Source organism: Penicillium brevicompactum (assembly GCF_028827555.1).
Source record: "Penicillium brevicompactum strain IBT 35665 chromosome Unknown utg000001l_segment0_segment0, whole genome shotgun sequence".
NCBI classification, from domain to species: Eukaryota; Fungi; Ascomycota; class Eurotiomycetes; order Eurotiales; family Aspergillaceae; genus Penicillium; species Penicillium brevicompactum.
Window position 1 is genome coordinate 5,732,375 of NW_026623203.1, and position 121,896 is coordinate 5,854,270.

Genomic DNA, 121,896 nt, shown 5'->3' on the forward strand with positions numbered 1-121,896 from the left:
GCCACAATCCGTAATGTTTTATACTAAGCCGGGAGTGAGGTTTCATCTAAAAATTGTTGTTTTGGAATCGGGCCGATTTTCCCATATGTCTACAGCCGACTTGAATCCCCCACTGTCTCTATATCTAACCACAGTAAGTGTAAGTAGTTCTGCTGGATCATCCAGCGCTACTTACAGTGGCAGCACCTCCACCCTGGTGCGGCCCCATCAGTACGACGCGCGCTCCATCGCGTCTTCCGCCCTCACCCTCACCGCCTTCACCTAGGGTTCCGAAATGAATAAAGGAATGCGAATATGAATATATGATTTTTTATCCGCGCGAATAAACGCATTAACCATACTTCATATTGTGGGATTTTTCCGCAGTAATACTTTGTTCGGTACAGCGGTTATCGTATAACCGAAATGGGCTTAGTGGTCGATTTCACAATACCATCACTTCATCAGCAACGCTGGGCTATGAATTTCCGTTGCGAATATATGCTGGAAGGTACAACCTGCTTATGTAGAATTGACCAGCTTGATATACCGTAGTGGTTTTTTTTTTTGAGACATGATACCTATTCTCTTGGGTGTTAAATTCCCGAAGTGCATCGCTAAAACCCACAATTCTGGCCTGGTTGTTGTCCCACATGGATGAACCAATAGGAATCGATATACGTGTCGATTACCCTTGAACAACAGAGGTTTCTATGCTGTTAGCATAGTAAAATGGGGCCCACGCAGTGTTCAAAGGGTATCCTTTTTTCAACAGGTTCTACCTGGGTTAGACAAATTCACTTATTTGATTCTCACCAATATCCTCCAGTACAGTAGATCAGGATAACTCCTTCATGCTGCATTAGTCTAGCCTGCTAGTCTAGTTCAGCATGACAGAGCAAGGCCTCGACGCGTTCAGTAAATTCTAAAAACTTTGCTAGCTAATTTCAAAAATTTTCAAAAAGAAATAGAATATTCGAACAAGGTGCTGGTCTCTTCGCCCTCCCGGCGATTCAATGTCACTAGGAGTGACGAAGCAAAAGCGCTAGCAGGTATCGTCGCGTCATTTCCCGCCCAATGTATGAGCTTTTACTCGTGATTCGCTCAACTAATTGCTGTGCAGATTCGTTTCGAAGTAAAATGTTATTTTTTTGCCCCTGACTGCCATATCACCGCGTGTAGCGTTCCCATTTCGCCACCAGATAACTACGACTGTTGAAGATACGAGTTTCGCAAGAAACAGCAAAATCGGCTATCAAAGCGGTTATTCCTCTCATTAGCAAATTGTTGGTGTTGAACTTCCTTTATTTACGCCTGCTGCTTACCGTTTTCTGATTCTTGATCGTTACCTTCGATGGTGGTTACGGGCATATATTAGAATTGGTCTCATATTGACATAAAACATCTTTGATCTGAGCTACTTTGACAGCCCGAGGCTTGCCACGGACCTCTGCATACTATGCAAGCCTACTTGCTAATACTGTTGCGAACTGGACACTGCTGGTTATCAACATACGCGAAGTCCTTCTGTTTCCAGGATGACAACCCGTGTGTCTGCGACAAGCTGGAAAGTGTACATTACCTGACACTGGACTATCTGCAATTGAGAGAATTACGACGGAAATTCTGAAGAAAAATTAGCGCGCGTTCAACAGCCTGTCAACCCTTTTGGGAGGACCAGCAGAAGGGGGACAAGATACAATTGACAGTGCCTCACGGAATAATATAGTAGAAGCCATCTTGCGCTTCGCCGAAGCACAACAACGGTTTCAAACCCATGCGCCATGAGGGTAGCATGAAAGCAACAACGACCTTACTAGGCTCACCCCCTATTTATTCTGCACTTTCCATAGTATATAAAATCACACTCTCAAGTACTCAATTGGCTATGCCCGTACTAGTCCGTACTGTAACGACCACGTTCCGACATAAATCACCACCCACTAGATTTGGTACGAATTAGTATTTTGGTCTTGTTAGTAAATTGTCAGTGGTTGATTGCCACTGGAGCCTGTTTCGGAGAAGATCCACACGAGAAGCTTACTAGGAAACAAGCCCCTGAGTCTGAGTATATGTAACAGGTGGACGGATGAACGTAGAGGAGAACAGCTATTTAGTGATAAATCATTGCTACGTACAAGACCCTACCGTTTCATCGATCGTCGACATAAATCAATTTCCTGAGGGGCTAGGTTGATTGAAATCATTCACCTGTCCTCCCATCCATACTGTATCATACGAGCAGTCTGAAAAGAAGACAAAAGGGGGTTTCCTGTATCCACTGGATGCGTTAATCCTACTAGTCATGGCATGACAGGGTGACCTGATTGGTCAATGAAGTAGCCGGCCCAAGCAAGAATATATCTATTTCATTCGGTTTCGCTCCCGCTCTCGTTTTAGGCCCCAGTATGGCTTGGAGACTAGAGCGGGAAATCTCAAAAGAGCGTGCAGCAGCAGCGATCGTGGTAAAATTGACCAATTTGAAAAGCTTAAATAGCGAAAAGCCAGTAGAACCTGTTGCTCAAGCAATTTTCAAGCCTTTTTTTGCATGGTTTTGGGGGGATGATGCTTGATTGAAAACATGAGGTTGCTAGGGGATTGAACTTTGAGGTGGGGTGTCCGCTTACTTGGAAATCACGTTAGCTATTTAGGGAAGACAGCTGTGGTATTTTGTATATAGCGAATGGTGCATCGATGAGCGGTAGACATAGTGAGAAAATGTTGCCCCGGGGCGTCGACCACTATTTCTACAACTTGCGATTACATGGCAATCATACCTTACGGAAGCATGGATCATATTTGGACCTCCTAGCGCTGCGGTCTGACATATGGCTTGGTGGCAAGCGCAAGCTTAATGAAGATTGATAGCTCACATGCAAGGGCCAGTCAGGATTTGGTCGGGATTTGAAGAAACCGGATGGAATATTACCCCCCTACGTCATATTATTCTTTTTCAGATGGTCTTATCTCCAGGATCTAGCTGAATCCAATGTAAACTTCAGACCAAAGTGGTGTTATTTACATGTTTTCAGGACATGATATGCTACCAGATTTTTATTGAGATCTGGTTTGTACGCCGCACCTTTGGAGCAGGAAGTAAACTAACATGCATTCCGTAGCGCTCCACTTAGCGTGTAGTTGCTAGTCTATTAGCATCTGTTCATCCCTAATGCGGTATGAACTATGTTTTTGACTAGCGCATAGATGATCATCGATCGGTCTTTCAGCTTGAGCTGACCACAATCAAGATGGTGTGGGTCCATTTGTAAAAGTTATGTTTCGTGCCTTTGTCCGTGTTATATAGATACATAGATCTCTGTCTTTACTATCGCATTTTCTTTTTGGAAATAAACAACGGCTCCAAATAACGAAGACTGGCCCGGCTATGATATAGGACAATTCATAAGGTGAGGACCTAGGCCTTATTAGCCGTGCAATTCTCGGCTTCTTTTCCCTGATTACCTGAAACAGGGAAGCTGCTCAAGACGACAGGAAAAGAAACGATGTCAGCAAAAAGCCCCTCTTTTTTCGTGACGGGAGTATCACACTCTCACAAGAACCCCCACCTATCATTCGGCAAGGATCGCCCTTCACCGTTTCCATATTGGTATTGTCCAGGAACCCCCAGAGCCTCACAAAAGAACAGCCGCACGCGTTTGCTGCCAATGTATCCCTTATAGGCCGAGAAGCTTCAGCCCCCACACTTGGGCTTAGAGGCAATTTGACTTCGGATGTACAGTTTCATTCGGGTCAACAAATGGGATTCGCAGCGTTCAACGACCTAGCCGTACACCGTGCAGGGCAGTACCAACTCCGCGTCTTACTTGGAGCATTCACAAATACTGGGATGGTTATCGAGGGACGTATCGATTCTGGTACTTTCCAAGTCAGTAAGTCCAGAAACAGTATTGCCTGTGCGACTTTGTAAACTGAACCCGGAGAGTCTACTGACATATGTAAAAGCGGATTGAAGTCTTCTGTAAAGGTGCTCGATGATTTTACGACGAACTTGTGACCAAAAGCCGCCCGAGCTTATGGTACTCTGTCTGTATGCCACAACATCCCCCGAGCGCAACAATTTCAGAGGCAATTTTACAGTTTAGGGGTCATGATGTATGAGCGGCCAGCGCATCCCCCGAAGGAATCATTGAGAGCTGGTCACCACGAGGAAGCTGGATGGCAGGCCCTCTTCTACACGCTACTGTTGAATATAATTTTCACTGTCTTTGGCTTGTCCCGCTGTACTGTTTTCAATACATTACCCGAGGCCAGATGGCAGGTCTAATTGCATCGGCGTGTTTCACCACTAAAGCTTAAAAACCATGAAGGCCACTCAGCTCAGCCACATGGGTCTCGAGCTAATTGAGGATTTTCATATGAATCGATACACAACCGCACTGTTCAGCATATTGGGGCCCCTAACTCAACTCACTTGGGATCTGGTTACCTGTCCAGGGAAAAATTAGTTTCCTATGACTGACAACGTGCCAAAAAGAAAAGACGGAAGCTATCAACCGAGCTAGAGTATGCGGCAGCTGCTTTGCAATGGCGGCCTCATTTACGGTTTGTGCCCATGATATGTTCATGTTAACGAGCGCATGTTAAGACATTAGTTGCAGGCTCATGAATTAATAAACTTGCCAGTAGTTCCTTTCGATGCGCATAGGGATTTCCATTTACATAGCCATTTGATGACCAATCGCCACTTGTATGTGACCAGCGTCCAGTTGACATTGTAACCGCTATATTAGCCAGATATAGGAAGAGAACCCGGTGTATTTGGTTAAGATTAGGCATGCCTTTGACTGGAGGTTCGCCTTTCAGTAGGCGAGTTACCCTCACATGATTCTAAGACGAATACCGTCACGGCTGATTCGGGTCTCGGCGTTCTAGTTTATCTTGCCTTACCAATATTAGAACCTACTAGTTTAAAAGTGATGCCTATTGATTCACCTTAATTAAGATGCTGACATTTAGAACCAGAATGACCGCCAAACGGCCGAGTTTTAGTGACCAGCAGTTATGAGCCGATTGGCAGAACGGCCCAAATGTTTCAGATCTTGTAGAGGTACAGCACAAGCCATTGCATTGCTACGAGTGAAGCGGATTGGAATGATCGAGGCAATTCGACTTTTGAAAATTCCATTGCTTCATCATTCCAGTCCCGATTTGTCTGGTACATATATGTACTTTCTGACTCCTCTAATCTCTATTGCATTGGTGAAGATCAAGTTGCAGCTGGCTTTTACATACTTGTTTTGCTCGTTGAGTGGACTCATCACCCTCAGGAAAGAGTTCAACCTATCTTCGCACCTGAAAGGTCTTTACTCATGACCGGAAGACCTGAAGCTTAGCAGGTTAATTGGTACATACCAAATCCTCGTTGCAAAACACTATATTTGCTCGTTCCTTTTCAAAACCCAGTTCTCCTATTGAACGATAGCCAACAAAATAATAAGAACGAGTAGCCTCTCAGCCATACAGCGACTCGTGATCGACAGCAGCACACGTTCGGCACTTCCCTTCTGGCTGTGTGGGTGGGAATGTAAACTCGGACACATCGTTTGTTTTCATCTCTTCCCTCGCAATGATATCTTCGTACCTGCTCTGTAGCAATTGCGTGGCGAGATGCATCGCGGCCCACTCCCTGGAGGAGATGGCATCGGAGACCAACATGCGGTCGGATAGCGTTTGTAGATATTTAATTGTATCGCTAAATAGTTTCCTACTAACTGTAATTGCTGTAAGCGTTAGGGGTCTTTTCCGATGCATTTCGGTCGCAGTTGTGAGTGGCCCTGAATTTGAGATGCGAAGGACAAATGTCGACATTGCTTTCGTGGGAGGGTTGAGGAGCCGGCAACTCTCCTTCTCGCGTTCAGTGGGAGGGGATCTTGATTTCAGTCTTTATGGCGCTTGGAGACATCCTATAATTCCTCGAGCTGCCAACAGAATTAGCTACTCTGTAGCTACAGATCCAGCGGGCTGAGCAACAGACGGCTGCAAAACTTGGCTTGTGCAGCCGCAATTCCTATTGACAAATTGCCAAAAGCTCGGTGGAAGTTTTCAGCTGATGGATATCTTGAGGATGGGTTCTATAATAACGATACAAGTTTGCAATTTTAGTCGACTGTGTTCTTCTGTATCTGGGGTATTGAACCTTCGGGTTACCTGTGGCAGCTTGTGATCCGTGATGATTGCTTGGTTTTGCTAGTGGTGGTGCTGTACTGGCAAGCTATTAGAGCAAGAGAAAGGCATAGCAACTCCCTCCATCGGAAAATCATAAGCTTTTGAATATTTGATGTCCACCATGAAATTTGTATCCAATATCAAGTTTTTGAGGGTTACCAATACCGGTGCCGGCTACCAGGAGCACTGCAGATGTTGATTTATTGCCTCAATCACGGTACGCAGACCAATGCGACGATCGAATCAACGATGTTTCAGTCCACTTGCGGTATCCACGTGGTGCCCAAGCGCATTCCTCATATCAACTTAGGAGAAACCTGGCTGCCAGATTAAAGGTGGTCATGAATAGAAACATGCGGAAAAGAGCTATAATTCTGATGTCTCGGGGGTTGTTATTGCGTCATAATTCAGCCGCGACAAAAGCCTCAGTAACAAGGACAACCGGTGGAGTCTAAATTCAGCTTCCGGGAGCACTGGGGCGTTTGCGTTTTGGCCTCGTCCACAATAGCTTGGTATTATCGTGCTACTATATTCGGTGAGTATCCTCAGATGACGATATTTGACAATGTACGGGTAGTGAATGGTGTCAGAAAGTTGATGTCAACGTTTACATCAACGTTGAACATAGAAACCATTGAACACCAAACAGCATGTGGGGTTTTCGTCCATAGGACCATCCACTTGAGCTATGTTAATTACCTAATTACTAGCAGGACTTCGTTCGATTTCCCGGTTCAAAATTGATTCTTAATCGGCCGCGTTGGTTCACCGAACAGTGATGGCTGCCTTATGGTTGGAAGCAGATCCTGAGCTTGCTGGCAACAAATACAGAAAGCTAAACAGAAACAGGGGAAGATTGAATGTGCCTTCCTACGGAAACTTGTCAATCAACAGCAAATAATATTTCCCTCAAGGTAAAAATACCAAGGCAAAATCTGCCTGTATCGGAACTTTTTCTGGGATCACTATTTGGCTTGAAATATGATATGCACATTTCATCACCCATATTGGAGATGATGATAACATACTGGCCCCATTTCACAGGACGGTCAATCCTAGGAATACACGAGGTCATTCTTAGAGCTTCTTTACACCAAGGATCGGACACGGGTTCCGTGGCCCTGGATCTCAAAGATAGAAATAGGGCTTCTACTTGAAACTTTCTTATCGTGAAAAGCGCATAGTACATATAAATTCACGGCGCCCTGAGATATCCACGTTCTTCATCTTTTTGCCTCATTGCTTACTTCCTCACATATAGCCCTGAACAGAACCAAACTCACTTTCCTGTTATCGACTCAACTGTTTTTACGGACACAAAATGCCTCTTAATACTACCAGGGCTGTGATTCGAATGCGTGTTGCCATCCTTTTCCTTGCCATCACTTGGCTGGCCCTGGCCGGTCTCAGCTTGGCCACTGTACGATTTGCGATCGTTCTGCGAGACGGCGCAAAATCTGACCCCGTCAGCTCGAGTGACTCTATTTTAAACATCACATTTCAAAGCCTCATGGAGAAGGTTGTCGTGAGCGTGATGGTTGTGGCGTCGGTCTCAGCCCTGTTTTCCACCTTTGGGTTTGTCCTTGTGATCTATCCGAAGTGGCCACAAGAGGACTGCACCGCTCGATTCTACTACATTCGCAATGAAATCGTTGTGAGCTTCATCGTTCCCTCCTTAGGGGTATGTGACCAGCCACGTCCACGGCTTTCAGACATCCTTTGAATTTTTTGACAGTGCGAGCCACTTTCCATACTACAAGGTTATTCATTATGGAGCCGTTGCTCAGGCCGATTTCGGTGTTTTAGGGGTCATTATGTCTCTCCTGCGTCTTGCCTTACGTAGATTACGCGATACTGGTTGACTACGGGTACCGAGCTACAAAACAGTTAGAGGCGGTTCGAGCTGCTTCCTAGAGTAGGGCTGTGAAGAACAAGTCGGCGGGGACTATGAATTAAAACAATCACAGAACTTGATGATGGAGGTGGAGTCCAAAAACATTAGAGAGGTGCGATGAGTAGGGTCATGGACTTTATACAGTTGATAAGATAATCTACCAATTTAGTTTCCTGATTGGAACCAAAGCATGCTCATCGATTGATTTGACTAGCCAGTCAATCGTAGCCAATATGTGAGCAGTATGCCGAGTGGCTTGATGTAGCAGATTGGTGATGGTTGACGACCTGCTCTGCGCAAATATCCACCAACCTTGGTGGCCGTCAAGGTTTCATAAGCCGACCCGAAAATAATGCGAGCTGCCCAGGGATCACATAGCCCCAGGAACTCGTACGTAACCTCTAGACACTCCAGTTACACCCTCACAAAATCGGTCACGCCCCTGTTGACAGATCTATCAGCCCTGGGAATATACATCTTCGCCCTAGGAGCTCTCTTGCTCCCAGGGGCTTTAGTGCAGCTTCTGGGAGCCACGTAGCCCCCAGGAAGACCAACATAGCTTCTGGGGTCTAATACTTTCACCTCGGGGAACCAAAGTCACGTTCCTGTTGACAGTTTCAACAATTCTCGAAACCTCAAGTGCGGTTCCTGGGGCTATGGCTTAGCCTTTCCGGGAGTAGCGAATTACGCAGATTTGTGCGCAGGTCCGGTGGAGGTGTCTTGTGAGGGCTTTCCGCGACCTCAGAAGGCAGAATGTTGATTTTAGGATCCAGAAGTAGGGTCCCAGGAGCGCGACAGCTCCCAGATCCAGCCAATGTGTACCCAAAACCAGTTCGCCTTCATTCAGGATCGTATAGTGGAGATCCCAGGGTAAGAACTCAGATTCCTGGAAACAGGAAATGGCCCCAGGAGCTAAAGAGGAGTTCCCAAAGATTAAACAGCTCCTAGGATCGCTTTTTGCCTTTCCAGGATTAATGTGTTAACTCCCAGAGTCAGATTACCAATGATTGTTGAGACTCGCTTGCCGACCCGCGAGCTGTGTTTTCTGTCAGCATAGTCCAGAACTCGCTATCAGCATTACCCTAGCCGCCGCCGTTAAGTATGATGTACAAACAACTTTTATCTACTGGTTCTCGGTTCCGAGGTAAGACATACTTATCTCAGATGAGGAAAACTTTCAGTAGAATTTCCAGGCTCATCAATATATAGCACTTGCAAATGTGAATCGGTGGCGAAGTGCTCTGTGGAGTTATAGACCGGGCCGGCCATGTACCATTCTCAGGCGGTCTTCAATTTGGTGACGGGGACTCATTAGTTACATCGTGGGGCTGGGTTCAGCGATATGCATGTGAAGTTCGGTGGCGAAAACCGTGATATCCAAGCGTTGTAAATCATAGAAGCATGGGAGTCTTTACTTTCCCTCTTTAGATGATCTAGGTGATTCGAATCCACACTGTATGATTAGTTTTCCTAATACCATTTCGGATAAAACTATAGTTGTACATATGCTATCATACGATCGGAGCAAGTCCTCAACACCATCTTCGGTGACGAGCATTGTGTGCTCAAACTGAGCAGACAAAGATCCATCCTGGGTGGTACTGGTCCAGTCGTCAGGCCAAGTACGGTCACGGTGTGTACCAATGTTAATCATAGGCTCAATTGTGAAGCACATTCCAGGCTTCGCAGTGCCGACGGCCTTGTTCTTGGCGTAGTCGAGCCCCAAACCCAAGGAATTCACTTTTTCCAAGGCCCCAGACTCGAAAAATGTCAAGCCCACGTATACATGATATCAGACTAATCTAGTTCTTAAGCTAATAGCCTATCATTTACCCCCGGAGGCAGTGATGGGACGGCGCCAGTCAAGGCATCAATTGGAGGGCGGACAACCGAGCAGTGACCGAGCGTGTCGCAGCACAAAATATTGACACGAATCATGTTTGATCTAAAAGACGCCTATTCCTAGCTCATTCATGTCATTATGTTAGAGGGCTAGTACAGTTTTTGTCATCCTGGTTGTTTCAGAGCCCCAGGGAGCACAAAACAGACTGGACTAAGCGCAATCAGGCTATTCTAAAGCTTCCGGACTACGCCATATAGCGAAATACTCTAGCTCTTCGTTTGCCTGAAATGGAATACATGGTTTGGTCAAGTGGTAAATCCAGACAATGATTAGTTTGCTAGCGATAGATGCGGCCCTGGCCATGACCCCATCTAGACATCGCCAAAACTCGTCGAAGAAGAAAAAGGCCAAACTATATCCGTCAACCCAGACTTGATGTGGCCCTTGAGACCGCAGTATGGCCAACAAGGCCTCTATCCAAACTGAGTCTTGATTGATTCGACCAGTACTTGTACGACTTCTTCGTGCCCTTCATCCATTGCTGACATAAGTGCTGTATACCCGTCATTATCTTTCGACTCTATTTCCACTTCAACCCTTTCGACCAGCGCTTGGACAACCGCACTGTGACCCCTTCGAGCCGCCCACGCCAGAGGAGCATATCCGTCTTTGTCTTTCGCGTTGACTTTCACGTCTGGTTGGCTGAGAAGTAGGCGAACTATGCTCTCAAACCCCATCGCCGCGGCCCGAGAAAGAGGTGTACAGCCCTCCTTATCAATGGAGTCGGCCTCCACGTCGTGGCGCTGAAGTAGACTGACCACCACTCCTTTATGTCCTCGTTCAGCTGCCAATGCTAACGGTGTGGCATTGAAGGCGTTTCTCGAATCGGCTTGGATCTCCATCCGCTCAAGCAAGGATTTTATCACGGTTTCGTGCCCTTCCTCGGCGGCGAGAGCCAGTGGCGTATTTCCGTAATTGTCTTTGGAGTTCACATCCACCCCTTTATTTTGGAGAAGCAGATCCACAATACCGGTATGTCCCCATGCCGCTGCTTGGGCAAGAGGAGTTCTTCCATAAAAGTTCTTTGAATCCACCTCCACGCCATAATAGCCCAAAAGTTGCTTTGCCAGTGGAAGATTACCGTGCTTTGCTGCCGATGCCAAAGATGTGTTGCCATGGTCGTCTGTTGCATTGATGTCCAGACCGGATTCTGCGACAATTCCAGCCGTAACCAGCTCCATGGATGTCAAGGTATCACAAACCCAAGATGTAGGGCCTTAGGTTGAAACGATCGTATACAGGGATCCAGAATAGGAAGCTTCGGACCACTTATCCAGCGAGAAGAACTTTGCTCGCGGCCCACAAAATTCGCAAATCGGGCATTCTCTACGTTCCATGGTACCGAGGAGACGCTAATGCAATGAGGCTGGCGGCGCAAGCGCTAACGGCTGATCCCTCTCAGCGCAGATCCCGCTCAGGCCCCCTCGAGTCCGCACTGGCCCAACTTTGGCGCCCAAGTTGGCGCCCAAGTCGCAAATGCAAGTCAAGGAGTGCGTCTCGTTTGAGAAAATGGCACTATTCCTAGCAGTTTCTTTTTTCTTAGCTCTTTCAAGATATCCCTCGCTTCTCTTATCCTGTTGGTCATGAAAAGATTACAGTGTTTGCGTACGTGTAGTCACCTACGTCTGGAGGGCCGCGCCAAACCGAGCTGACTTCGCAGAGCCACTCGGACCCCCAAGGTGACCACGCTATTTGCGTTAGGCCTCAGCAGCCCGTTATATTACATCCTGGTATGCAAGGTCTATTAGCTGGAAAGAATTGTTCTCGTTGCTTTGGAGTCCTTTCCCTACCTCGTTACATAATCCCACTATACAAAGCAACAGCAACCAGGCGAGGATAATTTGTACGGTTTTCTTTTAGCGCTGGAATAAAGGAACCGTGTACATCTTTTCTGTAAATTCCTTCCTTTTTATGGCCAATGACCAAAGTTTTTCCCAAAGAGCTACCTTTCATGAGGCTAAAATTGCGAGACTGACTTTAATCCACAAAGAATAGCTTTGGCGCCTACCTGCTGGTCAATGATGGATTGTGGCTGCCAATATCATGAGTATCTTTCTTGATGTCTCAAATATATCTGCTCACGGGTTCGAAGCACCTGCTACGACTTGCAGCATCAAGCGCCGCCACTGCATGGCATGAACCCAGAAGATGACATCCAGTGGCGACCCACCATCGCAGTTATTGATGAAACAAAGCCTCGCAGGTTTCATGCATAGCATGCATTGTGGTTAGAATCGAACAGTATCATAGGGCTCACCAGCATTTATATCATCGATAAGTGGGGAAATCACGCACCGAGCACCAGTTTAGCCCAATCAGGTGACTATTGCACAGACAATCGTTATTCGTTCTCTCCCAGTGTGTATATAGGCCAGGGCATATAAAATCAGGCGCCCAGTATCGGTTACAATTTACCTTTGGGTAATAATACTTCACATCGCAATGCCGACATTTACTCGATTTACCGGAACGTCCGATCGCGTTCATGGCATACGCATTCTCCACGGAGATGAACACTATGTGGTGGAAACATATCAACTCCATGTAAACCACTGTCATGAATGCGTGTGCCCTTTACGGCCATATGGGCTGTGCGAGCAAGGCATCTTGTTAGCTCGCGATATTTTCAAACATTTGTACAAATGGGATGGAAGATTCTTCGCTATTAACGGTCACTGTTATGACAAGACCAATGAGGTCGAGCTTCCGAGAAGCGCCTTTGCAGTCCGCAATCTACTTGCCGCAGTAGAAAGTGGCATGCCCCTTCTCCTTCCACGTGCAACTAGCCCTGATACTCGGCGCCGACGGTCGCGAAACACGATAGACATCATTGAACGAAGACCATGCAGCTCCATCCCAAGTCGCCGAGTCATCAATCATTATCCTCTTTGGTTGACCAAATCCGTTTATCTGCAACGCCAATCGCAAATGAGAGGTTCCAGTCCCATTTCGTCAAACTTGATAGCTAAGGCGAACTCTACATACCGGAAATCGACAGTTTGGGTTGAAATAAGGATCACTCATTGATGGATATGACTATGCCTGCAAAATTTATGTTAACAGACGCAACAAAATGTTCACTGGTGAATTAACTGAGTGGTCAGTGAATACCAATATACCCAAGAATGTCACAGTGAATATAAATGTACGAATCGAACAAGAATGGTCTGTGCCCGTTGTTTCAATGGTACCGTTGCGCTAGAATTGGTAAACTGTGATATTGATCTCGACCTTCACGCCATCTGGCAATTGGCGAGGAAGCAAAAGAAAGGTAGCTTCCTCGCGTTCAGGGGAACCCATATACTCCATGTGGGTCCCGCGCAGATCATTTCTCCATCCGTCCTTTATGCTTCATGTATATCTATGACAAAATACCAACGCTCTATTAGCATTCAATCCTTGGGCGGTGGATCATGTTGGATCGGTCCTTCAAGTAAATTTCAAACACCTCAGAGTATTATGGGTCAAACATACTGGAATGGAGTCAGCTTGCTGGAACCAATTGAAAGCTGAATTTTCCATCCCTTTATGTCAAATTGTTCGCAAGATTTTGATTTCGACAGGATTGAGATTCAAGGGGAAAGGACTAGCGTCGGGCGGAGTAACTATTCTCCATAAAGCCACATGGTTAGAGTATTTGTTTTGAGATGTCTGGTCTCCCGCAACTCAAGTCTTCGAATTCATATAAAATTGCCTATGGCTAGACACGCATGTAGAGGTCGGCACGACCACAAATCCGCAACTTTTTGGGATATTCGTATTCGCATTCGTAATTTGCAGTGCCTTACGAATATTTGCGTTCGCGAATGTGATATTCGTTAAGACCTCACTTTTGCCATTATGTCCAATAAGATACAGCGTCTCACGTGCGCAATGTCTACTCATCACAGGTGAGACTGCGTGTTTGCATTTTAAATGGCAGGGTGACGGACTCCAAAATGTCTGATACTGAATTAGAGACACTCAATTATAATGGGTCTGTCTGTTCATTCACCGACGTACCATTACGCCCGCAACGTTCAACAAAGAATAGACTACCATTTCTTGAACGGCGGGTCAGCAACAACGATTTATATTGCCAGCCCATCTCCCATTTATCAGCATCCGCTACTGCACTCGAAGCGACGGCCATTGCTGGGGCGTAGTACCCGAGTTCATGCGACCAAGTATGCTCTGCTGGCAAGAACACACTGTTGTAGCCGATCGGGAGCTAGTAAGCACCATTTTGACCAGATATGGTAAAGACCACTCTGCCAACATTTACGACGAACTGTCATGAGGTGATATCAGCGGAAGTGGCACTTTAGTTGACTTGTTATCGCAGCAGGCATGCGTCTCACTCATTCCCCCGAAATCAATCACATGAGCCTGATCAGGGGTACAATATTCAGGATAGGTTGTCGGAGATAATCAACGAGGTCGCACAGCAGGATGGCTCTCAGTGTTGGTGTTACGAACATCAATGCCACCTTCACAAAGGATCTGCTTGAACAGTGATATGCCAAATGTTGTCCAGGGCGCGGTGGGATTGACAAATATGTACTTGATGCTCAAGGACAGTCGACGTAGGAGATGTAGAGAGCTCGGCCATTTCCTCGCAAGAGCTGCTTGCGCGCGATATGTTGGAAGATGATTTCAGTGATAAAATGATGCACGCGCTCGGCTTGACTGACCCGCAGACGCAGTGACATCCAGGGTCGATGTTGGTTGCACCTATTGCTTTGCTTGGAAAAATGCATGCTTAGGAATCAAATCTACCATCAATCTGTCAGAACACTTCCAACAGCCCTCACGATGCAGCGTCGTGCATGTCTGATTCGTTCGTTTCCTCTCGCTTATATACGTCGGACAACTCAGCAACGCGAAATAGGATCCAGTGGGATGGTACCAGGCGGTGGTTCTTTGGTCGAGAGCCCTCTCGTCAGATTGGCTGTGCCTCGGAACAAGATGACCTCGTGCTGTCGATTCGGAGCTGAGATGGACAATGCTAACCTAGTTGGCCAGAAATGCGGGGACTATTTCCTCGCCTTTCCTTGCACGCGTATCTAAAATGTCTAGCGGTCCGCCAAGATACGGCTCACCTGCCATGAAGCAAGATTGTTATATCATCATTTCTCGGTGTTTTTTGCAGTTTCAGGCTTGGAAAGACGCCAGAGCCGAGTACAACCAGGATCATCGATCCGACGCCCGGAGCCTAAGCCACAAGGAGGCTGGCTATCCTTCGAGGTTGTTCGATGCCGAGAGGCAGACAGCGGAATAAGCTCATTGCAATTGGATATTGTACAAGGGAGGGACATCAACGCATGTTCTGGTGCACAGAATCGACAGGGAGAAGGGGGCCGAGGTAGACCATATGAACCTTCCGGTGACTCATGGTCGATGCCACCAGTAGCCGTGTGGGAGAAGCAGGCAGTATGCGATCGTATGGGATAGGGGAGCTCGAGCAGACGAGACATTCGCTCGCTTCACATGCGACTCGAGTGACAGGAATATGAGGGTGTTCTCTTGTCGTACGATCCGAGTTAGCAAGGATTGATTCAGTTGGACGAGTTGTTATAGCTTACCTGTTCAAAAAGTCCGCAGATGGTACACTTGAGACGTCACGATCAATCAGCATATTGATCATATCAGCTTACCAACTAGATTCACATACAATTCTCTTCAGCAACGCAGTCACCATTCATGCCATGCTGTATCTTGGTTCGTCGCATTCCCCGGCTGTCGCTTCGAGGAAGCCACGCTGAGTACACAGAGCTGTTTCCCGAGACGGCAAAATCGCGTGATGAATCCACCTGCGAGAAGAAATTATGTGTCCATCATGGATGAATGTTTCGCGATGCGGACGGGCCAGATGTTCAAGCACTGCCGTTCATAATGTCAAGGCGGTGAGGGCGAGCGCGGAAGACGCGATGGAGCACGCGACGTAGCGCCACCTTGATCTTATCACTGATCTGGCGGAAATAGGTCACTCCCACAGCATTTTTCACGGTTGGCGATGGGCTGCTCCTAATTACTATAGCATGGAAATCAGTAGTGTTCGTGTTTTGGAGCACAAAAGTTTGCATGAATGACTGATATAGCGCAGCAAAGGGCGCGATAAATCACTCACATTACCAGGAAGAATGGATTTCCATGCAGCGAAGCTCGCAATCGAATGTTCATACCTTTTATTGGTATATACTCCACCTAGGGTATGCTGCATGGTCTGAAGCGACGAGACCAGTAATGGTGTGTAGGCCATGGCTTGCGCAGACCACTAACGGGAGTGCTGTAGCCTCGGGGACTTCTGGTGCGATGTCAATGTTCACTATCGTTTATTAACTTGTATGTCGGCGAGATAATCCATGACTTATATGTTCTGGTGGCAAGACTGGGACGAAGAGACGGCAAAGAGTTGCGGTCCTTCCGCTCGTGCATTGTGGTCGAATGTCCTCGGTTCTATTGATATCGCATCATATTCAGGATCAGTAGAATTCAAACAGGTCAGGCTAAGATTCACATACCTGCGACGCGGATATTCGCGTTTTCTCTTTGAATTACCCATAGAGGCTGTACAGTCAACCCAGTCTGCTGTGACGGAAACTCGTCGCACAGACACTTGGGCCAGCCAGCCCAAGACTTGTCTCTTTGGTCGGCTGGCTGGTTGGCACGTTTGATGGAGAACAATATCTTTCCCATACACTGTCTGACTTGTTGGTCCACCATGTATCCTACAAATGTCAGTACAGTGGAAATTCGGTTCTGGGTCAAAGTGGGAAAACTTTTCAGGTCACTTAGACACAAGCCAGCTTGCTTCACTTTGCAGAGTGAATCAACATAAAACGAATTGCCGGGGGCAGACGACGTATTTAGACTTCTCGGCTCGTCCTTTTGCGTAAGAGTGCTGCTTGGTAGACGAGTTGGTGGACACCTCTCGTAATTGAGGCCTGTTGAAACCCATTTCTTCTTTTACCGCAATTATTTGCAGCGACATTTCTGATGTCTTTAGATCTTCAGCGAGAGCGACTATTTAGAGTGGTGTTGAGAAAAAGAAAGCTGAGTCGGTCAAGCAATGTTGGCTCACTGCCTAATCCTTCAGGGCCCTCTTAAATTGAGGCTTTGTGGGAGATATTCCGTCCGCAATGACAGGCTCATATTTCTTGTTCTGATACCTCCTCAGCTCTGAGCGATTCAACGTTGAATCACCGAAAAGCGCCTACAATTTCATCTCTCGAAATCATGGACTTTTTTTCCAAGCCTCGCTTTAGTGTGCTGTTGGTTGTATTGAGCTGTGGGTCTGTCCGTCTAGACTGCAGAAAGTGAGGTCGTGCTCGACGCGTCAACCCGTTGAAGCTTCGCCATACGTTGTCAACACTCAATTTTCAAACCTGCGACCATAAAGATACATTAACTTCTTTGTCTTTTTGTTTTCTTTTTGAACTTCTCTTTTTGATTACTACAAGTTCTACAATGTCAATGTTCCATTTGTTGGATTTCTGAGGCGTTCAACGAAAGGGAAAGAGGTGTCTGATTGAAATATATATCCTCAATAAGCGTTCATATTTGGCCCTCAACGCTGTGAAACTCGATCATCTTACCCGACCGACTTGTTGATCACTATCCTTTGATAAATTTCACTGTCAACAGTCCGCTGAAAAGGTAAAATCTCCAGTCAGAATTTGACTGCTTCGATTGACCTTTGTGGTGATTGTAAACCCAGTCCATAAACACCTGCGTCCACATAGTCTATAAGAGGCACAAAGGCCTGATGGAAATGGTATTGTTCACACCCTTGACTTCTCCTGCGGACAAACTGGACGCACAAAAATAGCTCCACAGCCCAGGAAAATGAAGAAGATCAGCAGCCCAGTGAAATGCCAAACCTTGGCGAAAAAGACAAATCATAGGAAACTTCTGATCACGTCCCTCCATTGGTATGTGAGACGATTCGTCTTCAAATATTTTGACTGACCATCGCAGCTCTCTTCCTCGCAACAGAAAGCAGATACAAGACAAACCCTGGCGACCGAGCCCTTTCGACCGATCTTGAAGGTGCTAGCAGAGCTAGAATGCGACGATCCCAAGTTCGACTTTCCCGCAGCTCGGCTTGTCGGACTCTATCGATGCCTATGGGAGTCATGCGTATTCAAGCACATCGATGGCCAGAAGCTAGAGCAGGACAGCCTTGTTTTGAAGGAAGCTGGTGCGCACCTAAGAAAAGAGAGAGGTGGTCTTCAGGTTCGCCACGACAAGCAGCCATCCCGGCTGCGCTTTTTCGAACAGGCATTGGAATCATCCCGGAAGAGGCTGGTTAGCGTACTCGATGACTGGCATCACCCCTCTAGACTCAATTTCGCAGGGTCCTTGAATAGCACAAGAGAAGGGTAAACGACTGTCTTTTCGAGGCGATGTGCCCTATTTTGTCAGCATAGAAAAAATATAGTTGACTTTGCGAATCAAGTAGAAATGCCGCTCGGAACGCATCTTGTTTTTAAGTATTGAGTATTCACAAAACTAGGACATGGAATAACCTGCGATTCAATCTATACTGACTAGAAAGTGTTGGCGAACTATCCGCATATCCTGGGCCAATCTCACATGGAACATTTCCATCAACCGCCCTGAAGCGGTGAATGCTATCCAGGGTTCAAGGTTAACACCTGCCCAGGTGGGCACCCGGGACACTGATTGAGATCAAGTTGAGCTATCCAAGTGTCCATTTCTTTCGGATGAGCTGAACCACCGGATCTACTGTCTCCTGCAGATGCCCCTCCACCGTCTTTTCCAAAACCTCCACGTATGCAAGAGACTCGAACTGATACACCATTTCCCCCTTCACAAGGCTCTCATCGGAAGGACCAGAAATGATTGCAGCCGGCATAGGCGTTCTGGGGGCCAAAGCCCTTGTAGCATACCAGAAGATAACATAGAGTCGATCATGCAAAAATTTCTCAGGACCAGACCCAGACTCCTCCAACCGGCCGCTGAGACCTTCATCGTGTCGCGTGATCTCATATTTAGTCACACCCCCATGTTCATCATCAGCAACCACAAACAACTTTTGAGTCTGCTCCCTGGTACAGTCCCCCCGGCAAAACAAGCCCCGGGAATTCCACGATAAATCCATTCTCACTGACAATCCCAGGAGTCATGTCGTCGAATTTAGCATTCAGCCGTATGGCACCATTATCCCCGAACCGATTAACAGCCCATCGCCAACCTGGCTGCCGCATCCTCGGCCCAGCGAGAAACAGCATTCCCTGCGGGAGTTGAGATTCCGTCGACAGAAACACATGCAAGTGGTCTTCGAACGGGATACCCTTCAACAAAGACGTATCCCATCCAATTAGACTGGCAAAGCAGAGCATCTCGTCCGCCACTTTAGTGGTCGTCCGATGCAAGGACGCACTGAAAGCCTCCATAATCGCATAACACCGCTTTTGCTCCGGCGAAGCAATCTCTTTATCTGAATACCTATCAGAATGGACTAGTCTTGGATCTGGATCCCGGAGAACATTCCTTCGCAACAGACGGAATTTCCAACCGAAACTATCGGCATCACGCATAGGTGTTCCATACGAGTCCATATAGTTTGCCATCCCGGAGTTTTTCACCTTTTCTTGATACTCCTCTGAAGCAACTTGAACGTCCAGAATGCCATCCGCGTATTTGACGCACAGCCGATTCGCCAGGACGCCTTCATTTAACGTCCAGAGTCGGCGCATCCATGCGGACATTTGGATTCGCATGAATGACTGCGTATAGTCCTTCATGGAACATTGCTGGATATCGGAAACCAAGACTAGCACGCGGAACGCTCGTTCGTACACAGCTTTCATCCCTTTGATTGACTTTGAGCGTAGCTCTTTGTGTTCTGGAGCGACGGGGATACACAGCGTGTCCATCCAGAATGAGATGGAGGACCCTTGGAATTTCTTTTTGAAAAGGTCTCCGAAAGCTAATCTGTTGACCAGGTCGGCATAGCTGATTCCGGACAGTAGTTCGTCGAGCAAGGCCCGAATGCGGAGCATTTGGCACATCGGTAGTGTATTCGCTGTCGGATTTCCCATTCCGTCGGACCAGACATGAGACAAGGCGACATAGCGTTTTGTTCCGGAGTACTTTTGTACCTCTACTTTGAGATATGGCTCCTTCTTCATTGGTGTAATGGACATCAGTGGGACGCCTCCAGATGCAATAATGGACACCACTTCATCGATCGACGGGCCTAGGTGCTGACAGTCACACTCCGCTGTTGTGTGTGCAGTCCGATACGTCGCTTCGTTGATTTGTCGCGCAAAACAGAGTTTACCGGTACACTTGCCATGGTCTCTCTGTACCGCCGACGGCGGTCTTTCCATCTGAGACGCATAGTACGCGGACGCGGACGTAAATGTCTTTTCCACCATAGCGATCTCGCTTGGACACCATCCCATCTGTTTCATGCGTGCCTGTGGAAACCACGCACAAGGAAATTGCAATCCGCCAGTCGAAGAACTCATAGCCATGTCGAGCGCCCCGACCGGAAAATTCCAAGCTAGGCGATGGCCCAGCGCCCTGATAGATAGGTCAATTTCGGGAGACAACGGCCAAATCTTGAATCCTGGACGTGGGTCACCCGCGCATGTCGCGAGACGACAAAATCGAGATACAGTCGTGAGACATGTAATGATTCGATGAGCGATCATCTGCGCGGGGATGACATCTCCGGCTTGCATCATTGACGTGATCGACGAGAGGAGCTGTATGATCTGAACGTTGAGAGCAGCGATGGTGATTATTCCGTACATTGTGCCTTCTTGCGGCATGACATAATTATTCTTGGCTCCCCGAGTGATGGGACCGAATACTTCCCAAAGAACACCGAAATAGAGCCAGTTTTGCAAGAATGCACCAGTGGGCTCCGCGGGGTGTTGTGAGAAGTCTCCAGCGAGAAGCCGATCGATGTCCCAGCCCGCGCGCTCTGGATATTTTGGGAAATCTTCCCCATCATAGGGTTCGTGACTCAAGCAAGGAATCTCTATGGAGGCATTTTGAGAGCCTGGGGCACTTTCTATATGGTCCATTTGAAGAGTAATGAAGGGAGGTGAGTGATGGTGAGGGTACGAAGGTGTGGGGCGGACAATAAGCGCTAGCATACTCGGCCCGCCGCCATGAGCTGATGACTTTTCAATGATGTCGACCCCAGGAAGGCGCTTTTATTTCCATGTGTTTGAGGTCTCATCTTTGCTGATTTTGGATAAAAAAATTAAGCCCCTGTAAGTACCCCAGTATGGAAATACCCCAGTACGAAATTTGACGAACTATTATCTCCATTATAGATATGTAGTTCGTCATGTTTGCGTATCAATGTCTGTTGCCAATTTTCTTGTCGAAGCTCATTGACATGCGCATTTCGTTTGCGCGCCATGCTATCTATGTAGAGCAGCACGGAGGTGTCTTATTGGTTAGATCTTCATGGTTTCTTCGTCATAGATTTCTACCATCGCTTTTCTCCGAACTACTATCCTGATCACAGATTTGTAGTTCACCAAAATTATTTTCACTAAGTTAACATGCTCTCAGCTCAAGTTGCAGTCAGCCTTCATGACATTCGCCGACACTCTCGGGCTACCTAGGTATATATGAATTAGGCTACCGCTGTCAATGGTGATATAATTTTGTTCATATCAAAAGATGAAATGTAAGCAGGGTTACCTAGAGGTTTCATGCTTAAAGTCTCGCCATGCAATCCATAGATGCGCTCTGTGAGCGGGAGCTTTGCCTGTATTGACATTGATCTTTAGTAAAAATCAAACTTCTCCAGATATAGGTATCGATTGATTGATGTTATTAAATTGATAAAAATACTCGTTATAAAATGAGCCAGAGTGCTTAGCCCGTAAGAGTGCGCAGGGCCAATTTCGAGATAAGTGAGACCGTGAGGAGTGAGGTCTATAAGCTGAAGGTGAACTTCCTATTTTGTGAAACAGGCTTGGGGCAGGGTCTCCCCCATCATGTGTAATTAGTAGTCCCAGCAGTCTAGCCTCTTTTTGGAGCAGCCTGAGTGGTGTGTCGAAATTGTTTGGTACACTGAGCACCGAGTGGAGCTGGTCTAATCGACATTTGACATCATTAGACTCTCTGTCTATTAGGTGGCTAAGGGAGTTGATCGAGAGCGGAGTGGCAAGAAGAATGATCACTCCGACTATCGCCTTGAATTCTTCGAGTAGTTTCCTTGACTCTGTTTCATTCTGGCCAGTAAGAAGTTGCTTTAACACGGGAATATATTTGCTGTCCATCTTAGACACATAGGTTGATTGTTGTCAATATCGCTTCAAGTCGCTGTTGAGGGTTCCATTTTGCATCACCGATGAAGCGACATACGGTAGCAGCTGCACGGAAGTTGACGTACACACACACACACACACACACACACACACAATTCATTAACGCCCGGCGGCTGAACCGAAAGGGCAACTATCACTGATCTAAATATACATGCTTTAGTTGATGCTGTGCCTCCTTGGAGCCCATACAAGATTTCCTTCAGTTTATGTCGTCTCAGATGTCAATATCTTAGCGGGTCCTTGTGTGTTAGTGCTTATTAGTAGACTTGCTCGAAGGCGCTTCTTCAAGTGTTCAACATCCTATCCTCGGCAGTTGAAGCGCGTCTACCGTCTCTGGCACAAGGTGGTTGGTGGGGGGTTAGATTGAGGTTAGAATGAGGCTGGGTTCATCTGTGTTGGTCGATATGATTAAACGGCATCGAGTCGGCCTGTAGCGATGGCAAACCGTATTGAGGCCCGCAATGCTTCTAGGCTCGGTTTCCAGTTTTGGTCATCGAAGGCGATTTTCCACCCAAGAAAAAGGATATGTTGCCTCGGTGAGTATGGGTACATTGCAGCATTTCCGTGCGGTGTGTGGACCACTTCTGGCATCGAAAGAGGAAGTGGTCCCAAAGCATGCTTCGGATTGCCCATCGGCCCTCCCTCCAAGCGGAGGGAACCATCTTGTTCCATTTGTGATGTCCCATCGGGGTTGTCAAGAACCGGCCTTGAATTCTCCTCGCTTGGGGTTCCTGAATCGCTAGTGCCACTGCGTCCCGTGTCTCTTCGTCGTTCATTAAACTGTCATGCACTGCTCCCTGCTTTCTCGCATTCAGTTGGATGATTCGGACGGTTTTATTCATGCCGAGATGGGTAGAGTTTCCGACAATTCCTGCTGAACGATTCGTGAGGGCCCCCGCATGGAACGCACTACGGAACCGTCTGATCGCAGCTACTGTGACGATGGCCTTCCATAGCGCATTTTGCACACCTCTGGACATTCGTGCACTGGAAGGCCTTATGGCCAATCTCCTGGCAGTTGTAGCATTGCCTCGGTCGTGGTCGATGCTCGAAGGTGCTGGTCACGCCGGACTCTCCCCCAGTGTGGAAGAACCCGTCGGCCAGCAGTCTCCGTGCGTGACTACCTTTGGTCAGGTAAACGACCATTGACCCATACGATTTTCCACTCTCCTTCTTGCTGAGCCATGCGATTTTCGCGACGGTGGCCTCGTTCTCCTCGCTGAAGGCTGCTGCCGCTTCGGCCCGGATCTCATCCTTTTCATCCAGAACCGCGGCTTTGTTAACGCTGTCAATTTTGATCGGGTACAGCCCATCCCGGAGCACCCGCGCTCCCGCACCGATCTTGGCTTCCACCACTTTCTTGATCAGCTGATGTTCGGCTTCGTCGCGACACGCTATTCTGATTCGGTTCGTGTTCTTCGGGCTCACAGTGACGGCGCGACAGCGCCAGTGAGAATGGACTTCCGTGGTTCGGATTTCTGTCTCGACTGCCGCCCGGATCGAGCCTGCGGATATCCTCGCGTTTTCGTTTCCCTCCATCTTCGAGGTATCTATGGTGCAATAGAGTGTGTCGGTGAACGTAGTTGGGGTTGTGTTCGATGTCGAGAAACTCCGTATATTGCTCGGGTAGCTGAGCGGGGGAGTGCGGGCCACATCTGCATAAGACGGAGAACCCGTGAGAGTGGGAGCGCTGATTTCCTCGCATAAGGATTGAATTTCGCGGAGGATTTCGTCGTGGCCGCTCGGAGCGCATGCTTCGGAGTGGTATTGCGATGTCGAGGATCTATCTGTCAGGTTCTGTAGCTCGTCTCGGACCTCGGCGAGGGCAGCACCAAACTCTGCTTTAGCCTTGTGTAGTTCTTCGTTGTGTAGCTCGTCTCGTAATCTAATTTCTTTCCTGAGTTTGGCAATCTCTTGGACCAAATTGCTGACATCGAGGTCGTCGCTCTCGGTCGCGGAGTCGTCCGAAGTTGCCACGTCAGGCTGGGCTTCGGGATTGATTCTCTTCTTTTGCGAGGGTCACGTCGTCCTCTACTCGTTGTCGATCTCCTGTTCTCGAGCGTAGATTTTCGGTGGTCTGGTGGTGCGCTTCGGTCTCGACAGTCGCGGTGGAGAGCCTTCGTGTTCGCCGCGGTCGGGCGGTTCAGGGGTTCTTCCCCTCACTAATTTCAATACTGACCGAAGCAATCTCTAGAATTGATCGTCTCCATACCCCGAGTATGGACGAAGCAGCATCCAGCTTCCGCGCACAGTGGGTCAATCCATCAGACTTATTCTCAATCCTCTTGATTATCGGCGGTGATGTCATTCGCCTCGCTCTGGCAGCCGTCACCGGCGGCCATATTACTCCCGTCACTTTCTCTTTTGGATGGGTATCAGACGCTATTTCGGCGCTACTCACTGCCCAAAGTGAGGACCGTCTGATGCCTCCGAGCCCTGACTCTTCGCTCCGGGTAATCAATCTAGGCACGGGGTATACACGGTTCAATCGGTCCTGGACTTTAGGGCGGGTGTTTCAAAATTACGAATTCTGGATGCCGGCAGAAGTGGAACAGCGACTGCAAAATCACCCGGTCTTATATCAGGATGAGGAAGCCGGGATCGCAGACACAGAGACGCGGGCGAAGCTTACGGCAACGACAGAAACATCCCTCAATTCTCGCAAATTTGTGAGCCCCCACCAGGCGCGCCTTTGTGTTGGTGTTTACGAGTGGGCACTGGATGGACACCATCATGTAGCGAAACCTGTTTATGACTGGGTGTATTGGCTGGGAATTGTCGTGACAGTGGTCCAGCTGGGCATCAGTGCGATACCGTTTGCCCTGTACCGAGACTGGAGCATCTTCCTGGTGACAGTGGCCGGGACCATCCTGGCTTACGCGTCTGGCGCGCTGCCACAGTGGCGGAAGGAGAAATGGGCGTGTCGAAACTTGGACAAGCGCAAAGACGTAGCGTTGACTCTAGGTAATGGCACGCAGCATGTGATCGTGGTGCTAGGAGCGAAGGGTGGATTGGATTTGGAAGACATGGCTGGGGGGCAGTTGTCGGACGATGAGGAGGGGCGGGCACGTAGGGGTCGATAGATGCGACTGATGAGCCCCAGCAATACCACACGCCTGATGACTTTCTTGTTAGCGGTGCTGTGGATCCTGCTTCTCCTCAGCAGCACTGGGATCCAGGAACATGCGTGGTATCTACTCGCGGTGGGAGGCACTGGCATGCTGCAAAACCTCATCACGGCCGGGGCTCCGCGTCAGCCAGCGATGTTGGGGATACCGCTTCGACTGGCTATGCGTTTGAACGTGGGAAATGAAGCAACCCCGATTCCCATGGTTTTCGCCGAATTTAAGGTCATGCATACGCTGATGGAGCTCGAGTTAGGCTTCGAGGGGGCTGGTCGAGCTCTACTCCCAGAATATTTCCCTGGAGGTGGCTCCCTACAGCCGTGGGAGGAAAGATGGTGGTCTAGCGATGAACCGGACATCCGACGAGAGCTACTACGGGCCGCAAGAGAAAAAGAATTTGATAAACAGATGCGCAGGCCACAGACTTGCTGAGAATGGGCGTATGATACCGCAGTAGCTGGCATTTTTCACCTGTTCCTATCCTGCGGCCGGTGGTAGCCCCTCTTATTGTCGTGTGATGATTTGGTACTTTTCTGCTTTAACCCAAGTAAAGGTAAAAGAATCGTCCTTGCTTGCATGTATTGTGCCCTAAAGCTTTTGCTTCCCATGACCAAATGACTGCCTTCTTCGGCCCCGAATAATTATAATCGACTGCACGGCGCACGTCTTCTAATTCTAAAGTTACCTTGTCCCCAGGATCCCGTTGGTGTCAGATTTCAGAACGCCACAACATAGGAGGCATAAAATATCAAACTACCATGATACTCCTTGTACCTTGACTGACATTTCCCGCGGACATAAATACCCAAACAAAAGGGGCCAAATACGAAGAGACCATTTCTTGGCACGAAAGTAACCAATCAGCACGAGGACAGTGCGTCAGGGCACACGTAGTTTCTATGCTGATGCGGGGCTTCATCTGAGTGAAAAGTGCAACTCTCAAAGTCCCCCGTTTGGCAGACAATCCCAATGGCGGAGCATTTGTTCCTTCCTGACGAAGCCCTTAACCCTCTTTGGATCGAGTATAACGGTCCGCTATATGATGGAGGGTATTGGGACCAGTTCCCAACTCGGCATGGCTGGAAATTGGAAACAGGAGCTGAAAAGTTCAGTCCACGCGCAATCCCGGAGAGATTTCACTCTGGAATAGAGTGCTGGCTCTATTTCGGCATGCTTCACCATGTGTTTGGAAGCCAGCTGGACCAGTCAGATTTTCTCCTGCGCAGGTATGCAGAGGCTCAGCAGTACATAACAACAAGGCATATCCATAAATATGTCAACAACGCCAAGGAATGGAAGAAGAGGAAATTTGGCGAGCGAGCTGTTGAGATTATCAAGAAAGTATGTGAGAAACTTTCTGAGTACGGAGTTTATTATGTACGAGATGAAATGGCATTGGCCATTCGGCTGGTCTGCTATCTTCTCTGGCATCTTGCTGTCAAGCGAGATGGTTCTCAGACCCAGACACCTCGTGTTCAGCTATGGATTCTCAGCAGAGAGTTTGAGTCTAAGCGAATGACCGCGGAGGGATGGTGTCCCTTGGAGGTAGAGAAGTGTCGCATGACCGGTGGTGGAGTAGAAACCCCGGTGTTTCTGCTTCAATTAATGCGTGTCAAAGCCAGTTGGAACACAAAAATGCACGGGTCTTGCAAGAAGGGGGAGTGTGTGGCAAACAATGTCGATGAGAGCGACTATGTCACTCGACACGTGTAAGAAGAATGCACCTGCTCGCACTACCGGGCAAATGTCGAGCAATTGGATATGATCCTCCGGGATGGAGGGGTTCCCTTATTGATGATCATGCCTGGCGGCGACGATAAGCTCGGCAACGAGAATTTCACGGTTGAGATCGCGAGGAAGCGCGTTGGCAAGCAATACTTGGCCATATCTCATGTTTGGTCCGATGGGTTGGGCAACGTGGAGGGTAACAGTCTCCCAAATTGCCAATTAAAGCTCCTTTATGAGCAGGCAAGGTGTGTCCTCTCAGGTGGTGAATATGTCCCTCGCTATGAGGACGGCCCATTTGGTCCCCTACACACTGGCGCCGCTCGACTTGCCCATTTCGCGGGCAACCAAGTACTGCGCAAAGACGATTCAGTACTATTGTGGATTGATACCTTGTGCATACCGCATCAGCCTGATGTTCGGAGCATGGTGATTCAGCGCATTCGTGAAGTATATGTAGATGGCCAGTATCTTTAGCAGACGACCGAACGTTCTTGGATGGTAGCCTAACCGATTACAGCTTACCGGACGATGATTCTTGATTCAGAGATGAGGCAAGTGAGCGCCAGCTCTACAAGTCGCCTGGAACTTCTCCTGAGAGTGCTCTACTGCTCGGGCTGGATGCGCCGGTTATGGACACTTCAAGAAGGACTAGCTGCTAAGAGCCGGCTGTACGTGCTGTTCTCTGACAAAGCAGTCAATATTTCCACTATTGCCGACGAGCTCCTGACCAAGCTTGACCGAGGAAAACTGCCCATCACACAGGAGAGAATTACCACCTTCGCCATTTGTGTTTGGTTCTCCTATTTTCAACACACTATTGAATACGCATCCAAATTCGAGCGTTTCGTCGACTTTGTTGCTAGCCCCTTCGAGAAACGTGACCTTACCAAAGATCGACTAATTGCATCGAATTGGTTTCACGTAGCCACTCGAGCCACCAGCAAGACAGGCGATCGTCCAATCATACTAGCAGGCATCCTCAATCTCGACTTGAAGGAGATTCTCGCAGTCAAAGGTTCCGATGAACGAATGCGGAGGTTCTACAGCCAGCTTGACGGTTTCCCCCAAGACGTGCTATTCCAGCCCGGGCCACGGTTCGAAGAAGATGGAATGCGCTGGGCGATGAGAGTCTGTCAATACGACGAAGACCTCGGCTATCTCTCAAGTGGAGCCGGAAACATTACACCCCGAGGACTCCAGATCACACTATTTTCGTCGTGGTTGATCCCATCCCGTATAATGTTCGACCTCGGCCTGTTTAACCTCGACCAAGGGCAACTGGCCTGGGAGCGGTGGCTTGAAGAGCACAGCCTTGAAGAATCAAGCAGCCTGCCTACTGCCTGTCTGCTCGAGACCAACGGCCCCCTTACTTTCGAGCCAAATGCGACATACGGGATTATTCTGCGCGAGTCCAAAGTTTTTCAGCATGGTTCCAAGGTAACATGTGCAGTGGTGTTACTACGCACGACGGAGGATGGAGTCCACTATGCACAATATACCTGCCGGGGGACAATCACATCAATCGCCAGCGCTAACTTTGGAGATTTGCCAGAGGAAGGCTATTTGGTGCCAGTCACCTGGACTGGCCAACAAAACCGTGAATGGAAAAGCGACGTACAGGCTTTAGCACGTCGTGCTGTGTGTGGTAAGTATGAATGATCTCAGTTCTGCCACGTCGGGATGCTGATAAATGCAGTCGAAACGAAGGAAGTCTAGACGCCTTGATTCGTCCAGTCCGAGACCCCTTGGCAAGCGAATCATCAGCCGATAGAGAGCCTGTCGCCGCCAGGAATTCAGCACCAAACGAACCTCGTCAAAGTCAGCTGCCTCAGCGATCAATGGGATCCCCACGGGTGTCAGTCGAGCAGAGTGGGCCCCGTCGCTCAGCCATAGTGGCAGGGACTCATCTACCGCGAGACCCGTCTACCTCTGCACCGCTTTGCCGGTCGGCACGACCGAATTCCACTCAGCGTGGGTGATTGCGATTTGCAGTAATCGCGCGACGGAAATGAGAAATCTGTGAATCACACGTGGCCACACATGACCAGACGCTGGAATTCGGACCAGCAACAGACATATGGAGTTTGGAGCAAACTGCAACCAAATGAATGGGATCCTGATCGTTAGCCCCACAGACAACTTCGCCACTGATTCATATTCGCAAGTGCTAGATGTTGATTAATCTAAAAATGCCACTGGAAGTTTTACTAATCTGAGATAAGTATAACTATCTCAACTCGAACCGAGAGCCAGTAGATACAAGTTGTTGTACATCATACCTAACGGCAGCGGCTAAAGTAATGCCGACAGCGAGTTCAGCTGAGCCTTGTGAAGCGCGAAGCGGACATTTTAGGCAGAAAAACACAGCTCGCGGGTCGGCAAGGGAGTGTCGACAATTCCATCCGTACCGCCTCACGACGTAGCAAAACCAGGCCATCTATATTAGTCGACAGTCAGATTAACATGACTCTGGGAACTAACACATATATCCTAAAAACGCCAAAAGCAGTTCTAGGAAATGTTTATCCCCTGGGAACTCCTCTTTAGCCATTTCCTGCTTACAGGAAACCGAGTTCTACCCCTGCGATCTTCACTATACGATCCTGACTGAATACGAACTGGTTTTGGGAACACATTGGCTGGATCTGGGAGCTGTCGTGCTCCTGGGACCCTACTTCTGGATCCTAGAGTCAATATTCTGCCCTCTGAGGTCGCGGAAAGCCCTCATAAGACACCTTCACCGGACCTGCGCACAAACCTGCGTAATTCGCTACTCCCGAAAAGGTAAAGCTATAGCCCTAGGAACCGCACTTGAGGTTCCAGGAGTTGGTCAATCTGTCAACAGGAATATGACTTTGGTTCCCCGAGGGGAGGGCATTAAACCTCAGAAGCTCCGTTAGGCTTCCTGGAGGCTATATGGCTTCTAGGAGCGGCGCATATGCCCCCAGAAACCGCACTCAAGCCCCCGGGAGCAAGAGAGCTCCCAGGGCCAATATTTGCATTCCCAGGGCCAATAGAGCTGTCAACAGGGGCGTGACTGATTTTGTGAGGGTGGGAATGGTGAGTCTACAAGTTACGTACGATTTCCTGGGTCTATGTGATCCCTGGGCAGCTCACATTATTCTCTGGTCGGCTTTTGAAATCACGACGGCCACCAGGGTTGATGGCTATTTACGCAGAGCAGATCGTCAACCATCACCTGCTTGCTACACCAAGCCACCCAGCATACTGCTCCAATATTGGCCACGATTAGTTAGCTAGTCAGATCAAGCGATGAACATGCTTTGGTTTCAATCAAGAAATTTAATTGGTAAATTATCTCAGCAACTTCGCAGTAGAGTAGATTTATTCCTTTACCGTTTTCATCGAACTTGTCTAATGCTTTTGGACTCCACCTCCCTCATTTTTCGAAATCATCATCAAATCCTGCGACTGCCTTTTTCGTAAATCCGGTTGACTCGTTCCTCACCCCTACTTGAGGAGGTCGATAGAATCCTCTGTGCCTGTTTTATAGGTCCGTGTGCGCCCTCTGCTAGTGTCCGCGTAAGGCGCATATGGTAAAAGGCACGAGAGACATAATGACCGCTAAAACCCCGAAAGCCGCCTGGCCAACGGCTCCATAGTACATAATCTTGTAGTATGGAAAATGGCCCTCGCTGGCAAATAACTCAAATGATGTCTGAAAACCGTGAACGTGGCTGGCAACATAACCCCCCAAGGACAGAACGACCAAGCCGACGACGAGTTGAGTGCAGACGTAGTAAAGTCGATACTTGCGGTCTTCTCGCAGGCATCTTGGGTGGATCGCCAGAGCGATCCCGAAGATGCAAAACAGAGCGGAGATGAGGGCCACGATCACCATGCCCACGACGATGTTGTCCATGAGGTTCTGCAATGCGATGTCCAACATAGAGTTGCTTGAGGTGGCGAGGTCAGATTTTGCGCGGTCGCGTAAGATGACCGCAAAGCGTACAGTGGCCGAACTGAGACCGGCAAGAGCCAGCCAGGTGATGGAAAGGAAAAATAAGGCAAGACGCATCCGAATTGTGGCTGCGGAAGTATTCAAAGGCATTGTGTCCGCAAGAAAGGATTTTTCCGAATGCAGGAAGGCGAGGAAGGTATCGTTAAGGAACAGCGGAATGATGAGGCAGGTCAATTCCCGGGCACCGTGTATTTATATGTGCTATGGTCTTTTCATATAAATGTTGCCTTAACAAAGAATGGCCCAGCTGATAGTGAGCCGTGCTAGGTGCCTCTCCCATGCTTTGTTGCCTCAGTGGTAATTGGTAATCCTTATAGGCATTCTCTCGGTAAGAATGTTTCAGGCCAAAGCGCTATTCCTACGGTCTCGGAGAACGTGTTCGATCTCTTGGTAATAGGGCATCTCCTAGAACCGCCCTGTGAGGTCCCAGGAGCTGCTGCCATTTTTTTCGAAAGTTGTATTAGGTATTCTGAAATTGGATTGGTCACTGCATATAGTCATATCATTCCACCTTATGGAAGAACATTTGAACCGGAAGCGAGGTCGTGGGGGTAGAAAAACATGAATACAGTTTCCCGTCTGACCCTTTTTATATTTTCTATTCGTGATATTAACCGACCCATTCTCCCACTGAGCGGTCTACCATTTCAAATCAAAGTCCGACTGCCTGCACTCTCTTTTGACACTGTCGTTCGATTTTATTTCAAATAACCATTACGTCCAGGTGGGAGTCAACCAAGGTAACATCATACGTCTACCGAGCCGAGACCAGTCAGTCATTCCCAAGACACTCTGAGCTCCAATAATGGGGACAACACCGATGCTGCTACTACACTATCTCTGTGTCAGGTTCTTAGAAGAGCCTAAAGATGCCTAGACATGGTTCAGGACAAAGTATCTGAACATACTAAATTTTTGGAGTTGCAGAACGCCTGGACACCCTTCCTCTGGACTGCAAAGACCTCACTTCTGCACAGTGGGGCTCTCTAAAGAATGAGGCTATTATTGCTGTCTTTTCACTTTTATACTGCTGCATCATGGAATGCTACGAGATCAAACCTACTCCGATGGCAATATCGTCTGTATGCGATCAATTTGACGCCTGCAACTTGACCCGCCAATGCGTGTATGATGCAGCTATGATATATGTCTCAGTTCACCTACCCGGTATTCAAAGTATAAATATTCTAACCAGATCGGCGTTCTAGGGATCTGCACCACAGGAGAAGGGCATCTTCACAGCAACAGAAAACTGCAGAGGCCATCGATCAAATGGACAAAAGGGCCAAGCATTGGGATGACATGAAGCAGATCAGGCCGGCCGTATACCATTCTCGGGCGCTTCTTAATCTGTTGAGGAAAGATTGTGTGTGAGATTGTGCGGCGAGATTGGGGGACATGAATATGAGCTTCGGTGGAGAACATCGTGGTATCCAAACCGTTGAGTACAATGGAAGGACGGAGCATTTATTACCTTTCCTTTGTAGATGACCTGTGAAATTTGAATAAGCTTAATGAGATGATCATTTTTGATGCTGCATAGCGGGTAAATCTATGAATACATATTTGCTATCTATATGGCCGGGCATAGAGAGCACAAGCCCGACACAAATTTCACCTTCTGCATGATTCTAGCCCTGAATGATATAAATGCCAAGTGAAACACGATATCAGACCCAACTAGCCCTAGAAGCAAGAAGTTTCTTAAGACAGTAATGGATGGGTGCCTGTCTGGCACCACCGAGATTAAATCCCTGCAGGTCTTATACGTAGCGAAGCAAAGAGTACGGCGAAGAACAATATATTTCATTAGATGCATTAATCCTACTCGTTCACATTAGCAGGATAGTAATTTGATATAGCACCTGCGACCCTGGAGGGGACCACGAATCTGGCTATATAGCGCCTTGTAGGCACATTTGGCCTAGATGTAGTCCGACCATTTCGAATCCCTGTTTGTGCACCATGCTGAACACCGGCAGATTTCAGACCCACATTCTTATTTCTTGATCTGAGATAATTTATGTAGGTGATTTAGCCAGGTGGCAAATTCAGGAACGATAGGTTTTCTAGCAAGATATGCAGTCCTGGGCCTTGAGCACATTAAAATTGGACTTGCGACATTATTCTTTGCTCTGTGTCTTGTTTAGGGTTCAAAATCTCACAACTCCTAGGAGCCACAGCAAATCATAAAGAATGGTGTCAAAAACGAAGGCGTGGCTTTCAACGGGCCTCGTATAGTTTAGGCACCCCGGGCCCTTCATTTTCTGCAGCCAACAAGATCTTCAAATGACCACACAAGCCTAGAGGGCTATAAATCTCTCGACCCCGACGCCTTTGCCCTATATGATAATTTCGAATCGCTCAGCAGTCGAGCAGGCTTTGTGTTCGAGACTACCTGAGACTTCTTGGCCAGGACCATTTGAGTTCTCCTTTACATGCTCTCGAGCGTTTATTCTCCAAGCGCGGCTGGCTCCATGAGAATGAAACCCACCCCTGGCTGTTCAGACATTGGCCCCGAGTTTGACCGCCTGAAAAGCATCAAGATGATTTCCCTCAATGCAAAGCTTGTGGCCTTTGTCGAAAAAGCTCATTCATCGATTCAGGAACGAGGACGTTTCAAACAACGGGATTGTTACAAGAGATTTCTCCTTCATTACGCTGCCATGGGGAACTGTACAAACCTGCTTCAACATCTCCTACGAAGCAAGCCAAATATTGATTCTCGTGATCAGTGGGGGCGGACACCACTCTCTTGGGCTGCTGAGTACGGCTCGTTGGCTGCCGTGAAACTTCTACTGGAGCAAGGAGCAAACGTTAATGCATTGGATTATGAGGGCGGCGCACCGTTGACATGGCTGATACACGCCGGCAACCCTGGAATCACAAGCCTAGCGGCTACCGAGGCGTACTCAAGAGAGGGGGGCGCGAAAGAAGGGAAATTGAGAGGAATCAAGTTCGCCTGGGTCTGGTTTTTGACTAATTTTCACTTACTCCGACACGTTCGCCCGCACATCTAAGGCTCCCGATGACATAGAGTCAGCTGATATTCTGCTCTACTATGACGGCCATCAGATAAGGGTCATAGTTGTGGAAGCGGGTTTTACGCACTCTCTTGTTTTCGTCGTTTATTTGAATTCAGTATCGTTGAAGTGGAAATGAAAAAATAATGCAAATTTGCGCAGAAATTTTGAATATCCGCATGTGTTTAATGTATAAAAATCCCATTATTGCATGGCAGTCCAAAACAGCAGGGTAAGGGGTACATGTGCTAGATTCCACTTCAGCCGTAAAAAGGCCGGTATGTTCGACTCCAAACTCTCTACTCGAAGGCTTGGAGCTCATGATGGTTTGCCTCGACTACTTTTGTAAGTGTATCAACTAGAACTAGGTCTTGCAAATTCTGTTTACTATGGCAAAGCCCCTGGGCGATACTTGGAAGCAGGATAAGAAGACAAATTCATTATCTGAAAGCAAGTAAGCTTGTCATATAATACATAGAATGGCATATATCCTGGAGCTGGCTCCGCGTTTGATAAGATATTCCAAGACTTCTCTGAGGTGACGTACTATGCAACTTTACTGCCAGCCTATTTTCCTGGCCTGAACCAGAATAGACCACAATGGTCAAGACTAGACGCATTCCATCACTCTTACCTTTAATCAAGTATACATATACTACACTTCCCCAATGCGTTTCGAATGGGCTACTGTACAGAGATAGTAGTCAATACCATACATTCCTTGATATTCTATCGTGATGTGCCTTCTAGGGCCTCGCAGGTGTGCTATTTGATTGAAAATAGATTGCCTGTTTACAAACCATCACTTCGTTGGTGCTTATAAGGATTTCCACCTCCTTCGCGGCCCAAATATATTCCCAAACCATAGATGTTTCATTTTTGTAACCCAAAAGACGATACGCTAAAGCTTTATTGTATAAAGCCCGAAGAAAAGACCTGGGTGATCTTTCTCTTGATCGAAGCCCGTGTAGCACCTCTCTTCGTTGCACCATTCGTTCTCAGATACTCTATTGTGGCTGCTTGATTTGCGCCCCTACCTGCATGTATCAGCCACGACAGCGGTGTTGTATACATATCGTCCATGGAGTTGATCTCCACTCCATTGTCCAGCAAAAGCTTCACCGCACGCAATGCACCGTATTGCGCGGCCCAGGAGAGAGGCGTCCGCTTGTTCTGATCGAGGTCATCTTTGGCTGTCCCATCTTGGAGGAGATAAAGAAGGAGCTCGGCACAGTCACCCATTGCAGCATAGTGAATGAGAGACCTTTTGAAAGGTCCTCGCAGGTTGTATATCCCTTTGTATTTGAGTGTTGCCTGTGCATCTTGAAGAAATGCCATAATTTCTTCATCAAAGCATATCTCTTTGATGCCTTTAAGGAGTTGAAATTCACCGTCAATGATGGTCAAGGAGCGAGAAGGAATTGTCATAGTGATCGCAGGCACTCCGAGAAGGAGATATGAAGAGAGAAAAGAGGTTATTTGCTCATCAAGGAAGTGGAAAGATGGAGGATTTTAAAGACGTTAGGATCTTCCTTTTCGTATAGCAAGTGTTGAAGGTGCACATCCCTCACATGTGCTAGAAAAGGCCCGTGTAGCAACGCAAACTGCATAGGTGATGGATATCGTCAATTTAAATCGTTATTGATTTTGCCTCCGCGAGGTGGGTGTTCAAATATTCTGATGGATCAAGTTACTGAAGGTTGGCACACCGGATTCAACTAAAGGTACGGTAGAAAGGGAGGGGGTTGAGTAGAAAAATAATAAAACAAGGCTTATTCATCTCTTTGTCCGCTTTTCGGTGTGAGTATCAAGCCCGATGAAAAGCTGACTGGTTGAATATCCAAGTTCCAGCGTGGTCTAAATTCTGCGTCTGCCTCAACGCGGGTAAAGTGGCGGACGGTTATCGCCGCACTTGACACCAGTGGTGCTCAAGAGTCGTGCCCGCTATTATTGAATGCTTTTGGACCGCACAAAAATAGTGAAACGTTGTCTAGTTACATCAAATTATCACCGTTGGGGTGTTGAGAAGTTGAGGCGAAATTTGCCGAATGTTTCTAGCAATGATAAGGCTTCCGCAATCTGATGCATTTCACGGATGGCCATTTGGTTTTAGGGCCGATAGATGGTCAGAAGATCAATCGTTCACAAGATTCAGTCGGAACCACAGACGGGATGTATGCTTAAGACCCTTCCATGATCACGGACTTGCAGGTATTTTCAGAAGCCTCCCCAATAGCCTCACCTCCTGGCGATTATCGATTCAATACTTTGTGGCCTCTGAGTCGGCTGCGGGATGGGTACCCGTAAACTGATATCACCTACGCCAGACACCAAACAGCACCTGATACAGAGCGTTCATGAACAAAACCCGCAAATTCTCCAAAGCCAGGACCATGTCAAATCTGGACGACTCCATGGCACTCATTCCCCCGCAAAGATACTTGAGCTCCCCACCGAGTTGCTATATGATGTCCTAGATTATTTATCTACGGAGGATTTGGTTTCATTCGCATTTTGTCAATGGAATCTGTTTCAGGCTCTGATCGGCTTCATCGAAAGCAAGGCAAGCCCATCACTACAAAGCCTTGGCCATCTTGTTACATTGTTCGAGACAACGTGGCCAAAGAAATGGCTTCGAATCATCGTCCCGATCTGCGCTAGATCTGAGCAGCCAATATTGAGAGATCTCGAGACACTTGTGGAGTTATTTGAAGATAGCCATTGGCCCCAAGAGCAGCTTCGAGATATCATACTAGAATCAGCTAGATATGATCAGCCGGCTGTGCACAGCTGTGTTGGGCTTGGATTTGAAGAGGTAGCTTGTCGATATTTGCGAAAATGCCCTCACGCACTATTCGATACGAACATTCTCCACATGACAGGTTTGCACATCTCTGTCCTCAAACGTGTTCACACTGTGGTCCAGGAAATTGGAACTATAGCTCAAAACATGCCTGAATTCGATCGGGTGGAATTTGTCAATCGGCCTGACGACGTTCAAAATACCCCACTCGACTATGCGATCACGACCTCGTCTTCGACGATTGTGAATATTCTTGTTAGCGCTGGAGCTAGACTCAACGTTACAGATCGCCTAGGGTATACTCCGCTCATGAACGCGTGTCATCTCGGACGAGACGAGGTCGTCCACTGCCTGGATGATCGCGGGGCAGACATGCGAGCCACAAACAGTTTCAACCTCTCTGTCTTGGAATGTATTGTGATTGGCGAAAGCCAAACGAAGGAGACATTGTTACAGCGCATATGCCCCCATGCTACCCAAGTGCAATTGAACAGAGCACTTTGGCTCGCAGTCAATGACAAGAAAGAGCTTGTGGGTATTCTGCTTAGACTTGGCGCAGACGGCCACTACGCTGGTATTCTAGAAGACGATTCGTACGATGCAGAAAGAAACGGGCATCCAAGATCAACCCCACATGGACCCGTTGAAGCAAGCATGTCATTGTCCCGACGTCATTCAAACCCAAGTATCGCCAGTGACGTTGTGTCTAGGGAACCGGCTATTCTCGCTGATTTGAGCCCTATCATGCACCTTGAGGCCAGTACGGACGACAGTGGGATCGTGGACGGCTTTGGGGCTTTTCGGCGATCACCGATGTTTATCTTCCGGTATGGTCCGGACTTCGCGGCTAAGTTCAGCGCAAAGTATGCAGACGGTCATGATACCAGCGATAAAAGAAGTGTTTTAAATTTTGACGTTCGAATCACTCAACTGAGGGATTCCAGCAGCCCCGGAAACCATTGGCGGTATACAAAAGACAACGTTCTCGGGATATGTGGAGTTGCTTTCGGAGAGAGAAAATTCCCAGACAGAGTCTATAAGCAACGAAGGGCCGTCTGGGTCAAAATCAAGTGGACAAATATCGCAACGGTAGATCAGGAGTTACTCCAAAGAAATTGCTCCTGGATACCGAGATGTGACTTCAGTCGTTTGTGGGGCAGCAAGAAGTTGGCAGAAAGCGAACTCAGGAAAGCCTGGAAGAGGCAGGAGAATCGTTTCATCAACTGGAAACACGGAGATGAATCTCAAGCGTCCCGTGCCCGACGATTACCTGCCCCGTTTCCCTGGGACTTGACGTGAACCGTAGCTACCTGGCCTCGGATTGGCGACTGAAAGCAATACAGAGAATACGCTTCACGATTATTCAAATTGACGGCTTTTTTATCTGTTGGTCGCGACCCGGCATTCAATTGCCCAACCCCGAGGATCTAAGCACTAATGATTGCTGGGCTGGGTTCGTTGTGAGGAGCAATTAAATTAGAAGTTTTACCAGGGCAAAGTTTTCTAGTGTTTATGGTGGTAAAGGCAACTGAACCTGGTTATAGACACTAGAGAGCTACAAGTCAATCAGAGTCCTTGTCAACCTCCCTACAACAACGTGCCTGAGACAGTTGCTTTGTCCCAAACTTTTGAACCGTAATATAGGATCCGAATCAGGGCTGCTATAGAGCTTAACTACCAGCTTGGTTCGGGATTAGATTAGTGTGCAGATGTGATGGTCTGTGATACGGATGTGTCGATCAATTGCATCCTGAAGAACTTCTATCAGAACTGTAACTTGAAGGCTCGTTCATATCCGCTTTGCACAGGATCAATTGATCCAACTTTCTGTCCTTTAAAGAGGGCGAGGGGTGTTGTAAATTAACGACATTGATTTCTAACATGTGCGCTGTTCTCGCAGGCTAGCAAAACTCTAGCAGGTTATTACAAGACAAATTGATGACGCACGCTACTGGGTCACTGTCGCTCCCGCCTAAGAGTCTTCTTCGGATGCTATTGATGAGCCACGTGACAGGCGGAAACAGGGATGAGTCATCGCCTTTGTCTCCCAGATGCTGCTCCAAATCATCTGTCGGTGGGCTTTCCAGTATCACTGTGGCTGCGTGGCTGTTCCCGTCATCCTCCTAGCGCTCGTCAACACTCATCGCGGCTGGAGTCCACTCGTCATCGCTGATCGGTCCAGGCCTTTCTGCCCTGGATCCAAATTCCTCCCATTCCTCATCACCTACCGTGTTATGATCCACCAGATTGACCAATTGCTTGTCTGATTTAGACTCCTCTGAGTATGTGTACATCATGAGGTCCCGCATGGTCGACTCATCCAATTGCTCCCCATATACATGAAAGATGTTTTCTGCCATGGCAAATAGTCGTTCCGTGCCAGCACCCGTAGCCGGAATGGAGAGTAGATCGCAAGCCAGTCTAGTAAGAACAGGCCATTCACGTTGATGATCTTTCCAGTAAGCGCGTGGCGAAATGTTCACAGCTCCTAGAGTATGTCAGCAGTCAACAAGAGATTTGCCAAGCATTTGCTCATACTTTCTCGGAGATATTGACCAACTTCATCGTTTTGACTCATTGAATTAGCCACCAGACCTGTCAATGGGTGCAGAACCTGCTCCAGTTCCAACAGTTGGGGAGAACAAGACATTCCATTTAAGCAAGACAAGCTCGTAGGCATTTTCGGTCGATACTGTAAATGAAAGATCTTTAGATATTCGATGTAGCGCTCTGCGCGTCCCAGGCATGATGACCTGGCGCCATCGAACGCGGAAACCTTATATTGGGGCGCAATCAAACTGCCAGTTCCATACATAACCCCAAAATCTTCAAATGTCTTTTCGTGGATTTCTCATAGCTCCATCTTCATGCCAACCAACGCCCGGCGTAGTTTCTGTTTCCATAAAGCTGATTTTCCGCCAAGTGCTTCGATCGACTTGTCAATTTGCACCATCAGTGTCTCCAACAGGAAACAGGCTCTGTGAATTGTGGCGTCTTTCGAGGCCAGGAGGAACATGGTGAAGTGGACGAATGGCATTGTCACCTGGACAACGTATTCGATCTTGCGCCACTCTATATTCGAAACCCTGAACTTGAGATCGCCATTCTTGCCACAGTATTGATTGATATATCTTTGCAGTCTGCTCGCTCGCTTTAGCATCAGTAATGCCGAATTCCAGCGATTCTTTGCATCGGTTAACGGCAGGAGTTGCATCCCCGCGGGCTGGAGACACAAAAATGCATCGCTCCTTTGGGAATTTTCGTTGATGAATTTCGCAAACGATCGAATCTGCAAATACCAGCGTCAGATTTCTTCTCACAGAAATATGGAGACGCATATACCTTTTCTAAAATTCTCGCTATTCCGGGATCATATGTTTCAATTGAGCCAGAGCCACACGATATTGCGCACTCGGTCTCCCCAGTTCCCCTTTCTGGGTCATTGGTGATATTTTGGAGATACCGCTCAAGACAGAGCTGAACGGCCTGCACTATTCCAGGAACCCCAACAAAGAGCTGCAGGGAGCTGATTCCACCAGAAGAAATAAGCTTCTCTTGTAATGACAGCACCAGATTCGCATCGACCCTATAGTCGATTGTGACGCTGAAAATCCGACGAAGCAGCCCTTTTTTCTCGATGAGTCCAAGGATTTGATCGCCGGTGTCAGTCCCTGTCTCGGGCCTGCAAAGTAGCTCGAACCCAAGCAGCAGCTCTCGGTAGCTCCACTGTTTGTCAAAGTAATACGCTGTGATAGCCATGAAATCCTGCCCGAGCGGACTTTTCCAACAGCACAAAGCAATCGATACTTTGGAATCTCCGGGCAGGTCCTGCAGCTGTGACTCTTGGTAAGTGGTCACCGTGTCGTGCATATGCTGGCGGAGCTGCTTTGATGAGGGAATGTCCAAAAGTTGAGGTCCGGCATAGACTAAATCCAGCAATTCTCGGAATGTGGGTTCTTCCACGAGCTCAAACGTAAGTTGTGCCGACGAGATTGTCCGCAGAAGCTGGTCTTTGAGCTGTGTCTTGGTAACTCTGCTCCCAATGGGCGGGAGGCTCGCACGGGCCGCCTGGGTTGGGCCTGGGGTGGCAGCAGGAACGGACTCCTTCTCCACGCTTCTGCGACATGACTTGGACTTCAAGTGCTTACCCATTGTACTTGTTCCATGGGATTTGTGATGTGGGTGATGTGGGTGATTAAGCGGCGTGAAGCAAGACCGGCAAATTACCCTGGGTCGACCAGACCTGAGCTCTGCCACCTGGTCAAAGTGCTTCCACACCTTGGAGGAACGCGACTCAACCGACCATCTGAAATTGTATCGTCCATTTTTGGTCAGCCGTCGCCCATAGTCGGTCTCCAGCCACCACAATAAAAATTCGTTGTTCTGGGCGGTGTCGTAGAGCACCCAATCTCGGCGGTCGGGTGCAAACCGCGTGAGGTTTGCCGGGGGATCTCTGGGCCGGTCTTCCAGCGTGCCAATGCTTGAAGAGCCAGTGAATGGCTTTAAGATCGTGAATTAGTTTTAGAATCAGTTGACTGGCTCCAGGTGATGACATACCGAAGATCGCGAGATTGGGGCTGACGACGAAGGTGAGGCGGTCCCAATTGCAGACATCGCGCTGGAGGGGTGTAGTACTGACGAAGAGAGCCGCCAGAATGAGCAAAATATGAGAAAAGCAAGCGAGAGTGGTGCTAGGTATTTATTGGTAAATGACCAATGCGTCCCAGGAATCAGTCATCGCGTCAAACGTTACATACCCTGACCTTTTGACTAATGTGTCCGTTCTTTTGCCTAGAGTGTTGAAGCTGATGCATTCTTTGACAAGTTTGAGAATTATCGATGGTGAATTCGAGATGGTAAGTTTAAACGTCAAGAACGTAAATAGCCTGTGGACTGAACCACCAGTGGCCCCCAGTCTCAACGCGGGCCAACGTTGCAAAATATCTCACCACATCCCCGTTGATAACTCTTTCGAATAGTTTATCTCTCACAGGGTTCGGGATCGTCAGGTTGTAAATGAACCCTGCGAGATACATTGGGGGTATCTTGAGCAGTGAAAACGTCAACGATTCCCATCGCCTAATTGGGTCGACAGACGTGTTTAGTAGGTATTCAGTTGAATTAATATGCTATTATCTTTGAGCCATAAACAGTGGCAATCTTCACTCGCATATCATCGAGTCTTTCACCGGCCTTTTGAACATGCCTCAGTCGTTCAAACACTAGTTAGACATGGTATAATCGAATAGACTCTTGAGCTACATAAGTGGGGGTCACACCAGGATTGAAGAGAAAAATATACTCCTTTTTTACATCTGTTGTGGGAGAATCAGGTACCATACATACTCTACCCATGATGACTGCGAAAGAGGAAGATGAAGTTTTCGAAATCATGTCTTCGTACGGTGAGCCCAATGACTCTGAAACGCAAGGTTCAAACTCTGAGACCTCGGAGGATGATATCTCGGAAACAAGTGAAGACCGCGCATTCGTGGTGCCGGATGGAGATCAATCGCCCTATTCGAACAGATCCTCTGGGTCTTCCGACTACAGCCAACACTGCCCCGACGTGCAAGACAATGACTCTTCTGATCTTGTAAGTTGCATGGGGAGATCGTACTCGGAGAATAAGCTGACATCCCCAGATTGGCCAGAAAATACCGATAGGCACCATTGCCAAACGCGTTATCCACCAGGGAGACAGTTCTGCTGTACAGTATTTGGTCTTATGGCGGTCCTGGGAGCCGGAAACACCGCACATGAGTGGTATGGCCGAGAAGACTTGATCTGTTCTTGAAATTGAAGCTGTGCATATCTCCATTTTCCAGCTAGGCAGCTTTCCCTATGTTGACGCGTGCGAGGTAATGTCATCGCTCTTTACCAAATGGCCTCGTGATCCTACTTTTTCTTCCAATGATATTTGGCCCTGTGGACATTCGCGGGGAATAATAAGTATCCCAATCGATAGGTTTTCGGTATCATGTCTCCAACGTCCAATCTGAGTAGCCTTTCTCTTGTTGACTGGATGCGTCTGCTTTCGCCTCTTAGCGAAGGGTAGTTTAGTGCACAGCATCTACACCACAGCATCTACACCTTCTGTCCGCTTAAAACAACCACTTTTATCTGCAAGCAAGCTATAAATCCTAGGAAATCCGGTCATAATCTAAGTCTGAAGGCATTTCATTGAAGCAATTCAGTTTTTTTCCTTACAGTTTCAGCCATGGCCAGAGATTCACCCCTCTTAATGATCAGGATAAATCCTCAAATAGGTTGACCGGGTTTTCAACGACAATATCAAGGCAGATTGATGTTCTTCTACAGTAAGCTTCTCGAAAATCAAATAGTTCCTTTATGTACACGTATACGTCGGGTGACCAAATTAGATATTTAATTATCCCTGTTCACCTTGACCTTTTGTGTCTGGCTATGTGAACAACTATACTCAACAGCTCATACTGAACGTTGAGCGAGAAATGTTGACGACCGATAATCTGAACGCGATATTAGGCAGTTTATTAACATTTGCGATTTGAATTGTGATCCGGATAGCCCCTGTGAGAACGCAAGCTCTTTTAGGTTCCATTGAACCCATTTAAGTTGTGATAGAAAAACCCTTGCTTCCACCTGATCCCCATTAGATTGCGTTGTCCTTTATCCCCGATATCTCTAAGACCTCCCGATACAGCTCCATATACAGATATCATCGCCAAATACGAGCAGGTCAGCGCTGATCCTGCACCTAACCGTCGAAGAAGACCAGTATATGCGGATTGCTGACGGAAGCTCTTCCTGGGGAGAAGGACTGTTTGATGCACCACTTGATGTTACAAGTACTCGAACTTCCTTTTTTCTCGCATTTGCGGCGTGCGAAAGGGTACGTATTTTGAATTCCAATGACCATTTGAAAGGTGCTAAATGGAGCAGGAAGCAGGTTCGTCATCTTGATCGATCTTCAAAAACCCCGGTCATCAAATCCCCTTTCATATATTCAAAGACCGAGGAGCTCGTTTGGAAGTGGGAACAGTCAAAGCTCTGTGGCCAGAGTATCAACGCCACACTCTCTTCCACCACGGTTCCACAAGGTCACCCGCCAAACAAAGCTGATAGCAGAGGCAAATTCGTTTCTATCGAGAATGGCGTCGTTCATGTCTTTCCTCAAGCACAGCTCACGAACCTGGAACCGCACAACTATCAGCTCGGAATTCTGGAAACAGCAGATTCAGCGAACCTAAAGATTATCCTTCTCGGTGCGAAAAAGGCGAACCAAAAAGAAAGTCTCCGGGGTAGCCTCATTCGCCTCCGTCGTTCCTTGTTGGGTCCAGTTTTCAATAGCTGGTCAACTGAATTCTGGGTATCAGACTCGGTTGTTATTGATTCAAAGTTGACCGAGGAGGCCGGGTTGGTACTCAAGGCAGTGCGTGCAGAGAGCCTCGATGAGCCAGCATATGTCTGTGTTGGCCTTCCAGTCACAATCTTCGGGCCGTTATTCAACACGCTGATATCGAAATGGAGCGCAAGTGCCGCTTCTTTCGAGTACTCCAACGGCTTTATTTGGATATATTCCGCAGTTGACCCGACAAACTTCAAGATACACGCAAGTGAATCTGATACCCCGACCAACCATTCAGTTTCCTCCATGCTTAAACGAATGAGCGGAAAATCTTGGCTTGTTAGGGCAAAGCTCGAGTTCAGGCTCGAAAGGTCGAGTACAGAGAAAGCGGCCATTCTAGCTGAGATCCTACAAGTTTCTCATATACAGGTCACCTCTTCTCATAAACCCATCACTCACTCCTAGGGTGGGTGTTCGAAGGGTTGGTGGCTCACAGCAACGCTCTTGGCATATGATCTGATTATGTTGTATTCTTTTTCTTAATTTTTTTCTTGAATTCTTTGTAAGTTACCAAAAGTCCAAAGAACTCAGATTGTTTGACAGAGAGTTGTTCTTGCTGGTCGTCGCTATTGGATCAGAGGAATGCTTGGAATGAATCGCCTTCAGCCAACTCTACTGTCCAACTGGATCTAGTCCGCGCCCAGAGGCGCTCCAACGTAAAGTAAGGAGTCGAAGAGATTCCTACTAAGGCTTGCAGATCAGAATCCCGGTACAAAGATCTAGACTAAGTTAACTTTCTGTTGGAAATACAGCTCAAAGGCATGTTTGCTGCAACATGGTCGCCTTGTATAAGAACAACGTTGTTTGCGTCTTCAAGTCATCGGCGGATTGCATCGATAGTGAAGATGACTTGATCTGTTGAAATAATCCTACTTTCCAACCCCCAGGTGGAAGTCACAAGGTAGGTTCCACTTCGCTTCCTACGGCAGTGTCGAGATCGCATTGCACCCCATCCGCTTTTTGCACTCAACTGATTTGTTTGAGTTGCTCAGCCGGAGAAAGACTAGAAAATATAGAATCAATAGCCAGCTCGATCCTGCATACGTACTATTTTTGTGCTTTCCTCGCCGTTGCTGGCAGCAGGCGCCTCCCCGATATTCGTAACAAAGACAGCAGCACCTAATCAGGAAAGCGACCATGTATCTCAGCATATTGACCGACTTCGATTTTTGGAACTAGAATCACAGATAATTAGTAACCGCATTATATTGATGGCACATGGGAGCCGCAGAATTGTAAATTGTGGTTCAACGTTGAACATGAATTTGGCGAAACGCACCTTTTGCCATCGACATATGGTGAATCACTACTGTTGATCTGTCGCCTGATCCTAAGAAGCCATAATATGAGCTTTCTGGTCGTTTCTCACCAGTGTCGATTATTGCCGCATAATCCCCCCAAGCTGCGTTTGTCTGTCCAAATGAAAGCACTAGGTCAGCGTTGTTTGAACAACCACTGAAAAAACAGTATATAAACCTGCTCACGTCCAGTGCTGCCTCTCGTAAAAACATGCCCCGCCTCACCTCAAGGTTTGCCGAATGGCTTGCGAGAGCTTCCGTCCAGGATATATTCAGTCTCTGTGGACTTCTCGCTCTCGTATGCTGGCTGTCTTATAGCCTCGGGCGCCGATACAGCCACGGGCTTTTGAGGTTGCAGCACGCGATATCCTGGAGACGTTTTTTCCAAGCGCCAACACCAGGCCCGCTCCAGTGGCTGGATATCCCATCATACTTGCAAGGGGGGGTAGTTGCGGCCCTGGTAATTGCCAACATCATTGCAGTCAGCGTTCATGTTCGATCATGGGCGGAAGTGCAGAAGCGAGCTGGATGCTTGGCCGTCACACATCTTGTTCCCCTCTACTCCGGATTTAGCTTCAGTCTCCCGGCCCATGTCTACCGCGTGGAACGGGGCACGGTGCAATGGGCCCATCGGTGGTTAGGCCGCATTTGCGCATTGCACTGCCTGCTTCATGGGTCCGTCTTAGGCACAGTCGCTCGGAATACAAGACTTGCAACTCCCCTCGTCATTCCGCTCGTGGTGCGTGAAGCGGGCCGAAGAACGGCAGCATCCCCAATTTTTCAGCGGTATCCTAGCAAGAAAAGTGGCTAATGTTGAACAGGCTGGTTGTAGTCTCCTGTCGATCCTGCCTTGGACGCTCGCTGCGATTCTTCGACGTTGGCCGCAACTCGGCCTCAAGGTCCACCATGTGCTTGCTTCCATCGCCACCGGCGCCCTTGCCTACCATTTAATCGATCGTACATCGACCTACCGCTGGGTTCTCCTGGGCGGTGTTTGTACCGGATTGGGCTGGAGTGCTGGGACATGTCTGCATACCATGTGGTTCCACAGGTCGTGGCGTATCACCTCTCGACGGGCGCTCGCGCGGTCTTTCAACCGGCTCTTATGGCTTGACATTGCGGTTCCCATGGAGTGGGTGGCTCAACCGGGGCAGTATGTACAGCTCTGGATGCCACGCTTAGGGGTGAGGTCCTCCTTGCAGCTTCCAGCATTCTACGTGGCATCCGTGGACACAGTGCACAATACACCAGGAGCACCCACCACTCGCATGCTACGCATAGTGACCCGACCCCGACCGGGCGTGACTGGACGTATCGCACAAGCTGCAGATCATGCGACGTCGTCGACGATTCAATTCCCGGTCTGCGTGCTGGGTCCGTATGGGCATCCACCAAGCCTTGGCCAGTACGGGACCGTTGTCTTTGTACTCGAAGATATTGGACTCTTCCGCGCGTTGCCGTTCATACGACATCTCGTTCAAGAAAGTCGAAGCCGGAAGAATACAGTGCGACGGCTAGAGGTCCTATGGCAAGTCAGACTGAAGGATTTCAGTGAGTCCCCCCTCCCTCCCTTCTCGGATGCTTTGCGGCGTCGTGTGCTTACCGGAATAGACCATTCCCGCTGGGTGGGGGATGAAATCTCGCAAATCCTCGAACTCGACCGTATGTTTGACCGAAACGATTGTCCCGAGCATAGACACCGTGATGACCGGGGATTCGATGTGAGTAAATTTTCCATCCCCCCTATTGTAGGTCGGACCTAACTCGGTAGCAGATCCTGCAGTTCACCACACATATCCTAGATACCCAGCCCAGGGACCGAATTCGATACCGCAACCGTACGCGCTTGAAATATCATTTCCACGCTATCGATATCGACAAGGAGCTGGCACGACTAAGAGACGGTAGAGGCGGAACGACCGCGGTTTCGGGTATGAGCGCTCCTCCGTTTACCCACTTGGGCTTTGCCAAGCTAACTGGTATTAGTGTGCGCAAGCAAGTCGACACGCACAGCAGTACGCCGCATCGTTCATTCCAGAACGAGTGGTGATTGTCGATTGATTGACCTGGAGCTAGAACCCTCCTGTGAGTGGTGGGCAGACGGTGACCCTTTCGTCCATGACACGTCCGAAACGGCTGTAGCGCCAAGAGGACGCTCCAATACTGGCAGATTGTTTGAGCCCGGTTTGACGACTGCTATGCCCGTTGCACATGTTGTTCCTGAGCAGGCCACTCGGCTGTCCGGAGAAACCTTGGTGAATGACAGACAATCTTGGCAAAGTGATGATTCGACTGTTAGAGGGCAGAGTGCCAATCACAAAAAGTGTGTTCGGCAGAAACTTGACGAAGGCGGCGTCTAGGGTAGCCAGTCTTGGACAAAACTGGAGGTCTTGAAAAGCCGGGCGGCGAATGGGAACATCTCAAATGCAGAGGTTTTCATTGCAAGTCGCCTATGCTAAACGATATGATCAGCATGCAGCTTTCTACTTCGTAACCGCTATACTTTAGTCCGCGACTTTCCTGAAGCAAGAAGACCAAGCCGTTTCGTATGGTCCATCGTCCGGAACGCGAGATTGCGGAGACCCGACCAGCACAAAATATATATAAGGAAAACATTCTGTCCATGAACACTAGAACTGGCCAGAGTTACAATTTGCACATCAACATTTCGTCCCTCGAATTCATTCCCTCCAATTTCCACTGCCGCAAAGTCTCGGTTTTATATAGTACAGTATCGAGATGATTAACGGGCTTTTTCTGTCCTCATTCTAAATGTCGATGCCAGGTTCGCCGTACTGGTCAGGGTACGAACTGCATCTTCCCAGGTCCTCCTAAGTCCATCTTTTATTTGAGTTGTTAGCAATTTAGTGATCTAGGAAGCTTCCAGCCTGGACTCGATGCCACAGCTTATCTCAAGAAGTGTAGAGGCCACTCAAACTCCAATCAACAAATCGCAAAGCCACTATTCTTCGAGCAATGCCATTTACAATACAAGGTATCGGACGCTGAGCGGGGGGGCTACATGCTCATTCAAGTTGCAGTGGGGCGGACAAAAATCGATACATGATCTCGGTGGAACGAATCCCGAGGAGGTCCATTATTGGAGAGGAAGACGGGTAATGGTTACTCCGGATGCATCGCAGCCCTTTAAAGTGATCGAGAGAGATGCGGAGGTTGATTTCAATTGGCTGCCATGTTTACGGAACATTCACGGTCCGATGTCATGACACGTGACGGTTGTGTAAAGTTAGGATGTTGTGCGGGACGCGATGCAACACGCGCAGGCGTCCTGCCACGGACTAGAAGAGCTGGAATCCATAGTTTGCATAATTTGCATCATGTATATTACTAGCTAAATCATGTGATTACAGAACCTTACAAAAAGGGTTGAAATCCATGTAATAAAAGACAGAGCTTTTGATACAATTGTGAACCCCCTGGGAAATTGAGCTGATTGGTCCAAAGAATACGTAACTTGATACGTCCGAGGTGCCTTGATGGCCCACAAATTGACCGATCCCTTCTCCTCGACGAACGGCCCTCTGAAATGCTTCACCATGCCACAAGCGAACCCTATCATGGCAATCATTCGCCTCAATGCGTGGAAGGAGTACAGCCCTTCAATTTTTTGCACGCAGAAACTTGACTCGTGTGGTATAAGAGTTAGAGTCCCAATTAGATCTCGCCATATTGCTTTTTGGGCCCATAGGCTACCTTCAAACCTGAACCCGCCCATACATAGATATAAATACAAGATTTATATACAAAAAAATGATATTGACTCTTAGATCCACGATGTATTCTATCTTTGTTAGTACAGAAGATGCCCGCGGTCAACCTACTTAGAATGAACTCATTCCCCCTTAGATGTTTTAGCTGCTCGGGTCGAACAGTCGTGCAGTTGTCTTGCTGCGCGGAAGCCCGTGGGCAGAAGAGGTATCTTTAGACTTCTCGTTTGTCACTTGCATGCTTCTGTTTGGTGTCAAACGTTCAAGCACAGTTGTGCAGACGGCTAGTAAAATGAGGCCTGTCGAGATACCTGAATTCGATTCGACTGGCTTGAACGACTCATTCAAATCACATCCTGGCGGTTGACCGAGAAGATACGTTATTGTGAAGGAACGTTGACCGACTGGAGGGCCCAACTTTGACTCAACGACCACACCTCAAAGCATTACAAAACCGCCTGCGGTCCAGTTGGCGTAGCACAGGAGGCAGTTTCTTCGCAGATGAGTTTGCTGGATAGCGCGAAGAGGCCGCAAAAAAGCAGGCATGGTCGGAAAACACATTGCCGTATGTTCCCTTCAACGGCCGTGCCATTCATGAGTCTCTTGTTGTTCAACAGTAGCAAGATGAGGACGCTGGTAATGACATCGACCATTCTCCGTTGTCACCACGGTCACCATGGAACCAAGGTAGCAGTCTTCCATCGGGCTTCTTTTTTTGGTCCCTCAGATTTTACCTCGAACGGTGAGCAGAAGTTACTACAAAGAATATGCGAATCGACCAAAGAAAGTAGTCGATCCAAATTTATAGTTGAAGACAGATGTTCAACGATAACTTGAACATGTATTGGGTCATTGAGTCACCTTGAACGATTGCTGCCACCCTTGCAACAGCGTTGAACTAACTATTTGACTCTGCACAGGCTATAAGAGAGACCAGTGCCAGGCAGAGTATATACTCTTGAACGCTAAACATTTGCAAGTGAAAATGATGGATGCCCCAGAACAACTACCGGACCAAGATATGGCAGACCGCCAGCCGAGTAAAACGCCTATGCAGAGTGATGAGACCCATCCACAGGCCATCTCCGATCCCAAAACCGCAGTGGTAAGCTAGGTGCGACAACACGTTCTATACTGTGACTAATCACTGGATTCTCTTGTAGCAGCAGGAAGCATGCCCAAAGAAACCCCCGGCAATCGAGCAGTTTCAACCCATATTGGAGACACTAGCAGATCTCGATCGCGATGACCCGAAACTCGCCTTTCAAGCAGCTCGAACTGTGGGACTCTATCGACGTATTTGGGCCTCGTATGTACCGAAACACCGAAATGTTGAGGACTCAGACGGAAATGACAAAACTTCGAGGGAAACTACCATTGAACCGAGCAACGAGCGAGACGGGCTCCGGCATTGTCCCGGTGAGCAGCTATCTCACCTGTATTCTTTTGAACAGGCTTTGGGACAGACCCAAGAACGACTGATTGGCGTTCTCAAGGACTGGAAGCAATGCTCGAGAAGTGATCTGGCTGTGTTGATGGATATCAAAAAGCACGCGTGAGGGTCTGCCAACGGAGGGGTGCCATGTCGCACACGACAGTCAACAGATACATCGATCAAAGTCAGAAATCATGAAATTGAAAAATGTGTTATTCAAACTTAGGTTCAACGTTTGACCGACTATCTCTTGGAAGATTGTGTAAAGTAGACTTTGAATATGTGTTACCATTGAAAAGCCCAAGAGAAGCCACCAAGCACTATGAATGTAGTCACGCTGCAATCACCTATAATTCACCGGAGATTACACAAAATGATGGATCCAGAGATGGCATCATGGGTAGTGTTGCTAGCGGAGAGAGGGTCGAGTGACCGGAATACGGCAGAGGTTCCATTCGCGGCCACAAAGACAATCGGAAACATGGGGATGTGGCTCCAAAAGCAGCTTGGGAGACCATGTCCAGCATCTGCTCACGCATCCGGTGCAAGTTTCCCATCATGGTTTCAATCCTTGGCAGGAAGAATAGATGCTCTCCTACCGTTTCGTCGGTTGATTGATCAACTCGTGCGAGTCGGAACTCTACCCAGTACACCTCATCGGAAGGAAAATATGCTGAAATGTATAGGAAGAGGTCATCTGCTTGAGTAGAAATGGAGAGAGGATGCGGACCGGTCCACTTGAAGCCCGACTGGTCCTTGTAGTTGCTGTGGAAGAAGCAATCGACTGAGAGCAGTCCTTGAGCCTCATGTACCCCAGGTTCTGCTAACTTTGGAAAATGCAGCCCAACATCTTCGTTATCTGCAGAAAGAGCTGGAACTGGCGCCGATATAGGAGAAGAGTCTGGCCGGATTTCGTGAATGCTGAGATCGAAGTCGTTATCTAATCTTCTGTCAGCACAGAACGACTGTAAAATCAAGTGGTACGAACCATTCTGACCAAACTCCGACATGTCGTTTGACTGGCTGCCCGCGCTGCTGTAGGGGGAGGTGACAACAGTGTTTGAACTGGCGGTACAGGGCTAATTGGAGGTTTAAATAAACTGCCGGACGCCGAGAATTATTTCCAATGCGACAGAGAGAAAAGTAAACCAGACATGAATTACTCAGAGATAGAAAAACAGGCAATATACTAAAAAGTCGTGAAGGGCTGGTACCTCATCACCGGTCAACGAAATATCACCGTCGGTCGTATGGCCCTCACCTAGTATCCACGTTGAGATTGCCCCGCCTACCTTCCCGCAGCACTAGCGGCTACTTTTGCTTTGCAAGAATATTTTTCCCCCACCTGGATACTATAGTTTGAATCTTGAAGCTGTTGTTGTGCTTCCTTAGTTGTAGATCTTCGGCAAGCCTGGCGGCGGGAAAGCACTCTGATAGGCAAAGACAAGGGCCGAGAAGTCTAGATGATACCATGGCAGCCGGATGCTATACCGTATTTGCGCAATTTGAATTGTAAAGAGACGAGTTGGGATATTGGGGGTCTATCCAAGATACTTAGTTTTGTTCGCTTGATATAGGGAGGAATCTGACCTTAAGCTTTGTTCATGTCAAAATTCATGGTTGCTGAAACTTAGCTTCAGTCCCAGGAACGAGAAGTGCTGGAAACTTGAGCGGGTGTCCATCAAGTGATAGCTCTCCTCGGAAACCCGGATCGTAGTCGGGGCTCGTCTCGTCGAGGGTAGCAACATAACGATTGCGACCGCCCCGTCTCGCATGTGTCTTCGTACAATGTGCCTTGAGGTTGTCACGGCGTGAGAATGCCCGGTGGCATCCAGGCACCCAACAGATATGGGGCTTCTCTTTCGAATGAATTTTTTTATGGCGCTCGAGGTGGTCCTGACGCTTGAACCCCCTTCTGCAACCAAGGATGGTGCAATTGAATTTTCGCTCGTGCATATCATATTCTGGATCCTCAAATTCCAACTCGTGCCCGGGGTGTTTGCCATAAACGGGGCAGTCAAGCAGTGCAGTGTTGCTTATACACACTGTAGTATCGTCGAGTTTCTCGGAGTTGTCCATTGGCGGGTCAAGCGACCGAACAGAGGAGATACCAGCACCAGAGGGGATGGGACAGGCTTCAGAGGCTGTGACATGGATTTTTCTATAGCTCAAGGGTTCAAGTGTAGTTGTCGATGCACTCGGAAAGACCAAAGCAGGGTTGATAGTTTGCATTGTCGAGAAATCGGTCTCTGGGGTCCGTTCAACTATATTGGGCACTCGCTCTGAGTCATTTCGACTCGCCAGATATAGTCTCAGCGGTGGCACACAAATTGTTGAGGCCGCTTCAAGCGGACGGTCTGCTTCATGGGAGTGGTGGAGGCTGGGAATGCCACGGTCCGCTAGCGGCATCCGTGTATGATAGATAAAAGCTGGGGCACAGTGGTAGACTTGGACGATCCCATGCTCAACCCAGAATTCACGTATCGGCGGTGCAGCATCCATACGATTATTCTCGCATAGGCTCTGACCAGGTTCGAGCCAGCTTGGCAGGGCGTGCGAGTCCATATGATAGAAAGGAGTGGTGGCTGGAGTCAGCGGCTTGGTGATTGAGAGATGCGGATCAGCATAATATTCCGGTAAATCCGGAGCTGGAAGCAGCGGGCGCAAAAGTTCTTTCTGTTCGAAAGGCATATTTACGGTCCAGGGAGAACGTAGAACAACTAGCCCTGGAGCAAATATATTGACGACAGGAAGAGTTTCAAGGCTAAGCTTCCAGAGTAAATAGGCCACCGACCACCACGAGCATGCAAAGAACGGTGACTATGAACTAACTACTAGGTAATGTCCATTCCCTTCATAACCGATGATGCGAGTGGATAAGATGTAGAAAGGTGCGTCAATACCGGCTGTCTTTATGTTGCTCCCGATGTAAATGTTGTCAACAGCATCTCAAAGATGCTCTGACAGCAAGAATTGGTCCCAATCTTCTCAACATCCGGGGCAGGCTCAAACGACTTGAGATCTATACCGCGTGGGCTGCTTTCAAGTTACCGCTAGATTCGTTGAGTCCGATGGTGCACCGTTGAGCCCTCCAACAGTGATCATATTTGCTCACCAGTGTAAACAAAGTCTTTCTGTGAACATGCCAGATCTAAAGTTCAAATCCGCAGAATCAAAGGCAGGTTTCTCTTTCAGATACAGTACACTGCAAGTTCTTTCCTTCAATTATAACGTGGTATCACCACAGGAAAGACAGCGTCCAACATTGCTCAGCATGATATGATGAAATGCAACCCCCTGGCAAAACTACATTATGTTTAGGCAAGAATGACTGGATGCTTTGCACATCAGCGATCTACAGTTCAGATATAACGTGGGCTCTCGGCAATCTCTAGTGTTGGATCATGAATGGTTGATCTACGAGACACACGAGATGACCAGACACATCTCGTTGAAGAAGCACAGCTTGTTATATCCACGCTTTACACACAACCAATTGAGCTTGACGTGAGAAAACTGAAAATCTAATGAGGGGTGTTTATAGATCACTTCGCCGGCCCAAAATTCCGCTATCATTGGTATGCGGTTAATTTGGTATCATCACATGAACATAGAGGGTGGAACAGTATGGAGATGGCGTTGGGTTTATAGATCAACATCAACTGCTAGTTGGTCAAAATGATTCCTGGTCTAAAAGCAATACACTTTATCTATCATTCTTGTAAACCATGTCGTGACCTCTGGTGTTCGAGCTGCTATTACTAATTCGGGCAAAGGCACCGTCAAGTCCTCGCTTTGAATGTCCACCATCCATCTCTGAACCGTCTCGGCGGCTTGCGTTTCAAATATTGAAAGGTGCTTCGTCATGTAATCCTGCACAATGCTCAATGACTGCAGAACTTGAACTTTTTCAAGATGTGCTGTGAATCCAATAAAAGCTGCTTCCACAGAATTCTGCCTGTGATATTGCTCAGTAGATGCACTCGTACATGGGAAAGGATTTTTTAGCAAAAAGAGGGAGAGCTGCACGTCGTGATAATAGGTCGACCGGCCAGGGATAAGCGATTCGGAAGTATCATCAGGCAAAACGGGAGTTGTGAGGCCATTTGAAGGTGAAATTGGATGAGGTGCGAAAAAGTGTTCTTGAGTGCTCGAGCACAGGTGGGAATCCGTATCTTGGCTGAAGGTTGTGGAACTGGCTTTAATAGCTTGAGTCAGACTTGGGATATGTGGACGTATCAAACTATAGGAAAATTCAAGCCTCTCTACCTCGGGTCCAGCTGAAGAGACCATGCTGGCCACCCCCTCGTGTTCAGTGGTCTTTGACTCGTCGCTCCTTTCGTGTGGCGGGCGTTGGATTTTTCAGCGGTTTTCACTTCTCTGACGCTTCCGAGGCTTCAGTCGCAGTGCATCACCGGGATTTCTGGTGTCGGGGTCGTACTCATTGGGTCGAGGCCGGATCGCGCGATATTTGGAGGTTGAGGGTGAGGGAGAGGGAGAGACCGTGGGTGCTGCTTCCAAAAGAGGTGTTGAAGGAGGTTGTTCGTGGACAAAGTCGTAGTTTTGAGGAAAAGCCCCAATAGACCTGTCGTCCGCTACCGGGGGATATCTAGAAACGTATTGTGGTGAGGTATATGAGATTGGGTAACTCATCCGGCCAAATGTGAACTGATCTCGGGTGCTCATATTGATCCGGTGTGGAGGCTTTCCCATGAACCTCCGAACTTCTCCGAGTATATGGAGAATAGATCAGCACACAATATTCCGTAGGAACGAATGGTACATTTAATAGTGGGAAATACTGAGAACGATGATTGCACTTTTTCGTAGAGTAGGACGGGCCATTATGATCGAGGGTCTGGGGAGAGGGATTGGGGCTTCATTTTCGCTCCTAGGGCATTGTACTAGCGAAAGCCTTTGACTACTAGCTTTATGTTCCAATGCTCTCATTTCTATTGGAAGATAGCGTAGACGAACCAAACTTTGATCCTACCTGAAATAGTAAGTCCGAAGTAGGCGCAACAGGCGTCAGTATCTGAGTCTGAACCATAACCGCTGGCTAGCATGAAACATGGCTTGATGATAAAGTCTTGTTCCTAGGGCCCCGCGGCAATCTAATAAATCAGCACTTGTTTCCACATCCAGCCGTATGGCATATGTGTCAATGCCGGATACCAACGGCGCAAGGTTACCAACATGAAGTGCTAAGGCATATAGCACATAGGCATTCACCTAGGGCCGTGGCCGATCCATTCCCCCTCACATTCTAATTCGTCTTCATTATCTCATTCCAGGGTATCTGCCATCTTTACGTTTTTTCGTATTCCGAGAAAACGCTCAGCAAGATGGCTATCAGATGACAGAAAGGGGGTTATCAAGGCGCACCATCCCAAGACAACCCCGATTCAAGTAAGGTCTCGACAGTGGTAAATGGGGTCTATCTGACCAGATCTGGAGAAAAAAAGAGCTGGCATCGTATATTGGTTCTAGGTAATTTTCCCTCAAGATAACCTTTCTAATAAATCTACAAGCCCCTGCCCAAAAGCCATCAGGTTGATTCCAGAAGGCCAATATCAATATCCATGAAGGGTAACCAGGATCAGGTACGTCCGGACTTAAAGCTTGTCCGAAATGACTTTACTCTCATGGTACCTTTTATTGACCATTCTTCTTCACCGCATGACTAGCAACTATCCCAGGACGACGGAACCATACCCAGCCACCCTCATTCCAAATTCAATGAACAGAGAGCTATAGGCACTTATGGAGCACCGTTTGAGTGAGTGAGCTGGTTGCTGACTTGAATCAGGCACCTTCGTCCCTCGTGGGGAGTTGTCGTGTAGAAAAACGCCTGTTTCGTGACCGCTCGGCCAAAAAGGTGTACACCTTCTCAGCTAGCATAAGTTTGGTGTATTTATGCGTATTCTTGGTTCGAAGAAGTTCAGGGATTTCGAGTATACTTCCAAAGACTGCATCTCCGACGACAAACGTACAGTTACTATTGGAGGTACAGGTTCTATAAGTGGTACGGTACTTTGTACTTTACCATCAACCTGCAAAACACCAGAAGTATAATAAAATTTGGCATCTGCCTCTACAGCCCCCCGCGCAGAGTTTAAATCATTGTACGTAGTTTTGTGTCAATTCCAGTGGCGTGATTCTGACCGGTCTCGAATTATTGATTCCCATTTTCATTTTCCCAAATGACTAGGACACGGGGAACACTTGTTTGGTCGGTAGTACAGACTAGAACATACATAGACATCGAGGGCTACAATTAGCATGCACGACCAATTGGAGTTGATGCGAGCCATAGAGGCAACCCGTATTCTCGTTGGTGCTTCTGGAGACTGTAGTTCTTCAACGTGCTTTCTGCCTGATATTTGAAGCGGAACGTCCTGCACATTGCAATCGAATCGGATCAGGTTCCGGACAAAGAACCGCCCGAATGTTGCAGTTGGAGAAGCAGAATTTGAGATTTTCCTTTGCTTTGCCCGTCGTGACATCGAGGAACGGGGTTGTGAGTGCCCGAATATCCTGTATATATCCCGGCGATAAGGATGCCCTCAGATTGTTGAACGTGGTGTGAGCACTTATCATGGGAATCCTTCTCCAAAGTCGCTGACCGTTGTGACCCAACAAAACGGATTATGTCCAAAGTTAAGGCAAAATCTCGCATTTTATCGCTAGTTGTTTGGCTTTCTGAAATCGCCAGAAGCCGGGGCCTCTCACAAACGAGCATATACAGTTTGACCGAGGAATGAACTGGTGTAGCATTCAGCTAAGGGTATTCAGGGAGGGTTCTTTGATTGAGAAAGATATAGTCAGAGTCCAATATGCGAGAGATTGTTCAGACGTGTCTCACCTTAAAAGCCAACGCGCGAGAGTCTTGTCGCAGCACTCCTGACTGGGTCAGACTAGCCTTTAGACCACGCAGGACCCTCCGCACTGATGGCAGACGAGAGATCTTTGGTCCAAAGAGCATTAGGATGATGTCGTGCGCTGGAACTGGCATTTAACAGTGTTTCAGTTGAACCAATTCGAGTGATCACGCACGACGGTCGTGTGATGAGGAGACGGGTGAGAGTGGCCAGGAGCTTGGTGAGACTGAGGATTTCTATCGCTGGAACTAGAATAATCCAATGCATGTTCGAGTTTCAAAACATCCTAGACAATGCTTGGTAGCATAACATCTTGGCGGCTCGCCATCAGGCCCAAGCCTGAAGAGCTTTGGTCGGTAGGTTTTGGAGGATTCGTTCAACTTGAACTTACCAGTAAAGAGGCCGAACAGAAGTGAAATAGCAAAACGGGCGGTGTTTTTGCCTGGTGGTAGGAGGAACTGATGATTGAAAGAGATAAGAAGGACCAGAACGACCAGGTGCGAGCTAGGGTAAGGAGGAGTGCAGAAGACCCAAGTTTGCCTTACCTAAAACGGGTAGTCAGCGATACATTTCTCCTGCTCCCAAGCCTTCTCCCTCCCATTCCCAGGATTCAAAAATGACATCCACCGACTAAAACGAATTGAGCTATTCCGTTACAGACAGAGCGGCTGCATAATTGAATGCACTATTTGACGCCTTTCCAGCAACGAAACGGCCGTCCACAAAGCACAGCCCAGGCAATCGAAGGACTTCTGAAGGTCGTTCAGGCGGGTCCTACTTGACTGTGCAGCCAGCGAAGGGCAAATTTACGGAAGGATTTGTGGACGCAGGGATTTCAACCGAAGTTTCTGTTGTCGAATTTTTGCCCAGGCTTTCGAGAAATATCTGCGTCCTGGGCCCTCCTCAAGTTTCACTACTCCAAACTACCGTTCTCCCATCCCTCCTATGGCGCCCACCTAGTTGTCAGGCATCCACTAATACATTACTAGAGTTGGCCGACCTCCCACCATGTAGACAGACAGCTGTCTTCCATACAGTCTATCGACTAGGCTAAGCACGAGGCAATCTCTCCCACGAACGGCAGATGAGATAGCGTGCTGTCCACAAAAGACACAAAAGGCAAATGAGTCTGTTGACCTTCAACTTTTACCCACAAAGGAACCAGAAGCTAATATTGTTGAAATCTTCACAGGGTCCTTACGTGAACGAGTCGGCCCAATCTAGTGTCATGCAAACGAGGCGGTGCAAAAGATGCGACCTTACAACAAGAAACCATGCTATCAACAGGGCAACAGGGACTGAAGGTCGCGGTATGAAAGAGGTTGGTATGATGGAGCCAGTAAACCGAGCAAACACAACGCTGGATTCAGGGTATCTGGACTGGGTGATATCAATTCTCTACCTGAGACGAAGGTGCCAGAACCATAAACATGCGGAAATCTCAAACAACGAATGCGAACCCGGGATAAGTGATGATATATGACAAAGTATCTTCGCATAATACCAAGATCACTGGACTTCACACGAAATCAATCATCGACACAAAAGGCATGGAATGAGCAAGTGGATATTCGCGAACTTCAGAGAAAACAACATTATCTGACTTGCTCATCAAGTGTAGCTGAGCTCAGTCTTTCTATCCACCTACCAATGTCAAAATAAACCCTCGGATTCTGGACTAGGTGGTACTTGTCCGCATATGTCTGTACATAATACAACAAGTCGAGAGCTTGATCTCTGATGATAGAGCCTCGCATTGGGCCTGAAGCAGTGATGCATTTCGTGAAGATGGAATTTAGGCTCTCGAAAGGAGCAAGCACCTGGACCGTTGTATTTGATGCAATAGGGGTTATTGTTGCGTCGACTCCTTCGATTTCTATCATCCAACTCTCCAACGTCTCAAGTTCCAGGTTGATTGCGCGGAACTCGCTAGCGATTTGGCGCAAGACCCTCAGTGATTGTAGAACTTGAACCTTCAAGGCTTCCCGAAAAGCCTCGACTGGATATTGAACCGTGCTCTGCTGCCAACTTAGAGTGGAAACGGGCGACGACGAGCTTGGTACCTGTGTGGCTGCATTGTGTCTCAAAATTGGCGGAGTTTGCACTGTACTGAAAGAGTCGACTTAGCCACAAAGGGGAACACAAGTTCGGAGGTAAAGCCATGCAAACCTCAATTCATTATCTCCGACTGATAGGGTTGCGGTGTCAGTCACCTCAGATTCCGTTCGACGCGCCTTTTTGGCTGTCCTTTGGACCTGCTCATGGCCTAACTGTCCTCGGTGTTTTGAGTGTATCCTACACCCCAGCACCCGGTGCTGCTTGTGCTTCTCTTCATCCTCAATTCCCGGTAGAGGCGATGTGGGTGTTGGGCTATGCGGCGGCTTAGGTCTTATCTCTCGATAAGTCGCTTTCGACCTGGGGGATTGAGTGACGGTTGAAGGTGCAGGTGCACTGAGCCAGCTTTGCGCTTGTTGAAACCCCACATCACGACCACTTGCTGGGCTGATTATAGGAGCGGAGCGCATCAAAGGAGCGTATGTTGGGCCATACGGGCAGTCTGCTTGGACTCCCACGTACGGGAAGCTTGTGCTGACGTTGAATGGGGTTTCGTCATGGTACATACTGTCAATAATAATGAGTTAGATTATAGTCTGGTATGTTCAGATAGCTCAAGTATTGAGATTACCTGCAAGTACTTTATGCAGCGGGCTTGACGAGTAGGAAGATGTTTGTGTCCTGCCTTCAAGCTAAAAATAAAGCACGCGCGGGGATCGGAAGGCGTGATCTGGATTCCTGCCATGAGACTGACTTTCACTCCTAGCTAGGAGCAGAAGGCTAACTCATTGCGAGCAAATCCTCTGGGAGCCAGACTTGCAAGGGGTCGGTGGATCAGAGTATAGGCGCTCTTGCCTCAAACAGGCGTTCCGATGTGACCCGGACCGACCCCAAGTTTTCTTGTCTGAGCCTTCTCTTCGCCTACACCCTTGACCTATTAAAACCGGCCCATTCTTGACCGATCCACTTATAGATTCGCAAAGTGTTGACTCACCATCATTGCGGTAGAAGTCCATCATACGTAATGAGCGCCAGACCTAGGCAGACAATTTCCTTCACCTTTCACACTCTGCCGAAATCTTTTCTTTGGTACTTACGCTCTTGGCAGTGTCTAGCCGATTATACTGCTCCTTCGTTTGAGACAGGCGGAGCATGACTTGACCATCATTGGACACGGCACCTTGATACCGCGAAGGCCCGTGGACTTCGGCCTTCGTCCTCTTACCCTATCGGTCATGTTGGCCGGGCGTCCCCAGTGGCTATCACTTTCGCTGCAGGCCCACACCGTAATTTCACGGAACATTCCATAGCAGTGTTATTACAGTGTATACGCCAGTACTGGGAGTGTTAAACTGGTACAGGAGGCGGCCGGCCTCCTTTCATCTCCACCGTCGCCACATATCTTCCTCTCATCAGTTTCATCACTATCTACTCAGGACATCCTGGCCTTTGATTCTATAATTTCTTATCATGACTTTCACACACAAGAAAGTAGAGATGACTCTTCGAGATGATCAACCCTCCCATCAGGACTTGCTGGTACCTGGGGAGCGGACGGTGCAATCGCAAGTCATTGAGGACAACAAGATATGTTTCTGCTGAACTATTCTTGCTCTTAATGTATATCTATTTTCAATTGATGATATAATAGCCTACTTCTCCTGGCTTCGAGAGTAACTGACACGGTGAACAAAACATCAATCCAGGTACCTCCACAACCCACCATTAATGCTTTCACCGAACGTGTCTCCTGGTTAAAAAGCCCATTAGGCAACATCACCATACATTCCATGTCAAACCTTGTCGTTGATGGCGGATCAATCATGAACGGGACAACTGAAAGTCTTGGGTACAAATCCAGACAACGGCCGAAGCAGAGCAACCGGCGTCCGGCTGTCGGGGAATCTGGATCGCTTGAACAGAGTACTTGCGTCGTATGATACCACTTCATGTGATAATCTTATGACTCGACAGGCCCCTCATGTTTTGATGTAGGTTGAAAGTATACGGAACGGCGCAGTAGAGCCGGCCTTCATTCGCCAGATGAACAACGTGAACATTAGCCCGGGCGCCAAATTTGTGAACCGCAATATGAGTACAGATGAGTTCTTGGAATACTTCTGCGGGAGAAAGAATTTATATGGGTAGTCGACAGCTTGAGGCTCTGTGGCGGCTTCTACCTATCGGATACTCGCGCATTTCGCTGCGAGGCACAAGTCAGGCCTGATGTCTTTCGTATGTAGTAGTGGAGAGTCATCTGGAATGGAGCGCGATTGATAGGCAGGTCAGATTGATTTGAGAAAGGGCAGGTCTGCAAGCGATGTGGAACCGTTTAGAGTGAGATTGATGTTGTGATCCGCCGGCCATCAATCTTGCAGCTAGGAATACTATCTAGGTGAAGCAAATTCCTCCAACCCCTGTAATCTGCTCAATAATGATTACCATCAGATAGTGGCTACAACCTAGGGAACCGGGCTTGCTCTTTTATTCCGGCTCGTAATCACCATACCCAATCAACCATGGCTCATGTGAAATGTCGAAAGAAGATGTCGCAGGTCGCAAGAGGGCAAAAAATTCTCGCCTTGGGCCATTCCATATTTGGTATGGTTCAGATTTCATACCCTCCCCAGAATGCTAGCAAAAACCGGTATAAGGCCAAAACATTTGGAATTTGGGTTCGACATGGCAATATGGCCAACCGTAAGCCATCTTCTTCCTGCGGATCCTGATCTGGCTCTGGAAAGACCGATATCTTGATAATACTCTAATGTGATTCGTCACGCGTGTCAGCAACAAAGAAACTGGCAAAAGGGAATTCATTTTAATGTTCGCTGCGGCCTCAATTCAACGGTGCTCTTAGTTGATTGTCGGAATGAATATACACAGAGACTTTATGAGGTGCCTTCCTATGGCTCTGACTTCAATTTGATACCAGGAGACAAGTGAGCACAGCCATACCAAATTAGTGCCCATAAATATAACACTGTTACGCTTCATTGACCCCTTTACAAAAGACAGGCCCAAATTCTGCCACTGCATGCTTGCCTCCATTCATCCTAATCACATCGGTATAGGTCTTGTTTTTCGTCACAGTCTTCGCCCCCTCAGATGCCATTTCTACTTCCAAGGTATCAATGAATGGTGTTTTGAACCCCTCAATAAAAGTGTAATTGATGGACCACACTTTGACGACCTGAAACTGGGTAGCATCCGTCTTACCGGCCCTGGAAAATTCCATGCTGTTTTCCAAACCCGGAGGTACACTGACAATGTTGCGTTTGCTGTGTAGATTCATCGTTGTCTGTGCACAAGACTTCTCTTTTGTTGTGCCATTCTTTCTCTATGGCTAGGTTCAGCATGCGCCAGATCAGAATGGAAGGCCCTTCTTTCATACCTTTGGGATACCAAAGCACTGGAGGAATCGTAAGACATACATAGCCGGCTGGGATGCAGAAGTGGCCGAGGAATAAAGGCCCACATGAGCATTCGCAAACACACGATCAAGATGTAATCAGAGCTTGAGCAGCAATTACGGGATAGGGCAGGGACCATTGGATCTTTTGTATTCAGGGGCGACGCACTAGCCGGATATGCTGACATTGAATTTCCACCTGAGCGTCTAGAGCTCAAGCTGAATCCCTGCGGTACGGTCTGATCATTACCGTTTCTGGATAGCTATATGACAGCTTCCCCCCAACGAATCTAGGCATGCGCTGCCGATAACATACAGCAACCATGCCTCCAGCGACCGCGGAAAGGCTGTTAACAGACTTGTCAATACAGTTGGATTTGTTCATTCGCTTTCTCCGGCTCGACTTGACTTCTGTCATCTTAGAGGGGGATTCAAAACAAGGGGAAAGACGGCGGGCTACCGAGCTGATAGGAATGGGAAAGAACACCCAATGCTGGATGCAGCGGCTCCAAGATGTCCACCAATGGACCAACCTAGCTTTACGGGAGCAAAATTGGCTTCAACGGACTGGACGCAATGAATCTACGCCATGCTCAGGGCCCCATCGTTTCGGAACCATGTCTGCCTTTATTCAAGAAGAAGGATTGTCTGACAATCACAACACCAAAAAGGCTCTCCAACATGGACGCAGGCTGGTGCGCTTGGAACGTGAATTTGGACCTGGAATTACGCTCCTTTGGTTACCCGTCCTACCCGCCTTGCGTGGTCTATCCTTGTCTGAAGAAGCCCGAACAATGGAAATGCTGCGAGACGGTGACTTTGCATACGTCGCACATTGGGCGCAACGCCTAACTCGTCTGAGGCTGAACTACCAATGCATCCATGGAATCTATTCCGGTAAGCTACATGGGCAATCTGGCTATATTCCCTAGCTAAGGTGTTCTCAACAGAGATGCGCTGTGCATCACGAGAGATTCAACAAGCAACTCGATAGTCCCCCTCTAGATCTTCATAAAGGCAAAAGCTTCAGGGGCAGACGTATCCATCCCCCACGGATCTTCCGAAAATCCTTGCCACGCAAGAAATCCCCCAGCAGGAAGTGAAATTTCCATTTTGAGTGCTCCTCGCACGAACAGTACCTCGTTCGATCGCAAATGGAAAGTTCTCGGGGTTCCCCTTTCCTGTGCGAATTCGGCGCTCGACAAGTGGTGGGAGATCGGATAGAGCTTCAAGGTTGTCACTCGGTCCTCCAGGTCACCCGACAGGGTTCGGAAGACGGAGACACCATTTCGGACCGGGTGGGCGGCATTGATTCCCCAGTTGGTTGGAAGTATGGACGAGTGGACGACGACCGGGCCTTGGTGGAGAAGAAAAGCGGGCCTTCCGATCACTTCTTCGATCTTCCTGGTGAACTTCCATGGATGTTAGCTCTGTATATCCATCACCCGTTAATAACACACATCACCATCCTGGATTCCGAATTTCAAATAGCTTTCGCATGCATCATGATCCCCTCTTCCGTACGTAACGGATCCTGATACTACGTTTGGTCGCGATCGGAGAGATCGTTCCACCTCGGTGACCAGTTCCCGGGGCGGTGCGCCGGTTGACTGGATTTGTATATCCCACCACCTCCATGGCGGAGTATTGGAGGTTGTCGTTGTACGACATACCCTGGGTGGATGTCATATCTGCGGAGAAATAGGGACTAACCAGATAAGGCCTAGTTCCAATTTGGCAGGTTCTGGTCTTGCTCCCGCTGTAAAGGGGAGAGATGGATTTCTCCTATACCACCTTTCAATGTTGGGGAGATGTAGTCTTTTATATTCTCGCAACTAAAAAACTAGCTTGTGGCGTGGGTCTGACTAGCCTTCAAAGGAAATATGGGAATGATACTACGCATGGGGAAACACGCCATTCTTTGAATACTGTCAGACTAATACAAAACTATTGAACGTGGCAGGCCTAGCAAGCCGGTCAGCTCGGAACTTGACATCGCATCATGTCACCTATGACCATTGGAGGATCCACCCAGTATATCCATTACGAAACCACGCCTATCTACATCAATGTGCCGCTTTGAAGATTTTATGGAGAGCGATGTACAGGTTTTGATAGCATAATTAACAGAATGAATTGATAAATCCAGAAGCAAGTAAAAGGTTATGTATGGTTGTAAAGTAATGCACACATGTTGTCTAATAAACCGAGATATCGATGGCTCCATGTTGGGCGGCGCGGAGAACGTGCTTGTTCACCGTCGAGAATGTCGGCAAGCTCAGGTACCATAACTCCTTGCCAAGAGTGTCCGCCTGGATTTCTGAAATGAAGTTAAGACCAAAGCGCGAGGAGTAGCTATTGAATGGCATAGACATACATTGATGTTCAAGAAGAAAGGCTCCTCTTGCAGAGAAGATGCTGCGGTCCGATAATGCAGAGAATATTCCCAACGTATGGTTCAGGATATTCCTGGCCTCTTCGTCTTGGTCTCCTTCTTGAAACCCTGCAAGGCATCTGGTGAGAGCATATGCTGATCGTTCGGCATAGTAACTTCCGACACCTCGAATATACCAAGCATAGGATTTAAACTCCATGTTCTCGGCTAGAAGGTTAAAATTGCGCAATGAAGCCTTTGCAAAAGTAACGCACTTCGATCGAGATATTCGTGTCTCAGGTGTAATTTCCCCATTTAGGTATCGATTGAGATCAGGCAAGAAGACAAGATGAAGCAGATAGTTGATGTAGCAGTCCAGGATATCGTGACTGCCTTGATGAGCACCCAGCTGCGAATCAGATTGACTCAGATTGGCCTAAACCTCGCTACAATGTTTCTTCATGCGAAATAGCTCAGCCTCAATACATTTGAGGCTCCACTCGGACTGCATACCAATCTCTGTGCTCGCAGAGATTGTGTGAGATATTTCCAAAAGTTGCAAATTCAAGATTGTAAAAGTCATCTGCGGAGGTGGTTCTTCGACGCCCAGTGATAGATTGGCTCTTACAGTGGACTCGTAAATATCAGCCGGAAGGAATAAGTTTTGTATGAGATCCTGATTGCAGTAGTACTCGTGTACTTGGGCATTGAGCAGGGAAAGCGTTTTCATTCCCGTCAATAGGCATCGATATTCCTCGCAGATCGTAGGCTCAACCACATGCTGCCCGTTGTCGATATGACCTTTCGTAGAAACCGCCATGCGATAAGCCAGTTGCAAATCACTGAGTACATCCTGCCCGCGGTGTGTGCGAGCATAGATAATAAGTACGATTGCTTTCAACGCACTGAGTGATGGCTCAGACGGTGAGTCGCTGGTCAACAAACAGTGCCAGGCAACTTTCTCGTAGAAAATCGACAGGTCGTCGGAGAGATAGAGCATTTTGGAATCTTCTTCGGCCCGACAGCCTAGTGCTAGGATGGCAAAAAGCAAGGATAGCCAAGATGGCGTCCCAACTTGAGTGTTGCAGCAGAAAGCCTCGTACTCGGTTTCGAACTGGGCAGCGTTGACGACACAAAATAACTAATGTTTTGTGAATAAGCAAATAGCAAGACTCTTGATAGGCCATATTTACCGTGGAAATTGATGAAAAGTATTTTACCATCAAAGAATCGATCATCTGGCGGCTTGGAAGAACGTGGAGTAGTTCGTCATATGAAGAGCAACCTATCTGTGAAGAGGCGTGAGAACTCCCATCTGAATCAGAAGCTTCCAGGCTTGGATTGTCGCTCAAATCAGGCAGAAAGGTGGCACTATTGGCTATGGAGCGTGGTTCGCTGCAGCCGAGTGACTCGTTGTGGCGTACTCTTCTCGCGTCAACCGCGGTCAAAGTAGATGGCGACGGTCTATTGTCGGTCCCTACAGTTAAGGTGCTCTCGTGCTGTTGAATTGGCACTGGTTCCGCAACAGCATTCCAGTGTGGCTCGGCAGAGCCATCAGATTGATGTTGAGGTGTGTGCGTCGTTGTAGTTTCGGGGTCACCTTTTGTCGTCTTGACAAACTCGCAAGTACTTTCAGACCCACGCGAAGTACAGGCTTCACAAGGAGGCACTCTGCCGGTGCAACGAGTTTTCCGTATGCGGCACGGTATGCAGGCTGATCTGCGACCTTTATGTAGGTGGTCCTCTCTGTGACGTTCAGTATCAAAAGAACACATGTATCTTCCATCGACGCATTCCTCGCAGGGCGGCCCTCCCTTGCAAATTGTGTTCTTACTGCAGCATAGGAGACATGCATCGGTGTTCAACCTTGCGTTCTGTCCAAACGATTTACTGCGAGGTGCAGTGGCGATGAATTCACAAGTCTGACTTTCATGTTTGAGGCAAGTCTCACATGGAGGTCCCCCAGTACAGCGACTCTTACTCCTGCGACAGGTCTCGCAAGCTCTATAAGCGCGAGCTTGCATGGTCATTTGGGATTTCTGAAGTTCGGAGGTCGTAGAAATCCGAAAAGAAGCGTTGAATGAAACCGAATTTATTCTGTGAAACGAGCTGGGAACTCTGAGCTTTATAGTTGGTCGGGCCTTCAGCTTCACCTCGGTGGAGGCGGCAAATTTCTTGACCTCGGTTGTAAGTTTCCGCTATTCTATCTTGTATTCAAAATTTGATCAATCCTTGATGTTATTCGTCCTATGATATTGAATCAAACGGGGCTATCCACAATCACAACATGTTTCGTCACCTTTATCTCCCCGCCAAACATTGGCATTGTCTCAGATACCTCCATTCCACACATGGTAGTCCCGTTGCCTGTAACGCCCCATTGCTGTAACGATGTTTTTGTATCCATGATTTTATGAGCAAAATAAAATTTCCAATCCGTTTCCGGGGGTGCCTGAGTCTGTCAGACATGAAGTAAAATCATCATGGCTTCATACCTGTTGAGTCTGAAGCCACTCAAGTGCACGTCCTATCATTATAAACGGAGCGCTTCGGTTCATATTCGTCCCGCGGTGATGTCGTATGAAGTAAGTAGGACAAGCTAGGTGTGAGAAATGCCGATTGACAACACTGCAATTTGTATGTTACTGTTCACTAACAATTGTAAGCCGTGTATCAAAAGGCCTGAGGTAAACATACGTAGAACAAGGACTCTCGGATGTGGCGACAAGTTATTACGCAAATCAGAATTGTAACATAAAGGATCAAACAATGCCATATGCAAGCACCGAGAGAAAGTGTTTCCAGCTCCTGGTCACGCATGATGAAGGACATGCGTATGTTGTTGTTGTGTATTTATATCACTTGTGAGGATAAATCCACAATTCACAGCACTGGATGTTCATCCAGGGACAATATCTCAGCATGCAGGTACATGCATACTTTTCCCAGCATATGCAGTGCAAATTGCTCACCATCAAAAATCTAGACATGCTAAATAAATACCATCTTAAGTCGAGAACAGTAGTTTCTCATTGAGGTATCAAATACTGGGAGAGGTGGTTTTGTTCGACTCTAAATGCCATTGGTTATTATTGGCTGGTATAAACCCTAGGTCAGATTTATAAGATCCCTGGAATATATTTTCCAGACTTTAATTTGATGGCCCCTTTCCTGTCTTTAACAGTTACTTAACAGTAGAATGGTATTCATTCGCCCCAAGTGACTTTCCGTTTATTCGGGGAATGGGAAGCAAACATTTTCCGGCAAAGCACTCTAGTGAAGCAGAAGATCTATGCAAATGCGCCGGTCTAGATTTTACTCCGGAAAGTGACGCCACTTCGCTATGGGAAGTTCTTTACATAGTAATAATATGAAATAAGCATCACCTTTTTCTTTGGTCCTTCGACATCTGGAGCATACCAGGTCTTGACTGGGTTTCTTTTTCTCTTTGGAGACCACCTCATGATAATGAAGAGGATAATAACTTAACGTCCATACCAAACATCGTGTTAAATAGCACCTTTGAGCTTCGCAGTCGTCCTTTTTTGAACTATATGTTCCTTTATCAATAGTACCCGAGTCTTCTAAGGCGGCTGCCAATGTCTTGCAGTGACACTTTATACCATTTTTCCAAATCCACAGGCATCTCATATCCCAAAACGTTTGCGAGATTTTGTCTTCTTTCGTACTCGTGCAGATATCTTGAATGTAGGCGCTGGTAACATAAAGCCTTTTTTTGATCGAGGTTTTTTGTTGGTTGGTTCAAGACAATCGGATCATCGATGCTCAGAGGAACGAATTTTGGAATGCCATACTTCGCCCAAACTCGTGTGATACCATCCTCGCGAACCGCAAGATCGGCCGGGAATGCATCTATTGTGTTACCCTGGTCATCTTGGGCTTGGTGCCTAGCATTAAGATCATGGAGAACAATGGCATCAAGCACCACATCATCGAGGCCATTGCTTTTGACATCTTTCATGATTTCAATGCCACTGTGAGGAAACCAAATGCGCATGGTCTGTTTGGTTAGAGGCTTGTGTGAACATGAAAGAGATGGGCACTTACGTGCAAGCGTTGTGGTACTGGGCTTTTTGCAGGAACACCAGAGGCTGGAGATGAAATCAAGATAGGCTGTTCTTTCGACATCGTGGGAGTATCTGACTTCGTGGAATCGAGGATCGAACTTCGATTGGAATCTGGTCCTCCGAATAGAACAGTCTCACGTCGGTTGCCTGGGGAGAGGATGCGCGGTACGAAGGTTGATAGCAGGCTGCGAACGCTTTCTATGCTTAAACAGGGCATAATCTCACATTTGATAAAATCTTGATGGAGATTACGAACTTTTAAAGATTCTGAGGAAGCGTCTTTATAATACAATCAGCGACGTAGGCTTGTGCTCCTTTGGTTGAGGCTTGAATCAGGGTGGCAACATCGGGTTTATTTCTCGACGTGGTAGTAGGAGAGGTAATAGGTTCGGCTTGATTTACAGACTGGCACCAAAATAGCATCTGAACGTTCATAAAACAAGCCACAACAACCTTTGGTCTATAGCACCCAACACAATTTATCCACGCGAAGATAATGAGTACGTTTGAAGTATCGTACAAAAGAGACTGTTCATGACCCAGTATACCTTGGAAATATGTAGAATCTCAAGATTCTTTTCGGGCCGTCACTAATCCTTTGTTATGCCAAAAAGCTGGAACTGACCTTAACATGCGGCTGTCTGTGTTGCTGAAATTATCCTTTACTGAGTAACTAACTAGTTAGCTAGGCGAGGTGACTAATCAACTATGATATATCGGAATAAACATAACCTGGTAAGTCCGTTCTCTGACAGTTTCTCTAATCACGTGTAAACTTCGATTGAGATCTTTTTTTTCCGATGGAGGGAGGAAAAGAGGAGATGAATTATCCGAATATACTACATCTTCAGTTTCAAGCTTAAGGTCAGTCCCCAGGCCGTGCCCATAAATCGATCTTTAGATGTTTGCAACAGGCTCCCAGGAATTGGATAACAGTCAAACCCGGGCAAGTCCGTCAACAACTGCACCAAAAGAGTGATGGAAAAAGCCCAGCAAGAATATTCCTGACATTCAAGGCTACAAATAAAACAAAGTAGAATTAGACATATTCCCTTTCCTATATCCCATTCAACCCCCAATCCTGTAAGAAGGCACTTGTCGTGTCACTTTTGGCACTAGTCCATTTTAGGCGGATCTCTTGGTTGCAACCAAGAGATCCGCCTAAAATGGACTAGTGATGGGGCAACAAACACACCTGAGATGTTACTGTAATAAACATTTTGTGATATGCTCCTGTGCGTGATCAAAGATCAGTTGTAAAGTTCTGTGTGGAGTGCATTCTGGCCTCAAATACCAAACTGCTCAGCACATCTAGGTATCGATCTGGTATTCAGTCAAAAAATTCGAGTCAATCGGCCTCAATGCACCTTGATGCGTTCGCGAATCTGCAGCAATACATGAGCTAAAATATATTTTGGAAATGCCGCGACTATACTGTCATCTGGGGATTGGCAGTTTGAAGATAAACGTCCTTCGAACTGCAACCCCTCTTTGCTATTTGCCTGCAATTTCAGGGATCATAGGTCATCCATTCTAGCTCTTCATGTTCTTCTTCAGGTCATTGAAAAGCTTTTCGACCCTCGCCTTTGCATCCGACGCATCAGATGTGTCAGAATCAACCGGGACATCTGCCTCTGACCAGACCTTGTGAGAGTCTTTGTTTGCCAAATCTTTTAGAGTCGAGTTCGCTGCGTTCTTGTTGATTTGCCATTTGTATCTTCTGTAGTCCTTTCCATCTATCTCAATCTGCTCGCTGTGATCGAGACGAGATCCGATACTTGCATCGTTCTGACCACTCTGAGACGGAGCAGCTCTAGTGCCAGCGATGCCTTGACCTTGGGCCAGTTTTGTGATTTGCGAATTTCGTCCTAGCACCCAGTTCTTAAGCTTTTCGAGGGATTCCAGTCTTGCGCGGCTCATCTTGGCTAAATTTATCAACCCATGTCTCCAAATTGGGCATCAAATGTGATTACTTACTAAGTAAGAAAGGTACGCACGATAACCAAGTATTCAAATATAAGACCGAATCCCAAACTTCTGCAAGTCAAACTGTCCACTAGCACAAGAGTACATAGAAGAAGAAGCAGCTTCCCCGGTCCTGGCTCTGCTTAAATATTTTTAAACAAGCCAAGCAAATGAGGGGTATACGCATGTTCAAATAGTATTATTAATAGGCTAACTGTAAGAGTGGATGGCCTGGTGTATTTGTTACTTTAATTTATGTTTTTATTCTCAGAACTAAGCCCAATCAACATCGCAGGAGCATGCACAAGAAAAAGAAACAAACAAACTACCCGAATGCTTCGAGTCAACTGCCAAATGGCCATAATCTTCATTTCCATGCTCGCTCTTCTTCAGAAGACTTGAGACGCTTGTATGTTTTGGCCTTGGCTTGGTTCAGGAGCTTTATTGTATCATCGTACTGATCATGCCTCACGACTCCCTTTTCTGGCCATAGCTCACCTAGTGAATTCTTGATATCCGCCAACAACTCCATACCTCGAATGGCGCCAGAAACATCACTTTCGAGTGAGCTAATCTCACCATCGGAGAGCTGCACTGGGAAAGGAGGATTTCCGAATGCTTGAACGCCTGGTATATCTGGCCATTCTTTCTCCAGATCCAGAGCATTGGCCTGGTATAATGCCTCCCCGTCTACCAAAAGATTCTGGGCAAGTAGCATCATTTCGAAACATTTGGTCTGCCGAAACCCCATCGCCCTGTAAAGTACCGGATTGTCGCGATGTGTAAGGTTCTTGTATAATGCCGACAGAGACATGCTCATATAGAGCTGTTTTGCTTCCAGTTGTTTTTCCAACGAAAGTTCGGCGAAATTCTCGGGGAAAGCTGGCGGTACAAGGCCTTCGACGGTTGGTCCATCATAATCCAGGAAATACGGCTGGCGAGCATGTTCAAATAAAGGTAATAGTTCCGTTGATTGCCAATCTATGATCCCTGAAACTTCCGTGGGGCGTTCCGGGTTAACGAAAATGTTCTCCGTGTGAAGGTCGCTATGCCACAGGACGGACGCCATAATCGACGTGTCGGTTGGTAAGAGGTATCGCACCATCTGAAGGTAACTGTGTAGAGCAGCTGCTTTCTTAGCCCGAGTCGGGCAGTATGTACCGGGTCCATAAAGACTCAAAGGGGATCGGGGGAGTTCTGCGATGCTCTGTACGCAGGTAATCTCTCGAAAGCCAACTGCGCGCCGATACTGAAAAACATCATCCCCTAGAAGCAACAAAAAATCTTATGTGAGCAATGTAAATGTAAATCAATCCAAAATGACGACTCACATGGTCCGCGGTCAAAATCAATTGATACCCGCCCATGATCAACTTGATCTCGACCTGTCGATGGCCCAATAGCAAAATGAGGCTCTGTGGCCCGAGTGCCATCGCTCTTTATTAAAACACATTCTTTCTGATGGTCGGTGTCGCTTGAATAGTAAAGGCTCCCATATTTCGTGAAGGAAGTAGACAACCAAGATTTTTGATATCCTGAGATCGCTTTCACAATTTCAAATCTATCTTCGATGCTCATATTGTGCCAGACGTGACTTAGCTGGACACCTGCAACCTTTTCCATAATGATGTATTCGGCACCAACAGCATTCTCGCCTGCTTTCGAACTCCAGGCTAGAACACGTGGAACAGGAGTACCCAAGACATTGCGAGCCTTACGAAGATTAGTGACCATCAAGAAGCAGGTAAGCCGTAGAGTAGAGTCAAGGGCGGCTTACAAAATCCATTGTTGCCACCTCACTAGCTGTCGTAAGACAAGCCTGTCCGGCGTTGGGGTTTGGCACCTTTGCGACCACTTCAATGCCATTTGCCATGGTGAACAAGAACGTTTTGTTGAACATGCCATCAGGAAATTTTTTGATATGAACACATCCCCTTGCGCCGACCGAATCAGCGGCAAGCCTCGCAAGTTCGTTCATATCAAATTTTACCCGGCGTATTGACAGTTCATGTTCTTCATCTGATACAAATCGTCCCCTTGTGTACTCGAAGAACTCGTTAACCGAGTTCCAGTTTTTTTGTATTGACCTGCTAGAGCCTCGTCTGAAAAGGAGGGAAAGACGTAACTTCTTCGAGGGCCTGGCTGATTGAGTGAATAGCCGGCGCATAGCTGTGGTAGAGTTCAAATCAATGAGAATGCTACAGTGATGCGAGAATGAAATAATGAATGGAAGATGTAAGTTCACGCGCGAGGATTATTGACCGCCTAGGAATAACAAAGTCGCTCACGTGAGCAAACGACTTGCTGCTTAGGTCCGGTCCGGTAATCTGCGTATCATCACGTGAGTTAGTGCCTAACGTTGCTTTCTCTGACTTGACTGACCCCTCCCCCTCCTTAGAAGCTTGAAGATATTCTAAGGCGAGGTTCATTCTTTCCTTTTCCTCAAGGTATGCAGATATTGATTATACCAGAAATAATTTGTTCTCTCTCATGACTCTTGAACCAGCGACCGTTGCTGATCCCTACCACTGCCTTCTTCGGTAGCTGCTACATATCGCCAAAATGGATCCTCATGAACTACCTCGGGCCGCAGAAGAAATCCGACAGGAAATAAAGGGAATGATACCCGAAACAGCTATTTTGGAAGATCAACACAGCGAAATTCAAGCGATGATTCTCGAGGAGGACGAAAATGGGACTAAGGCTTACGGGGGAGATCCACTTGCGGCAAAGATTTCGCGTTTGACGGGCAAGATGGGCATCGGCATTGTATGTACGTCTCATTGTATTCAAGGTCTTGGACTGATCAAGTATTAGGGTTGGAGATTTCGTCTTGTTTACTGGTCGGAGCCTACCAAACTTCTTAATGACCGAAAGCAAGGATATCTCATACCATTAAAAGAAATCACTTTAACGCCTGGAGGAACGTTGAAAGAACGTTATTACGTTGAAGTCACTAATGAGCCACTTCTTAGCTCGGGGGCAGCAGCTATTTTCATAGTTCCAGCGTGATTAACAGAAGTGCTCAATTAGTATGTACTTGTTCAATTTATACATGTGATATCCTTTTTGCCACAAATGACTGCATAGCTGGCATGCACAATGGCAAGTTCTGACTGCGAGTAAAATCATTTCACGACGACAGGCCACTGGATTTGCTGACGAGAAACGCTCCAGTGGTATTGTGACGAGATATTGGGTGTTTCAATGGAAGTTTGGGATTCAGGATCTCGATACTCAACCGCGAATGGCTCCACTGCACCATCTGGTCCGAAAATATCTCGATCCTGAAGCATTTCCATGGATTCTCGTGGTATTGGGTCGGCGTTTTCATGCATGCTCAATGTGCTGCCCATCCAAGCAATGGCTCGCTCGTCAATCGCGTCCATGGGCTCTTGTGGTATTGGATAAGCGTTTTCATGCATGTTCAATGTGCTGCCCGTCCAAGCAATGGCTCGCTCGTCAATCGCGTCCATGGGCTCTTGTGGTATTGGATAAGCGTTTTCATGCATGTTCAATGTGCTGCCCGTCCAAGCAATGGCTCGCTCGTCAATCGCGTCCATGGGCTCTTGTGGTATTGGATAAGCGTTTTCATGCATGTTCAACGTACTGCCCATCCAGGCTAGGGTATGCTCGCCTACCATGCCGATGGACCCGGACTGCACCATTGGTGCGGAAATTTCCTCGGCAGAAAACCCAGGGCTATCTCGGGCTATCTCGTTGCCGTCTCCGTGGGTTGGAAGATGCGCCGCGGAATTACTGACTGCGATATGGAGATTCGAGGTGGAAGTGGACGGAACTGGAGCTGCTGAGTGTGGACGAGAGTGTCCTAATGGATACTCCACTTCCCTCGTTTCTGGGCATGTCGTGGGATAAATTTGTCTTTCCACGTCTTGCCTTGCAGAGTTTCCTGCATGCTGTATTCGGAAAGATCGCGTCTGTTGGAGTGCCCAATCTTTGCGAAGTCTTCGTCAGTTGGTTTTGACGGGGAAAGATTGCAGCCTACTGACCTTGACCTGTTCCCGTGAATTGGGTACCCCGAGATATTGAATCTTCGATCTTCTCCCATAGTTTGCCGAACATGGCATCCGCTAGGTCGTCTATGTTATTCTTGCCCTCAACATCCAAAATTCCACGAATCTTGAGACGTCGAATTTCCTCTTCCCTGTCCGGCCCACTCAGTGGTATTGCTCTGATACTATGTTGAAGTCAATACTTCGGTCAGATTGTCATTATGGAGAGCTTACAACTCGTCATGGACATCTCCGGGAAAGCAGAATATGTTTCCAAGATGGGTGTCATTCTTTGCCTCAGCACACCCTATGTCTTGACACAAAGCATCAATCCTTCTCCCTTCATTTGTCCACCCGGTCACTTGACGTGTGATGGTTTCCAAGTCACTACTTACCAAACCTGACTTCAAAATTATGTGAGCTGCCTTCTCCACATTGTTGGGACGCATTTGATCGATGCATAACCTGTTTTTCAGTCGATGATACATCACTTTGAGGAACCTTGAGCGGATTGTGTCAGATTCTCTTCGCTCATGCACCTTTGTTAGGTACTTATAAGATTGTGCAAGTGGTAACTCGTCAAGATCAAGTGTACTGTCATCTTCCGTAAAGAATAGGAGTGGACGTTCTTTCCAGCGGAGCACATTTTCCCTAAACTTTTCAGGGATAGTAATTTTCGAATCGTGTGCTTTCTTAACTCGTTTTCGAGGTCTTGTCGGGGAATTATGGCACGGGGGGCGGCCAATGCTTCTCCTGGCACCGACTGGGATTTGAGACCAAAGGCATCGCAGCGAACTGATAAACTGTCCTCTGTTAGTGTCTTTGTCTAACAGGGTATTGATTCCAAGCACACCACTTTGCTGGTAAGAAGGTCTTCAATGTTATCCTTCTCATTTTCCTCGGCCTCCGCGCAGGCAGCAGAGAGAGTTTCGATGACGACTCTACTTTCAGAGACACCCATGGTAATCTTGATGAAGACAGGTGGGATAGACGATGATGCTAGGTTTTGTGATTGTAGGTGCGAAAAGCAATGTATTGTTCGAATTTGGCGAAAGCGAGGGAAACGGGGGGGGAGGGGATAGTCAACGAGAAGATCTTCCTTTAGTTGCACTAAATTACATGAGCTGCGGGGCGCTATTCCGAGGCGCCTATTGGTGCCTCATGATTGGGGCTTTGAGGTCCCTCGTGCGGCGCGACCCGTTATAGGAATTCCTGGAGATAACGCTCGTTCGTAAGTATGGTGCAAGCCCTTGGCTTGCCCTCCGAGCTAGGAGGAAGGTACGGATAACATAGCTACTGTACATTTATATGAAAAAAATATATATATATTTGGTTATAGCGTCATTAGGAGGTGTTGTTGGCGCTAGAACAGAGCGCATGTTGAATATTGATAATTGGTACGTGCTAACGCTGGATTTGACGCATCATGGTATGGGTTGCTCGGCAGCAACACTGATGATTGGGCAATGATCACTCGAAGCACCGTGCCAATTAAACTCATAATATTTTACCAGAACCAGTATTGTAATTTAGCCAAGAGGTCAGTGCGGTAATACGTGCGGCAGTCGCGCATGTGCATCATGATTATTTGCGACCTATCTCGTACTGTTCCTCCTTTCCCCTTTGAATATGAAACTATATCGCTTTGTTCTGGCATCAAATCCCGCAGGCTTGGATTAAGATTTGCCAGGCGGCCAGAATCCATTGTGGTAGTTCCACGAGATAAGCGGATCAGATTAGGGATTATGTCCGTTTTATATATTCCAGACTATACTGTTGTAGTTCAGAGGTGTAAATTGACCTTTTATTTCAGGGTGATACATGTGCCTATATATATAACAATGAGCCAGGTTGATTGGAAATCAACTTGGTCCTCTGTATAGACATCTCGGAGCTAATTCTGATGGTGCGGCTTGGTTCCTGATCTGCACCAGCCTCATATCACAACATATACGTATACGGAGGCTTTCCTACCTGAGGTGTAAAAACCAACACATGAAGTCTGAAACATGATAGATCCTTTTGAATTTGCGGGACCCTCCCCACATATCTATCACGCTTCTTCCGATGTGCAAAAAGGTTACTGGCACCAGGGTCGCATCTGTTGCTGGCAAATTGATCATTGTCTGAATTTGTCAGTTGACCACACCATGTATTCCACCTCAGACAAACGAAGAGCTAAAGAATGGTGGCGTTGAAAGGAGATCATTGTTGGCTATAGTGCATAGACAGGGGTTTTTAGAATGTTCCGATTGCGCCTAGTCTAGCTGTGCGTACGAGATCCTCCATGGGCTGTTTTGTGGCCCCTGGGGCTTTAAAACTCCCAGGGCCATACATGCTGTAACAACTCACTATCATACTGCACTGAAATCAATCAGTGGGGGACGGGTTTTCTTTCAGATCGAACATGATTCGTGTCACTATTTTGTGCTTCGACGTGCTCGGTCGTTCGCTCGATTGTTCGCCCTCTTCGCCCTCCAATTGGTTGTCCGGTCAGGCGCTGCCCCTTCACTGCCCCCAGAAGGAAACGAGAGACTTACGCTCTATGAGCTGGGTCTTTAGTCATGTTTAATTGGCTTTGATATTCATCAAATGATAAAGTGTCGGGCAACGCGAATATTCCATCAGACTTGTGCGTTATCTGTGGCTTTACCCGCATCTATGGCAGATAGATACTCACAGAGATATCCAAAAACAATATAGAAAGGTTATTTCACTGTGTGGACTCGAATCTCAAAGGTCTTCTAGAGAGGAAAGGGAAAGCGTACCATGCTTCCATGCTACTCAACGGCTTGTGTACCACAGCTTGCTCCGCCGAAGATCACATGCATACCCCCAAATCTCGCCGCACGATCCGGCTCAGGATTCTCCTTCAACAGATCAAGGACCGCCTGAAAATGGTATGTGGCCAGCTCGGGTTGCTTCATTTCGTTCCAGAACCAATGCCATGTTCCTGTTGACAGTTGTCAGAGATATACATGAAGCATGGAGAAATGATCTGCGCGGGACCCACATGGTGTATATGGGTTCCCTTGAACGCGAGGAAGCTACCTTTCTTTTGCTTCCTCGCGCTACGTCTTGTATCTAGAGTCGACCATAGCTTTCCTTAATATTGATTATTCATCTACGTATACGTGAGACCCTCATAACAGTCTTATCAATTCCTGGGACCCCAAGAGCAGTTCCTGGGGCTATAGCTTTACTTTTTCGGGAAAAGCGAATTACGCAGGTTTGTGCGCAGGTCCGGTGAAGGTGTCTTGTGAGGGCTTTCCGCGACCTCAGAGGGCAGAATATTGACTCTAGGATCCAGAAATAGGGTCCCAGGAGCGCGACAGCTCCCAGATCCAGCCAATGTGTTCCCAAAACCAGTTCGTATTCAGTCAGGATCGTATAGTGAAGATCGCAGGGGTAGAACTCGGTTTCCTGTAAACAGGAAATGGCTAAAGAGGAGTTCCCAGGGGATAAACATTTCCTAGAACTGCTTTTGGAGTTTTTAGGATATATGTGTTAGTTCCCAGAGTCATGTTAATCTGACTGTCGACTAATATAGATGGGCTGGTTTTGCTACGTCGTGAGGCGGTACGGATAGAATTGTCGACACTCCCTTGCCGACCCGCGAGCTGTGTTTTCTGCCTAAAATGTCCGCTTCGCGCTTCACAAGGCTCAGCTGAACTCGCTGTCGGCATTATTTTGGCCGCTGCCGTTAGGTATGATGTACAAACAACTTGTATCTACTGGCTCTCGGTTCGAGTTGAGATAGTTATACTTATCTCAGATTAGCAAAACTTCCAGTGGCATTTTTAGACTAATCAACATCTAGCACTTGCGAATATGAATCAGTGGCGAAGTTGTCTGTGGGGCTAACGATCAGGATCCCATTCATTTGGTTGTAGTTTGCTCCAAACTCCATATGTCTGTTGCTGGTCCGAATTCCAGCGTCTGGTCATGTGTGGCCACGTGTGATTGACAGATTTCCCATTTCCGTCGCGCGATTACTGCAAATCGCAATCACCCACGCTGAGTGGAATTCGGTCGTGCCGACCGGCGAAGCGGTGCAGAGGTAGACGGGTCTCGCGGTAGATGAGCCCCTGCCACTCTGGCTGAGCGACGGGGCCCACTCTGCTCGACTGGCACCCGTGGGGATCCCACTGATCGCTGAGGCGGCTGGCTCTGACGACGTTCGTTTGGTGCTGGCTCTCTATCGGTTGATGGCTCGCTTACCGAGGGGACTCGGAGTGGACGAATCAAGGCGTCCAGACTTCCTTCGTTTCGACTGCATTTATCAGCATCCCGACATTGCAGAACTGAGAGATTCATACTAACCACACACAGCATGACGTGCCAAAGCCTGCCTGTCGCTTTTCCAACCACTCTTCCGCGCAGGATAGATGGCAATGCGCTTGGCACCGATCGCAACGCAGGATCACGCACTCGTTTGCTTGTTCCTCGTCCTCGGCCAAACAAAACACACAGTGAATCTCGTCGACATCTTCACTCAAGCTGAGATTCTGCAGCGACAAGTCCTGGACACCGGCCCAGATATTAGTGACCGAGGTCAGGATAGCGGGTCGAGCCGCCGAAACGTGCCATGGTACACTGTTGGTCCGCAGCATTTCGGCAGTCACAAAGGGATCGATTGACTGCTCTGGCCCGGGGCTGGTTGGCAGAGGTACTGGCGGGCCTTGTCTGAGCCCGTGAGAGAGTGACCAGTCAGTGTGGTCTGATTCCGCCAGGCGTCTCCTTGAGGCTGACGACGTCTGACGCTGGCGCGGATGCACAGTGGATGGAGTGGCAACTCTAGAGTCATGAGGCACTCGCGCCTGGTTGCGGACGGCTGCTTCATACCACTGCTGGCCAACTTGTTCGGCCTGCCGTTGCCGGTGCCATCTCGCGCAGAGGAATTCTTTGGCAATAGCGCAGAGCTTGGGTTGCAAATTTGAAGTGTCGAACGGCTCTCTGGCGAGAATGTTCAACCTTCGGTGGCCTATCTTGGTGTCTTCAAGTTTGATCGAGTTTTTGCACAAAGCGCCTTTCTTCGTCATTCCGCAACAAGAGCCAGGACCGCCATTGGGGCTGACTTCTATCTCACAAACAACGAATGGATTCCAAGGCAGCGTGGTGGACATTGATGCGATCTTCAAGGCAGAAAATTTCTCGGATTGTTGGTGATGTTGGGCATTATCTGCGGCGTTCCCTCGCCAGCTTTATATGCCATCGCCATAGGCTTCTTACATACGTTGGTGCGTGGCTGCTGGCTGCTGGCTCCTGGCATGGGACGCCTTCGTTGAAAGAATGGATGTGTCGAAGCATGCATTCGGATGCAGTATGCGCCGGTATGCGACCGCTCAGTGGCCTGCGTCAAGGAATATCATTCCTGATCACAGCTACAATTAGCTGCACTTGTGGCTGTAGATTGCGACGATTATGCATTGGCACAAGCATTGGCTATTGTAGTTGGCGGTATCGTTTGGCAAAATTGGGAGTTGCCTCTATACATTTCGGAGTGCAGGTAGGTTGTGATTTGCTTCAACGCTTGTGGCGCTAGATGCGAGAAGTGGGTACCAAGATATATTCGGGCTCCAGGGGCCATTGACACGATACTAGGAATCGTTTTGGTGTTCCCAGGAGCTAGACTCCGGAGATTCTCTAACCCAGCGTAGACGTTGTCCATGCTTTGATGCTGCCCCATTATTTTGCAATAGTATTAAAAAATACTGTACTAATTCTCACTTTCACCATAAAAGTCAATTAGCGTAGTCAGCTTTTCAATTTCAGCACTTTGCATTTTTGGCCAAATGGCGTAGAGGTCAAACTCAAGCATCCATGGAGTGTCACATATGATCCACGCGACCGACGTGCTGTTTTCGGGAGCTTTCTAAGGCATTCCCAGGAGCTATTCAATGAAAGTTACACCAGAGGATTCGTGACCAACATATAAAGGTCAACCGCTTCGCCAGACAGGCCAGATTAAAAGTTCATCGAATCCACAATTGCCGCCTTTTCGTTGCCTTCAATATCCACAACTCTTGAGCATTCAGCTTTGCTCTAATCTGTTACAATAACGGCTTCACTCCAATCTAGGAATTCCGCCCTATCTTTTGATTTGAAGAAACAAACAATGGGCCAATACTGGCTGGTGGTTTCTCCGTCCAAACGCGAGTACACAACACAGGATTTTGGTGGAAAGCTGTCAGAGATGCATTTCTCGTCGTGGGTTAACATTCTGTGTGACCTGATTGAATCCGAGTGGGCTGGCACCCGGCTCATCTGTATTGGGAATTACTTAAATCCAGACGATCTCCCGGCCACGATTCAACAAGACAACCTACACCTGGTTTGCGCTGAGAGCGATGTACCATCAAAGCCTCTCAACTACGACGTCGTGCAGGAGAAGTTTGAACAGTGGTCTTACGAAGACGAGGAAGCAGCGACTCTCGCTGCCATGAAAGAATCTATCAATCGCAAAAATCGAGTCCTGAGAAACTTGACTACCAGTCAATATGTGTTAGAGAACAAGTTGCAATGTGGAATCACCCTTGGTCACATTGTTCTGATGCGTATCTGTTGGTCGTTTGATAGTTCGACTGGCATTCCGGGAGGAGAATATCTGGCCAAGGGTGACTGGGTTGGTCATGAGTTCGACATTGTAGACGCTGGTAAGCTAGCAGATATGAACGGAGAATGGGAAGATGTCACCGAGGACACCCGCGATGAGGTTCAGGATCTGTGGTCGGGCGATTTCGGACAAGATTGGGAAGCTGAATGGAGAGCTTGATACCACATGGGCAAGAAGCTATGAAATCATTTGCTGTAAAGATCATTTGATGTAAAGAATGCTATATCCATGGGTTTGCTGATGAAAACCCGTGGAATTGATATCTCATGAGGCAGTGAAATGTCCCAGCAATACATTGTGTTCCATAGCTGATACTCAACGTCTCATATTCGAAGTCGACACCATCTGAAGCCATCGATACGGGCCGTAGTATGAACCTAGGTTCAACTACGCGGGATTTCATTCGCGACTTCGTGCATGATTCTATAAAATGCGACCACCGCTCCCAGAAATGTACAACCTCTTTTCAGGAACGCGGTGGCCAACTAAGTTCAGACTTCATTCCTCAGGCACGTAATAGGGACCCAGCAAGATGAATTGCTTCACCACTGCTTTCTCAAACATCCATATATTGCACTATTCCTATATGGTCACAGGTACCCCCTCGAGAATACATCTCTTCACCAGCAGAATACACCACGAATCTCACATTACCCCGAACAAATGTGAATTTGATTCCCTGGTCATGGCCTGGAATCCTTCCCACCTACAACGGGTATTGGGCCAAGTTTTCACCGTGAGCGGTGCATATGGGTGGTAGCTGACGGAAATCACTGCCCAAACACCGTTCCGATTGACTTTCGGATAAACGAAGTATTGTGCTTTCAGTTGTTCCAGGGCCCTTCTTTCGGGTATCCACCAGCGCAGAGGTTATCCTTGGCTGCAAAACAATTGTTTTGTTTTGAGTGCAGACGCCATAGTCGTCGACCAAAAAAAGTGGGCCCACCGAATTTTGCGTTTGTTGGATGCGAGTCTGCATCAAGCCAAAAAACTTCATGATTCAATCGGAAACTCAGGATTCGGCTGCTGTGGTGCATCCATGGCCAAGTAGTATGTTCTACAGCGTTGCTGTGGCCATGTGTCCCGATGAGGCCTCAAAAATCAGAAGAGACTGTCCAAAGGGGCAAATCTAGCGACAAACTCCCGAGTGCACTTAGGTTGGCGAGAGCCGTCGCAATCAGTCGTTCGAATCTTCTCAGACGACAAACCGCTGCAGTTGGGCTGTATCGATGACATGCCTCCAGTGGCGACCATATTGTTCATTGATATAGAAAGTTGATACTCGTGCATGGCATATGGTCACTTACGTTCTCTCGCAACTGTCGCATGTTTTGCACGAAAGTGGCCACCCGAAGACTCTCGTTCTGTCATAACAGAGTCGCCTAGCTCGTTGCTCTTGTCGCAGGCTCTGGAACTGAAGATCAGTTTAGTTTGAGTCTGCCCTGGGAGCCCTTTCGTGGCGAATTGAAAACCGATCGAGATCTCTGTTGTCTCCTTCTTGTGACATACTATCTTCGTTGGCGGACACCTCTGGGGACGGGGCGGCTGATCGTCGTGTGCGTTCCGAATCAGAAGAGGCGGCAGATGGATCTGGGAGAAATTCTGATTGGCTGGGAAACAAGTCTTGGATTTGATGTTTAAGCTGCCGCTTCAGCCTTTGAAAACGAGAAAATAAAATTTTGAGATATCTCCACATTTCTTTGCGCTTTTGGTATATAGAAGACTGGAGGAATGGTAGTTAAAGGAGATCGGTAGAATTGTTAGGTAACTATTATCTTCGAATAATCATGCGGAACGGGATTAAAGAACATAAGTCCGGTCAAACAGTTTCAGCGCTGTCGCCAGGGAAAAGCATGGGTAGTGGTCTGTAAGAGTGAGCGATAGTCACTACTTCAACATCTGTTGCTATGGGGAAATATTCAGAGCGGAAAGATCTCATATCTACATTACCACCTTTTGGATAGATCGCAGTCAATAACTTCACCTCCAACTTCAACGAACTCTACTTGACGTATTGCATTCAATGCATCAAAGTTACACATGTGAACTAGTGAACCACTGTTATGAGGTTTTTTCTGCAAGTCTTTGTTTCCAGGCCTCATCTGCTGCTCATTTCCTCAATTGCAACTCGCAGTGAGCAACAGGTGAGATCGAGCGTCAACGATTGAGGTAATCGTTCACTGACTCTTTTAAAGGCGGTCGAACTCAGGCCGGATGTTCATGGGTGGCAATGACAGCAGCCTCAGTGTGACGGACGGGTATAAAAACCCTCGAGTACGATGTCTCTTGCATTCCATTCCCCAAAGACCACGATGGACAGTCCTACTTCCCTTTCCACATGTGACCGGCCGGCTAAGAGACAGTACCAGGTTTCCCACGACCCTAAAGATGAGAACAAGTTGCAAAACCATCCACAGCAATCTGCAAACGGCACAATCATTGAACCCGATGTCGGTCATATTCTCTTCGGTGACAAAAGTACAAGATCACTAACACTACATAGGTTCCAGTGCATACACGCGGTTCCTTACGGCGGAGTTCATGAAACTTCTACACTACAACGACACCCTGGGTACACCAGCCCTCAAACTTCTGGACCTGTACTTTTGCCTGTGGGGATGCTACGTCGTCAAATCTGCCGAGAAGATGCGACTCGAGGAAGAGCAGCGACAGCTTCAAGAGTCAAATGAGTGGCTAGTAAGCGACAGCGACATCCTTCTACAGCTCTTCGATGAGCAGGCATTGATACTGTCTGATCAAAAGCGAGCAGTTCAAGCCCTTTGTAATGGCGTGGTTTCATCATTGCAAGCGAGCGAGACTCAAGCCTGCCGTGCTGATAGGCATTGATTAAGTCTCATTGTTGTTCAGCGCTCGTGGGCGACAATGACACCTGCATAGCTCTGCTATCTATTTACCCTCTGTCCTGAATATCATCCCTGTTTTAACGGCCCAAACAACCACCGGTGAAGTTCCATTGGGTTTGGTGACGGGGTGTCAACGTTTCACGGCTGTTGATAGACCAAGCGTTTGGTTTTCAACAAGTTAGCATCTGGCCATCAAGTCCTCCTAATTTCCGATAAACTTGCGTGATCAAATAAATAAATAATCTGCCTACCCTGCGGCATTCTGCTGCTCCTAGCCCTTGCCAAATTGTTACTTTCTACACTCAGGTATTTTCCCACCCACCTTTGACGGCGAGCCTTGAACCAAAATGCACGAATCAAACAAAAATGGTCTGTACCCGTTGCTTCAATGGTTGTTTTGTGCTAATGTTGGCAGACTGTGATTTGGAACTCGACCTCCACGCCATCTGGCATGAGTACTCTGGCATACCGACACCACCTCCCTGTCTCGTCACCGAATCCGACAATTCTCGGCAGATTTTCTCGGATGCGGGTGAGCCTTCAGGATATGAGACTTCAGGGTCTTCCTTGATCGAATGCCTTTTTCATCCCACTTACGACAAGCTGTCAGCCTTCAAGTGGACTGGTCCAGACCCTCTTTCCATGTCTACCCAGGCTAGCGAGCTGTTCCTCTACGTGTCAGCTTTCGCTTTCCCTAACGAAGTGCATTGGGTAGAGTTCCGACTAGCCCGCTTTGACCGGAAATCTGGCGAGAGTACAAGAGAGCATCTGTTCTTCCTGCCCCGATTTGAGACGACCACGTGGAATCTCCGTCGGGTACGCGGACACTTGCTAGACACGATCGCCCGGTCTGAGTTTGGTGCAATAGGCACTAGCTTCCGACTGTCCTTTTGGCCTCGCATGGAACCCCTACCACATCCCACTCACTTGACACTACCTTCGCTAGTTGCGCTACCCAGGAAGGTATCCCTTGATCCAAGGTCTTTTGTGGATAACATACTGGGTAATTACAAGTGAGATTGGCCCATAAAATGCGTTGTTATCCAACATTTTTCAGTGGCATAAATCAATTGGGAGGCTATTCCATACACGAAGTTTTGCATACTTAGAAATAGAAGATGCTTTCCAAGCAGTAGTTGTACTTGATTTGAAAAGTCAACTATAGTATTTCTATGCTGAAATAGGGGCCATCGCCTCGAATAGACAGTCCTTCACCCTTTTCTTGCGTCGTTCGAGGACCTTGCGAGACTGAGCCTGGAAGGGTGGTTCCAGTCATCAAGTACGCTAGTCAGTCGTTCTCGAGACGAATTCAGTGCCTGCTCAAAAAAGCGCAGCCGGGACAGTTGTTTGTCGTGGCGAGCCTGAAGACCATCTCTCTCTTTTCTCAGGTGCGCGCCGGCTTCCTTCAAATCCAGGTTATCCTGCTCTAGCTTCTGGCCGTCGATGTGCTTGGACACGCACGACTCCCATAGGCGTCGATAGAGTCCGACAAGTTGAGCTGCTGGAAAGGCGAACTTGGGATCGTCGCGCTCGAGGTCTGCCACCACCTTCAAGATCGGTTGAAAGGGCTCGGTCGCCAGGGTGTGTCTTGTTTCTGCTTCCTGCTGCGAGGCGGAGGACTGCAATGGTCAGCAAAAGCGTTTGAAGCCGAATCGTTTCACTTACCATGTCGGAATTTTCCTGTGATTTGTCTTTCTCATCACGGATGGGCAATTCACTGGGCTGCTGATCTCCTTCTTTTTCTTGGTGTGATGAGCTGTTCGGGGCATCCATTTTGTCCGCAGAAGAAAGTAACGGGTCTGGTTAATACAATTTCATCGATCCTTAGTGTCTCTTGTGGACTGCGCAGACCCAGGCGACTATGTAGTGGATTTTACGATTACCACAACTGTTTATCGATGCAGTCAAATTTTGATAAAAAGTTTGTTACTTTTCGGCGGGCTGTTGACAGTATATTCAACGATAGGATAGTCGGGTGGGGAAACTGATCAAACCTCATGATGTTAAGGGCCAGAGATGAACGCCTCCCTGGTGTGGATATGTATTTCAATCAGAAACCTCTTTCCCTTTCGTTGAACGCCTCGGAAATCCGACAAATCGAATATTGTAGGACTTACCGTCATTAAACAAAGGATTTCAAAAGATAAAATTTTTTTTTTTCTCAATGTATTTTCATGGTCACAAGTACGAAAATTGAGTGTTGACAACGTTGGGCTAAGCTTCAACGGGTTGACGGACCGAGCACATCCTACATTGCGCTCGCTTTCCGCAGTCTGGTCGGACAGACTCACAGCTCAGCACAACCAACAACACACTAAAGCGAGGTTAAGGGAAATTTTTTCATACTTCCCGGGATGAAATTTTAGGCGCTTTTCGGTGATTCAACGTTGAGTCACCCACAGGTGAGGTATCAGACCAAGCAATATGAGCCTGTCATTGCGCATTAAATGTACTCAGTGCCTCAATTTAAGAGGGCAGTGAAGGATTCAACGGTCAGCCAACGCTTCTTGATCAACTCAGCATGCTGATGCTCAACACGACTCTTTCTCGTCGCTCTCACTGAGCATCTAAAGGCATCAGAAACGTCGCTGCAAATATCTGCGGTAGAAAGAAGAAATGGGTTTCAACAGGCCTCAATTAAGAGAGTTGTCCCTCAACGCATTTACCAAGCAGAGCACTCACGCAACAGAAGAAGCCGAGTAGACTATAAATATGACCTCTATCTTCACTTGTCCATATAGATGCTGAGTTGGGGACACCCGGATCCATCCGAAGCAACGGAAGTATCCGATAGCAGCATTGGAAAGCTAGGACTAATAATGACCGCGACAGAACCCGGGGTACTGGCACAAATCATCTTCTTTTCATTTCGAATCAGATTCAATGCTGCTTCGACTGTGTATACGCCCCCCCTCCAGGCCCAGCCAGGCTTGCCAGAGCCTACGCATCTCTTGCAACGTCAAAAGCCCAACTGAGCCGACTGGAACCAAACCATGTCGTTGACTTGAGTCGATTTCAGAAAAAAGTGGCAGAGGTTCGCAGAAGGTATTGCATAATGCCCCAAATATCTTGCTCTTTGCTGACCTCCACAGGTTAAATCGGCCTCTAGCATACTCCGAGAAAGTTTTGTACAGCCACCTCGACGATGACTTCGATGGACCCATCACTCGTGGAAGCTCGCAACTGAAGCTTCTACCAATTCGCATCGCTTGCCAAGATGCAACTGCCCAAATGGCCCTCATCCAGTTCATGTCCGCGGGTCTCGAGTCATCTGCCGTTCCGACCACCGTGCATTGTGACCATCTGATCGTCAGTCGAGATGGCGAAGCGCAGGATTTACCGCGCGCAATCGAGGCCCATCGTGAAGTTTACGAGTTTATGGAGAGTGCTTGTCAGAAGTACAACATGGGTTTCTGGAAGCCAGGCGCCGGTATCATTCATCAGATTGTCTTGGAAAACTATGCGTTCCCCGGTGGAATGATGGTTGGTACAGACTCACATACCCCCAACGCTGGCGGTATGGGTATGATCGCTATTGGTGTCGGCGGCGCTGATGCAGTCGACGTGATGGCCGGATTACCACTCGAGTTGACCGCGCCTAAAGTGCTAGGTGTGCGCCTCACTGGTCAGCTATCCCCGTGGGCGGCGCCTAAAGATATCATCAGTACCGTTGCCGGAATGATCTCCGTGAAAGGTGGAACTGGATCAATTATTGAATACTTTGGACCCGGTGTGCAGAGTCTATCTGCTACAGGTATGGCGACGGTCTGCAACATGGGAGCCGAAACAGGCGCAACCACTTCTATATTCCCTTACACTCCTCAGATGTCATCATATCTGCATGCAAACCGTCGAGATTATATGGCTAAGGCTGTGGAAAGTGTTTCCTCGGAACTCTGTGCGGACGAAGGAGTGGAATACGACAATATCATCGAGATCGATCTGTCCACCCTTGAGCCGCGAATCAATGGCCCATTCACGCCCGATTTCTCTACGCCTGTTTCGGAGTTCAAGTCAGCCGTCAAAAGCAACGAATGGCCACCTGAATTGACTGCAGGTCTGATCGGATCCTGCACAAATTCTTCCTTCGAAGATATGGGACGGGCTGCCAGTCTGGCGCAACAAGCTCTTGACGCAGGATTGAAGCCACAGATGCCATTGCTCATTTCTCCTGGCAGCTTACAAACTCGTGACACACTGAAGGAAGCCGGCATTCTTCAGGTCTTTGAGAAGTTGGGAGCTACCATGTTGCCCAATGCGTGTGGACCATGCTGCGGCTCCTGGGATAGAGCTGACGTACCAAAGGTTGGACCTCCTTTGCACCAATTAACATGGCTTTGATTAACGCAGAAATACAGGGAACTCCAAACTCAATCATCACCTCATACAACCGCAACTTCTCCGGTCGTCTGGATTCCAACCCCGCCACAAATATCTTCCTTACTTCCCCAGAGATGGTGATGAGTAAGATCTTCTCCCCAGATCTCTCATTCAACCCTACTGTTGATTCTCTCACAACTCCCTCCGGTGAGGAATTCACATTCTCGCCACCAACCGCCCAAGCTCTTCCAAGCAAGGGCTATCTGGATTCCGACACCGGGTACACCGCACCACCGAACGGAGATCGCAGCGAGCTCGAAGTTCAGATTGATCCATCATCGCTGCGCTTACAGCGATTGGAGCCTTTTGACCCATGGACAGGTGAGGACTTCAACGATTGTCTGATCCTGATCAAGACCAAGGGCAAATGTACCACAGACCATATCACTCCTGCCGGTCCTTGGTTCCGCTACCGCGGCCATCTCGAGAAAATCTCCAACAACACATTGATCGGAGCGGTCAATGCCGAGACGGACGCTGTGAATACTGTCCAGAACCAACTCACAAATGAGAACGGCGATGTACCAGGCACAGCCCGCGACTACAAGTCCAAGGGCCGCCCGTGGGTGGTGATTGCCGACCACAACTATGGCGAGGGCTCTTCCCGAGAACACGCAGCTTTGCAACCTCGATACCTAGGAGGAGTTGCCATCATTGCTAAGAGCTTTGCTCGTATCCACGAAGCGAATCTCAAGAAACAGGGCATGCTCGCTTTGACTTTTGCAAACGAGGCTGACTATGATCGGATCCATGCGTCGGATCGCATCAGCATCGTCGATCTCGTAAACCTGGCTCCTGGAAAATCAGTATCTTTGGAGGTGAAGCCCTCGACAGGGGAGAGCTGGCGCACTGAGCTTTTGCACACATTCACAGCGGAGCAGATTGAATACTTCAGCGAGGGAAGTGCCTTGAATTTGATGGCTAAGAAACGCCATGAATAGTGCACTTACTGTGTCTTGTTGTTCTTCCATTGCTTCTGCTCTACTTGTAACCTTAACTGCACATTCGGTTGTTCTTCGCTTCTTCTTTCTCTTCTTCTTGTCTTCTTCGTCGACTTGACAAGGTTTAGCATCCCTCGCTCGCCTGAAATATCTCTTAACGATAATCAAACAGCGACCTGTTTTATAGAGACCACTTGCAGTGTCCATACTTCCCAATTGCTGATAAATCCATCTAAAATGATTTTGCATAACCCTAATTTCAAATACCAGGAGTAGCAAATCAGTAGCACACCCACCTTAGTACTCACATGGACATATTAGATTTCAACATGTGCTCCAAGGCTGAATTTCCCGCACTCTGGCGGCTGGGCATTACTTTGTATGCAAAGCTAGTAGGGAAGGTGCAGGAAAAGCATGTTTGCCAGCTCCAGATACCTTTGTAGAAAATCAACCTTAACTTTGTTCCATACTACTGGCTCTTTCCACCTTGTCGCTCAGCCCAGACACCTTCCAAAAGACTTGGGCTGTATTTGGAGGCTGCTGTCTCTGGAATGTCGGGGCCTCGGGGCCCCGGGGGGGCAATATTGCTTTGTCAGCTGGATCTGGCGCCCAGCCGCCCGCGCCAGGACCTGCACTCTCCAATCTACTCGCCGCTTGGCTTTGACCTTGTCCGTGCTGACATCGTCGGAGTATGATCTATGCTACATCAAACAATAAGTGGAAATGACTCAGCGGTCTGCGAGCCCGGAGTCAACTCCTCGTCGGCATCGCCGGGGTTTAACGCGTAGTGCCGCGGCCTGTGAGAGATGCCGACGTCGGAAACAGAAGGTAACCCCTTCACTAGCTCAACAAGACTGCACATGTCTAACAATAAAATACTCAGTGTGATGGAAGAGTTCCATGTGGAGCTTGTGCTGCTACGAGGACCACCTGTGTTCCTTCAACTCGGCTCGCGCAACCTCACGAATGCGAATGCGAATCGCTTCGTTCGAGGCTACAAATTGCCGAGCAACAGTATGCTGCATTGTTGCGTGATCATGAAAATCTGCAAATATCAGCTCAGGGAGTAGTGCATGCGGAGAGTTTGCCACAGTCGGTTCCCGCCACCGGCTCACAGGGCGTCCCTTGCGACATGGGGATCCCACAAATCTCACAGGCCAATTTGAACCACCATCCTTTGCATAGGATTCTTCGGCCAAGCTTCCCACGCCGTACCAGTGGCGGGAAGTCTCATTCGAGTGCAATGAGTAGTGCCTGGAAGTTATGGGGAGATGACCCTGATACGGCTGCTTCCTGTGACATGGAAAGCTTCACTGAGCCAGACGAGACCACTTACATTAGCTTGGTTAATACTTTCTTTGATCGAAGATGGACCTACTTGCCAGTGCTCCATCGACCAAGCTTTGTGAGCGAACATCTGACGCCGTTCCTCGCGCGCTCGCCTACAAAAGTGACTTCAAATTTCCTCGTCAACATTGTGTGTGCGATTGCCGCCACAGACAAGGCATGGGCTCAGCAATGGGATCTCCAACGCCACAAGCAGTTTTTTAGACGGGCTATTCAAGACGTTTACGTGCTGAGTAGCATTGAAGATTTTGAGTGCATGCAGTGCTTTCTACTTCTCTGCATGTATGGTCATAACGAACCGCAATCCGTCAATATGTGGTACACTTCTGGGATTACCCTGCAGATGGCTATAGACCTGGACCTACACAGAAAAGAAAGCATTTCGGGCCAAAGTCTTCTTCGCGCCGAACTGTCCAAGAGGGTCTTCTGGAGTGCCTACGTGACTCACTGCAGCATGGCAATCAACATGGGAAGACCTCTCGCAATACAGGAATCCGACATAACTGTACCGCTGCCTCTACAGTTAAGAGATGAACAATTGACAGATTCATTTGACGTTCCCGATGTGAACGAACTTGCGGTCCCTCAGTTGATGGACACCTCCACATTCAATCATATTATCAAGCTGCGACTCACGAATGCCGCAGTCTACAAAACCTTCCACTCCATACGATGCGGTCCAATGGGATCAGTGGAGCTGGACACAACCCGCCAAGCGTATTATCTTAGCCTGAACCAATGGCTCATCAGTGCACCACGCTACATCGGCGCGGTTTCAACATACCAATCAACCGAGTGGTTCCAAATCGCTTTCCACCATGCCGTTCTCTCTCTATACCGCCCATCTCGTGCGGCACCGATGCCATCCTCTGACGACCTTCGAATTTGCACCGAGTCTGCCATTGGACTGATCACATCTTATAGCTCTCTCTACGCAAGAAACCGGATCAAATACACTTTTGTGGCGATCCACTCACTTTTCTTGGCTGCTGTGACGATGCTTTACGCTTTGCGTGCATCCCAGCAACTACGCCAAGAGCTGACCAAGCCAGTCGTCGAAACCAATATCCTCACTTTCCTGACCCTGTTCCGAGGCATCTCCGACGGTCGCACAATCGGCGAAAAGTGCTCTGGCATTGTCGAGCGATTGGCTAACTCGCTTTTGACACTCTTCGACGTTGGCCCAATCCCTGACGCCGATGTCGACGTGGAATTTCAGTCATGGTTTGGTCTGCAGACTCATGCAGTTGTCACACCAGCCAGGAATGAAGAGCTCGCTGGTGAATTCCCCGATGTCAGAGTCGATCTACCCTGGGCGGACCTTTTTACAGAAGGATTCGACATGGGGGCTGCTGATCTTTGGAGTTATTCATTCTTGGAATGACAATGTTTGTTCCACCCCTTGCCCCGGCTATATGCATGCCCACCAACCAGGCTCACAACGAGTATTTGATTATCTGTCGAAAGGAGGTGACGGGGAAAAAAGCACGATCATCTCGTTGAATTTGTATAACATGTACTACTATCTAATGAAAAAGGCGCTTTGGGTTTTGTCTCAACATCTTGTCCCAAACTTCATCGTCGACCCAATCGTGCATGTTCGCCAATATCCCACGATCATCAATCAATCTAAATGGTTCCTTGATGAGAACAGTGCTGGCCGTTCGATTGTGGCCGTCTCCGGTATGCGGCCAGTCACTGCCCCAAATAAGCTGGTTAGGAGCCTCATGAGCGAAGTGTTCGATAATTGGCCGTGTGTCTGCGAGGTTTGTGGAATTGTCGTTAGACATCCTGTAAAGTCCAGACACTTTGATCACAACGCGGGAAGCCTGAGCAAGAGAAACGAGAGACTTCAGTCCCGGCTGCTCCAATGGTGTTGATTTGAGTGCCTCTGGCAGTTTCGATGACGCGGACATTCCCCCCAAATGATCAGCGACCACGGGGACGGGAAGAGCAAGGATAGGCTCATGCAATGCTATAGAGGTTCAGCACAGTCATCAAGAAGAGAGCAGTGTATACTAACCGTCCCATGTCCAACCAGGCACAAACATCTGGATTTTCCAACCAGGTAGATGCTGAATGCGTCGTGCCGATTCGTTCAGAATCGCGATCAGGCTCGGTATATGGATGCCTTTATCATCCGCCTGAAAGTTCAGTCTGATACCTCGGACGCCGAGGCCATGCATCTCTTCCAGCATCTGGTCAGTCACAGTGTTGACGTCGATAACGGCAATCCCTCGGGCCATTTTCCCCTGCTTAGCTAGGTCACCCAGAGACTTCAGCATCACCGTACAATCTGTCTTGTAGGGGGAAGGCTGGACCAAAACAAGGGTGCTCGATTCATTGTCAGCGGACAAACTCCTGCTGAAGGAAAGAAGTTCGCTCAAGGGTGCGTCGCCGGGGGTGTATGCTCGGCGCGCTGCGTATGGGCCCAGTCTTGGGTCAAAGACATGTACGTGGGTGTCGAAGGTGCCCCTGGGTAGAAGACCGACATCATGCGAATCGTCAAGATCCGTGCCCGCCAATATGCCACAGCTAGGAGTAACAGGGTTCATTGCAGCGATCGCTAGGGGTTTATCTGAGTGAGTTCGATTTTTGTATATAGAACAGCACGCTGGGAAATATCACATACCGACTTGAATATGAACGGAAGCTAGAAGAGATCTTACCCAGCGCATTTCAGAATTTCAGAATTTCAGGTTATGCCAAGTCCATCACCCCGGGATCTCTGCTGTGGGCCATCTCATCTTTTTACACTTCGTCGCTGTGGGGTCATCGGATGAGCCGACCCCACAAATCCTCCGTCGGGTGTATCCGGTCAATTGGGTCATCTCGATTCAAGAACAAAATAGCAGTATATTTCTCGGACTCGGCAAATTGGGTCAAGTTATTCTTGCAACAGTCTTCAACAATGGAATCGAAACCTCTCGTGCCAAGTCCTTCTCGAAAGACACAAGATGTCCCTGAGCAGAGGAGATCTATTCCATTTAGAAATCTGGCAGTCGGATCTGTGATGAACATATTTCAAGGTATGCATGATTGAGCCAGACAGTTTTGACATTCAGGGCTTTAGCGCTGACTTATAACAAGTGACAACATTGGGTCAGCCCATGGAGGTTCTCAAGACCCACGTGAGTCAAACATCCTCTTGCATGGTGAAGGACTGGCCCTAAATGACGATATCCATGAATCTAGTTAGCGGCCAACAGACAAGACTCTCTTCGTAATGCAGTGCAGAAAACATGGGCCCGTGGAAAGGTCACTGCCTTCTACCAAGGTCTGATTCCCTGGGTAAGATTCGATTTGAACTTGCTCAGAACAAGAAAAATCACTAATGCAAAACACAGGCTTGGTTAGAAGCAACCACCAAAGGCGCAATTCTAGTCCTTACTTCCGGTGAGATTGAATATCACGCCAAAACCAAACTTGGAGCCTCTCCGACGGTTTGCGGTGTTCTCGGTGGTATTGGAGGAGGTATCGCCCAGTCTTACTTGACAATGGGCATGACGACATGTATGAAGACGGTTGAGGTCACCAGAACCAAAATAAGTTCCGAAGGTGGTCAAGTCCCCGGCTCCATGGAGACTTTTGTCAATATTTGCCGCGAAAAGGGCATTCGTGGTGTCAACAAGGGTGTCAACGCCGTGGCCCTTCGGCAAGTGACCGGATGGTCTTCTCGAATTGGAATCTCGAGGTTCGCGGAAGACAGTATCCGAAAGATCAGCGGCAAGCCCAGCGATGAAAAGTCGAAGGTTGGAGAGAAGATTTTGGCGTCGACGATTGGTGGAGCTCTTTCATGCTGGAATCAACCCTTCGAGGTATGAAATTGTTCTTTTCCTTGTTATGAAATTTGGAATAGGTTGACAGACTGGAATAGGTACTTCGCGTTGAGATGCAATCGATGAAAGCCAACCCGGACCGTCCGGCCTCTGCAACGATGGCGTCGATCTTCATGTACATTGTTCGTACATCTGGTGTTCGTGGTTTGTTCCGTGGTGTGGTGCCTCGTATTGGTGTTGCAGCTTGGGCAACTATCTGTATGGTGGGATTTGGTGACATTTTTAGAGAGAAAATCACCAGCTCCTAGTCTGTGAGTGGCAGACTGAGAAAAAAACCCCCAGAATGTTTTACCATAGAGACACTAAGCTAGCAAATGACAGAAAAAGTAGGAAGTGAAAGAGACAGGTTTTGAGGCTCTACCTTCCAACTCTTCACATCACATACTCCTGCTCTTGTCCCAATCAACATCGACCAATATTAATACTTCATTCCTTTGATTTCTGCTATTTTCACATCAACCTCTACTTCTTGAAGCGGCCAAAATTCCCCGCCTTCCACTTCTTCCTAGTCGGGCAACAAGCATTCGATCAGTGCCAACATTCAAACCGAGCAATTCTTCCTTCCACTGACCTGGCAGCCTTGATCCACCAGCTCCTTACCTGGGTGTCTGGGGAGGCCTAGTCTGGTGCTGGAAGAAACCGGTCAACTAACCTTCGCGGAGAAAGATCCTGTCCGAAAGATACTCCAGGATCCCCGGGAAGGCTTGCAGATCACTCTCGCCACAGAGGAAAGAGCTCGTCAAGACCCAGCGTTCCGTGATTTGCAGAGCATCACTCAGTGCCATTGCTTTTGCTGACCTGAAAAAAGGAGCTGTGAATGGAGCTTGAGAAGGACGTGTCTGGTAGTTGTTTTGCGCACCGCAGTGCTGCACGGCGAATCGCCCTTCACGCGTGCTGACTTCGCACCACTTCGAGAATGAAGCGAGGGACAGATTTGATATTTACCCCAAACTGAGTGGCCAACGACATGGTCCGGACGATCTTCCCCGACTCGCCGCCTCACATCATACGTGTGAATGCGGTCCATTATGTGTCTGATTTATGGAGGGAAATTCAATAAAGTCTACACCGTGTCAGGTGAGTCCCGAAGGCGGGCGCCTGTTCCCCTTCTGTATCAAACGGCCTGCAAACGGAGTCTCCGGTCTACATTACGGGAAATTCGACAGAGTCTGCTCAGTGCCGTTTCCGCCAGCCAGGCTGAGGAGCATTTCCAACTTGCCCAAGAGGTACGGAAATGGAATCATTCGTGATTTGAGTTATGGATTGCTCAACAAATTCCGCACCGTGTCGGATGTGCCAAGGAGAACGTTGTTCCCGCTCTGCGTCAGCAGGACAGAAAACGAGTCCAGAGATATGTGCAAACTTTTGCTAGGAAGGCCGAGAGCCGCGAATACGATTCACCAACACCGTTTCAGTATGATCAGACGTACTCCTCAACTACACTGAGCGCGTGAGCGAGAGTGAGGAGTTTCGCGCATGGGAAGAAGCGGTGATCTTCAAACACCATGCAATGGCAAATCAGCCCTGCTGCTTCATCAAGCTAAAGTGCAAGCCATCAAAGGATTGATCGCATCCTCTGCTGCGCTATATCAGTTGTTGCGAATTTTTTTGCTCCAAATCACCAATACTATTACTGATTTTTATGCCACTATAGGAGCAGCCATCGCCACTGTGAAAGATACCCGTTGAGAATCCTATCGCCGGATCGGAGATAAGACCACGTCACTACGACGCGTGATCCATCGCGTCTTCCGCCTCAACCTCACCGCCCTCACACCATGAACGGCGGAGTGTATGAACCTCTGCCGTCCCCATCGCGAGGTCTTATCCCATCACGATTGTACATTTTCCTGTCACAGGTGGTTCGTCTCACGCCTTTGGCTCTCAGAAGTTGCCCGGTGCACCCAGCGCGGCTTATTCGAAGCGACAGCCGGAGAGTGCGACGAATTGGAGACAACATCATGTCAAATGGCATGAATGGCAACTGCATTGATGAAGACAATTGTAAGTGATCTCGCCGGTAAGATAAAACCACGAAGCTAATTGATCGTTTCGTGTCAAGTGAACTTTCTGCGAACTTCATGAACAGGTAAATTACAAAATCTCGCCCAAATAGTGAGCCTTGCTGACTCGGACCGTACAACAGCGCCCCTTATATTCCCTTCACTCGAGTCGAATGCGAAGCTAGCAATTTTGTCTGCTCGAGCTCCCCTCCACCGATGCGATCGCATATTGTCTATCATTTCCACATAACTACTGCGGCATTGATGATGAGCCAACGTAAGGCCCAGATCGTCTCGGCCCTTCTCTCAGTCGACTCTGTATCAGTCATGTGCTAATGTGTCTACCCGATACAAGGCTCAGGCCACAATGGACCTGTACTACCGTGCCTCGGCATTCGAACACCGCGAAAGGAAAGCCTCCTTGTGGATCAAATTCCTGATGTCCAATGGGTGATCCTCATTATCCTCGATTCGAATCTCACGTCTTTTGCTGCCTGGCAGCTTGACAGGCACCGGAGTGAGTTCATGTTCCAGTCTGACTCATGGCGGACGAGTCCTACCTTCGCCGACGAGCAGGCTGTGGGTCTAAGTCTGCGTGCAAGGAGAGGGTGAGGCGGGACCCCATTTCGAGCCTACAGATGAACATTGGCCATATCAGGTATGAACCGATAAGCGGAGACGGTAGGGTGTCGAGTTATAACCGAGTCAAGCAGAGAGCACGAGCAAAGGGATGCCGTCCGATAGTTTCACCTGATCCTCCGCGTTGCTGAGCCGGTCGACGTATTTCAGCGGGTGGGGCTGACAAGCGGAAACGAACAAGTGAAAATGAATCAACCAGGCATGCACGACGCTGCATCAAGAGCACCATCAGAACTGTTGTGGTGTCTTTGGATATACGCTGGCTGGACCTGATGCCTAAGCACGCATTTTTCCTTACCCAAGCCGAGTAACAGATGCAAAGGCCATTCCCTTGAATGTCACTGCATCTGCAGGTTAGTCAACCCGAGCGCGTGTATGTCTCACTGAAATCATCTTCTGACATATCACGTGCAACGTTTTTCTCAGGGAATGACCCAGCTTTCTATGTCCCCTACCTCGACTGTCCTTGAGCATCAATTATTTGTCAGACACACCGCGCCTTGGACTGGTATATCACTGTTTGAGCTGATCCTTTGTAAAGGCGAGTTGAATGTCTGCACCACTTTACTCAGAGCCATCTTCTGTTGACTATGGATGACGGCCTACACTATCCTTGCCACTAATCTGTTCATTTAATTGCTTTCGGGAGGGTCAGGATCATTTTTGGTGCGGTTTAACCCAAGTAGATTGCATCGCAATGTCCGTCGTAATTGCTGGCCGAATCGTCTTTGCCAGATCTGGTCAAGATGGCGCTTGCTAGGCCGGATCGGGCTGCAACAATTTTCTCTGCGCAGCAGGGTATCCTTAATCGCATGAGCTCGGGTTCCACGCCCAAAAAGCAGTGGTCGCCAATTTGAGTGCGGTGTGGTTGCTACACGGGAGATGGGCTCGCACTTTGAATCGTAATCGCTGGCGGGGATTACTGACAAAGATGCGACGGCTCCCTTGTAGAAGCAGCCGATCGGAAATTTTCAAACCAAGCCCCTCAATTTATTTGCTGTCTCTATTGGCAATCCACTTCGATTCTCGCGACCGTCGTGGATATAGGCATTCTACAGCAGAATAGGAGTGAGTGACTTACAAGCCCCCTGACACGCTAAAATTAACTACGCGAGGAGCAGTCTATCGCATCACTATAATTATCTGAGCAAGAAAACGTATTTCGGGCGCTCCTCATTCAATGCTTCATCTACACCTGGTAGGTCTGATCGTGGGTGTTTTGCCTAATTATAGCTTCGCCGGGGGATATTGGGGTTTGCATTGGACCAGCTCAGTCGAACTGGAGGCAGTGCGCGAACTTGAATGGGTAAATGCCAGGGGACTATCGTAGCAAGTGATGTCTGTCATATGTAGACTTCCGGGCCGGCCCAAAGACCCAAGGCCCAACTCGACCTGGCCCCAACCCGCAGACAGGCTCTGGGCCTAAGGTAGAAGCACCCGGGGCTTTCTTGGGCCCCAATGGGCCGAAAACAATACAGATATGCCAATTCTTGGCATTTGCATAAAAAAGTGCGGACTTTTCCAGTATTAACTATCTGAGAAACGGACACTCGTTGTGAAGAATTAGCTAGCTTTCGGCATGAAATTGAATGCTGTAGGCCTACAAATGAATCGAACTGATGAAAGTGTCATACCTTAACAAGAAGATGCACCTGCTTGTTGGTATGTGAAATATATATATCCATGTGCTGACGCTTACTAATCCTTTAAATGCCAGAATAGTACAAAATCCTGGTCAAAGTAGATTTTTTCTTGGTAAATCCTATGCAATCGGGTCTATAGTGTAGCCTTTGTTTCTCATGACTTTTATTACCAGGTCATTGCCATTGAATCTTGATATCTTGCTTCTTGGAGTAGTTGAACCCCCGGATTGGGCCCGGGAGAACGTCGGGCCGTGATCTGGGCTGATAGACTAGAATATGCATTAAAACCAGACATTAATCAGCAGGGTGATGAGTGTCATTACCGTTGCTGTGTGCATAGGGATGTGCTTGGTTGGATTAAAGTGACCACTCAACTTCACCGCCTGGCCATATACCACAATACACATGTCAACATCCTCGTCCATACTATAGTCAACGCTCACCAATGTTCATCAACGCTCACCAATGTTCATCAACGCTCACCAATGTTCATCAACGCTCACCAATGTTCATCAACGCTCACCAATGTTCATCAACGCTCACCAATGTTCATCAACGCTCACCAATGTTCATCAACGCTCACCAATGTTCATCAACGCTCACCAATGTTCATCAACGCTCATCAACACTCATCAACACATTCGCGACGCACCCAAACACCCAAGTCTCTATTCGCTCTACGCTCTGACGCAGATATATTCTATTGCGGCGGGAAGACTAGTCAGCCGCAAAGCTTTATTACAGGAGGGTTGGGAATACGGCACTCGATAACGAAGGTTGAATCATGAAATTACGATTCTGATATTGGTTTGCCTCTATCTAGGGCTCATTTTATTTCTCCAATGACGATCATTCGAAATACAAAATACATCATCAAGATGGTGCGCAGGTCTTTGCTTCTTCGAGTACTCCTGATACTCGAATACTGGTCCCTAGCACCACGAAGAGGTGCCTACACGGGCTAGAGGGCTTCTTGTCGCAGATATCCCTGCGGAGACTCTTGGTGTCGCAGATGTCCCTGCGAGGCGCTTTGTTGACGCAGGACCTGGGCTGCGGAGAACTTGGTAATGCAGCGGTCTCCTGCAGAGAACTTGTTAACGCAGCGGTCTCCTGCGGGTCTCAATTGTCATCACAGCGCCCCCCTGCGAGGATCATTGTTGACGCAGGCCTATCCTGCGAAGCACACTTGATGACGCAGAGCCCGTCCTGCGACGCACAGTTGATAACGCAGAGCCTATCCTGCGAAGCACCTTTTTACACTCGCGGGGCTCATGGCAGCGAGGGAGCACAATCTTACATCGCTGGGCTCGTGGCAGCGACAGCCGTGGCCACGGAAGCTTTCAAGTCTGCAGGCAAAAGAGGGAATGACACAGCGGAGTGTGAGGACGGAAGTCCTGATTTCTTTGGGCTGGGAATCTGGACCCTTTATATCCTCTCGGCTACGTCTCGACCAAGGAACCAGTTGTGCAGTTGGTAGCGAGAATCACTGTCTTGTTATTGGCGTTGAAGACATTTGAACAACGTTGAAATGGTCTTGGGAGACTTTGTGGCCTACAGACTCAAGTTTCAACCTGGATTCGTTGCTTTCAAAACCTGCGCTGAGCGTGGTGAGCCATTATCATCACCTGTTGAGCAGAAAGTAACGCCGCAAAAATCTGATTCCTACATATCACTCAAGTTGCAATTGGATGCCTCAACGCGGTGGCAGATTACTTTGCCCGTTTTGACCATGGTCACTAGCCATGCTCACCATTTGTTTCATGAGGGTTGAAGTGCTTCAACAGGTGCCGCAGTAATGGGTTGCACAATGTGGCAGGCAGACAGTGACATTCGATTGTACCGGCTGTTGGCAATAGGACGTGCCTCGCATTGATCCTACTACAATTCTCTGCCTATTTCTAGTTTCGCGCTACTTGAACGGTACTTTTCTTTGTTGCTCGCAACCAACTGATGTTGCCTCCCCTAAAACTTCTGCTACCTGTCGGTGCAGACGCTATGAACATACTCCCAAATCCAGGGTATAAGTTGTTTTCCTTGACGGAGAATCGAAAGTGTATACTTTGTTGGAAATCTCAGAATATAAACCTAAGTCCAGTTTCCAGGACAATGAAGTGAGTTATTTCAGCTACCATGGCTCACGAGCTAGGTTCTCGTGATTGCCACCCACCTCCCGAGATTGCAACTCTACTATCACATTGATGGGGCTCTAGATACAAATAGCGCTCAACGGACCTATCAAACACCACGCCTGAATTTAGACAGACGCAGGTACGGCTTCACGATGCAAATCCCCGCGACGACCAACGAGACAATAGATCAAGGAGGTTCTATTTGTGGCCCGGAGAGGAAATTCAAAGGATTTGCAAGGGTACAGACACGACCCACAACCTAGTCTTGGCGGGGCCGTCAGAGTACAGATGGAACAGGTCTTTGTTGCTTGGGAAGTCGGTTGGGGCAGATAAGGTATTAGGAATATCACAGACTTTTTGCAGCGAGATCCTTCTACCGATATCTTGCATTTCCTTTTTTGTGTGCGATATCCGACCACCAGCGCTTCATAAATCTTTGAGTCCAGAATGATCACGTAGCGCAGCCCCGGATATATCATGAATTCTGTGATTAAGTCACTGGTGGGACAGGAGGCACTTCAGGTACGGTCCAACAGTGTCGCGTTGTCGTTTTTCTCATATCGCGGGTTTTCGAATGAATCGTTGACCAAACCCATCTGGTAAGATTCAGGTTTGAAATAGTTGATGTTTTGCGAAATTTTTGGCAGAAGATGAGAAGGATGAATCAAGTTGTAGATCATCACGGCAGGAACCATCATTGCGCCGTCGAGACCAATCAGCAGCTTCTCATTTCGCATCGTTGAGCTTGTCCACCCATGCAGCAGCTCAATTGTACGATAGACACTCCGAATGTAAATTAGCAGAAGGGCGAAGGCCGTCGCGGCCCCGAGGAGCAGCAAAGGTTTGTTTCGACGCACAGCCATTGGGCTCTGCTTGTAAACCCGCCAAGCGAAATCGGCGGCACACCCAACAAAAAAGGTGATGGAAACAAGCTGGAAAATGATACCCCCAACCATAATGTGGGTACCTGTTGTCTGGCTGCTGCTGCTGCTGCTGGAACTCTCTGTAGCCCGTGCCAATAATGATCTTGCGACTGAAGAAGCGCTCGCCGCTGCCGAACTTGACGATGAGGTTGCTGTTGAGCCACCCCCACCACCTCCAGACGAAGCCATGCCACCTCCGGCACCCTGAACTACCAGTGAAACAACATCACAGATACAGAAGATCCATACGTATAACTTCGGCGACATGAAGGAAGAGCTTGGTCCGAAGACCCCGACGAGCCGCGCAAGTATAATGTATATACCAGCCGTGAAAAAGGTCGGAGCTATAAGTTCAGATATCATCAGCTATCTATTTCCTGAAAGAGTCACTTGGAAGAGCACTTGCCGATGATTAAAGTCGTGATCTGCATCATGTAGGGGGTTTGGGCATAGGGACATATTGACGACCAGACCCGGGCTGCCCAGCCAAGAAGCTCAACTAGTACACATAATTAGGGAACGCTTGGTAGAAAAGAGTTTGTAACGAGTGATTCACATACCCAGGCATCCGATGGAAAAGACTGCGCACCACCAAGTGCGAAAAACAAACGTCTGGGCCATATGTGCTACCATCGACACACCGAAGAAAACAACAAATGCTACTGCGGCTGCCTTTGATGGTACATAACCATATGATGTGCTCATACCTGCAACATATGCATGACAAGTATCCTGGCTATAGCCTTCCATTATCAGTGGAGATATGGCAGTGGCTTAAGTCAAGCTTTAAGCAAAGACCTGGATTTTTCTCAGGTGTGATTCAAGGAACACAAGGTAGAAGGAACAAAGAGTTGACTAGATCAAGGGTGTGAAAAAAAAGAGTGAGATAAAAAGGAGGCAGTAGCGAATGGTGAATGTTTAAATAGCGATGTGAATAGAAAGCGTTCTTAATGTATTCGACACCAGGATCCAGGATCGGTCAGTATTCTCGAATTAGAAGCCACGCGTATGTGCGTCAGCCTCACATCTTGTATCTTGATATTACTCGTATGTACTCTTAGGTGCATGGTCTCGGCTCAAGATCTTACTACACTCAGATTTCAACCGTGGAAGCGGGAAAGGAAATGATCGCATCGGGTTTAGTCTACCGTACTCGGGTTCTCGCACAACGGAAATGTCGAAAGTAGTTAGTCACTTCGGAAGCCCCACTAAAGGCTGCCGCATTGAAGAACCAATAGGATAGTAGAGTGTCGCGTTCGTTGACTGAAGTGAGATGCTTTTCCATGATCCTTTTCTATTTTTGTCACTTCTCTTGCATGTGCTTTTATTGAGCTCTGATAAAAGCAACACAGGTGCCACCCTGACGCGTCAACATCTTTCCCATTACTTTCAACGCTCACTGGGGTTCGACGTTTTGCCTTCATTCGCCATGCTGGCAAACTATTTCTCATTGATTCTTGCGGCTTGGTTAGTGGTGTCCTGTGCTGCCCATCCTGCCGGACATGATGAACTTGGCCATTCCCAAGCCTTGAGTACGCGCCAGCATATTGGAAAGTCGAGTCACAAATTATCTCAATGCAGTGACTAGGGATCCGAAAGGAATATGATTATTCATGAATATTCATGAATATTTGCGAATATGAATAATATGAATTGAATAATATGAATATGAATAAGCCCTTTATTCATATTCGCAATATTCATGAATATATGATTAATTCATATTTATTCATATAATAAAATACCATACATTACCATTCGTTTCATTACATTCGAATACATCAATCATGCTCAGACACTTTATTCCATAGCGAATTATGTACCTGTCTTTAATATCGAAGCACTGAAAATTACATGCATGCACCACTGGAGATTTATGTCTGAGACTTTCCTCTCAATAGCATCAGCCATCGCATAGTCTCCGAGTTCAGACGGTGCCTTCGGAGGCCCAAGACATCTCGAGCATTGCTGAACTCGCGTTCAATCCCGACCTCTGCCGAAGGGATGGGTAGGTAATCGCGAGCGGCTTTTGCCATGAGTGGAAAATTAAAGGCGTTTGCCTTCCACCACTTTAGGACCCATTCTGCGTCCGCATCGCCGATCATGTGGTGGGACCAGTTGACCGGCGGGGAATCCAAGTACTTATCAATATCCGACAAAGAGGCTTCTTTGGATGGCTGGACTTTGCGCAGAGTTCTCCACATTGTTTCCGACATCCCCGCTGGACGTGGATGGTCAACTTCACACGACACAAATGGCTCTGGCGGGTATTCTTTCTTAAGAAATTCCCGCACTTGCGAGACAATAAGCCCCGAATCTTGCTCGCTCATTTGAGACACAATCAGAGACGTTTTGATGCGCGGATCCAACACGGAAGCCACATAGTAAAGAAGGTTGTCGTCCATTTTTCTAGCAAACTTGTTCATCTTCCGAATGCCTCTTTCCACCGCACCGCGTATTTCAATGTTGACGTCTTCAAAATCTCCCTCCGCATTTCGAACGTCATTTAACAAATCGTCCAAGCTCCAGTAAATTGGTAGACTTTCCACAATTGTCGGACATGCCTTTGAAACGGAGTTCGTGTGGTCCCAGAACGGCTTGAGGATCTTGGCCACTTGCTGAAGTGTCGACCACTCGTCATCGGTAAGCTGGAGGGCCTGAAGTTCTGGATGTATCCGCACAAACTGCCCCAGCTCAGTTTGTAGCCGAAGGGCATCTTGAATCATGATATACGTCGAGTTCCATCGGGTGTCAACATCATAATTGACTTGTTTCCCAGATGATACTTCTTTCCAATCTTGGCGGCGCTGTGGGCTACGGGCGATCCACAGCGTCAGAAGTCGTATTTTCATGATTGCTCCTTTCGTGCTGTGAATGGAGTTGAATGCTGGGCTAGTATGAATGGCCATGTCGTCCAGGATCGCCTTTGCTTCTCGAGCCGAACCAGCCCTTAAAGAAGCTAACACATCTTTGCAAATCAGATTGAGGATATGGGCAAGGCAAGGAATGAAGCTCGGTCGTCCGCGGAATCGCATGAGAGGCCTAATGCGAAAGCGGTCATCGTCATTATCATACTTCTTGAGGAGCTGGTCATGCAGGCTATCACAGAGCGTCCCGTTATTGCCCGCATTGTCTCCTGTGATGGTCAGAAGCTTTGGCGCGATGTCCAGTTCGGCGAGCATCTTCAATACTACTTCCGCTAAATTCTCTCCGGAATGCGGCCCATTGATCTCGGTGAACTCGAGGAGTTCATCTCGCTTTTCAAAATCGGGGGTGATCCAATGGCCAAGGATACCCATTATCGCAATCTGATTTTCTGACGTCCAAACGTCAAGAGACAAAGCGAGTGTGCGGCTGCTCCTGGCAAGCTCCTCTTTCACGTAAGCCCTACTTGAATGGAATTCCTCTTTGATTCGGTTGAAAAGAGTATCAGCAGTCTTGATGGGCAAAGAAGCCCCTGTTGCTTCAATGAGTGCCCTGAAAGCCGGATGCTCCACCACCGTGAAAGGCTGTCTTGTTTGAATGACCCATCGGACTAGCATTTCTTCAACGCCAACCTTCTTTCTCGGCGACTCCAAGAACCGGTCGAGGCCCCCTTCGACCGCGGGTAAGAAGATGGGGTCGGCCCCAGACTTGATACGATGCTTGGTCTGGAGATGCACCAACAAATTCGAAGTCGAACCATAGCGCGACGAATCTCTGGAGGACCAGCTGCAATGTTTGCAAATCAGCAGTCGGTCCTTTTTCAGTGGGCCACCCTGCCGACACCAAGTGCTATCCAGATCCGTGGTCCAAAAGTGCTCAATGGTCCAACTAGAATACGACTTGGTTTTTCGTCTTTTATACGGGTGCTGACTACTAGTATTGCTCCTGCTTTCCGAAAACGTAGGACCAAGTGGGGAGGGCGAAGAGCTAGGCAAAGAATAAGACTGCTTCGTCCGAGGTGTGTCTTCGGTGTTCGTAGGTGGGGAAGGCTCAGGAGAGTAAGGGCGTCCTGTTTCAAAGGTAGATTCCTCAGACTGCTCCGAAGGTGACGAAACCAGGCCATTGTGTAGAGCATTATAGTCTCGACGTGGAAGGCCACGCGTTCGCCGCATGGACGGATTAGGTGTAGACGCCATGCTACTGTTTCCTGGTAATATCAGTATATCAAAAGGGTATCGACGGTGATGCATAACATACCTTGAGCTACCAGAGCTGGGGTTAGAAACCGATAGGGGACTTGAGGATAGGATGATGGTTGACAAGCTCAGTCATGTTCGCGCTTTATATGCCCTTGTTGACGTGGAAAGTTGATAGATCTCTTTTCTGTTTTCTGCAACGCGACATGGACGATTCTAAACGTAAACAAATGCAGCCAGGGTCATTAGAGGCTCTGGGTCGTGGTGCAAACGCGTTTTTACGTGCCATTTCTCAAGGCTACTTTGTGCACCAAGTTTGGAGTGGATTGGAATAAAATCAGGGAACTGAGAAGATCTATTCGTTTAATTGCCTAAGATGATTTGCGATTAGGTTGACAGATATATATAATCTTAACGGATCTTCGTGGCCGGTGTCAAGTTTCTATGGACAGGCCCACGTGAACGAGTATCATGTCTCAAAAAGATCCACTATGGTACATAAAGCTGGTTAACTCTACATAGGTAGGTTGTACCTCCCAGCATATATTCGCAATGGAAATTCATAGCTCAGCGTTGCTGATGAAGTGATGGTAGTGTGAAATCGACCACTAAGCGCATTACGGTAATACGATAACCGCTGTACCGGACAAAGTATTAATGCGGAGAAATCTCATAATATGAATAATATGAATGCGAATATGAATAATGCGTTTATTCGCGCGAATAAAAAATTCATATATTCATATTCGCGGACTGCGAATATGAATATGTTGTATATTCGCATTCCTTTATTCCTTTCGGAACCCTATTTTCCATGAAGATGAGTCGAAGCAGACGCGGCTTCTTCAAAATGAGGATTCCACGGATCTCCGGCGCGATCCCAGCATTCGGTATGCGGTGATCACAACGTGGCAGCTATCGTTTGAGCAGATTCGTCAGGAGCGGCCCGCGGCGACCGATCTCCTGGCGTTGATGAGTATGTTCGATCGGCAGGGAATCCCCGAAGATCTGGTGCGCGACCACGATCAAGATATCTTGGACTTTCACGATGCATTGATACCGCTGCTTAATTATTCTCTGATCCGGATGGAAATTAAAGAACGGCTGTATGACATGCACCGCCTAGTGCAGTTATCGGTCCGAGCGTGGCTGGAGATGCACCTCGAGCTCGCAGGATGGCAAGAGAAGGCACGAGCGATCATGGCAGAGATGTTTCCCAATGGGAATTTCGAGAGCTGGAATGAATGTCAAAGGCTGCTTCCACATGCGAAAGAGGTGGTAAAGTCTACGTTCAACAGCCTTGAGGGTGTTTCCATGAATGTAGCCACGATCCTATCTAACTGTGGGTGTTATTTACATCACCAAGGTGCTCTTTTTGACGCAGAAGCGATGCTTCGACCGGCATTTGCACTACGAGAGAAGATGATTGGGCCAGAGCATCCTTACACGCTCGCTAGTGCCAACCAGTTAGGCTTAGTGCTTGACAGCCAAGGGAAATATAAAGAGGCGGAAGTGATTTATCGACAGGCACTAGCAATTTACGAGAAGGTGTTTGGCCTGGAGCACCTTGATACAGCCAGCATCGCAAATAATCTCGGCTACGTGCTTGACAGCTATGGGGTATTTGAAGAGGCTGAAAAAATGTACCGACGAGGGTTGGAGGTGCGAGAGAAGCTTCTTGGGCCAGAGAACCTTGACACGATCAATAGTGTCAATAACATTGGCCATCTGCTGGGCAAACAAGGCAAATTTGCAATGTCTGAAGCGATGCATCGACGAGCATTAAAGGCTCGAAAGAAGATACTTGGATTAGAGCATCCACACACGCTTACCAGCGTCAACAACCTCGGCACTGTACTTCAAGGTCAGGGGAAATACAGACAAGCGGAAGCGATGCATCGACAAGCATTAGCAATTAGCGAGAAGGTGCTCGGCCTGGAGCATCATATTACGGCCAACAGTGTCAATAATGTTGGCTTAGCTCTTGATAGCCAAGGGAAATCGGAACAGGCAGAAGCGATGCATCGACGGGCATTAGGTGCATTAAAAAATCTGTTTGGACGTGAGCATCCCCTTACGCTTACGAGTTTCAGTAATCTCGGAAATGCCCTCGACAGCCAAGGCAAGTATGAAGAGGCGGAAGCACTGCATAGACAGACACTGGAAGCACGAGAGAAGATGCTTGGGTCTGAGCATCCGGACACGCTCATCAATATTAACAACCTTGGCCATGTGCTTCTTAAGCAAGAGAAATACCGAGAGGCAGAAGCGATGTATCGACGGGCACTAGAAGGATTTGAGGAGGTAATTGGTCGTGAGCATCCTGACACGCTCACCTGTGTCAACAACCTTCGCTTCGTACTCTCCAGGCAAGGAAAATACAAAGAGGTGAAAGCGATGTATCAACGGGTACTACAATTGAATGAAATATAGAGAGACTTTTAGTCGTGAACATCCCCCAACAGTTTCCAGGTTAGTCTTCATCATTAGAACCGAGAGGCTTCAGAATCCCATGCCTGTATCTAAAACATTTAGTGTAAAGGAACTATACATGGAGCTACAACTCCTATCCCTGGACATCTTTCCTGCAGCACTGTATGTCTTCATTATTTGATACGGTCCTGAAGTACTTCTGGAGTTATGTTCCCTCAAAGCAGGCCATCCTCGTGAACAGGGTTGTGGAGCGGCTTTCCATTTAGCGGCGCTAGTATTTTTCATACACCAAGTTACATGATTGTTCTTTTACCCGTGTATTCGCCTTCCTAGTAATTTTGCTTTATGTACCTTTCTGCAGCCAAGAATTTCACCAAAATTAGTACATTCCCAAGTAAAATGATTATGAGGATATAAAAAATCAATATGGGTAACTAGGTAGCTGGAACGATGCTACATTACCTTTTCCATTTCTGTCAGACGTTTTTGTGGATAGTATTGGTGTCATATTAGTAAACAGCTGATTTTCTAGTAGTACATGTTGCCCTGTAATCCACCACCCTAACACTTTGTGATCTTGATGTAACAAAAGCTATCGAATAACAAATCAAGTAATTATCGTTTCTGATGCTCTCGGACAATATGTTCTTTGTGGATTAGGAGTGAGGGTGCTCGATTGTGCGGGTACTTTGTGAGAGTTTCATCACACAGGGCATTTCATGTCACCGGGATGGGGGTAGATATTATGTCTAAGCTGGCATCGATTGGGTTAGTATGTTTTGAGCTGGGCTTTCGGCCTCAAGAAACGACCATACTTGCAATTTCATGGTCTCTGACGCACCTCAACTCTGGTCAGATGAGACTCATACTTCGACTTTCACCTCCCCCACGAGCAATCCGCAATCTGCCGGAGATCATAATTGAAATCCATAAAAGGCACTGTTTCCGCCATACTTTTGCTTGACTTCACGCATGCGAGATCACGCCAGATACGTAAGTCAAGAGCAGATAGCGCACACAACAGAGCAAGAAATATCTTCAATCATACCAGGTTCGCCGGACGAAAAAGAAAATGCGTTTCTCTCTTATTGTGATCCTCGCGAGTGCGTATGCACCGGTGTCCCTCGGTGTGAGATCATTGATATTGATAACAAATGCGCGATATGGTCCTATGACAATCATGGCTGCACAGGGTCTTCTGCATTCTTCAGCCAACTTGATGGAGATGACTGTTCAAGTAAGTTACTGCCTAGCATGCAAATCAAGAAAATTAGATTAACGGATTTTTAGGGTTGGACAAAGTCGCCAACAGCACTCATCCAGGTTACCCTATGCGTGGCGCGAAGGCTTGCGGCACGGAAAACAATTCATCAGCTGCATGGGTTAAGGTCGAAAAAGCCGGGGTGATCACCTTCTACAATTTTCAAGGAGACAGCTCGACATGTACATTGGATAATGGACTCAAGCATGGCAGCCGCTGCACTACCTCAGACTTGATACACTCCACCAAGCCGTCATCCACCGAGTCGTCTTCCACCAAGTCGTCATCCACTAAGTCTTCCTCCGCTTTGACGACGCTGGACTATTCGTCATCGGCTGTGGAGCCATCCTCGACTACTTTCCAGACCGTAACTGTTTCTGATTGTTCCTGATAAAACTGTAAAACAGTTGGTAAGGAGCCATCGCCCTTCGGATTTACAGTCCATACCTCTCCGTGTATTGGGTCCATGGTAAGGGGGGGGCTGCAGCAACGTCAAGAAGAAATTTTATCAATGTTGTAGTAGACTGATGCTGGTTCATGTTTCGAAATGAATTGATATTACGTTATGTTGTTCTAATTGGGAGTTGTTTAGTCCAGAGAACGCATTTCCCCTACGTTCCACATTTAACCTGGTTCAGGGCCCTTAGATCATCTCATATGGTTGATAGTGGCGTCAGTGATGGCTCAACTAAAGCATGTCTTAGTGGTGTTCTAGTGAAAGTTCTGATATATAGACATGTAAATTTTGTTTTACAGATATGTAGTTCATCAAAGTCCAGAGGGCGATTAATGCCCGCATCGTATCAATCTTCACCCGTCTTCGGACCCTTATAGACTATATACCACGAAATGATGATCTCGTGGCTCAGTGAGTCCCATGCCCGATTTTACCAATCAAATTCATTCAACGGTTGTCGGAACAGCCATGCCAGCCAAGGGATATCGGCCAAGTGATCAGATATACTATTAGTTTCTAAGTCGTGGAGCCACTCTTCCGCAGCAGCAGCACACTTTCAGCCCTAGCATTCCGGTTGCGTCCACTTAGCAGCCAACAGAAAGAAGGCGTGGTTCCTTGTTAGCGTGGCTTGAAAGATCATCTGGTAACGGGATATCTTGACAATTAAATGGTTGATGCTTTCGCTGCAAGTCTACCTGGCTGCAATAATGGTACGTATCTACGACATCAACACCTACTGGCTAAAAAGACTCCTAAACCACATTGCTCCCTCTCATCCGAGTCGCAAAGACCCTCGAGTTCCTAGAAACAGATAGCTCAGTTCTAGGAGGAATGAAAAGCGCCCATGACAGGCACCACAGAAGCTCTGATTGAGGGTAAAATCACCAAATGTCATCAGGGCACTTCAATTTCACTAGGCACTTAGGTCATTTAATCCCTGAGAGTTCCATGGTGGCGATTAGACACGATCAAGGAGTTTCTCGGCGTCTTGCAGAATTGATACGTCTTGTGCCACTTGACAGAGTTCTTCAACCTATGTAAGCTAAAACGGGGATATGCAGAAAACTACTCACAGTTTGCCATCTTTTACCTTGGCCACTCTTCGCCTCGCTTGAACGGGGCACGACACCGACAGCGCAGATTGTGTGCTTGGGGATCGCCCCGACCTGCGATTTTCGACCCAAAAGATGTTCCCTGCATTGCCGGAAATTGCTTTAGGTTTAGTCTTCAGCTGGTATCATAGCTGAAGATGAAGGAAATGGTGGTGGGGTAAAAGTCTCAGGCAGACATACCTGATTGCCTGCGAACAAGCAGGCACACAAACTCGCTGTTCCAGCGGCCATGGCAGCATGCACATGCAGTAGTTTTCTGAGGCTCTCCTCGAAATCTTGCATGAGTTGTGACGATGATGAGTTCATATCCCTCGTTTTAGTAGTCTGATTCTGGCGGGGTACATCGAACAAAATTGAGACGCTGGGTCTCGCTGGTGGCACCATCTGTAACGTTCCAATTAGCAATCGATCCAGCTCGGGGCTCTGACTCAAATAGGAAGCTGGCTAACAGGTTCTGAGGGCAACAAGTGATATGGCTAATAGCCACGGCTGACAAGTGGGTTCAGGTTTTCGTCACGCTGACTTGGATCGGTTCAATCAGGCGGACCAGGCTGGTTGTAACACCTGCTGTTTGAAGAGAGTCACGAATTTTATTGGGCTGACAAGGGACATGCCGGTGCAAGAAGCCTTGCTTGTGGTCTCGTAGTCTAGTAAGCTGGTGAAAAATGCAATGTTTAGCTCGGCTCGGCTCGGCACAAGGGTACTGCAGTCTTACTAAAGGGATACCTAGCCAGGACTTAAGGTCTGGCTGGCGAACATGAACAGAATGATGTAAAGCGAGCCAGCATGTCTGACATGAGATGAGTAGGTGCAGTGGTCGGGATGTGCACCGTGCTTGTCAACAATCTGAAGCACTTGGAGAGTTATAGGTGAAAGAATTATCATGAGTTTGCGGTAGGAGGACACCTCGAATCCCGAAGCGAGAAAACCCATTCGAAATGAGTATGTAGAGGATACTTCTGATGAATACATATCAAAGAAAGTGACCGAATCTATAGTTGTCGACTTGCCTCGTGGTCACCTGTCTCCCTTACCCCCTACGTGGAGTTGTCAGACTGTTGCCAATTTCGAGGGGCTTTGGTGATACATGCGCAAAGCAATGTCTGTTGAGCTTCCTCTGACTGGAGTGACGGCCTAGTGAACAACAAACTATAGGCTGCTGAACCAATCTACGCATTTTCCAAGAGCCACAACCTGTCAGCGGCTCGTGGTGTCTATATCTGCTGTAACAGCGTTGATCAAGCTTCGACGTTGAACCAGCGACCACCACTTCAACAATTGTGACCCATGTGTAGCAGCTCGTCAGTTCACCGCGTCGAAATACGCTTTTAACTGCCATCAATTTGCTTTAAGTGTTGGTTACTGGTTGAAAACTGAGGTCGGTGAGAGTATTGTTCTTTGAGCAGGTGTGTCAACGTGCCCTCACTTGTTGAGGTTGGTCGCGCGGTAGCCTAGCTACCATAAATGTAGATGTCTCCCTCGAGTGTAAATAGCTGTGCCATATTGACTGTCAATATTGCAGAGATCGGGGACTGCATTGCTGCTCTGCTCGCCATTTGGCAAGGCTTCGTTTCTCAAAGGTCAAGAAGGTATATTATTTGTTCGCTGAACGCACAAACACGCTATGTGATATGTGTGCCTTTGCTCTGATAGCCTTGGCCTGGCCGCCCAGTCTCCTCTCAGCCCATCACTCGCGCTACGGATGGTTCATCATGCCCCGAGTATATCTAGCGATGATGGCGCGCGCCACTGTCTGTTGTGCTATGGTCATATGGCATGCGCAGCCTAGTCCCAAGCTCCTAAGACTCGTGCTAGGACCTCGGATTCTGGTCCTAGGAGCGACAACGCTCCTGGAACGCTTCTTATCGATCCCGAAGCCATTTCTAAGGTTTCGGGATCCATTTGAGGTCTCCTAGGGACAGAGAAGCTGATTTCACGCGCATACCGAATTACGTTTCGGCAGCGGTCTTGATTGTCTGTTGCAGTGCGCTAGACAGCTAACAACGCTATCTCCGTCCTTCATTCCGCGGTGCAACCATGATGGCTACTCTTTGGGGCAGAGTTTCTTGAGCCATTATATTAACATCACTTTGCAAGTAGTCGACAGCTATTCTTTGATTGACATCATTTCCCATAGCAATGCGCGTCGCTTCATCTTCGCCAATGTGATCCTGATAATCGAGAATGTTGAGCATATTCCTGAAAACTGGCATATACAAATAGCATTATCTAGGTATAAAGAGGGACTATGCTATCATCGTATCCATTACCAGTCTCCTCATTTCTGTTCCAGACGCTGTCCCCATCTACAGCCATCTCTACAATTGTCCAGCATCTTGCTCAAAGCATCGTGTCCGTCAAAAGCGTACCAGCTCAAATATTCAGCATGGACATGTACAACTATGACCTCCCTCCGAATTTCGAGTGCTGCCTATGCTGCAAACCCCCGTCTAAGACTGGAAAAGACAGTCTGGAGGTGGTTGATTGGCTGATGCAGCACGACCGTGTGCTCAGCTCGTGCTCTCGCCGGGCCCCAAGTGCGCTCTCATTGGCCATCATACAGGGCAAGAGCTGCGTCGTCCGACAACTGATGGAGCGGCTCCCTGCATGCGTCAACGATTCAGACTGGAACAACCAACGACCAATTCTGGCGGCTATAGAATACCGACAGCACGAGATTTTGCAATCGCTCCTACGCAATCTACATACCAACGTGAACGTCACAGATAAGAGTGGGCATACTCTTCTCCACCTAGCCGTGATTTACGACGATGTGACCGCCGTCGAAATTCTGTTGGCGAACCAAAATGTCGACATCAATGCTCGAGACAGGAAGGGCGATACTGCACTTCTGCTGGCTGCCAAGATCTACGGGAGCGACCAGCCCAATAGCAGCCAGATACTCGATTCTCTGTTATCGCATAAAGACATTCGGTCCGAATGGCTTGACTGCGCCGGCCGCTCGGCGCTCTGGCACGCAGTGAACACCTGCAACTGGCAGCTGATTCGCCGTCTTGCAGAATTTCCGCGGGCTCAGATCAACGTACCTGACCATCGAGGTGTCAGCCCGCTTGCTCGGGCCGTGATTCGCAGACGACTTGACATTTTCAATTGGCTTCTTGCTACCTTTCCGCAAAATATTGCCCGCGGCTGACTGCAGTGGTATTGCAATCTCGGTGACAACAATGGATCTGAATTCTGCGACTTGCTGCAAAGCGTGTAAAACCACTAAAGTACAGGCGTAGCAGAAATCTTCCGCCCTCTCTGCCAAATAACGTACTTCTCACAACACAAAATTTTAATGTCCTAAACGAATCGTGATTTTTCATTCCGTAGGCGCATTTCCGACATGGCTGTATTATGTGATGGTATTCTGAGCATATTCGGTCGTATCAAACCAGAGCTCGATTGCATACCTAAAATTGATCTACTGATTTTTAAATAATCGATCATTCTATTAAACATGTTCAGTGCTAACCAGTAAATCGGTTGTCATCTAGGCAGACGGCCTCGGAGAAGTTGGCATTAAATGGGCGTTCCAGATGCTTCCATAGAGGACGTCGCTGAAATACAGCCTCGCGTTAACCCGGCTCGCAAGATAATTCGGTCGTACCAGGGCATAGATAAAAGGAGTGCACTTCGCTTCTGGATAAATGGACGACAACTGAAATCTAGGTATCACGAAAATATTCGAATATTTGAGAGGCCGAAAGAGAGCTCAGGACACACGAAGACGATTTCCATCTCCTGCCTTCACTCGACATGGTCGTCGTTTTGCGACACCCCGTCGCTGCTTGGCCGGTCGGCATCTCAGAGTCGAACGGTGAAAGTCGATGATCAGAGCACGCCCGAGCTCTTCACTCCAAAGGACATTTTCTCGCCTGAGATCTTCATGTATTATCCCGAGAGCTTTTATCTCCTTCTTCGATTTATGAATCTCGCGGTGAAGCCGTTCCGTCAGCTCCATCGTCGCAGTACACTCACCCCCCCCAGCCCATGACAAGCATGTGGCGAGTTTGTGCGCCATGAAATAGATTTTTGCCAAGTCAATAGTACCCAAGGAAACAGGCACAGCAGATCCTTGGGCCTTGTGCAGCACTCGATACACCTGCGCTTCGCGGGAAACTTCTTTCCACAACCCCACAAAAGTGCCTTTCGCGATAACCGTGTAGCCATATTCCATGCATGTAAGTTTGAATGGAGCGCCGTACGAGCCGCAATCGCTGAAGGGTATGCAACGATCCATGTCTTCGTCCAGCTGGCTTTTCAATGAGAGCATGAAGTCGTCGGCCGATATCGGATGCTGAGTCGGATCGGTCTGGCCTTGGCGATGATGATCCACGTTTGGACACAGCTCATCCAGATCATTTCTGGTCTGCAAACCAAGTAAGCACCGCTGGGTGCAGAATTGCGCGGTGTGGCGCTAAGAATGGTCGTCTTGGCTGTGCCCTGCCCTTTGCTGGCGACCTGACCGCTGAGCGGACGGTGAAGATATGACCTGACTGGTCCTCCGCTTATGGCCGGCTGCTTGATTTGTGTCGGAGCCGGACGAGCCAGGTGACTGCGACCGCGGTCGAACCTCCGGATGGTAGATGTGGGCGGACAACGGTCAGAACGAAAGAAGTGGATGCATTGCTTCGAGGACGTTGGTTGTATGATGTTCGTGGCTGTCCGGTTACAATCAGTGCACGGCCGAAGACCCCAATGCTGTACGTCTAAGAGAATCCCCATTTCATGATATTCAGGACTTGACCTTAGCGCAGAACCAAATGCACGAAGCGATGGTCCTCTTTGACTCGTTAGTGAACGGTGAATACTTTAAGCACACGCCCATCATCGTCTTCTTGAATAAGATTGATATTTTCAAAAAAAAAGCTTGCTCTTTCACCTCTGTCTGAATACTTTGCCGACTTCAACGGCTCTAACACGGACTTGCGTGCTGCTGCAAGGTATTTTGCCGACCGTTTCAAGGGAATCAACAGAACAAGGGACCGTAAAATCTACATGCATTACACGAACGCGACTGACACAAAATTGTTGGAGGTGACGATGGCGTAGGTACAAGAAATGATAATTCGGAAAAACCTCCGTTCCGTGGGCCTTAAATCACAGTGACCTGGAATACGACATTTTCGTGACTATTAAAAGAAAATTGCTTCAGCGGTCAACCTTATTGGCATAGAACTTATAATTCAAATAGCCGCCAAGACCCCGTTGTGACGGCCTGCAGCTCAATGAAATGCGGCTGAATTGATCACTGGACAGCAATCTTGAATGTTATAAACACGTTGTGCCCGTATCCAATCATTTTGCCATAATTTGCGAAATAGTGGCCCTGGTGGGTAGCTGAGGGGCGGATTCTGACGGCAAAACGACATTGAAAGCTTCATGACTAGAATCAATATTGGTCTTGAATGCTGATTGGCTATCTCATCTGAAGTTGAGCTTAGAAGGGTGATGGAGAAGATGGGACTAGTATTCCTGGACCTTGTGCTACGGTGGGTATTTCTGCAGTTGTCAGTTGTGAACACAGTAGATAACTAGGATATTCACTGTAACTTTCGACCCAGTGCTACTGCCAAAGATTAAAGATTCTGGCCTCATTGGGCGAAGCTATCAGTCTGATATTCCTGACAAATCTGGGCATAACCAGTGCACCGACATGGAGATGAACTCGGACAGAAGTAAGTAAATTGATCTCTAGGCTGATATGGCAGTTGACAAGAGAATGGCCATTTTCGCCTGGCGTCTGGCCAATATCTTCACCTCATTTGCACCAGAGCGCTTGGATGCTGCTTCCGTAATACCAACGAGATTCAGCAGTCAAAAGCTGATAAAGTCGTCGCTATAGAGATGATGCATATGAAATCATTCGAAGAAGCTCCCAACCAGACAGTCGCTTTTGGCAGCGATATCATCGTTCAAATCCAGCGACCTGTATGTCATTCTTTCATTCTTCTGTCTGAAATATCATTTTCTAACCGCATTCAGAACTCCTTGACTGGCTCGACAGAGATGGCCGTCGCTATTGGTCTTGCCTCTTGGCCCAACAGAGCCTGCCAGCCTGCCAGCAGCATCATGGGCTGCATTTACAATGGGCTGTTTGACCCTGCGTACCACGGGACCTACTTGCCACCTTACCAGAACTTCACGGTCATAGTTCCCTTCGCTTTTGCGGCAGGTCAGGCTCAGATCAACGTGGCTCATACCACACTTATTGGGGTGAGTCAAACTTGATCACCATTGTCGGCTGGTATTGTGCTGGCCTTTGTGACAGGCTGGCCCGTATCCTGGTCTGGAAACTCTCAATCAGACTATAATCATTTCTGTTGTGATATGAGGCTGGTGCAGATCAGGAACCAAGCCGCGCCGTCGGAATTAGATCCGAAGTATCTATACAGACGACCAAGTTGATTGAAAATCAACTTGGGTAATTCTTGTATATATAGGCTCATGCATCCCTCCGAGATAACAACTTAATTCATACCTCTGAACAACAACAGGTTATGAGCCCGAGAGCAAATCTTGGGTGCCGTCTCTACTCATCTAAGAATCATTTTATCAATCTTGATTATATATCTACCCCGCTTTCGCCATCATCACTATGTCTGCTCTGGTCCATGACTCTCCCGACCGAGCCGTCACGGCTATCGAGCCTTTGACAGGAAGCGACAACTTCGCGACCTGGAAACGTCTCATGACCTCCTACCTGAAAGCCAGGCAGGTCTGGGATGTCGTGTCGGGCGACCTTCAGCGTCCCGACTGTCTATTCAAGTACGCCAAACCTATTACGGCGGACATCCACCCCTTGGTGGAGCCCCACCTCAATGGGGCGGTGAGGCAGCGAGCCATTGAAGCGCGCCTCGAAGTGGAGGTCCAGGCATTTGAGCGCCATCGCGAATGGTCGCGCCGCGAAGCCGAGGCCTATCACACCATCTTCCGGTACCTGTCCCCCCACATCAGCATTCATGTCGCGGGACTAGAGACGTCTCGCGACCTCTGGAATGAACTTGAAGAACGGTACCGGCGAATGGAACTCGCCACCTTCTGCGAACTGTTTGCTCAACTTCGCGAGACCACCGGCGAACGATGCGGCAGTGCGCGCGAATTCGTTGATCGTGTACGGTTGCTCGTACATCGATTGAATGCCATCGCGCCCGGATCGATTGGTGATCGGACACACATCGCGATCTTGCTGACGCAGATCGGACCGGAATACATCCTAGTTGTGGATGCGATCCAGAATGACAAGGATCCGGTCAACCCGATTACGATTGGAAATCGGCTGTCTAATGCCGAGCAGACGGTCCGACGAAAGGAGTCTCCCGTGCCCCCGCAGGGAGTCCCAGGACCGTCCGTCAATGCAGTGCAGCGAATCCCCAAGAAATGTGCCTACTGCAAGAAACGCGGCCATGTGGTCGCGGAGTGCTGGAAGAAACAGCGCGAAATTCACCCGCCTAGGGACCATGCCCTGAAGGCTGAACGGAGTGCTTCCGGCTCACCAAGAAACAACATGCAAAATATACCGTCAAGCCAGAGAGAAGATCGGCAGGGCCCGCCGACTTCCAAGAGACCGAGGATCAATATCGTGAGGGCGAGGGTGACGACCCTCTATACCCACGCACCGCAACCCCGGTGGATCCTGGACTCGGCCGCCACCAGCCATATCTGCTGGGACCGGAGCTGCTTCAGCAGTCTGCGGCCCCACCGCGAGATGCTGGACACGGCGGGTGATCCAGTGGAAGCCGAAGGGATTGGTACGGTGAAGCTCACGCTCCGGGGGAAGTTCAACCAACCCCTGGTGTTAAAGAATGTATACTTCGCGCCACGCGTCGGGATGAATCTGATCAGCGTGCCGAAGTTATTGCGAGACCGCTACTCGGTGGTGGCACACCCGCAGAACGTCTTTGTGCAACGCCGAGGACGGACTGTGGGGACAGCCTACCATGCGGAAGAGGATCTACTGATCCTGCGGTGCCATGTGAGCAGAAGATCTCGAGAGCGAGTCCAACTGGCGAGGGCGCCGACGACCTATGGCCATGCAGATTCCCTGGAACCGCAGGCGGTGGCCATGGACGTCGACGACCCTCAGGAGTCAAGTGACGCAGAATGCGCAACGTCAACCTCTGAACTCGGTGGTGAAGCTGTGATACTCGAAGAAGATGCGTGCAAGGGAGTGGACCAGGCCTCCGAAGCGATGTGGCACGCTCGGATGGGACATCTGAACCGGGGAGACTTGAGGGTGGTCCTCCGGCAGACCGGCACTCCGTACCGACCGCTGACGCAGGCGCAGCTGCTGGCAACGCCGCAGTGCCCGGCGTGTATGTCGGGTAAGCAGCATCAGAAGAGGAACTCCCGTGCAAGACGGCCACGTCTGCATTCAACGAGAATCTTTGAAATGATCCATTCGGACATCATGGAGATGCCGATCGCCAAAGATGGCTCCAGGTACGTGATCACCTTTACTGACGATTATTCTCGTGGCTCGTGGGCATATGCCATGAGATGGAAGCATGAAGCGCTCCAGAAGTTCCGACTATTTGAGGCCTGGATGCACCGACAGTTCGGCGCCCAGATCAAGAGGTTCCTCACCGACAATGGGAGAGAATACCTGCCGATCGGAACACACCTCGAGACCCAGGGAGTTGAGTTTGACACCTCGCCGCCATACTGCAAAGGGCAGAATGGTCTGGCCGAACGCACGAATCGCACTATCCGGGAGCGGATCAACACGCTCCTGTCTGATGCGAACCTTCCTCCTTCCTGGTGGACTGAGCTGTTAGAAACGGTGGTCTATCTGAAGTTACGCGCGCCAGCATCAATTTTACAGAAGAAGACACCGTTCGAAATATTATACGAGAAGCCACCCTCGCTGTTGCATCTGCGACGGATTGGCTCCCGCGCATGGGTGTTGATTCCCAGAGAGCATCGAGCAAAGCTCGGACCCAGGTCGTCCGAGTGCCGATTGCTAGGTTACTGTGAGCCGAACCAGTACAAACTGTATGAGATCCATTCCGGAAAGACCGTCTTTTCCCGTGATGTCGAGTTCGATGAGAGGACCCCTGTGGCGCCACTCATCGAGGGGGAATCAGGCAACGACCTCCCGGACAACGCTCCTCCGTCATCGGTCTTTCCATCAGTACCTTCCTTGGCTAATGGGCTGCCGACCCCACCGGTATCGCCTTTGCCCTTATCATCCGAACAAGAGAAAACGCCGTCTCAGCATGGGGAGGAAATACCTTCGCCGGTCAATCCAATTGAACAGGAAGCAGAGACCACACAGGACCTCGGCTATTCCATCTATGGCCGCAGAAGAAGACCCTCACGGCGCTTGCTGGAATCACTTGGCAAGGTGTACACCGCAGGCGCACTGAATACCACATCTGCGCGCACAGTCGATCCCTCAACTTTCCACGAAGCCGTGTCGTGCCCGAATCAACTGGAATGGTGGGCTGCCATCCAGAAAGAATATGCGTCGCTTCTCGAACACGGAACATGGGAAAAGGTTCCACGAAAGGACGTTCCCGCCGGAGATCATGTGATTGGCTGCAAATGGGTCTTCAAGACCAAAGTCAACGGAACGCGCAAAGCGCGATTGGTGATCAAAGGATATCGGCA

General features: G+C 48.3%; 20 protein-coding genes across 20 annotated transcripts; 11 read left to right on the forward strand and 9 right to left on the reverse strand.

Annotated features, from left to right (window-relative positions):
* Nucleotides 1-10,375: 10,375 nt before the first annotated feature.
* On the reverse strand, nucleotides 10,376-11,143 carry N7506_001849 (ankyrin repeat domain-containing protein; the record flags this gene model as incomplete). Its single annotated transcript, XM_056951145.1, has 1 exon — nucleotides 10,376-11,143. The coding sequence occupies one exon, from the start codon at nucleotides 11,141-11,143 to the stop codon at nucleotides 10,376-10,378; it is 768 nt and encodes a 255-aa protein (XP_056817060.1).
* Nucleotides 11,144-18,982: 7,839 nt separating this feature from the next.
* N7506_001850 (uncharacterized protein) lies at nucleotides 18,983-21,007 on the reverse strand (the record flags this gene model as incomplete). Its single annotated transcript, XM_056951146.1, has 1 exon — nucleotides 18,983-21,007. One exon carries the CDS (start codon nucleotides 21,005-21,007, stop codon nucleotides 18,983-18,985), a length of 2,025 nt encoding a protein of 674 aa, XP_056817061.1.
* Nucleotides 21,008-24,489: 3,482 nt separating this feature from the next.
* Nucleotides 24,490-25,827, forward strand: N7506_001851 (uncharacterized protein; the record flags this gene model as incomplete). The annotated part of the gene is made up of 2 exons (XM_056951147.1): nucleotides 24,490-25,313; nucleotides 25,374-25,827. 2 exons carry the CDS (start codon nucleotides 24,490-24,492, stop codon nucleotides 25,825-25,827), a joined length of 1,278 nt encoding a protein of 425 aa, XP_056817062.1.
* A 537-nt stretch (nucleotides 25,828-26,364) lies between these two features.
* On the forward strand, nucleotides 26,365-27,108 carry N7506_001852 (uncharacterized protein; the record flags this gene model as incomplete). Its single annotated transcript, XM_056951148.1, has 1 exon — nucleotides 26,365-27,108. One exon carries the CDS (start codon nucleotides 26,365-26,367, stop codon nucleotides 27,106-27,108), a length of 744 nt encoding a protein of 247 aa, XP_056817063.1.
* Nucleotides 27,109-27,195: 87 nt separating this feature from the next.
* N7506_001853 (uncharacterized protein) lies at nucleotides 27,196-28,839 on the forward strand (the record flags this gene model as incomplete). Its single annotated transcript, XM_056951149.1, has 3 exons — nucleotides 27,196-27,565; nucleotides 27,641-28,768; nucleotides 28,820-28,839. 3 exons carry the CDS (start codon nucleotides 27,196-27,198, stop codon nucleotides 28,837-28,839), a joined length of 1,518 nt encoding a protein of 505 aa, XP_056817064.1.
* A 1,816-nt stretch (nucleotides 28,840-30,655) lies between these two features.
* N7506_001854 (uncharacterized protein) lies at nucleotides 30,656-31,195 on the reverse strand (the record flags this gene model as incomplete). The annotated part of the gene is made up of 1 exon (XM_056951150.1): nucleotides 30,656-31,195. One exon carries the CDS (start codon nucleotides 31,193-31,195, stop codon nucleotides 30,656-30,658), a length of 540 nt encoding a protein of 179 aa, XP_056817065.1.
* A 26,504-nt stretch (nucleotides 31,196-57,699) lies between these two features.
* On the reverse strand, nucleotides 57,700-57,930 carry N7506_001855 (uncharacterized protein; the record flags this gene model as incomplete). Its single annotated transcript, XM_056951151.1, has 1 exon — nucleotides 57,700-57,930. The coding sequence occupies one exon, from the start codon at nucleotides 57,928-57,930 to the stop codon at nucleotides 57,700-57,702; it is 231 nt and encodes a 76-aa protein (XP_056817066.1).
* A 13,195-nt stretch (nucleotides 57,931-71,125) lies between these two features.
* On the reverse strand, nucleotides 71,126-71,512 carry N7506_001856 (uncharacterized protein; the record flags this gene model as incomplete). The annotated part of the gene is made up of 1 exon (XM_056951152.1): nucleotides 71,126-71,512. The coding sequence occupies one exon, from the start codon at nucleotides 71,510-71,512 to the stop codon at nucleotides 71,126-71,128; it is 387 nt and encodes a 128-aa protein (XP_056817067.1).
* A 412-nt stretch (nucleotides 71,513-71,924) lies between these two features.
* Nucleotides 71,925-73,535, reverse strand: N7506_001857 (uncharacterized protein; the record flags this gene model as incomplete). The annotated part of the gene is made up of 3 exons (XM_056951153.1): nucleotides 71,925-72,823; nucleotides 72,889-73,270; nucleotides 73,335-73,535. The coding sequence occupies 3 exons, from the start codon at nucleotides 73,533-73,535 to the stop codon at nucleotides 71,925-71,927; spliced, it is 1,482 nt and encodes a 493-aa protein (XP_056817068.1).
* Nucleotides 73,536-74,119: 584 nt separating this feature from the next.
* On the forward strand, nucleotides 74,120-74,569 carry N7506_001858 (uncharacterized protein; the record flags this gene model as incomplete). Its single annotated transcript, XM_056951154.1, has 2 exons — nucleotides 74,120-74,326; nucleotides 74,375-74,569. The coding sequence occupies 2 exons, from the start codon at nucleotides 74,120-74,122 to the stop codon at nucleotides 74,567-74,569; spliced, it is 402 nt and encodes a 133-aa protein (XP_056817069.1).
* A 116-nt stretch (nucleotides 74,570-74,685) lies between these two features.
* Nucleotides 74,686-76,531, reverse strand: N7506_001859 (uncharacterized protein; the record flags this gene model as incomplete). Its single annotated transcript, XM_056951155.1, has 4 exons — nucleotides 74,686-75,512; nucleotides 75,568-75,755; nucleotides 76,335-76,373; nucleotides 76,422-76,531. 4 exons carry the CDS (start codon nucleotides 76,529-76,531, stop codon nucleotides 74,686-74,688), a joined length of 1,164 nt encoding a protein of 387 aa, XP_056817070.1.
* A 5,157-nt stretch (nucleotides 76,532-81,688) lies between these two features.
* On the forward strand, nucleotides 81,689-82,345 carry N7506_001860 (uncharacterized protein; the record flags this gene model as incomplete). The annotated part of the gene is made up of 1 exon (XM_056951156.1): nucleotides 81,689-82,345. The coding sequence occupies one exon, from the start codon at nucleotides 81,689-81,691 to the stop codon at nucleotides 82,343-82,345; it is 657 nt and encodes a 218-aa protein (XP_056817071.1).
* A 5,798-nt stretch (nucleotides 82,346-88,143) lies between these two features.
* N7506_001861 (uncharacterized protein) lies at nucleotides 88,144-90,371 on the forward strand (the record flags this gene model as incomplete). Its single annotated transcript, XM_056951157.1, has 2 exons — nucleotides 88,144-89,355; nucleotides 89,409-90,371. Coding segments are annotated over 2 exons (2,175 nt in total), but the record flags the coding sequence as incomplete, so codon positions are not given.
* A 1,243-nt stretch (nucleotides 90,372-91,614) lies between these two features.
* N7506_001862 (fungal specific transcription factor domain-containing protein) lies at nucleotides 91,615-93,102 on the forward strand (the record flags this gene model as incomplete). The annotated part of the gene is made up of 1 exon (XM_056951158.1): nucleotides 91,615-93,102. The coding sequence occupies one exon, from the start codon at nucleotides 91,615-91,617 to the stop codon at nucleotides 93,100-93,102; it is 1,488 nt and encodes a 495-aa protein (XP_056817073.1).
* Nucleotides 93,103-93,244: 142 nt separating this feature from the next.
* On the reverse strand, nucleotides 93,245-94,273 carry N7506_001863 (uncharacterized protein; the record flags this gene model as incomplete). The annotated part of the gene is made up of 2 exons (XM_056951159.1): nucleotides 93,245-93,693; nucleotides 93,742-94,273. The coding sequence occupies 2 exons, from the start codon at nucleotides 94,271-94,273 to the stop codon at nucleotides 93,245-93,247; spliced, it is 981 nt and encodes a 326-aa protein (XP_056817074.1).
* A 555-nt stretch (nucleotides 94,274-94,828) lies between these two features.
* N7506_001864 (uncharacterized protein) lies at nucleotides 94,829-95,805 on the forward strand (the record flags this gene model as incomplete). The annotated part of the gene is made up of 4 exons (XM_056951160.1): nucleotides 94,829-94,849; nucleotides 94,914-95,009; nucleotides 95,066-95,536; nucleotides 95,596-95,805. The coding sequence occupies 4 exons, from the start codon at nucleotides 94,829-94,831 to the stop codon at nucleotides 95,803-95,805; spliced, it is 798 nt and encodes a 265-aa protein (XP_056817075.1).
* A 6,684-nt stretch (nucleotides 95,806-102,489) lies between these two features.
* N7506_001865 (RTA1-domain-containing protein) lies at nucleotides 102,490-103,161 on the reverse strand (the record flags this gene model as incomplete). Its single annotated transcript, XM_056951161.1, has 1 exon — nucleotides 102,490-103,161. The coding sequence occupies one exon, from the start codon at nucleotides 103,159-103,161 to the stop codon at nucleotides 102,490-102,492; it is 672 nt and encodes a 223-aa protein (XP_056817076.1).
* A 4,832-nt stretch (nucleotides 103,162-107,993) lies between these two features.
* Nucleotides 107,994-109,448, forward strand: N7506_001866 (uncharacterized protein; the record flags this gene model as incomplete). Its single annotated transcript, XM_056951162.1, has 1 exon — nucleotides 107,994-109,448. One exon carries the CDS (start codon nucleotides 107,994-107,996, stop codon nucleotides 109,446-109,448), a length of 1,455 nt encoding a protein of 484 aa, XP_056817077.1.
* A 1,008-nt stretch (nucleotides 109,449-110,456) lies between these two features.
* On the forward strand, nucleotides 110,457-111,100 carry N7506_001867 (uncharacterized protein; the record flags this gene model as incomplete). Its single annotated transcript, XM_056951163.1, has 2 exons — nucleotides 110,457-110,685; nucleotides 110,739-111,100. Coding segments are annotated over 2 exons (591 nt in total), but the record flags the coding sequence as incomplete, so codon positions are not given.
* Nucleotides 111,101-118,140: 7,040 nt separating this feature from the next.
* On the forward strand, nucleotides 118,141-118,515 carry N7506_001868 (uncharacterized protein; the record flags this gene model as incomplete). The annotated part of the gene is made up of 2 exons (XM_056951164.1): nucleotides 118,141-118,215; nucleotides 118,270-118,515. The coding sequence occupies 2 exons, from the start codon at nucleotides 118,141-118,143 to the stop codon at nucleotides 118,513-118,515; spliced, it is 321 nt and encodes a 106-aa protein (XP_056817079.1).
* Between the last annotated feature and the right edge of the window lie 3,381 nt (nucleotides 118,516-121,896).